The 121,896-nt window shown below is 47.1% G+C and overlaps 2 protein-coding genes and 1 non-coding gene across 5 annotated transcripts; 1 reads left to right on the top strand and 2 right to left on the bottom strand.

Moving 5' to 3' along the window:
* The first annotated feature begins 473 nt into the window (after positions 1-473).
* On the top strand, positions 474-51,565 carry tpx2 (TPX2 microtubule nucleation factor). 2 transcript variants are annotated; one of them, XM_041205160.1, is made up of 16 exons: positions 474-758; positions 1,961-2,119; positions 9,397-9,499; positions 12,999-13,112; positions 13,711-13,803; positions 17,180-17,316; positions 21,732-21,889; positions 31,889-32,066; positions 38,200-38,335; positions 39,219-39,438; positions 39,777-39,872; positions 41,511-41,687; positions 42,380-42,526; positions 42,866-42,977; positions 44,099-44,265; positions 51,286-51,565. In XM_041205160.1, exons 1-16 carry the CDS (start codon positions 659-661, stop codon positions 51,394-51,396), a joined length of 2,208 nt encoding a protein of 735 aa, XP_041061094.1. In that variant the 5' UTR covers positions 474-658; the 3' UTR covers positions 51,397-51,565. The 2 variants fall into 2 exon arrangements, with proteins under 2 accessions (XP_041061094.1, XP_041061093.1); XM_041205159.1 differs by having other exon boundaries at positions 475-758; positions 44,081-44,265.
* On the bottom strand, positions 28,395-28,468 carry trnan-guu. The gene has a single exon. It is a non-coding gene; the product is annotated as a tRNA-Asn (tRNA).
* Positions 51,566-53,981: 2,416 nt separating the features above from the next.
* On the bottom strand, positions 53,982-74,726 carry LOC121287463 (e2f-associated phosphoprotein). Of its 2 annotated transcripts, none has more exons than XM_041205370.1 (6): positions 74,569-74,726; positions 67,404-67,582; positions 66,173-66,277; positions 63,239-63,470; positions 62,192-62,305; positions 53,982-54,761 (listed from the first exon to the last, which is right to left on the bottom strand). In XM_041205370.1, the coding sequence occupies exons 1-6, from the start codon at positions 74,637-74,639 to the stop codon at positions 54,485-54,487; spliced, it is 978 nt and encodes a 325-aa protein (XP_041061304.1). In that variant the 5' UTR covers positions 74,640-74,726; the 3' UTR covers positions 53,982-54,484. The 2 variants fall into 2 exon arrangements, with proteins under 2 accessions (XP_041061304.1, XP_041061305.1); XM_041205371.1 differs by having other exon boundaries at positions 63,239-63,359.
* Between the last annotated feature and the right edge of the window lie 47,170 nt (positions 74,727-121,896).

Here is a 121,896-nt window from a genome sequence, read left to right as displayed (position 1 = left end):
GGTTACAAACCCAGTACCATAACCACTTGGCTATTTAGGCCAAGCCCATCACACTTTTCATAGTTGGCAGGCTTTGGGGACGGTATTATCTCTGGCTGGCTGACATCATCCTCTGAATGCTGATTGGTGGAATTAAAACTTAACTGGTTTCTGTCTGATGTTGATTGGCTAACCACAGGGCGCCTGCTCAACGATTGGCCAATGTGAAATAATGTGGTTGCTGATTGATTAAAATAACTGAGCGATTCCTGCTGCGCTGACAAGAATTGGAACTCTATCTCCTTGGTATAAAGTGCAATATTTCACAGTCTAACCTTACAGGCTAGGGGAAATCTCTTTCTCACCGCCAAAGAATCCGCCACCGATTCTGGGAGCGTTCCCAGGGTAACGGCCCAGCGGAGACGTCACTTGGCGGGATGGCCAATCAACCACCGTTCCTCTGAGAAGCGAGGTGTGATTGGTCAGGGGGAATTCAAAGTTTTAACGGTTGAACCGCTAGATTCAAACAGGAGAGAGCGCGAGAGAGCGGGAGGCAGAGAGAGAAAAAAAAGACAGGAGAGCTAGAGATAAATATATATAAGTATATATGGAAAGAGAGAAAACCGGAGATTGAGGAGAAAGAGAGATCGAGAGTAAACAGGAGATTTATATAAGAGTCATGGCGGAGTCGCACTTCACCTGGAGTTACGATGCTCCAACGCACATCGATTTCAACAATCTACAGGAACAGGACGACCCGAGGGCCGACTGCTGGTTTGGTAAGTAGCAGCGGCACAGGGCCACCTGGAGAGGGGGGGCTGGCGGAGATACCCCCTGCCCCAGGTCACTCACCCGGCCCCGGGAGGGGTAAATCACCTCCCTCCTTCCCCCCCCCCCCCCTCCCCACTCCTCTCTCCCTCCCCCATACTGAGCCACATAAGGACAGGGGTCTGAAAGCTTGCTTCAAGTGATAGGTTTTCATTAATTCATGTGATAAGTGTGTCATTGGCAAGGGCAGCGTTTTTGCTCATCCTTAATTGCCCTTTGAAGGTGCGCTGCCTTCTTGAGCTGGGGCAATCCATTTGGCATAGGTACACCCAAGGTGCTGTTAGGGAGGACCTCTGGAGTTTTGACCCAGTGACGACAAATTAGTAGCAACATGTTTTCAAGTCAGGAATGTTGTCTTCCATTTTCTTTGCTTCCTTTACCAAACACAACTCTCTTTATTTGTGTTGAGAATTTCATTTGGCCCAGTATCTATTGTCCTTTTGAAAGTGCCAGGTTTCACTACCCTTTGTGAAAGTGTTTCCTAGCTTTGCTCCTTGTTCTAATTTTAAGGTTATGATCAGTTCTGGACACTGCCAGCTGGCTAGATCCCCTTGATGTTTTTAAATTCCAGGGAATACAGCTATGTTCTCATGAGTTGATCAATAACTGCTCTGTATTCCTGAGGTGGACTGACCAGAACTGAATGCAGTACTTTAGATGGGGCTTTATCAAGGATCTTAAGCTAAGGTATAACTCCATAATTAACATCCAGGAAATCTGAAATTGAAACAGAAAATCTTTCGCTTGAAATGATCAGAACACCATCCTCCACCCCCCCACCGCCCCATCTAACCTGCTGAGAGTTTCTCAAATTCTTTTTTTAATTTGAAGATTCACACTCCCTCTCCTGTACAGTATTCCAATTCTCTTGAGCTAAAAGCCAAGGTTCCATTAGCATTTTTTATATATAAAAGTGAAAACTGTTTAGATTGTCTGATTTTTGGCTGGATGGCAATATACAGATCTTGATTTAAGGGATCTGATTGCACTGCGTGGTTTGCCTGACTCCAGTCAGACTGAAATCCACTGATCCTGCAAACCCCAGCTTGAAGCCCTGGTCCAATGCAGATAATGCACAAAATGATATGCTCCTGCAATGCTCTAGTTTGGAGTCTGCTCCTTGATGTTGAATATACTGTCTCTTTTACATTAGATCAGCAAATTGAGCAAGGGGCAGCAAATAGCACTGTCCCTGTGGAAGCACCTGCCACCCAAACTCAGGCTTTGAAAAAACAATCCCATGAACCTCCTTGTGAAGCAGAGGAACCAAACTTTGTATCAAGCCAAATTAACGAAGATGTTGCACCTACAAGTAAGAATTTGACTTTTCTTTTGTATTAGCTTGTTATGGGTAGTAAATATTGCATAAACCAGCATGCCAACATTGTGTAAAATCAACATACTATTTCTATCACATATAGAAGTTAATTCACACTAGAAGGGTTTAAAATTGATGAGGAAGAGGCATTGGATAGGTTAACTGTAGTTAAAGTTGATAAGGCACCAGGACTGGATGAGATGCATCAAAGGAAACTGGGGGAAGTGATGTTAGAAATTGCAGAGGCACTGGCCATAATTTTCCAGTCTTCCTTAAACTAAGGGGTGGTGCCAGAGGTTTGGAGAATTGCAAATTGTTCAGAAAAGGTGTAAAGATAAACCCAGTAACTTATCAGGACAATCAGTTTAACCTTGGCGGCAGGAATGCTTCTAGACAATTGGCCGGGACAAAATCCTGCAGCTTGGACAAATGTGGATTAATTAAGGAAAGCTAGCACGGATTTTTCAGGGAAAATTGTGCTTAACTTGATTAAGTTTTAAGGTAATGTTAGTGTGGTGTATGTGGATTCAACTTTCTCAACATTTATTTGGATAGACATAGGGCTAAGGGCTTCGATGGAATGGATTTCTTGAAATGTGTACAGGAGAACTTTTTATGTCAATATGTAGAGGGTCCAACAAGGTACGGCACAGTGCTGGAGCTAATTCTGGGAAATGAAACCGGACAGGTGGTGATGGGGGAGCATTTTAGTGATAGTGACCACAACATGGTGGTACTTAAACAAAAACAGAATTACCTGGAAAAACTCAGCAGGTCTGGCAGCATCAGCGGAGAAGAAAAGAGTTGACGTTTCGAGTCCCCATGCCCTTACTACTTAAGCTTGTTATGGACAAAGAAATAGAAAAGTTGCAAAAAAAATGTTTTGGATTGGGGGAGAGTGGATTTTAGTAAAATAAGGCAGGATCTGGCCAAGGTAGACTGGGAGCAGCTACTTAGAACCATAGAAAAGTTACAGCACAGGAGCAGGCCATTTGGCCCATCTTGTCCATGCCAGCCTGAGGACACCCAGGTGCCCTTTCTAATCCCGCCTTCCTGCACCCAGCTTACAGCACTTAAGGTGCAGATCCAAGTAATTTTTAAAAGAGTTCAGAGTTTCTGCCTCTCCCACCAACTTGGGCAGCGAATTCCAGACACCCACTACTCTGAGTTTAAAAAAATGTTCTTCCTCATGTGTCCCCCCACACCTTCTGCCGCTTATCTTGAATCTATGTCCCCTGATTCTAGAATCCTCCACCAAGGGAAACAATCTTATCCTGTCCACTCTATCTATTCCCTCATAATTTTGTATACCTCAATCAAGTCACCTCTTAGCCTTCTTTGTTCTAAGGAAAATAATCCCAACCTATCCAATCTCTCCTCATAGTTACAGTTTTCTAACCCTGGCAACGTTCTTGTAAACCTCCTCTGCACTCTCTCCAAAGCTATTACGTCCTTCCTGTAATGTGCTGACCAGAACTGCATACAGTACTCCAGTTGTGGCCTCATCAGTGTTTTATAGAATTCCACCATTATATGCTTACTTTTATATTCTACACCTTTGCCAATGAAGGAGAGCATTCATATGCTTTATTTATAACCTTGTTTACATGAACTGCTGCCTTCAGGGACCTGTGTACTTGTACACCAAGATCTCTCACTTCATCTACCCCTCTTAGTATATTCCCATTTATTGTGTAATCCCTGTAACTGTTTGACCTCCCTAAATGTATGACCTCACACTTCGCTATGTCAAAATCCATCTGCCACTTCACTGCCCGCTCCACCAACCCATTTATATCATTTTGGAGGTCATGGCTGTCCTCTGCACTGTCCACTACTCGGCCAATCTTTTGTCATCTGCAAATTTCCCAATCTTGCTCCCCATGTTCACGTCCAAATCGTTAACATATAATACAAACAGCAAGGAAGTCAGGAAGGAGATAGCAGATTCTCTGAGGATGATTTTCCAATCTTCACTAGATACAGGGGAGGTACCGGAGGACTGGAGAAATGCAAACGTAGTTCCATTGTTTAAAAAGGGATCAAAGGAACACCTGTGGAACACCACAGACAACTATCCATTCGCAAGGGCATCCATCAACCATTACCCTTTATTTCCTGTTACAAAGCCAACCTTTTATCCAGTTTGCCACATTACCCTGAATCCCATGGGCTTTTACTTTCCTGACCAATCTGCATGTGGGACCTTGTCAAATGCCTTGCTAAAATCCATGTACACAACATCCACTGCACTACCTTCATCAACCCTTCTTGTCATTTCCTCAAAGAATTCAATCAAATATGTGAGGCAAGACCTTCCTTTAACAAATCCTTGCTGACCATCCCTGACTAGTCCATGTCTTTCCACATGACAGTTAATCCTATCTCTCAAGATTGATTCTACTAATTTGCTCACCACTGATGTAAGACTTAACTGGCCTATAATTGTTTGGCATTTCCTTTGATCCCTTTTTAAACAATGGAACTACTTTTGCAATTCTCCGGTACCTCCCATGTACTATGAAGATTGGAAAATCATCCTCAAAGCATCTGCTATCTCCTCCTTGACTTCCTTCAGCAGCCTCGGAAACAATCCATCTGGTCCTGGTGACTTATCAACTTTCAAGGATTTCAACCCTCCCAGTACTTTCTCTCTCTTTATGACTATCCTGTCCAATATCTCGCAGTGTTCCTCCTGGACTACTATATCTACATCCTCCTTCTCCTTTGTAAACACGGAGACAAAATATTCACTCAAAACTCTTCCCATAGCCTCTGCATCTACGCACAAGTTTCCATCTTCATCTCTGATAGGTCCCACTTTTTCCTTAACTAACCTTTTAGCATTAATGTATTGGTAAAACATCTTTGGGTTATCTTTAACTTTACTTGCTAATCTTTTTTCAAGCCCTCTCTTTGATTTCCTTATTTCCTTAAGATTTACTCTTCAATCAGCTGCTTTTTTAAAAATCCACTTTCAGAAGAGTGTCCCTCGCAGGTCTGGTGCACTCCTGAAGTTCCTGCCTCTCCCTCTCGCTCACATTTTTTGGTTTGAGGAGGAGGGAGGGATGGAAATACTACTGCAATGTAAGGTTTGGGGCTTCTCCGTTCTTTGACAGTGAGTCCTCCTCGATCCCCTTCTGAGTTGCAGTGACTCTGCTGACTTCTCGCAGAATGCTTCTCAGTTACTACTCACTACTGCCCTCTATTGGATCTACTTGTGGGGAAATCTACAGAGGAGCAGTGGGGGTCATTCAAAAAGGAAATGGGGAGGGTACAGGCGAAACATGTTTCCTCTATGGTGATAGGAAGGAGTAACAAGCCCAGAGAACCATGGATGACCACAGATATTCAGAATACAATGAGAAGGAAAAGAGAGGCTTTTAGCAGGTACAGGGGGAGCAAATCAGCAGAGGCATTAGTAGAGTACAGAAAGTGCAGGGTGGAGCTTAAGAAAGCAATTAGGAGAGCAAAGAGGGGATATGGCTGGTTAAAGTAGGGAAAATCCCAAGATATTCTCTAAGTATATCAATGGGAAGAGGATAATCAGGGAAAGAGTAGGGCCCATTTAGGGACCAACAGGGCAATCTATGGGTAGAGCTAGAGGACATCAGTAGAGTGTTGAACGAATACTTCACATCCGTCTTCACCCAAGAGAATGAGGATGAAGGCATCGAACTCTGGGGGAGAGAGACTGTGAGGTTCTTGAGCAAATTGATATAGGGAGTGACAAGGTGTTGGAGGTGTTGGCAGAATTTAAAGAGGACAGATCTCCAGGTCTGGATGATTTGTGTCCCAGACTGCTGAGGGAGGCAAGGGAGGAGATTGCAGGGGCTCTGACCCAAATTTTTAATTCCTCTCTGGTCACGGGGGAGGTGCCAGAGGACTGGAGAACAGCTAATGTGGTTCCGCTATTTAGGAAGGGTTGTAGAGATAAGCCAGGGAACTACAGACCAGTGAGTCTCACGTCAGATGTAGGGAAACTATTGGAGAAAATTCTGAAGGAGAGAATCTATCTCCACTTGGAGAGGCAAGGTTTGATCAGGGGTAGTCAGCATGGCTTTGTCAGAGGGAGGTCATGCCTAACAAATTTGATTGAATTTTTTGAGGTGATGACCAGGTGTGTAGATGAGGGTAGTGTTGTTGATGTAGTTTATATGGATTTCAACAAAGCCTTTGACAAGGTCCCATATGGCAAATGCACATGGGATACAGGGTAATTTGATAAGGTGGATTCAAAATTGGCTTAGTTGTAGGAGACAGAGGGTGATGACAGAAGGCTGCTTTAGTTACTGGAAGCCAGTGGCGTACCATAGGGATCTGTTTTGGGTCCCCTATTATTGGTCACTGATATAAGCGACGTAGATGACTATGTGATGGTAGGATTAGTAAGTTTGCGGATGACACAAAGATTGGCCGGGTGGTTAACAGTGAGGTTGAGTGTCTTAGGCTATAGGAAGACATAGGCGGGATGGTCACATGGGCAGATAAGTGGCAGATGGAATTTAACCCTGAAAAGTGTGAGATGATACACTTTGGAAGGAGTAATTTGACAAGGAAGTATTCAATGAATGGCATGACACTAGGAAGTTCTGAGGAACAAAGTGACCTTGGTGTGTGTGTCTCTAGATCTCTGAAGGCGAAGGGGCATGTTAGTGGGGTGGTGAAAAAGGCATATGGGACACTTGCCTTTTTCAATCGAGGCATAGATTACAAAAGTAGGGAGGTCATGTTGGAGTTGTATAGAACCTTGGTGAGGCCCCAGCTGAAGTACTGTGTGCAATTCTGGTTGCCACATTATAGGAAGAATGTGATTTCACTGGAGGGGATGTAGAGGAGATTCACCAGGATGTTGCCTGGGATGAAAGATTTAAGTTATGAAAAGAGGTTGGATAGACTTGGGTTGTTTTGGTTGGAGCAGAGAAGACTGAGTGGTGACCTGATCGAAGTGTACAAGATTATGAGGGGCATGGACATGGTGGATAGGGAGCAGCTGTTCCCCTTAGTTGAAGGGTCAGTCACGAGGTGACACAAGTTCAAGGTGAGGGACAGGAGGTTTTGGGTGGATGTGAGGAAAACTTTTTTACCCAGAGGGTGGTGATGGTCTGGAATGCACTGCCTGTGAGGGTGTTGGAGGTGGGCTGCCTCACATCCTTTAAGAAGTACCTGGATGAGCACTTGGCATGTCATAATACTCAAGGCTATGGGCCAAGTGCTGGTATATGGGATTTGGTAGTTAGGGTAGGTCAGGTGTTTCTTAAGTGTCGGTGCAGACTCGATGGGCCGAAGGGCCTCTTCTACACTGTGATTTAGCACCCTGTAACAAGTTTGTTAGAAAAGTTAAAAGCCCATGGAATAAATGGTACAATGGCAGGATGGATACAATGTTGGCTAAGTGACTGAAAGCAGTAGTGGTGAGCACTTGTTCTTTGGATTGAAGGAAGGTGTACCCCAGGGTTCCCTGAGAGCTGGTGTTAGGATCACTGCTTTTCTTCTAAATAATGACCTAGATTTGGGTGTGCAGGGCACAATTTCAAAATTAAGTTTAAATTGAGTGAAGTGATGTATTTTGGCAGGAAGGCTGAGGAGAAGCAATGTTTTTTATTGAAAGTACAATTCTAAAGGTGGTGCAGGAGCAGAAAGACCTAGAAGGTGGCAGGCCAGGTTGAGGAAGTGGTTGATAAAGCATATCAGATTTATGAATTGGGGCATAGAGTACAAAAGCAAGAAAGTTATCATGAACCTCTCAAACACTATTTCAGCCTCAACTGGAGTATTGTGACCAATTCTGGGCACCACACTTTTTAGGAAGGATGTGAAGGCATTAGAGAAGTACAAAAGAGATTTGAGAAAGATTATAGGGATGAGAAGCTTCAGTTGCATGGGTAGATTGGAGAAGGTGGGACTGCTATTCTTGGAGAAAATTGAGAGATTTAATAAAGGTGCTCAAAATCGTGAGTCTGGACAGAGTAGATAGAGAAAACTGTCATGTTGGTGGAAGGGTTGAGAACTAGAGGACACCGATTTTAAGGTGTTTGATGAAAGCAACAATGACATGAGAAAAATCCTTTTTATGCAGCGAATTGTTGATCTGGAATGCACTCAGAGTATCGTGGAGGCAGATTCAATCATGGATTTCAAAAGTGGATTGGTTAATTATCTGAAGAGAGAAAAGACAGGTGAATGAGATATGAGTTGCTCTAGCTGAGAGCTGGTTTGGACACATTAGCCACCTGGCCTATTTCTGTACAATTCGCTGATTCTGTACAATTTGTCTTGTGCAAAGTCCATTGCATTGGTTAATGAACCTGAAGTTTGTTGCTATTTTGGAAATTTACAATCTGGCCATCCCTATTTGGGAACTATCCAATTCAGCATTTCAGCTTACTTGCGCCCCCCACCACTACTTGCACACATGCATGTGCATCTTACTCTTGAAGTATAAACTGCTTTCTTTCCTTTGTCATTTTTCTTGCATAATTCCAGATCTTGCTTTGAATTCCCAAAGCTTTGAGATTTTATACAGCAGTCTTTTTGCAGCATGTTTTCAAGTTCACAAAAGATGCTAAACTGGAGGTGGGCAAGTATAAGGAATAATTCAATATAAACACACAGTGCTGCACATTGGAAGAAAATCAGTGAAGTAACCTTTTTGTGTAATTTTCAGCTTTACTTTTTCTTGGCAGGAGAGAGAGGGGGTGATGTTCTGTCCTTTCTTAGGACAATAAAACCCTTTGCACATTTACAAATAGGTCTACTTGTACTTGAGATTTTATTTCAAATATATTTAACTACATGTTGGATGTAGTGTTGAAGAACTATCTATTAATGAACAGTCTCTATGCAGTAAACTATCTATGATGGTAAGATTGACTAAGTTTAGTCATTTCTGAAATGTTCTTGCTGTGATGTAAGAAATGCAGCAGTTAATTGTGTACAGCAAACTTCCACAAATCGCATTGTGATGCTGTCTAGACAATCATCTTTTGTGTGATGCTGATGTGTTGCTGATGTGATCGAAGTGTCGGCTTAATTTTAGTTAATGCATAAACCCACAACTTTCTGACTGAGTGCTACCACTGAGCCACAGTTGAATACTTGTGTAATATGTTGTACTGATTCTGTATCGTGTAGTTAGAATTGAACAGTCTTGTGTTAGATTATTGCAGAATATGTCAAATTTTTACTGCAGTTCATGTGGGGAAATAACTTTACAAATATGTTTGCTCAGTTTCTTGTGCTATTGAGAGCTATTTACTTTTTTCCTCCAGAAGATACTGCTGATAGTCTGCCAGAAAGGTTGGTAACCTCTGTGGAAGCACAGCAAGACAACTTGGATGAGACTGTTTCTAGCAAGACAATGCTGCTGAGGAGGCAAGTGATAATGTGGTTTCAAGAGTATGGCTGCTCCTGTTTATTAATAACGTGTAGCTGCTGAACCAAGGTCCGAAGTGTTGAGTTGGTTACAGAATTTTAACGGCACAGAAAGAGGCCATTCAGCCCATCGTGTCTGCACCAGCTCTCCAAATGAGTATTGTAACATAGTGTCATTGCCCTGCCAGTACCTCTGCACATTGTTTCTATTCAAATAATCATCTAATGCCCTCTTAATGCCTCAATTAAACCTTCCTCTGCCACACTTACAAGCAGTGCATTCCAGATCCAAATCATTTGTGTGAAAAAGTTTTTCCCAATTCACATTCACTTCTTTTGCAGATCATTTCAAATCTGTACCCTCTCGTTCTTGATCCTTTTGCGAGCGGGAACAGCTTCTCCCTGTCTACTCTGTCCAGCCCCCTTGTGATTTTGAACATCTCTATCAAATCTCCTCTTAGCCTTAGCCTTCTCTCGAAGGAGAATAGTCCCAACTTCTCTAATCTATCTTCGCAACTAAAGTTTCTCATCTCTGGAACCATTCTTGTAAACTTCCCCACTCTCTCCAATGTGTTCATATCCTTCCTATAGCATGGTACCCAGAACTGTACGCAATACTCCAGCTGAGGTCTAACGAGTGTCTTATATAAATTCTGCAAAACCTCCTTGCTCTTGGACTCTATGCCTTATTAATAAAGTCCAAGAAAGCATTTGCTTTATTAACTGCTCTCTTCACCTATCCTGCCACCTTCAATGATCTATGCATATATACACCCAGGCCTTTCTGCTCATGCACCCCCTTCAAAATTTCACCTCTTAATTTATATTGCCTGTCCATGTTCTTCCTACCAAAAGTGTCACCTAACACTTTTCCTCATTGAATGTCAGTTGCCACCTATCTATCCCCTCCACCAACATGTCTATGCCCTTTTGAAGTTCTACACTGTAGTCCCCGCAATTTACAACACTCCCAAGCTTCTTATCATCCGCAAACTTTGAAATTGTCCCCTGCACACCAAGGTCTAAGTCATTAATATATATCAGGAAAAGCAAGGGTCCCAATACCAACCCCTGGGGAACTCCACTACAAACCTTTTTCCAGTCTGAAAAATGTCCATTGATATTACACTCTGCTTCCTATTTTTCAGCCAACTTTGTATCCATGTTGCTACTGTCCCTTTTATTCCATGTGCAATAACTTTTCTCACGGGTCTGTTGTGTGGCACTATCAAATTTCTTTTGAAAGTCCATGTACTCCACACCAACAGCATTAGTCTCACTGTCCTTTTCTGTTACCTCTTCAAAAAACTCAAGCAAGTTAGTTAAACATGATTTCCCCTTTAGAAATCAATGCTGTTCCTTATCAACTCATGTTTTTCCACGTGATTACTAATTCTATCCCGAGTAATTGTTTCTAGAATCCTGCCTGCCACTGAAGCTAAACTGACTTGGTTTGTAATTGCTGAGCTTATCCTTAGAACCCTTTTTGAACAAAAGCGTAATGTTTGCAATTCTCCAGTCCTCTGGCACCTTCCCTGAGACTAGGGAAAACTGAAAAGTTATGGCTGTGCCCCTGCAATTGCTTCCCTCTCGCTTCCCTTGATATCCTTGGATGCATCTCATTTGGACCCAGTTGCTTGTCAACTTTAAGTACTGACAGTCTATTCAACACATCCTCCTTATCAATTTTGAACCCTTCTAGTGACAGAGTTTCCTCGTCTGCCACTGTGGCCTGGGTAACATCGATCTCCTTGGTAAAGATGGTTGCAAAGTATTTATTTAATACCTCAGCCATGGTCCATATGTAAATTCCTTTTTAAGTCCCTGATTGGCCCTACTCCTCCTTTTTACCACCCTTTTACTATTTATTTGCCTATAGAAGACTTTGGGATTCCCCTTTATGTTGGCTGCCAGTCTTTTCTCATAATGCCTCTTCGCTTCTCTAATATGCTTTTTCACTTCCCCCCTGAACCTTCTGTGTTCCTCTTGGTTCTCAGTTGTATTTTCTACCTGACACCTATCAGAAGCACACTTGTTCTTTATCTTGATTTCTATCTTCTTTTTCATCCAGGGAGCTCTGGATTTGTCTGCCCTACCTTTCCTTTTTGTTGGAATGTACCTTGACTGTGCGCGAACCATTTTTTTTTTTGAAGGTAGCCCATTGTTCAGCTACAGTTTTTCCCACCATCTTTCGTTTCAGTCTATCTGGCCCAGCTCCGTTTTTATCCCATCGAAGTCTTCTCTCGTCCAGTTAATTATTCTTACACTGGATTGCCTATCGTCCTATTCTATCATCATCCTAAAACATTCAATACAATGATCACTGTCTCCTAAATGTTCCCCCACTGACACTTGATTTACCTCATTTCCAAGAACTAGCTTCAACAGTGCATCTTTTCCTGTTGGATTGGGTACATATTGCAGTGGAAAATTTTCCTGAACAAAATCTAGGAATTTTTGCCCATCTCCACCCTTTATGCTACAACTGTCCCAGTCTATATTCGGGTAATTAAAGTCACCCATTGTAACTACTCTATAGTGCTTGCATCTCTCTGCAATTTCCCTGCAGATTTGTTCTTCTATGTCCTTCTCACTAATTGGTGGCCTATATACTACACCGAGCAATGTAATTGCACCCTTTTTGTTTCTTAGCTCTAGCCAAATTGATTCTGTCCTTGAACGCTCTGGGACATCCTCTTTCTCTCGCACTGCAATGCTCTCCTTAACCAGTACCACCACCCTTCTTCCTTTCCTATCTTTTCTGAACTCCTTCTACCCAGGAATATTTAACACCCAGTTCTGCCCTTCTTGAGCCAGGTCTCTGTTATTGCCACAACATCATATTTCCACATGGGAATCTGTGCCCGTAACTCTCCAATCTTATTTACTATATTCCATGCATTTTCGTACATGCATAGTAACCCTGATTTAGACATTCAGTTGGAATGACAATGGTACTAAGTTGAGGCTGGGTGTGGAGTGCCACAAAGGCCAGTGAGATTTTACACTTTTTCGGTTCTACATTAATGACTTGCATATGGGAGCCAAATGTGAGCTTGTTAAATTTGTCCTAATATAGAATGGTAGACACAGACAACAGAAGGTTAACACTGTATAACTGTGCCTACACCATGTGGAATGCAATGTTTCAAGAAGTTGGCTTACCACCAACTTCTTGAGAGCAATTATGGATGAGCAATAAGTGCTGGTCTGGCCAGCAATGCTCAAGAACAAATGAAAAAGGATCAGGTATCAAAATGGGTGACCTGGCAAGTGAATTTCGACATGAATTGCAAAGTATTTTGATCTGGTCTGAAGTATGCAATATATGGGAATGAATGGACAGAGATTAGAAAGAAATCTGGGGGGAAATAACTCAACCATTCAATTCTGGACAATGTGTTGAAATTAGGGAATATTGTCAGGGCAAAGTTTTATTTAATTGTAGCATTGTGCTAGGCTGTTGCTCCTATTTTGTCTAAATTTTAATTTTCGGTAGGTCAACCCGGAGACCATCTGAACAATTAAGAAAACAATTGGGCAAAATTCGAGCTGTAAGGAGAACTCAGGATCTGGAATCTTCAGAGCCACCAGTTAACAAAAAACCTAAACTGTAAGCTGCTTTGTTTAAACTTCCTTTGAGAGTTTGTGCATGTTTCAAGGGGCAGGGGGGAAGGAGGAGGGTAGGTGGCAAGTCATTCTCATCTTTCCCTCATTTTCTCCCTCCTTGCCTGAAAGTGCAACATTCTGAATATTAGGAATGCTCGTGGGAGAACAGTAAGTTTCCAAGCTGGAATCTTTGCACTCTGACTAGGGTTTGGAAAACACTGCACTTTTCTTAATTGGATTTTAAGAGTTACCTGTTTAGCAATGGTGTTGCTCCTTGATGTTGAACTTAAATGGGTTCCTGGCAGATTTTAAAATGAGGGGTGCATGGTTTGCTTGCTGTAGCTCTTGCCTGGCTAGTATTGCAATCAAAATTCTTATTGCAAATTGGGGTTGGCTTTGTTTGAATCCACACTATCATTATTCTGCTTTGCAGTTTCCAAAACTTGGTGTCAAGTAGGCGAGCTGACCTAAGTGTAATTTGCTTGGTGGTAACTAAGCTTGTTATATTGGTCTAACAGATGTACCAAACCAACAACTATCTGGTTTGAGCTGCATTGTTGGAGATTATTTTTAATTATCTATGTTCCTTGTATTAAATCTAGGGTTCTGACTGGGAAATGCTCTGGGAGTAGAGCGGGGAGTCTGTCTCGGACCTGTACCAAATTAACCTTGCCTGGCACACCAACAGTTCTCAAGTAAGTGTTATTTCTGAAGTAAAGAAAGGATACATATATCTCTAAGTTGTCTTGCTAATTGATTTTTTTCTGGTGCAACTATTAATGCAAGTTGTGGAGAACCTTATTGAGTTTAACTTATGCTGACAATTTTGTTAATCGTCAACTTAATACAATCTCTAGTGCCTCAATTTTGTACTTCAGTGACCTGAAATCCTACATATCAGGTGAAATGTGTCAGTTAATCCCTTGTCAATGTATTAGTTTCCTGTTGCAACACATAGAGCAGCTAAGCACAGTATATATAAACATGTTCAGATCTTATTCCAGTGAGTACTAGAAGATTTCCCAAGTTACCCTGTTAAATTGTGGGCAATAGAACCATAGAATGGTTATAGCACAGAAGGAGGCCATTTGACCTGTCTTGTCTGTGCTGATTTTAAGAGCAATTCACCTTGTGCCACTCTCCTGCCTTTCCCCCATAACCCTGTAAATTTTCCTCTTCAGATAACAATCCAGTTCCCTTTTGAAAGCATGATTGAATCTGCCTCCCCCAGGTTCTCAAGCCATGCATTCCAGCTCCTAACCACTTACTGCATGAAAACAATTTTCCTCATGTAGCATGGCTACTTTTGCCAATCACTTTAAATCATTGTCCTCTGGTTCTTGATCCTTTCACTAATGGGGACAGTTTCCCCCTTTCTACCCTGTCCAGACTCCTTATGATTTTGAATACCTCTATCAAATCAACTCTCAACCTTCTCTTCTCCAAAGAAAACAGTCCCAACTTCTCCAATGTATCTACGTAACTGAAGTTCCTTGTTCCTGGAACCATTTGCGTGAATCTTTTTGTATCCTTTCTAATGTCTGACCGAGGCACTAACCTGAGACTTTTCCAGTACTCCCTGATGTGAAGTTTTAGTTCCTTTTTGTGGCTCTAACATACTTCTAAATGTGTTACACAATTCAAAAATAACTTCCTCCTCTGCTGCACATTTGTGAGTGTGCCTTTGATCATCCTCTAATCCCTTATTTTCCTCAGCCTCAATGTATAAGTAGCAGTTTACTAAGGTTGTGTCTCTACAATGGGCCATTAACTAGAGGTTATAGATTCAAACTATCGTTAGAAGATTCCGGGGGTGGTGGGGTGGTGCCAGAAATTTTTTCACTCAATTATCAGGATTTGGAACATTGTGTGTTGGAAGCTGATTCCATAAATACTTTAAAGGGAGTTGGACAAGTACGTTAGGATGGTAACTTGCTAGGTCTGGACAAAAAGCATGACGTAGACCGAAACATGACTGGTCTTTCAAAGAGCCATCACAACACAAAGGGCAGAATGGCCTCCTGTGCTGTATGTTTGTGTGATTTCTTCATGATAAAGTATGTTGGGGCAGAAGGACAATTATTTACCCTACAGCAAAAGCCTGAAAACTAGTTTTCTTCTCATTTCGTATGATCTGAACATGTTCATTCCAGCCAGATGACCAGTCAACAATCTGACATGTTAACTACCTTCCCCTCACTGCAGATGCTTCTTGACTCAACTGTCTCCAGCATTTCCATTTTTTTTTCATGCAATGTTTCTCTGGTCTGAAAATCTATATAGTGGAACTGTTGCAGAGAATAGCCAGTCATTCAGTTTGTGTCTTCATTGACATTATGTCGTGATGAAGTATAATGTATGTCTGTCACAGCCTCAATTTGGTGAAAGGGAGTCCAATCTGCAGAATGTTGATGGTTGACATGTCCCAGTTTTGGTCAAAGCAATGAGTTACGAATTAAGCTTCATAAGTATTGCGCAGAAGACTAAACCACTTTTCATCTTGATTTGAATGGCTGGCTGCAGAGGTCAGACAGGAACCCCGAGTGCTACTCCCATTTCTTCTCTCAACTCTAACTTTAGCTGTTAGTCAGCATTGACTGCAAACTAGGGCCAGGCAATTATATCAATTTCACTGACTGAGGCTTTGCCATCAGAATAGTCACATTACCTCAGACATATTTGCTTGTGTGACTTGAAGTTTGTTTTTGTTTTTAGTCCGCATAAAGCCATTTTTAAGCTCTTGTTTGCCCTGCCCTTTTGAAATTGTTAATTTTAGTCAAAGTTAAGTTCTGACACAGCAGGGTAGAAAACACGCTGAGCACAAGTGTTTTAAATGTATGATGTCCCTGGAGGTATACTACTCCTCTCCTGCTCTGCATTTAAAGTGAAGCTAGGTAAATACGTGAAGGGGAAATGTAAATTGAGAAAGATGAAATAAATTGGGGAGAAACTTGGGTGGAGCATAAACACCAGCATGGCCCTGTTGCTGAATGACCCGTATGTAACTTCTCCTCCCAATCCCAACCCAACCCAAATTGCAACAGTCACTTCGTGCCAGACTTGAATTTTTATTTCATTGAATGAGAAGGATCTGTCTCTTTTGAATATTGGGATGAGAACATTTCTAGTGTTACTTTGTAAAGCTTGCACTTGTGTAAAGTTAAGGACTTTCCTTTTTTAGGAATGGAATGCCTGGTGTTGCTAATTCTGGTGTGAGGTCAACAGCAAGGCTGTCAAATTGTAGCAAATTGGAAAGTTCTTTTAAGCATAAAATATCACCTAATAAACTAGGCAGTAATTAACACCACTTAATAGGCTATACTTCCAATTTGGCTATGGACAAGAGTGCATGAAAACTCAGACTGGATTCATTTTGTAGACTTCTCAGATTTTTGTGCTTCTGTAGTTCTCAGATCTGGGAGAAGGGGTGATTCTTACCTTCCCTTTGGATCTTTTTTCTCTCTGCTACAATGAACATGGTTTTGACCTCCTTTCTTATAACTTTCGAGTACAAACACGTTTCCATCTGTTCCTATTCAGATGAAGTTACATTGTTTCATAGTTTTGCCATTGTGAGATTTGAACTCTTGATTTTGGGGTTACAAACCCAGTACCATAACCACTTGGCTATTTAGGCCAAGCCCTCCTTTCTTATACCCTAACAGTTAATTAATCCCCCCCATTACAAACCATTTACTACATAGACCAGTTACTATAGGCAATGTAATTGATCTTTAATTGGTCCCTGGCATCTGGCATTAATTTCAAGAATCTTGTAGTTTAGGAGCTATTTTCTCAAATCCTGACACCCCCATCAGTTATGTACTGGTTTTGACTAGTTCAGTACCATTTCATGCAGTTACAAGCAAATATGTAAGCTAAAGTTACAGAGGTTCACTTAGAATCTAAGCTATGGCACTTGAGTTTCAAAACATGTTAAAGCTGCAGTGTTTGAATACATGGTTTGATTCTTTTACAAAGCATGATTGTAAAATGAGATTTTTTCTCACTGGTAGCTGAGAATTTATTGAAAATTATATATTCAGATTCATCCACGTTGTTTCTCTATAGGAGGAAGCAACATATGGGTTCAAAGGGAAAAAGCACAGAAGAGTTGGAGATGGAGAAGATTGCTCAATTTCAGAAGGAACTGGCAGAACAGAGGAAACTTAATGAGGAATCACTGAAGCTGGCCATATCTGGTGCAGGTATACCAAAAAAATGAAGGTTGGAAAGAGAATTGTTTTGTTGTTCCTGGAGGTTGGGTAAAGATCCACACGTGCCAAACTTGGCCACTAAATACTTGAGCCTAGGTGCTACAAATTGGAGGCTATGACTTGAGCTGTAATCATCACAGCTGACCACCCCCCTCCCTTTGTGCAGTTTTTTTGGCAGGGCCACTGTGTAGTTATCTGTAACAAATAACATCTTTCCCCCTTACCACTTCTAGCAGCAAAGTTATGCAGTTAAATACAGCTGTGCTTCTGAGATTGGGTAACTCGTCACAAACCATGAATGCAACATGAGACTTTCTGGCTCCTGTGTCTGCACATTGGCTTTATCAACTGAGTCACTAGGGAAGGTTAAAGTATTATACCTGTGCAGAAGACCATGGAAACTCGATTCATGTTGGATATGCACAAGAATAAATCTCAGAAGTGGTCTTTTGTATTTTGCTACTTTGAGATGCATTAGAGCACTTCAGTTGGAGTTTGGTGAAGAGGGAAGAAGGGGACCTTTCATTTTTTTTAATCTTTGCTCAATAAGAAGAGCGGTGGCCTTGGTAATAGGACCTAGTAAGTATTTCTTCTGTCCTTAATATTCTATAAATTAGAGGAAGTGAAAGTAAAGGGAGTAAACTAAATTAAGTCATGCAGGGCCGCTTGGCCAAGTGGAATGCTCCTCCAGTGATGATGATGGAAGTCAGGGCCACTTTCAGTGTCCAGGGTAACCATGTTTCCAGGAAGTGTCTCCAGTTGCAGCTACTCAAAATCCATGTTTCAGAGCTGGGGCTGTGCCTGGAATCACTGGAGTCTTCGAGGATAGCATGTACAGTGAAATGGTCACACCGCAGGTAAAGAGTGCACAGGCGGTAAAGGAACGAGTGACTGCCAGACGGAGTAAAAGTATCAGGCGGGTAGTGGCTCCATCTCCCTCTCCAACAGATTTTCTGTTTTGGATACTGCTGGTGGAGATGGTTTCTCAGCGGAATGCAGGGTGATGGGGGATTCTATCATAAGGGGAACAGATAGACGTTTCTGTGGCTGCAGACATGACACCGGGGTAGTATGTTGCCTCCCTGGTGCCAGGGTTAAGAATGTCACTGAGTGGCTGCAGAACATTCTGAATAGGGAGGACAAATAGCTAGAGGTTGTGGTGTATATCGGTACCAACGACTAGGTGAAAAGAGGGATTAGGTCCTGAAAGCAGAATATAGGGAGCTAGGAAATAAATGAAAAAGCACGACCTCAAATGTAGTAATCTCAGGATTACTCCCAGGGCCACATGCTAGCTCGATCAGAAATAGGAGAATAGATCAGATGAATGTGTGGCTGGAGAGATGGTTTAGGAGGGAGGGATTTAGATTTCTGAGGCATTGGGACTGATTCTGGGAAGATGGGACCTGTACAAGCTGCAAGGTGCACCCCAGTAGGACAGGGACCGATATCCTTGCATGGGTATTTGCTAGCACTGTGGAGGAGGGTTTAAACTAGATTGGCAGTTGGATGGGAACCTGAGCGGGGAGGCACAAGGAGAGGGAAACATAGATAGGAATGAAAGACAGAAAAGTGAAAAGCAAAAGTGGAAGGCAGAGGAAACGAGGGCGAGCAGTACAAAAAAATGTGTAAAAATCTTTTTTTTTTAAAGAGAAAGATGTCTAAAGGCACTGTATCTGAATGCACAGAGCAGTCACAATAAGGTAGACAAATTAACAGCGCAAATAGATGTGAACAGGTATTCGATTGTGATTACGGAGGCATGGCTGCAGGACGACCAAAGCTGGGACCTGAATATCTAAAGGTACTCTATATTTAGGACGGACATGTAAAAAGGAAAAGGAGGTGGCGTGGCGTTGTTAGTTAGGATGAAATCAGCGCGATAGTGAGAGAGGATATTAGCTTAAAAAATCTAGAGGTAGAATCAGTCTAGGTGGAGCAAAGAGGCAAAAAGGGGCGGAAAACATTAGTGGGAGTTGTCTATAGGCCTCCAAACAGTGGTGATAAGGTCGGGGATGGCATTAAACAGGAAGTTAGAGATACATGTAACAAGGGTGCTACAGTAATCGTGGGTGACTTTAACCTACATAAACTGGGCGAACCAAATTAGCAATACTACCGTGGCGGATGGATTCTAGGAATGTGTACGAGGCTTTTTAGACCAGTATGTCAAAGGAGACAGGCTATCCTAGATTTGGTATTGTGCAATGAGAGGAGTTTAATGAATAGTCTTGTTGTGTGGGGTCCTTTAGAGAAGAGTGATCATAACATGATGGAATTCTTCATTATGATGGAAAGTGAAGTATTTTGATCTGAAACTAAGGTCCTAAATCTTAAGAAAGGAGACTACCAATGTATGAGGTGTGATTTGACTAAGATAGATTGGGGAACTTCATTAAAAGATAGACAATGGCTAATACTTAAGGAACAATTGTATGCATTGCAACAGTTATATATTCCTTTCTGGCGCAAAAACTGAATTGGAAAAGCAGCATAACCATGGGTAACAAAAGAAATTAAGGGTAATATTGTATCCAAAGAGGAGTCATATAAAGTTGCTAGATAAAATAGCAAGCCTGAGGATTTGGAGTAGTTTAAAGTCTAGCAAAGGAGGACCAAGAGATTGATTAAGAGGGGAAAAATAAGAGTATGAGAGTAAACTTGCAAGGAACATAAAAGCAGACTGTAAAGCTATAAGTATGTGAGAAGAAAAAGATTGGTGAAGTCAAAAATTTGAAATGGGAGAATTTATAACAGAGAACAAGAAAATGGCAGAGCAATTAAACAACTACTTTAGTTCTATCATCATGGAGAAGACACAGATAACTTTCCAAAATTACTAAGGAACCAAGGCCTAGTTAGAAGAAGGAATTGAAGGAAATTAATATTAAAACAATAGTGATGGAGAAAGTAATGGGACTGAAAGCCCATAAATCCCCAGGGCCCGATAATCTACATCTCAGGGTACTAAAGGAGGTGGCCATGGAAATAGTGGATGCTTTGGTTGTCATCTTCCAAAATTCTGTAGATTCTGGAACAGTCCTGGCAGATTGAAGGGTGATAAAAGTAACTCCACTATTTTAGAAATGAACGAGAGAGAAAATGGCCAATTACAGACCAGTTAGCCTAACATTAGTAGTAGGGAAAATGCTGGAGTCTTCACGCAGAGGGTAGTGAACCTGCAGAATTCTCCACCACAGAAGACTGTGGAGGCCAAGTCACTGAATATATGTAAGAAGGAAATAAATAGACTTCTGGACTCTAAAGGGGTATGGGGAGAATGCAGGAGTATGCAGTTGAGATAGAGGATCAGGCATGATCATGTTGAATGGCGTAGCAGGCTCGAAGGGCCAAATGACCTACTCCTCCTATTTTCTATGCTTCTGCTTTGGGTAAATTGTGCTGCTTTGTGGAAACTATCCCAGTATCTTCTGAATAATTTTCCTGTAAATATTCCAGATTAAGGATTATTGAAAATAAACATTTCAAAGACGTAACATTGAGCACTTTATAACTCCTATCTTTCTGTTATTTCTGCAGTTATCTTTTGGAAGTTTTTCAAACCGCACAACTCAATTTAAATGTTGCACTATAATCTTTCCTACTGTCTGAATGACAGTAATTTGAGAACAAGTGGAAACTACCAACTCTTAAAGCTATTTGTTTTTTCCAAAGCAAAGCAAATGCTACAGCATTGTTGATTGCTGCTCATTCACAGACACCTTCTGTATGCAAATTGTAATGGTACTCCAAGGAGGAAGGCAATGATATCCACAGGAACCATGTGGTCTCTTTCCTCAGTCATCACTGAGTTGACTCCTGTTGATTCAATGTTGCTTAATTTGATTTGAATTGATGTTAAATAATAAATATTTGTAGGGTGATTGGAATTACTTTTTTTGCTGTTATTAAGAAATAGATTGCAATGTATCCTTTTTTTTGTAGTGTGTGGCAAAGCATCTGGGCCCTTTAAATTATTTTGCATGGCTACACATGCATGTTTTTAAAGGCCAAGTTGTGCACAGCTTGCGCAGGAACTTTTGGGCTGTTACACAGTTGTGTAGTTTAGAGGTAATGTGAAATGTAACCATTTCTTATATACAGGCTGGTGGGACTGGACATTATCAATCTACTAAAACTGAGAAGCATTAGGGGACTATCTAATAACTTATTTTACTCCACTGTGAGTAAAACATTAATGTCAGCTTCTTCAGTTAGTCTTGTGGTAAAACTGCTTCAGTGGTATTAACATTCTGTGTTTACCTTTACAAGGTTTAATTTTTAAAAAGTGAAAAATTCCCAAAAACTGTACATTTTTGTTTAACTGTAATGTCCAGTTTTCCCTATACATTACCAATTTCTTACTGTTTAATGCAATAGTTTTAGCTTTGACCTATGGATTTCAGGTCAGAACAAGAAAAGAACACACATCCCACCCACAAAACCAATGGATATCAAGTTCCACACAGATGAGCGCATTAAAACACACAGTGAAAGTCAAATGGACAAAGCGTACAAGGAAGTCGACTTCACCAGTGAACTCCGTAAACATCAGCAGTTTCCTGTGAGTAGTTTGTGATTGCCTCTAGATCTGTGCATCGTGCAGAGTATTACAATAAACACAAAGTGGGAGGGAAATATTAGATTGACTCTTCCACTCCTTCCCTATTTGTCAACAACTAATGTTTCCACATTAAAAATCGTTGAAGCTTAAATTGTTTAAATTAAGAGGGCCAGCTCTCCTTTGCCTCCACCTATCACTGGCCCTCTATCCAGCTTCACCTGTCCAACCCCCCCATAAACAGCTTATATTTCACACTTCTATTTCTCTTTAGTTCTGATGAAAAGTCATTGGACTCGAAACATTAACTGTCTTTCTCCCCACAGATTCTGTCAGACTTGCTGAACTTTTCCAGCAATTTTTGTTTTTGTTTCAGGTTTCCAGCATCCACAGTATTTTGCTTTTATCAAAGCCTATGGGATCTTGGGTTTCATAAATGGAGGCATTGAGTACTAAAAGCAGTAAAGTTATGGTGAGCCTTTATAAAGCTCTGGTTAGGCCACAGCTAGACTATTACATCCAGTTATGGTTACCACACTCTTGGAAGGATGTGTGGGTCTTTTGAGAGGGTGCAGAGGAGATTTACCAGAATGGTTCCAGGTTTGGGGAATGTTAGCTGTAGGGTTAGGTTGAAGAAGCTGTTGGTATTCATTGAAGCCAAGGAGATTGAGGGGATATTTGATAAAAGTATACCAACAAGGCTCGCATGTTTGGGTAAGGTAGATGACAAAAAACTTCCCATCGATAGAAAGAACAATGACCAGGGGACATGGTTTTTGACAAGAGATGCAGTGGGAATGTGAGAAAGAACTTTTTTACGCAGTGAGTGGTAATGACATGGAATTTGCTGCCTACGAGGGTAGTGAAAATGGAGACAATCAATGATTTCAAAAGAAAATTGGATGTTACTTGAAGGAAAGAAACTTCCAGGGCTATGTGGACTGAGCAGGGAATAGGACTGACTGAATGACTCCTTGGAGAGCAAACATAGACTTTCTATGCTGAATGGCCCCCTCTTGTGCAGCAAATGACTAACTCTATTTCAATTTCATTTTCTGCATCTCAATTGTAGGGTATGCTGGAATTGGACAAGGGGAATATCAGGAAAATTGACATACCTCTTTGTCTTTGACGCCCATATGATCAATCATTTGTCTATTTAGTCCTGCATTAAGCTGCTACTTATTTTTCATTGCCAAAATGTTCTGTTCTGAAGGGAATAAGCAATAGTGTTGCCGTGTTCGTGCTGCCTGAAGAAAAATCTGTATTTTAAATATGTTTGGCCTACTTGCAGAAGGGTCATGCTGAGTTCACTATAAATCAACCTGATCTGGTGTTTGCTGTGGCTCAGTGGTAGCCCTCCTGCCTCTGAGTCAGAAGTTTATGTTCAAGCCCTATTCTAGAACTTGAGTGCAAAAATCAAGATTGATACTCCCAGTGCCCCATCTATCTATTAAAGTTCAGAAGGAGGCCCATTGCTTTCTCACTGGCTCTCTGAAACTGCATTCTACCTAGTCTCACTCCCATGCACATCCTTCCTTTTCAGATAGCAATCCATTTCCTTTTTCCATATCTCGATCGAATCAGCCTCCACCACCCTCTTAGGAAGTTTGTTCCAAGTTAACAGCAGTAGTAGGGAAAATGCTAGAGTATATAATAGAGTGTGATAACAAGACTATTAGAAGATATCAAGAGGATTAGACAAATTCAATATGGATTTATGAAAGGGAAATCATGTTTGACAAACTTACTGGAGTTTTTTGAGGATGTAACTAGCAGAATAGATAAGGGAGAATTAATGGAGTCGGTGTATTTGGATTTTCAGAAAGCTTTTGATAAAGCCCCACATAAGAGGTTAGTATGCAAAATTAAAGCACATGGGATTGGGTGGTAATATATTGGCGTGTATTGAGAATTGGTTAACAGACAGGAGACAGTAGGAATAAATGGGCAGGCGGTGACTAGCTGGGTACTGCAGGGATTAGTGCTTGGGTCCCAGCTATTCACAATGTATATCAATGATTTGGATGAGGGAACCAAATGTAATATTTCCAAGTTTCCTGACAACACGAAACTTGGTGGGAATGAAAGTGGTGAGGAGGATGTTAGAAGACTTCAAGACACTTTAGACAGGTTGAGTGAGTGAGCAAATACATGGCTGATGCAGTATAATGTGGTTAGTGCAAAATTACCCACTTTAGTAGGAAAAACAGAATGGCAGAGTATTATTTAAATAGTGATAGATTGGGAAATGTTGATGTACAAAGGGTCCTGGGTGCCCTTCTACACCATTCACAAAGCAAGCATGCAGGTGCAGTTAGGAACACAAAATTATATGTTGGCCTTCATTGTAAGAGGATTTGAGCACAGGAGCAATAATGTTTTACTGCAGCTATAGAGGGCCTTGGTGAGACCTAACCTTGAGTATTGTGTGCAGTTTTGGGCTGGGATTTTCCATGCCTGCCAGCGCGGGCCTGTTCGGTGGTGTGAGCGGACAATATGGTGCGATTGGTTTCATGGTGGCGCGAAACCAGTTCGTGATCGTGCGCTCAGCCTGCTGATGGCGGAGATCACGGCCTACCATTGGACATTGGGAACCTCATTATATATCAGCATATCATTATTAGGTCTGCTCGCCAGAATTGTCTGTCCAGATCGTGTCCTGGTGAATCATATAACTAGGGTTGTAGATAGGATTTTAAACTAATTAGTGGAGGGGGAGAATTCAATTGAAGGGAAGTTTTAAAAAATCAAAAAGAAACGAGAGAGCAGAGGTGCAGGGTAGTGAAGAGGTGAATGATAATCAAAGTGTGACAGGAAGGGGCAGAAAATAGAGTGCAGCAGAAATTAGAACCAGATTGAGTAACAATGGTAAAAAGTCAAACCTTTAAGGCTCTTTGTGAATGCTGCATGAATTCAGATCATAAGATAGATAAGTTGATGGCACAAATAGAAATAAATGAATACGTCTTGATAGCTATTACAGAGACACAGTTGCAGGATGACCAAGACTAGGAACTCAATATTCAAGGGTATTCGATGTTCCGGAAAAATGGGCAGAAAGGAATAGGAGGTGAGGTAGCTTTGTTAATAAAGGAAGGTATCAGTGTGGTGGTGAGTAGTGATGTAGGTGCAATAGATCGTGATGTGGAAATAAGGAATAGCAAGGGGAAGAAGTTATGATTGGGAGTTGTCTATAGGCTCCTGAAGAGTTGCCTCACTGTAGGACAAAGTATAAATCGGGAAATAATGGAGGCATGTAAGAAGAGCACTACAATTGCCATGGGTGGTTTTAATCTGCATATTGACTGGACAAATCAGATTGACAGGGTTAAAATGAAAGGCGAATTTGTAGAATGCATCAGGGATTGTTTCTTAAGAGGAATACATTGCAGAACCTACCCGGGAACAGGCCATTTTAGATCTGGTAACGTGTAATGAGGTAGGATTAATAAGAGATATCGTAGTTAAGGATCGTCGGGGGGGTGGGGTAGTAATCACAACATGGTAGAGCTTCAAACTCAGTTTGAGGGCAAGCAACTCGGGTCTCAAACCAGTGTTGTCAACTTAAACAGGGGTAATTACAGAGGTATGAAGAAAGAGTTGTCAAAAGTGGCCTGGGAAAATAGATTAAGGGGAATGAGGAGTGGCAGGCATTTAAGCAGATGCTTCATTACGCTCGGCAAAAATTTATCCTGGTCAAAAAGAAGGACTTATGAGAAGGATGACCCACCTGTGCTTAACAAAGGTGGTCAAGGAGAGTACCAGTCAAAAACTAAGGCACACAAAGCGGCAAAAACTAGAGGTAGGCTAGAAGATTGGGAATTTTTTAGGAACCAGCAGTGGATGAATAAAAAGCTAATAAAGAGGGAGAAAATTGATTATGAAAGTATATTGGCAAGAAATATAAAAACAAACAGCAACAACTTCTACAGCTATATAAAAAGAAAGAAAGCAGCTAAAGTGAGCGTGGGACGCTCGGGAGGATGTGACTGGAGAATTGGTAACAGGGAAATAGCAGATAATTTCAACCAATATTTTGCATCGGTTTTCATGGTGGAGGACACTATAAACATCCCAAAGATAGATAAGCAAGGGGCTAATGGGAGGAAGGATCTTGTAACAGTCTATCACAAGGGACAAAGTATTTGACAAACTAATAGGACTAAAGGCAGACAAGTCGCCAGGACCTGATGGCCTGCATCCAAGGTTTTTAAAGGAAGTGGCTGCAGAGATAGTGGAAGCATTGGTCGAAATATATTCCAGAACTCACTAGGTTCCGGGAGGGTCCCAGTGGATTGGAAAACCGCTAATGTGACACCCCTGTTCAAGAAGGGAGGGAGACAAAAGCTGTCTTTCATCTGTCATTGGGAAAATGCCCATTATTAAGGAAGAAATAGGACACTTAGAAAAGAATGCAATCAAACAGTCAACATGGTTTTGTGAAAGGGAAAGCATGTTTGACAAATTTGCTAGAATTTTTTTGAGGATGTAACAAGCAGAGTTGATAAAGGGGAACCAATAGATGTAATACATTTGGATTTCCAGAAGGCATTTGATAAGGTGCAACATAAAAAAGTTATTGCACAAGATAGGAGCTCATGGTATTACGGGTTATGTATCAGCATGGATTGAGGATTGGTTAACATACAGAAGACAGTCGGGATTAATGGTTCTTTTTCAGGTTGGAAAGACATAACTAGCGGAGTGCCACAAGGATCAGCTTAGGGCCTCAATTATTTACTATCTATAATGACTTGGAGGAGGGGGCAGAGTGTAATGTATCTAAATTTGCTGACAATACAAAAATAGGTGGGAGGGCATGGATGTGATGAGGACATAAGGAATCTGCAAGGGGATAAAGGATGTGAGTGGGCAAAAACTTGGCTGATGGAGTTTAATCTTGGGAAATGTGAGGTCATGTACTTTGGTAGGAAGAATCAAAAGGCAGACCATTATTTAAATGGAGAGAGACTCCAAAAAAAGTACAGCACAGGGATCTGGGTGTTTTTGTGCATGAAACACAAAAAGTTAGCATGCAGGTGCAGCAAGTAATTAAGAAGGCAAATGGAATTTTGGTCTGTATTGCTAGGGGGTTGGAGTTTAAAAATAGGGAAGTCTTGTTACATCTGTACAGGGTGTTGGTGTGGCTGCACCTGGAGCACTGTGTACAGTTTTGGTCCCTGTATTTAAGAAAGGATATAGTGGCAATAGAGGCAGTTCAAAAGAGATTCACTAGGCTGATTCCTGGGATGAAGGGGTTGACTTATCAAGAATGGCTAAACAGGTTAGGCCTTTATTCATTAGAGTTTAGAAGAATGAGGGATTGATCTTATTGAAACGAACAAGATTCTAAGGGGGCTTGACAGGGTAGATGATGTGAAGTTGTTTCCACTAGTGGGGGTGCCTCGAAGTAGGGGACATAGTTATACAATAAGGGGACACTTATTTAAAACGGAGCTGGGAAGGAATTTCTTCTGAGTGTAGTGAATGTCTGGAATCCTCTACCCCAGAGAGCTGTGGAGGCTAGATCACTGAAAGCATTTAAAGAGGAGGTAGATTTTTGAAATATCAGGAAGTGGTGGATTATGAGGAGCTGGCATGAAAGAGGAATTAAAGCCTGGGGCAGATCAGCTATGATCTTATTGAATGGCGGGGCAAGCTTGAGTGGCTAAATGGCCTACTCCTGCTCCTATTTCTTACAATGTTATGCTCTTATGTTCTATCTCAATGCCATACCCCCGCGCTCTCCCCATACCCCTTGCTGCCTTTAGAGTCTAGAAATCTTTCTATTTCCTCCTTAAATATATTCAGTGACTTGGCCTTCACAGCCTTCTGTGGTAGAGAATTCCATAGGTTCATCACCCTGTGAAGAGGTTTCTCCTCATCTCAGTCCTAAATGGCCTACCCTGTAGCCTAAGATTGTGGCCCCTTGTTCTAAATCCCCCCAGCCAGAGGAAACATCATCCCTGCATCCAGTCTGTCCAGCCCTGTCAGAATTTTATATGTTTCAATGAGATCTGCTCTCATTCTTCTAAACTCCAATGAATCCAGGCCTAGTCGGCCCAATCTCTATTCAGACAACAATCCTGTCCTCGCAGGAATCAGCCTGGTGAACCTTCGCTCCACTTCCTTTATGGCAAGTATATCCTTTCTTAGGTAAGGGGACCAAAACTGCAGACACTACTCCGTGTGGTCTCACCAAGGCCCTGTATAGCTGCAGTAAGGCATCCTTACTCCTATACTCAAATCCTCTGGCAATGAAGGCCAACGTACCATTTACCACCTTAACTGCTTGCTGCACATGCATGCTCGCTTTCAGTGATTGGTGTACACGGACGCCCAGGTCTCTTTGTAACTCTTTCGAGTACAAACCCGTTTCCATCTGTTTCAGATGAAGTTACATTGTTTCATAGTTTGCCATTGTGAGATTTGAACCCTTGATCTTGGGGTTACAAACCCAGTACCATAACCACTTGGCTATTTAGGCCAAGCAAAGTGACAGCTTTGCCCCTGGGTGGCTTCGAACCACCAACCTTTCGGTTAACAGCCGAATGTGCTAACCGATTGCGCCACAGACACGACACCAGGTCTCTTTGTACATCAACATTTCCCAATCTATCACTACCAATCTATACTCTGCCATTCTGTTTTTCCTACCAAAGTGGATAACTTCATACTTATCCGCGTTATACTGCATTTACCATATAATTGCCCATTCACTCAACTTGTCTAAATCGCCTTGGAGCCTCTTAACATCTTCCTCACCGCTCACATTCCCACCTAGTTTTGTGTCACCAGGAAACTTGGAAATATTACATTTGGTTCCTTCATCCAAATCATTGATATATATATTGGGCATAGCTGGGGCGCAGCACTGATCCCTGCGGTACCCCACTAGTCATTGGCTGCCATTCCTAATAAGACCTATTGATTGTTACTCTCTGTTTCCTGCTTGCTAACCAATTCTCAATGCATCTCAATCCCATGTGCTTTAATTTTATACACTAACCTATTATGTGGGACTTTATCAAAAGCTTTCTGACAATCTAAATACACATCACAGGTTCGCCCTCATGTATTTTGCTAGTTATGTCCTCAAAAAGCTCCAGTAGGTTTGTCAAACAAGATTTTCTTTTCATAAATCCATGTTGACTTTGTCTAATCCCTTTGATATTTTCTAAGTGTCCTGTTATCACACCCTATATAATAGACTCAAAGCATTTTCCCTATCACTGTTGTTAGGCTAACCGGTCTCTAATTCCTTGATTATTCTCTCCCCCCTTTTTAAAATAGTGGGGTTACATTTACCACCCTCCAATCTGCCGAGACTGTTCCAGAATCTACAGTATTTTGGAAGATGACGACCAACTTCTTTAGTACCCTGGGATGTAGGATATTGGGCCCTGGGGATTTATTGGCTCTGTCCCGTTAATTTCTCCAGCATTCTATATTTTTTTTTCCAGTAGTTTTTCACTCATTTCCTTCAATTCCTCCTTCTCACTAGACCCTCTATTCCCTTGTATTTCTGGGAAGCCGTGTCTTCCCCCATGAAGACAGAACTAAAGTAGTTGTTTAATTGCTCTGCCATTTCCTTGTTCTCTATTCTAAATTCTCCCATTTCAGACTATAAGGTACCTACTTTAGACTTCACTAATCTTTTTCTTACATACTTATAAAAGCTATTACAGTCTGCTTTTATGTTCCTTGCAAGTTTACTCTCGTACTCTATTTTTCCCCTCTTAATCTCTTGCTCCTTCTTTGCTGAATTCTAAACTGCTTCTAATCCTCAGGCTTGCTACTTTTTCTAGCAACTTTATATGACTACTCTTGGGATCTAATACTAACTGTAATTTCTTTTGTTAGCCATGATTGGGCCACTTTTCCTGTTGTGTTTTTGCACAGCACCACATCACTTTTAGGGGGGTACTCAAGGCAGGTGAGCCAGATCAGTCATATGTGGGTGGCTTTTCAATGGCTGCAGGGCTAGGGCTTGCTTGGCGAAGCACGAGAAATGGCTTCAGTCAAGGGAAGAAGCTGCAGGATGAGGGCTGTACTGGGGAAGGAAAGTAACCCAGGGTGTCTGTCGGGGTGCATGTTGACATGTGCAAGTGGCTTCAACAGCCTCCAGAGGAGATGAGGCCAGATGGACTTGCGAGGAGGGTATGTGTGTGAGGATGAGTGGTGATGTCCCTTGAGCTGACAGTGAGTGAGATGCCAATGAATGTGTGATGGGCTTTTGTGTGTGAGTTTAGACTGCCGAGGTGGTTGCCATGCCCTGGCTGCACATGAGATCATTCATCCTCTATCTGTGATGGCCAACCTCTTTTGTGCAGCATTGGCACTGATCACCACTGCCATCGCCTACCAAGCTGGAGTGGTATTTAAGAGTCATAAGAGTTTTACAGCATGGAAGGACACCCTTTGATCCATTGTTCCCGCGACGGTAGCTATTCTAATCCCAGTTTCCAGCACTTGACCAGCACTGCTGCACCTTTTGCAGCCAGAGTGGTAATGTTGCTGCACCACCTGTGGCCAGAGCAGGGGTAGAGGCCCTCGCAGCGGGCCTCCACGGCATCCAAAGGGCACTTGAGGGCTTCAGTCTTCTTGCCTTTCTCGGTCATGTCTTCTTTGCTGCTGACCTCGGCTGTAAGCACTGAGTGCGGCTGTACTTTAAATGTGGTCCCTGGCATGATGAAGTGGCGAGGTGACTGAGTGACAGGCGAATTGGAGCCCGCCATAGAAATGTTGCGTTTCCCGGGAATGCATAAAATAACGTGGTGGTTTTAGGAGATACGGCATGAAAACTCACCATCACAGGGTGGGGGGGACTCTCTGCTGGTTGGAGTCATGCCTAGCACAAAGGAAGATGGTTGTGGTTGTTGGAGGTCAGGCATCTCTGCTCCAGGGCATCACTGCAGGAGTTTCTCAGGGTAGTGTCTGAGGCAGAACCATCTTCAGCTGCTTCATCAATAACCTTCCTTCCATCATAAGGTCAGAAGTGGGGATGTTCACTGATGATTGCAATGTTCAGCACCATTCGCGATTCCTCAGACATTGAAGCAGTCTGTGCTCATATGCAGCAAGACCTGGTCAACTTACAGGCTCGGGCTGATAAGTGGCAAGTAACATTCGTGTCACACAATGACAGGAAATGACCATTTCCACCAAGAGAGAATCTAACCATTGCCCCTTGAAGTTCAATGGCTATCAACATCCTGGGGGTTACCATTGCCCAGAAACTGAACTGGACGAGTCATATAAATACTGTGGATAGAGAAGGTCAGAGGCTGGGAATCCTGCGACAAGTAAATAGCCTCATGACTCCCCAAAGCCTGTCCACCATCTACAAGGCACAAGTCAGGAGTGTGATGGAGTACCTTCCACTTGCCTGGATGAGTGCAACTCTCATAACACTCAAGAAGCTTGACACCATCCAGGACAAAGCAGCCCACTTAATTGGCACCCCATCCACAAACATTCACTCCCTCCACTACTGACGCACAGGGGCAGCAGTGTGTACGATCTACAAGATGCACTGCAGGAACTCACCAAGGCTCCTTAGACAGCACCTCCAAACCCATGACCGCTACCATCTAGAAGGACAGGGGCATCAGATAGATAGGAACGCCAACACTTGGAAGTTCCCCTCCAAGTTACTCACCATCCTGACTTGGAAATATATTCTGTTCCTTCACTGTCGCTGAGTCAAAATCCTGGAACTCCCTCCCTAACAGCACTTTGATGTACCTACACCACATGGACTGCAGTGGTTCAAGAAGACAGCTCACCACCACCACCTCAAGGGCAACTTGGGATGGGCAATAAATGCTGGACCAGCCAGTGAAGCCCACATCCCATGAATGAGTAGTAAAAAAAAAATGCAACTCTGTCTTTTCTCTTTGATTTAGAATCAAACCAATTTGAAGCAATGGCAGCTGTTGATATACATTAATTTGCTGCATTTACGATATATTGTTATCTGCTTTCAATAATATACAGACACGTGGACACAAAGGAGCTACTGTACCAAAACCTTTCAACCTCTCATGTGGGAGCAAAAGGAAACATGAGGCTACAGATGTCCAAGGATATGTTTCTCTGGCACAGCAGGTAGAGGCATTTCAAAGTCGCACACCAAAACGATATCAGCTGAGGAGCAGCCATCAGGTAGAGGAAGGTAATCTGAAATTTCCTTCTACTTTTAAACAGGTGACAAAATCCTAAAAAGGCCAATTTTCACCCAGTCATTTGATTAATCTATTGTAGTTGAAGTTTAAATAATCTGGAAAAGCAATGTTGGGTGGATCATCCAGTTTAGAATTTGATTTTCTGCATGGTCAGTTTCTGTATTGAGAGATTATACTGAGAGTACATCAACCTCTATTGGAACAGGTTGTCTTTGTACATCAGTTTTAGAAGCGTTGCTTAGTGAATTTTCTTTGAAGGGTTAAAAGAGAGTAGACAATGGTAATGCAATAAATGCAATTTATCTGGATTTTAAAAAAGCCTTCAACCAGATGCTCCATAATAGAGTAATGAATAAAGGTCAAAATAAAAGCAAAATACTGCAGATGTTAGAAATCTAGAACAAAAACAAAAATACCTGGAAAAACTCAGCAGGTCTGACAGCATCTGCGGAGAGAGGTACAGTTGACGTTTCGAGTTCGTATGACCCTTCAGAACTAAGAAATGTAGACATGAGATGAACTATAAGCTGGTAGAGGGGGGTGGGACAGGTAGAGCTTGATAGGGGGCCAGTGATAGGTGGAAGCCAAGAAGAGACTGCCAAAGATGTCATAGACAAAAGGACAAAGGGGTGTTGACGGTGGTGATATTTTCTAAAGGATGTGCTAATGGGGACATTAAGGGTAGCAAGCAAGACAAGCTGGTGGCAGATGGCCCTAGTGGGGGTGGGGTGTGAGGAAGGGATCAAAATGGGCTAAAAGGTGGAGATGAAACAATAGATCAAAATAAATTTAAAAATAGGTGGGAAAGGAAAAATATATTTGAAAAAAAATTATAAATTGTGGGAAATGGGGGATTGGAAAGGGGGTGGGGATGGAGGAGAGAGTTCATGATTTGAAATTGCTGAACTTAATATTAACTCCGGAAGACTGTGAAGTGCCTAGTCGGAATATGAGGTGCTGTTCCTCCAGTTTGCGTGAGCTTCACTGGAACATTGCAGCAGGCCAAGGACGGACATGTAGGCATGCGAGCAGGGTGGTGTGTTGAAATGGCAAGTGACAGGAAGGTCTGGGTCATGCTTGCAGACAGACCTAAGGTGTTCTGCAAAGTGGTCACCCAGTCTGCGTTTGGTCTCTCCAAAGGTCCCCTGACTCTGCATTCTCTGACAAGTGGCAGAATGGATTGCTGGCCGGCTTCAAGACAAAGCAGAGTGGGAGTAATGGGTAGTCATTCAGAGGAGAAGAAGGTGGGAAGTGGTGTTCCACAAGGGTCAGTGTTGGGACTACTGCTGTTGGCAATTTACATTAATGATTTGAACTTTGGAATCAAAAAAGACAGTTTATAAATCTGTGATTGGCATCAAATAGCGGGGGAGGTGGGGTGATGGTTAATACTGTGGAAGACAGCATCAAATTACAGGAGGACATTTATAAGCTTAACACAATGGGCAAATAATTGGCAAATGAAGTTCACAGATGAATGTGAGGTAGTACATTTTGGTAGGGAGAATGGGGAGGTCATTTATTACATGGAAGGTGAGAGTCCAGGTCGGGTAGAGGAACAAAGGGATCTCCGAGTAGAAACACATCAATCTCAAAAAATTGCCCCACTGGTTAGCAAGGCCATAAATCAAGCACGAGGTTTTATTTCTAGAGAGAGGATTGGATAATAGGGAAATTCTGCTGAACCTGTATCAAACCTTATTTAGACTAGAGAATGCTGCAGTTCTGGTCACTATTATTAGAAGGATAGAGAGGGTGCAAAGAAGATTTACAAGGATTATACCAGAAATTCATGGGTATACATATCAGGAAAGGATTGACAGATTGGGTCTTTACTCTTGGGGGTTGGGAGGGGGCGCTGAAAAAGGCAGAAAGCTGACCAAATCAAGGCCTTGAAAAATTCTGAACGATTTTGATCGAGCGGATACAAAGCGAATGTTTCTTCTTGTGGAGGAGAGCATACCTAGAGGCCATCAATATAAGAGTGTCACCAAGAAATCTAATAGGGAATTCAGAAGAAACCTCTTTATCCAGAGATTGGTGAGAATGTGGAACTTGGTACCTCAGGGAGTGGCTGAAGCGAATATATAAATGCATTTAAGGGGAAAATGAGGCAAGCATATGAGTCAGAAGAAAATAGAGGGATACAATAATAGGTTTAGATGGGAGGAGACTCAAGTGGAGTATAAATACCAGTATGGGCTGGTTGGGCCAAATGGTCTCTTTCTGTGTCATGTAGCCATCTAGAATAGTTCCTGTACTGATTTTGATATTGGGTAACCTTGCTGCAAACTATATTGTGTTCAGGGATTCTATGTAAAGTAACCACTTTTGATATGTTATTGGCCTTGCACTGGAGTGCTGCTATTCAGCCTAAAGGACAGAAACAGGCCATTCAATACTCTTTGAAAGAGCTATCCATATATCTGACTAAGCCCTTTCCCCATAGCTCTGCAAATGTTTCCTTTTGAAAAACTTATCAAATTCCCCATTGAATGTTGTTGATCTGCTTCCAACCTTTCAAGGCACTGCACTTCAGAGTACTAACATTTTTCTGCAGTTATCTCTGATTCGTTTGCCAGTTACCTGAAATCTTTGGGTATTAATCTTTCTGCCACTAGATACAGTTTCTCCTTAGGCTGTCAAAACCCATCATGGTTTTGAACACCATGTTCACTCTTCCTCATCCTTTTCTGCACCGGTTTTTCTCGTTGGTCCATTTAACTGCAGTCCTTCATCTGTGGCACCATTGTAGTAAATCTATTTCACTTTCTTACGGCCTAGATATATTTCCTGTGTGGTACAGATTTAAGCACCATTTTCCAGCTGGGACCTAGCTAATGTTTTTAAAAGGCATAGCATAACTTTCCATGCTTTTGTACATCCCGGATCTATTTATAAAGCTAAGGATTCCGTGACCGCCTTCTGAACTTGTCCTGTCACCTCCAAAAACTTGTACACCTAATAGCCCCAGGTGTCAGTGTTCATGAATCCACTTTAAGATTATACCTTTATATTGTAATGCCTCTCCTCCTGATTGTTTGTTTCATCAAAATGAATCACTATACTTTTCCTTTATTCATTGATGGGATGTGGGTGTTACTGGCTAGGCCAGCGTTTATTGTCTCTCTAATTGCCCTTGAGAAGCTGGTGGTGAACTGCTGCTTTGAACTGTTGTAGTCCCTGTGGTGCAGGTGCTGTTAGGGAGAGAGTTCCAGGATTTTGAAGGAATGGGTGATATGTTTCCAAGTCGGGATGTGAATGGCTTGGAGGGGAACTTCTAGGTGGTGGCCTTCCGATGTATTTGCTGCACTTGTGTTTCTAGATGGCAGCAGTTGTGGGTTTGGAAGCTGTTGCCTAAGGAGCCTTTGAGTGTCTGTGGTGCATCTTGCAGATAGTACACAATGCTGCTACTGTGCGTCAGTGGTGGAGGGAGTGAATGTTTGTGGTATTGGTTCCCATCAAGTGGGCTGATTATCCTAGATAGTTCAAGCTTCTTGAGTGTTGTTGGAGCTGCATCCAAGCAATTGGGTAGTATTCCATCACACACCTGACTTGTGCCTTGTAGATGGTGAACAGGCTTTGGGGAGTCAGGAGGTGAATTACTCGCCGCAGGATACCTTGCCTCTGACCTGTTCTTGTAGCCACAGTATTTATATGGCTGGTCCAGCTCAATTTCTGGTCAAAGGTAACCCTAGGATGTTGATAGTGGGGGATTTAGCAATGGTAATGCCACTGAATGTCAAGGGACCATGGTTAGATTCTCTCTTGTTGGAGATGGTCATTGCCTGACACTTGTGTGGCATGAATGTTACTTGCCATTTGTCACCCCAAGCCTGGATATTGCCCTGGTCTTGCTGCATTTGGACATGGACTGTTTCATTATCTGAGGAGTCGCGAAAGGTGCTGAATATTGTGCAAATATCAGCGACTATCCCCACTTCTGACCTTATGATGGAAGGAGGTCATTGATGATGCAGCTGAAGACGGTTGGGTCTGGGGCACTACCCTGAGGAACTTCTGCAGTGATGTCCTGGAACTGAGATGGTTTGTGTTCTCCTGACATGTTTGTTACATTTCCAAGTTTCATGTCATCTGCAAACATTTAGTATTCCCTCTTTGGCCAAATACAGGCCATTAATATATTTATCAAAGTAATGGCACCTGCTCTGCTACTCAATATGACCTTTTTTCTTTACCCTTTCTTGGGACTGGGTGTCACTGGCAAGGCCAGCATTTGTTGCCTGTCCCTAATTGCCCTTGAAATAAGTGACTTGCTTGGCCATTTCAGAGGGCAGTTAAGAGTCAACCACATTGCTGTGGATCTGGAGTCACATGTAAGTTGGACCATGTAAGGTTTAGCAGATTTCCTGAATCAAATGGGTTTTTATAATGACAATTGGTCGTAGTTTCATGGTCACCATTTCAGTTGTAGATTTTTTTTTATTAATTGAATTTAGATTGAATTTGAATCTGTCCCCAGAGCATTTGTCTGACTCTTTGGAATACTGGTGCAGTGACATTACCACTATGCCACTTTGTCCCCTCATGCACCCTGATGTCTCTCCCTCTGCTAAATAAGTTTAAGCCTTCCCTACAGCTCTAAATTTCCCAGTGAGGTCACTGGTCCTAGCTCTTTAAGGTGCATCCCATCCAAGTTGTACAGGGAAACATTATAACCTAGTAGGTGCTGCTACATATTCAATGTAAAGGATGTTACTGTTGCAGCTGCAGGTGACATTTTCATGATTGAAAGTAAAGGTGCCCTGCAGGTTGTAGAGCACACGAGGTCCTCTTGTGACGATGATTTTTTTTTAAGCTGGAGACCTGCAATTTGTAATGCCTCGTTCCCCTCCCAATATGCTTCACATAAACCCTTCCTTGCTCTTTGACCTGGCCTCTATTGATTCCTTCATTCTCATCCTGCTTTCACCCCCACCCAAAATTTCAACCATTCAAGGATTCAGTTGGCAGACCCTTGTCAGCTCCCAAATGGCAAAGATTCACCCCTGAGTTTCCCCTGGGGAATAACTAGTTGACTGAACCCAACCTCTCTTCATTCTCTTCCTCCTTATGTTTGAGGAACCTGTTCAAACCTCTGGACTACAGTTGATGGTATTGACGTTCAGATTAGCTCCATCGTGTCTGCTAGCTGTTTGTTGGAGCAATCCAAAATTAATCTCACTACCCTGTGCTTTCCATACCTCCTTTCTCTTCAGATAATTACTCAATTTTCCCTTAATATCCATTGGTCTATGCCTCATCTATTCCATTGCAAAGCATTCCATGTTCCCACCAAATCCCTCCTTAGAAATTGTTGGGTCATTTTGGTTAAATTTTGAAATCTAATATAAACTAAAAATGTATTTCCTCCAGTACAGTGGAATTGAGTACATAAACTGACCAGATCTGCTTTCATCATTTGAAAATTAGATTGTACACTGCACACACATCCCTGTGAACTTACAAAGGAATAAAGATCAGCTGGTCCAGTGAGCTTGTCCCAGTCAGTTGCGTTGCAAATAAGAGTCATAATTGTGTGTTCTCAAATCAAGCTCCTGTCGATGGTTGACCAAAATACATCCCACCAACATTTTCCTATGCAGCAAATCTGCCTCTTTCAGGAATTTTGAAGTCTTTTTTTTGAATGCTTGCAGAGTATGCAGATTTATAGTACAAATTGGAATTTTATTCCAAGGACTTGGGTAAAGACCTTCAAACATCTAATCTAGCTCTGTATGTGTAACTGCACATGTCTATTCATTCTCCCTAAGCTGCCTAATTAAAAATAGCCTGTCCACACAGGCAATGGTTAACCCCTTCATTTTAATAATCAAATTGTATCAAAGTCCACATTGTCAATTTAAAGAGTCAACTTTTGGGCCTAATATGACATCTGTGTTGTTACACTAGATGTTGGCTTCTCTCTGAACATTTTCTAGGGCCTCCATCTCTCACAGTGAGAACTAGAATTGGAAACAGTATTGTTGATAAAACCTAACCAAGATCTTTCACAAAGAGCACTGATGCTTTTTTGCTTTCACAATAGCTGCTCTGTCACTAAGTTCATAATTGTTATAGACATAAAATGGATGATGAAAGCTTACTCTCCATTCCTCCTAGGTCCTTACAAGGTGTCTGAAAAGATCAAACTAACAAGACCTCATACTCCCATGCTGGCAACTAAGACCCGTGCTCGACCAATAACTTGCAAGAGTACAGCTGAAATAGAAGCTGAAGAGCTGGAGAAAATACAGTCGTAAGTGCAATGTTCCAAAAGCCTAGAGTTTCCCTCCATCTGCTGATGTTTAAATACTTATTTAAGAGCGGTGCACAGTTTCCTCACAGCTAGTACTTTTGTCAGTGCTGCTTCCAGCTCTAGTAGATTTTCAGGTTTCCTCCTCTTGTGTGGTTAAGCACTAAAATATGATGAGGATTCAGTTTTAGATTACAATAGTGAGCAGATCATGGAATTGCCAGTCTGAGATTTTAGATTAGCATACAAACCTCTCGCCTTTCTCTTTATAAATCCAGAGAAGAGGCTTGAATGTGGGGTGGAGTCCTTGTTCCTTCAGTCACTTCTTTACAATATGCTCTGCATATCAGCTTGGCTTTTGTCAGTCTAACATAGATCTAAGAAAGCTACCCAGATCAGGGTAGCTACAACCCAACCTTGTGTGAATATTACCCTGACTGGAGCTACAAATGGTTGTTGAGTGCATTGAGCCTGTAGGACACTGCAATCAGCGAGTTAACTTTCTAAGTCTTGGTATCTTCCATGTTGGGTTTTGCAGTAATGTCTATTTTCAAAGACTTTGTATTATTGTTTTTGGTTTCTTTCATATTAGATTTTCGGTGTGATAAGCATATGTGAATTAAAATTATGGAAGCATGTTTCAGTGCTCTTCTGGGTCTGATCCATACTGATTATTCTAAGCAGGCCCCCCAGTCCTTTTCATATGTGAGGTTTTGAGTAGACTGTTAGAGGGAGTGTGGGGAGCACTGCCCAGTAGGATTTTCTCCTTGTTTAATCAGGAGAATGTTAAGTCACTAATTACAATTCTATACTGGGGACTCAATTTAGCGGTTTGTGACAAAAACTGGACCAGCAATTTATTCAGACCTGATTTCTATTTTTGCAGATACAAATTCAAAGCCCAGGAAGTAAATCCCAGACTCCTGGAGGGTGGCGCAATTCTTCCAAAGAAGCCACTTGTTAAGGAACCAACAAAACCTATTGGTTTTGATCTGGAGATAGAGAAGCGCATCCGCGAGCGAGAGGAAAACAGAAAGCCGGAAGAAATGGAGGACCACAGTTTCCACTCACGGCCCTGTCCTACTAGGATACTAGAAGATGTTGTGGTAAGCATTCTTCTTCTCTCCTATTTTCCCCTGCAAGAGAAAGTGCAGTTGAAGAGTTTCAGACAGTGTCATTCTTCTGTATTACCCAAGATCATATTTTTCAGTAGTTTATAGTTGGTACCTTTTGTTTATTTGTAACTAATTGCATCGCACATTGACTAAAATTGGTTATTGGTCCAGTTTTCTGTGTCAAGATTTGCCATCAAACTTCATTAACCTCGAGTAGGCAAGTCTCCTTTAATTTGCTGTTTAGTTAAGCTGAAGCAATATTCAGTTCCTGATCAGATGATCTTTTTGTTTGTTTCGAAATGAGTTGTTTCACATATACTTTCTTAAAGGGAGTTCCAGAGAAAAGACTGCTACCCATAACCCTACCTAAGTCTCCAGCTTTCACAATGAAGAACCGTGTGAGAATTCCACACAAGGAAGAGAAGGTAAGAATAAAGGTTACACTTAAGGATTCCCCTCAATAACCAAGTAAATTCAAACTCTTGTTCTGACCATTGCCAATGTAAATCAATTGATTTATTCCTACTGCAGTTCAAAATGAAAAAGGAGCTGTTAGCACAATCATAAAATCGTACAGTATGGAAGGAGTCCATTTGGCCCATTGTGTCCATGCCAGCCAATAACAGCAACTTGAACAGCATGTTTAATATAATGAAACTTCTCAAGGTGTTTCACAGGAGCATTATAAAACGAAGTATGACATTGAGCCCTGTAAGGAGATATTAGATGACCAAAAGCTTGGTCAAGGAGCTAGGTTGTAAGGAATGCCTTGAAGGAGGAAAGTGAGGTAGAAAGGCAAAGAGGTGTAGGGAGAGAGTTTCAGAGCTTGGGTGCACAGGAGGCCGGAATTAGAGCACAGATATCTCTGAAGGTTGCATGGCTGGAGTAGAGTGAAAATGGGGTGGGACAAGGCCATGGAGTAGTTTGAAAACAAGGATGAGAATTTTAACATCAAGACATTGGCTCTTGGTCAAGCAATGTCAGTCAGTGAGCACTGGGGCAATAAGGGAAAGGGGCTTGGTGCAAGTTAAGACCTGGGCAGCAGAATTTTGGATGACCTCTGGTTTGCAGAGAGTATGATGTAAGAGACCAGCAGGAGTGTTTGAATGACAAGTCTAGATGTAATGAAGACATGAATGGGGTTTTCAGCAGCAGGTGGGCCAAGTCTGGTGGTGATAGAGGTGGAAAAAGGTGGTCTTAGTGGTGAGGCGAATAACAGGTTGGAAGCTTTTCTCTGGATCAAATGTCACACCAAGGTAGCGTACAGGCTGCCTTACCCTGAGGCTGTTGCCAGTGAGAGAGAGAGTTGGTAGCTATGGAATGGAGTTCATTGGGGACCAAAAACAGTGGCTTCAGTCTTCCCAATATTTAATTGGCGGAAATTTCTGCTTATTCAATACCAGATGTCAGATAAGCAGTCTGATAATTTAGCAACAGCAGAGAAGTTGAGAGACGTGGTGAAGTAGGACTGGGTGTCGGTGTACATGTGAAAACTAATTATGTTGCCAATGGGCAGCACTAGTCCATAGAGTTTGGCATCTGAGCAGATTCTGGAGCAGGATCTCAATTTCTGTGTCATTTGGTGTTGTCCACCTGTCCTGACCTGGAAGTTTCACTGAGTACTGCCATAGCTAACACTCAGAGCTCTACTGCAGGAGCAGAGATTGGAAATGGTTAAATTGATGAAGAAAAGAATTCGGCCAACTTTTACTTCTGCTAGAAAATAACAGTCTAATTTTGAATTCAGTCTGAGTATACAGTGTGGGAATGATCATGCATGATTTCCAAAAGGACAGTAAACCTAACTAGATTTTAAAAATCCAGTGTCTTGGGCAGTAGTTAAGGCTTGCGATACTTCACTAGTGATTCAATATTGACTAAAGTGTTTTGTTTCAGAACTCTGCAATTTAAATAGTCATAGACCCTGAGTACTTGTGGTTTTAACTTGTGTCTAGCTTCTAAAATGGTGTACCCATTGCTAAAACAATGCAGATTTGTGTCCAGCGGTACTTTTCTTAATTTGAGCGCAGAACTCAAGTTTTCTCACCTGTTGAAACTTGCAGGAGGAACAGCATGTGATTAAAGCAAATCCCATGCCACACTCTGCTGTCCCATTCAAGCCAAAATTCTCAGAAGAGAAACATAAAGAAATTCAGCCATTCTCATTTGAAGCCCGGGACAAACATAGGGAAGCATTAAAAGAGAAGAAAATACAAGAATTGCGCAAGGAGCTGACTGAGGTAATTCATTTAAAAATCTACCCATTTTAAAAATGTCAACTCTTCAGAATCCCATTCAAAGGGGTACATATTCACAAATCTTGAAGGTGGCAGAGCAAGTTGAGAAAGTGGTGAGTTTATGGGATATTTGGCTTTGTGAATGGGCACATTGAATACAAAAACCATTATAAATCATTGATTAGGCCTCAGCTGGAGTAGTGTACAATTCTATGCATTATACTTTTTAAAGAAAGAATTTCCAAGTCTCTGGAGCGATTAGAGGAAGTTTACCTGAGATGAGGGAGCTCAGTTATGTGGTGAAGCTGGGATTGTTCTCCTTGGATCAGAAATGGTTAAGGGAATGTATAATAGAGACCTTCAAAATGAAGGGTTGATAGAGCAAGTTGATTGGTAACCAGAGATCATCGATTTAAAACAATTCATTGAGGACCTAGAGGAGAAATTAGTTTTTCAGAGGTTTACGATCTAGAAGGAGTAGCCATTCTGTGGGACTAATTTCGCAGCTTTTGCAAAAAGTGTGAGGGACCAAATGGTGGCCTCCAGTAGTTAATTGAATGCTAAATGTTTGATTTTTCAGTTTTATCATTTCTGAATAAATACTCTTTTATATTTCGTTAGTTCAGGTTGCCTTTGCATAAATGTATTTAAAAATTGTTGCTTACTGGAGTGTGTACATTGTTTGTCTTGTGTAGTTCCCTGCCTTCAAAGCACAGCTGCTTCCTGACTTTGATTCTACCCGGTTACCAGAGAAGGTGGTGAAGTCTCCGACTAAAGTGCAACCGTTCCATCTGCGTTTAGAAGAACGTGGTGCTGTTCGAGACCAGCGCTGGACACAGATGGCAAGTTGCTCTGATCATATGTGACTACACATTCTCTTTCTGAATTGAATGTTTTTCTTTGCTTTGGATCATCCAAAGATCCAGTGAATCTAATAAATGGATCCTAAACCAAAGACATATAGGTTAATTCCCTAGTCTGAGTCAGCTTAAGCACTCCTGCAAATGGGAAGGGAAAACATGGCCAGGCTTCCTGAAATTAATTGCTGTTCAGTTACTCTTGCTGGGAAATGAAGGAATGGATGTGAGAAGGATGGTGCAAGGTGGCTGTGATTTATTGTATAGTCCAAGCCTTCCTTGTGGACACTTGGATGTTTAAAAAGGTTTTATTTATTTATACAGATGAAAGAAGAGCTGAGACAACAAAAGGAGGCAACTTGTTTTAAAGCCAATCCAAATTCTGTTATTTACCGTGAACCATTTCTACCAAAGAAGGCAGATCGGTCATTGATGGGTAAGTTGCTACCTTTTTGTCATTTGAAGTTCTTTTGGTTGTGGGGGGGAAGAGAACTGAGGAATTTGTAGGTATTTGTTCATAGTTCCTCAAGTGGGGTTAAAAATTTAAAAATCACACGTGTAAGTGTGAATAGTAAAGTGTTAGAATCTGAGATTACAGAGAATCCAGTGGTCACTAGCCAGGAAGTCTCATAGGTTGAGGAGGGAGCTTCCACTTTGAACTCAACTAAGTTGTTTTCCATCTGAGATCTTCAGTTGCTGGATACTGTCATTCTACAGGTGGTTCCTGCTATAGATAATGTGCATCTGAAGGGTTGTCTACTTGTAGCTATCCTAAAGGGGGTGTGTTATTTATGCACATTAAATTAAGGAGGATGAATAAAGAGGGTCATTGATGTCAAGATTGGGTTTTAAAAGGAGTGAACAATTGAGACACATGTTGAGGCCCTGGAGGAAATGATTAAGTAGATGCTGAGTATTGACCTTTTTAATTGTGAGAAGTAGATAATGTTGAGTATATTTGGACATGGGAGGAATGAGGTAAGTTTGTGGGAGTATTGGGTATTAAGGTTGGAGGCTAGAGAGAAAGTTCACTATCGACAAACGAGCCTTTTGTGGTATCTTGGCCAAAAGCGTGGGCCAAGATTAGCATGAGGATAATGAAGCTTCCCTAAATTTGAAAGCAGCATTTGAGTTTTGGACAGACAAAACTAAATTGAAGGACAATAATTACTTGATATGAGAAAGGAAACTGAGCTTCTCAGCAGTTTTAGCAATGAGACATGGAAGTTTCTTTGAGATCAGAGGTGGCAGAAGCAATAATATTCTGGAATACTGCTCCTGTTGCTCAAAAAATACGTATGGAGTGGGGAAGAAGAGATGGAATCCTGACTAATGGAGTTGGAATCCAGAGGATATGCTGGCATGGTCTCAACTACGTATAAGAGAAAATTTAGCGTGCCTTGGATAAGGCACTGCAAGGGGACTTTTTTGTTTGTTCCATTTGTCATCTTTTTTGGACTACTTACCTTAATGTTTGTTTTTCTTTCTTTGTCACAAGTTGTTAAATATCTTATTTGAACCCTTGCTTTTCAAACTTAGAAAACTTTGATTCCACAGTTCAGGAGAAGTTTGAATTGGCAACAGAGAAGCGTGCGAAAGAGCGTGCAGAATTCGAAATGCGTAAAGCAGAGAAAGAATCTATGCGGGAGAAGTTTGAAGAGGAAAAACAGAAAGAACTTGAAGAGCGCGAAAAGGAAGAAATAGCCCGACTTCGGCAGGAGCTAGTGAGTAGCTGATTATCTGGTAATTCAAGGAAAGGGAGTGTATGTAATTTGTTCTGAACAGTTATAATTTTCAACTGCTTGTGGGATAAGTCACACAAAGTTGGCAGCTGGAGACTGAGTACAGCAAGACTGAGTACAGCAAGACTGAGTACAGCAAGACTGAGTACAGCAAGACTGAGTACAGCAAGACTGAGTACAGCAAGACTGAGTACAGCAAGACTGAGTACAGCAAGACTGAGTACAGCAAGACTGAGTACAGCAAGACTGAGTACAGCAAGACTGAGTACAGCAAGACTGAGTACAGCAAGACTGAGTACAGCAAGACTGAGTACAGCAAGACTGAGTACAGCAAGACTGAGTACAGCAAGACTGAGTACAGCAAGACTGAGTACAGCAAGACTGAGTACAGCAAGACTGAGTTCTTATGTCCAACAATTAGTAACTGAGGGAGGAGGTACTGTCCTGGCCTTTTACAAGAAAAGGAGTGACCCAGGAGATGGAGTTGGAAACGGCGAGACCAGAGATCTAATGGCCGAAGGCATTAAATAGATATGACAAGTAGGTAAATTGTTGAGTTTTAGGTTCTTTCTCCATCTAAACTGGGGCAATAGTTTAGCTGGTATTAGTTATATTGTAATTAATTAACTTCATACTATAACTACGAACAATCATTAAGTGATAATACAAACTTGAAACCTCTTTAGTTAAATACAAACAGGCCAGGCAATGCAGCTGCAGCATGTGAGAGCTGGAGCACATCTGTGTGATCCACAGCAACTATATCTGCAGTAAGTGTCTGCAGCTTGAGGAGCTTCGGCTAAGAGCAAATTGGCACAAGGTAAGATCAGGATAAGATCAGAGTTAAATGTGTGGTTCAAAGATTGGTGTGGGAGAAATGGGCTTTGTTTCATGGGGCACTGACACCAATACTGGGTAGTTGGGGAGCTGTACCACACGCTATAAGATCGGTCTTATCGGCATCATTGTAAATAGGGCCTGATCCATTTGCTCACTATGCAAGCTTGATGGAGAAATGCGGCGCATCAAAGGCATCCAGCAGGATAATGGCTACCCTGATCAGATCATTTTGTGCAATCTGTCATGCAAACTCATGACTGGGCCTAAGGCTGTCACTTTTGGCCTTGAAAATTGTCCAATCTTTCTCAGATTGCCTTGGAAGGGCAAGGCATCTCAAAAATCTGAGCAACAGGTGAAGCTAGCTGTTTCGCACTGCTACTATGCAGTAGCAACACAAAAGGTTTTTGCCACTAACAGGATGCTGCTGTCAAGCCAAAAAGAAGTTGTGCCTATCCCACAAATAAGTAATGTTGTATATGAATTTCAGTGCCAGTGTGATGCTAGGTATGTAGGCCGTACGTCCCAAAGACTGGCAGATTGTCTCAGCCATTGTTCATAATGGGCAAGGTACAAACTATACCCAACCAGTCCGTGCTTGCAAAACTCGAAACAGTGTCCAACATTAGATGTGATTCCATGATTGAACGACATTTGCTAAATAATCCTCAGTGTGCTAAGAAATACGCTGACAACCATATCAAGATTGTCAGTTAGGCTTGCAGTATGGCACATTTTGTGTGCTGGAAGCTACATATATTATACACAGGGCCTTGTTCTTTGCAGACAGAGAACATGTACACACACTGCGCCTGTTTCAGCTAAACAAAATAAGTGACAGCCATTCGCTGATTCATTCCTTGACCAATCGGGGTTAAGCTGTCTGGTTTAAATTTCAAACAATGCCCGACAGTTAACTGTCAGTCACTATAACTGGTGCATTCTCCATGGCAATGCCTCTATCAATCAGAGTCCACCTTCCAACTAATCAGCACTCTATTCACATACAATATAAATTGTTGATTTCCTCTTAATTGATATTCTTGCGAAGTGTCCTGATGAGTGCAAGAAAAAAAGCTTGGACGTGTCTCTTTTTTTCAGCAATACCTCTATTCAAGAAAAGGGGGAGACAAAGCAGGAAACTATTGCCCAGTTAGTGTAGTATCTGTCATTGGGAAGATGCTAGAACCTAAGGAGGTAGTGGCATGACATTTAGAAAATCATAATACAATTGGCAGGGTGGACATGATTTTGTGAAAAGGAAATAGTGTTTGACAAATTTATTAGAGTTCTTTCAGGATGTAACAAGCAACATGGATAAAGGGAGCCAGTACACGTAGTATGTGTTGATTTCCAAAAGGTTTTTAATAGGTGCACAAGAGCTCATGGCGTTGGGGGTGATATATTAGCATGGGTAAAGGATTGGCTATCTAATGGAAACAGATTTGGGATAAATGGATCGTTTTCAGGTTGGCAAACTAATGAGGGGAGTGTCACAGGCTTCAGTGCTGGGGCCTCAGGTATTCATGATCTATATTAACTTGGATGAAGGGACCAATTCTTATCATAGCCAAATTTGCTCATGAAAAGAAGGTAAGAAAACAAGTTGTGAGAAGGATATTGACAGGTTAAGTGAGTGGGCAAAAATCTGGCAGATGGAGTACAATGTTGGAAAATATGAGCTTGTCCACTTCAGCAGAGAGAGTACAATAGCAGAATATTTAATTGGGCAGAATGCTGTATAAAATGATAAAATGATTGCACAGAGTGTGAAGCTAGGAATTTGGTGATTGAGGGAGTTCGGTGAAGAGGGGAACTATAAATTAATGAAGAAAAATAAATTTGATTAACATAATAAAGATGGCAGGATGAACCTCTTGTGTGTTCCTGTACATGAACCACAAAGTTAACATTGCAGGTAAAGCAAGTAATTAGGAAGGCAAATAGAATGTTGGCCTTTATTGCGAGGGGTATGGAATATAAAAGCAAAGTCTTGCTACAACTGTACAGGACATTGGTGAGACCACACCTGGAGTATTGTGTAGGGTTTTGATCTGCTTACTTAAGGGGTGATATACTTGCATTGGAGGCAGTTCAGGGAAGGTTCACGAGGCTGATTCTTGGTATGAAGGGTTTGTCTTATAAGAGCAGGTTGGGCCTACGTTTACTGGAATTTAGAAGAATGAGAGGTGATCTTACTAAACATTAAGATTCTGAAGGAGCTTGACAAGCTATGTGCTGAGAGGATGTTTCCTTTCGTGGGGGAACCTAAAATGGGCACAGGGTTTCAAAATAAGGGGTCTCTGATTTAAGGCAGAGGTGAGGAGGGATTTTTTTGAGGGTTGTCAGTCTTTGGAATTCTCTTCCCCAGAGAGCAATGGGGGCTGGGTCATTGAATATATTCAAGGCTGAGTAAGACAGATTTTTGATTGACAAGGGAGTTGAAGGTTATGGGGGAGCAGCAAGGAGTGCAGTTAAGGTCATAATCAGATCAGCCATGATCTTATTGAATGGCTGAGCAGGCTCGATGGACCAAATGGCCCACTGCTCCTAATTCTTAAATCTTGGTCTTAGATTCTGTATTTTAGCCTGTGCTTGGTTGAATTGTAGCTCCTCATGGTTTTAATAGCACATCCATTGGTCGTGATAGTCATTACAGCATAGCAGGAGGCCATTCAGCCCATCAAGTCCATGCTGGCTCTCTGAAGCAATACTGTCAGTCCTGCTGCCCCAGTCAATCCCCGTAGTCCTGCAGGTTTGTTTCCTTCATGTGCCCATCCAATTTGCTTTTGAAATCATTGTTTCCACTTCCACCACCCTTGTGGGCAGTGTGTTTCAGGTCATTATCAATTGCTGCTTTTTAAAAAAGAGTTCTCTGTCCAAGCCTTCTGCATCTCTTGTCCAAAGCCTTAAATCTGTGTCCCCTAGTACTTTACTATCTGCTGATGGGAATAGTTTTTTTTTCTTGTCTATCTTATGTTAACCATGTCATAACCTTTTACACTTCTACCAAATTTCCCCAGAATATTGGCAGATTTTGAAATTTTGCTCTGTATTCCAAGGTCCATGTCATTTATATATAGCATAAAAAGCAATGGTCTTAGCAATGACCCTTGCAGAACACCACTGCCAACCGTCCTCCAATCTGAAAAATAACCATTTGCCACAACCTTTCTGTTCTTAAACTAATTTTTTATTCAGTTGAGCACTCAACGTCTTATTCCATAAACCTCAGTTTTGGTATTGCTGGAAAAAGATATGTTGTCGAAGCTTTTCATCTTGCAATCATCAGGACAATCACAATAATACCAAATGTAAAGGGAACAATAATTTATACTGCATGAGAAGAAAGTTGGACTCTGGTAGAGGTGTTGCCATGGAGAATGGTATTCTTACAATTGTCCTGAGTGCAAGGTGAAAAGCTTCAACAACATGTCTTTTTTCCATTATACTCAAGTTGTGTACTACCGAATGACTATTTGTTAACCAGCATTTTATGTGGTTAAAATCCCTGTAAACAATATCCACTATACTCCCTTAATCAACCTTCTGTTACTTCATTAAAATTCAATTGGATTAGTCAAGTATGATCTGCCTTTTACAAATCTGTGATGGCTTTCTTTAATTAATTCAAACCTCCAAGTGCCTGTTGATTTCACTCCCCCCCATGAGTATTGTTTCTAAATCCTTACCTGCTATTGATGGTAAATGAACTGACCTGTAGTTGCTAGGACTGTCTTGGCATTCTTTCTTGAATGGTGGTGTCATGTTTGGCACGCTCCAAACGCCTTGTACCTCTCCCATATCTAGGTATGACTGGAAGATTAAGGCAAGCCCTTCTGCTATCTCAACCCCAACTTCCTTCAACAACCTGGGATACAAGCCATCCAGATCTGATGACTTATCTACCCTAAGTATAGCCAATATATTCAGGACCACCTCCCTCTCAATTTTCACCCTGTCTCTTCCACTGTCTCCACTTCTATCAATATATTATCAGCATCTTCCTTAGTAAACACCGAAACAAAGTTCTCATCAAATATTCTAGCCTTGTCCTTGTGTCTGTAAGCAAATATCACCATCTTTAACCCTAATAAGGCCCACTCCACCTCTACCTGCTAACTGTTCACATGCCAGTAAAATATTTTTGGGTTCCCTTTTATGTTGACTGCCACGCTATCCTTTCATTCTCTTCTTGCCAGTCTTATTTTCTTCTTCACCATCTCTCTCAACCTATTGTATTTGATATCATAAAATATCTCAGGCAACAGATGGAAAACTTTTTCCAATAGCAGGGTAGATTCAGTAAATATAGTGAATCTGTGGAGAATTGGCAGAACATTTACATCAAACCCAGTTCCAGATTTTAAACTATTCAATATATTTACTCAATAATTAACAAGGGGCTGTGTACGTTTCTATGCCATCCATGAATGAAACAATGTCACAATCTCTTAAATGAAATTTCTGTAGATAACTTATATCATTACTAACTATGATATGCTAACCCATCATTATGGGTCCAGAAGCTCAACAGCCCTACTCTACTGATCTGAGCTTGTGAAATATGGCAGTGACTCTCTGGATCTGTGTAACTGTCATAGATTGACAAATAGCTGGCAGTCACATCATTTGTTTGAATGTGGCTTCACCTTTCAAATAACAGACTGTTATTACATGAAGTTAAACTAGACTTGGTAACTAGTAAATTTTAAAACTCTTGACTTGAGTGATTTGATGCTTATGAAAGAGGCATTATCCAAAAGTTCAGACCGAAAACACTGGCCTGCCAGGCCTTACTCAGTTTCTTCATTCAGGTGCACCTGTCTAAATGGTGAATATTTGTGAACAGCAGACCTGCTTTAAGTAACTGCTCAGTGAGGTTAGTGGTTTGTAGATGCCAGATTTCAAAAATCTATCCTTGGGTGGGACATCTTTCCCAAATGCATTGCTTACTATGTTCCTTTGAATCTGGACCCTGAGCTTGGGCTTTGGAGGGGGAGAGATGAGAAAATGATTCTCGTACCCACTCATCCAGACCTCATTCTCTGACCTATAGAGTAATAGGACTTCTACTTGAATATGTGGCTCTTGGAACAGGCAAGATTGAGACAATTTGGGGTCTGTACCACAATGTTTCCATCTGGTTTAGATTTAGACATTTGGTTCCTTTGGAACCACTTCATTGAAGTTTTATTCATCATTACATATAAATGAATCTCACCCAGTTATCTGATCTTGTGCATCATTTATTCTGTTCCTCACATTTTTACATTTATGTTGATAGCCAGCCCTTTTATGCTGTAAATATGTTTTCTGGAAAGTGCCAGAATGGAAAATGTTTTACCTCTTGTGGATAAGATTTGTCTTTAATGACAGTTTAGTCTTAACATCAGTATTTTGCTTTTCTAGATAAACTCAATTATGGTAAAATAGTTCTTTACAAATTTATATCTGCTTTTCAATTGTGCCTATTTTTGAGCCATTTTGCATTTTATTGGTTATCACTGAGCAGGGTGATTAATAGTTTGTGCCAAGTGTGTAAAAAAAAACACTAAAGATGAGGGCAAAATGTTCAAGCAATGCCCAGTGGCTATGATTTTATCAATTAAAATAAAAAAAAAACACTGGTTAGAAGCTCCATTGATTAATCGTGGCAACTGGGTTTCCTCTGCCTTAACTTTTGAAAGCTTCCAACAAAGTGGATGGAGTTATCCACTAGTCATTCAGTGCCACTTTCAATCTTCTGAGCTGGCAGGTACCTGTGGTCTTGACAACATTACTAAAGGGTGACAGGTATGTGCTTGAGTTTTCAGAAAAGATTATATGTAATTGAGTTAAAAGCATAGTGTTCTGTCCCAGCATTGAAAATATTACACTGCTCTTTGAGCTGATAATAAACTTCATCCTTGGTCATTTTAAAAACTGGAAATTAACATTTTATCTAAAATGTGAATTTTACTTCCTGATGTACTGTTCCATTGAAAGAGTCCTACTATGTGCAGGGTTTTGTATTTAGCACGAAAAAAATACTCCTGGCCCAGGGCTTTGTAGTACAGGGCTTGTACTCATTCTTTGTGAAATTTCCACTGGCACATTCTGAACCTGGGAATCCCAGTGTTAGTTAAAGATTGAGTCTTTAATGTGATTTTTTTTGTTTTGCAGGTGCACAAAGCAAATCCTGTTCGAAATTACAGGAAAGTGGAAATCAAACCCAGTGAGCAGCAACTAACAGTTCCACACACTCCTAATTTTTCAGATAGGTTTAGGTTGTAACGTGTGCTACTTTTATCTGCAGTATTATTTTCAGAATCTCTTTGAAGAATTTGTAGCTATCTGTAATGTTTCTAACTTGATTCCAGGATTATTGCTATCACTATTGTATTTAGTTCATAATCACTAATTTGTAACTTGCTGCTTAATAAAGTTGGACATTTTAATCATACTCAATCTTGGCTATAAAGTTCTTGAATTCCATGTCATTGTTTTGTTTCTCATTTTATTAAATTTTCAGGTGTAAATCCTGGATTCAGTTAGAAAGGATGAAAATGGACTTCATTTATCTTGAGCCATTTTGTTCCAATTCCTGGTCATGAGCATTGATTTGAAGCCACTCCTAATATGCTGATGACTGTTTTGCCTCACCTGCAAGTGTTCTATGCCCCTATAATTTTTGACAAAGATCAGCTCTGAATAATTTAATAATTCCTCTTCTGAAGGCATGCAAAGCAAATCTTGCTTGCCTTTACAAGAAAGTGAGTAACAATTTCATTTAGTGCAATCCAAGTTATTCTACAAATAATCTGCTCGTTGACACTCAATTTGGGTTCTGCCAGGACCACTCAGCTCCTGCCTCCATTCCAGCCTTGATTCAAACATAGACAAAAGATCTGAACTCGAGGTGAGAGCGACTGGCCTTGACATCAAGGAGCCCTAGCACAACTAAGTCAATGGGAATCGGTGGGGGGGGGGGGGGGGATTCTGTTGATCAGGGTCATACCTAGCACAAAGGAAGATTGTTGGGGTTGTTGGGAGGTCAGTCATTTCAGTTCCAGGACATCACTGCAGTAGTTCCTCAGGGTTGTGTCTTAGGCCCTGCTATCTTCAGTTGCCTCATCGATGACTTTCTGTCATAAGGTCAGAAGTGGGGATGTTCACTGATGGGTGCACAATGGTCAGCACCATTCATAACTCCTCAGATACTGAAGCAGTCCATGTCCAAATTCAGCAAGACCAAGACAATATCCAGGCTTGGGCTGACATGGCAAGAAACATTTGTGCCAACTAGTGCCAGGCAATGACCATCACCCCATGATATTCAATGGCATTACTATCATTGAATTGCCCCCATTATCATCCTAGGGGTTACTATTGACCAGAAAATGAACTGGGCTAGCCATATAAATACTGTGGCTACAAGAGCAAGTCAGCTAGTAATCCTGCAGTAACTCACCACCTGACCCCCTCAAAGTCTGTCCACCATCTATAAGGCACAAGTCAGGAGTATGGTGGAATACTCTCCACTTCCTGGATGAGTGCAGCTTCCACAAGACTCAAGAAGCTTGACATTGCCCACTTGACTGGCACCCCATCCACCACTGACGCACAGTGGCAGCAGTATGTACCATCTACAAAATGCACTGCAGGAACTCGAGGCTCATTAGGCAGCACCTTCCAAACCTAGGAATACCACCATGTAGAAAGACGAGGGCAGCAGAGATATGGGAACACCGCCACGTGGATGTTCCCCTCCAAGCCACCCACCATCTTGAGTTGGAAATGTATTGCTGTTCCTTCACTGTCACCGGGTCAAAATTCTGGAACTCCCTTCCTAACAGTACTGTGGGTGTACCTACACCACATGGACTGCAGCCGTTCAAGAAAGCAGCTCTCGAGGGGAACCAAATTGAAGACTGACATCTGTCCTGTGTAGCTTCATCCAGGTTGGTACCTCTTAAATATGCCTGGTGCTGTTTTTGGGAGTGCTCTCTTGCACTCATTGAAGCAGGGCTGGCCCTCAGCTTGTCAAATGAGGGTTATGCCAGGCCATGAGATTACTGATTGTGGTCTAATATGCTGCTGATGGCTTATTGCCTCATGGATGCCCAGTTTTGAGCTGCTAGATCTGTTCTGAATCTATTCTATTTAGCATAGCTGCAGTGCCACATAACATGGAAGTAATCCTTGGCGTGAAGTTGGGGCTCATTCTCTGCAAGGACTGTGCGATGGTTACTCCTACCAATACTGCTGTGGATAGATGTATCTGCAGCTGCTAGATTGAGGGTGAAATAGAGTAGGTTTGTCCCACTTGTTGATTTGTTCACCACCTGTTGCAGGTCCAGTTTTGCAGTTATGTCTTTTATGACTTAGCCAGTAGTGCTGCTACTGAGTCACTCTTGGTGATGGGCATTGAAGGCCCCTGCCCAGAGTACATTCTATGCACTTGCTACTCTTAGTGCTTCTAAGCAGGATTCATTAGCTGAGGTGGGGACAGTAGCTGGTAATTAGCAGGGGGAGTTCATGCCTGTGCTTGACGTGATGTCATGAGACTTCATAGGTCTGGCATCATGTTGAGAACTCCCAGGACAACTTTCTCCTATGTCTAGGCTGTATTTTCATGCAAAATGGCTAGCTGCAAGAGGGGGTGGGTCCCTCAGTCTCCTCCAATCACTCTGGTTCCTTACCTTCCAGTAATTGCAGCAACAGAATGCTCTACCAATCGACTACTGAGAATGATGAATCCCCAGTTTTGAATCTCGAAACATTTAAGATTCAGGGAGGTTCCTGTGAAAGGAATAATTATGGGCTAGCCTTTCCTTTCCTATTGGCTGAAAAAAAGCATGAAGTTGAGCCACATTGAATTCAGCAAATAGCAAAACAATTTATTTAGTCACATCCATTTAGAGTTAGAGTACAGTAAGACTATTTCTATATAAAACAATCATGCTTTTAAATTGTTCCCTCCTCCTTGGTCTTTAGTGGTAGTATTGGCATTAGATTAGGCTCAGGCTATGAGTACCTTAAAATGTTCTTTCTTTGCCAGGTTGGGTAGGAAGCAGCAGTGGGGCAACTGAGGGGCTAGCACGAACAGAGCCAGTCCTCATGAATTTACCAAGGATGACTAACTGCTGCTTTAACTTTAGCACAGATCAGGAGTCCCAGATGGGACCATCTTGATGGCACTGTTAGAGGATCAAATACTGCTGTTTAGTGTCCAATCAGTTGAGCACCACACTGATCTATTTGTTCATTCCACCATCTGACCAAGGCCTGGACACATCCATTCTGACAATTATTGTGTAAGTTTTTGAAAAAAACAGGAGCAGAATTTAAGGTGCCTCTTAAATCCAAGCAGTCTTTTTTGTTAACAGTGGCTGGCAAGAACATTAAAGAAATGATATACTTCATCTTTGTCAAACACAGCCACTTCCACTGAACACTCTGCGCAGCGCACTGGATAGTACAACTCTTCCTTCTCACCATCCTGTGGTGAAGCAGTCAATTCTGTTGGGCCTTTGACTCTCTTATATCTGTTCCTTCTCTTCTGGTTTGCTGGCTCCTTATATTTGAGAACTTCTCCTCTGTTAATGATACAATTCATCACAAACATAGCCCTGTACTGCTCTTTGTACAATTCATGCCTGAAAAGATAAAGGAGAGAACATTATTACACTAAGGATAGAAAATTACTGTGCAAAATATATCTCTCAGCTGGGATTTTCCAGTCCTGCTGAAGTCAGTGGACTTTTGGTTGCTACATCCTCTGCAGGGGAACCTGTCATGCTGGGGTGAGAAAATCCCAGCCCGTCTGTCTGATATGAGCCTATGTTAAATAGCCTGGTACAATCACCATCCAATTTGCACAGTCCCAAAGCATAAAACTAGCAATCAGATTGCCATCTTGGGATGGAACACTGAAGTAGGTCATTCAGCCCCTTGAATCTGGTAAAGATTTGAGGTCTCTTGTCACTGGTACAGCAGAGGCCTCCTGAACTCCAAATGATGCCAATCCATTGCACAGAAACAGCAACATGAAAAATGTTTTTTTTAAAAAAAAGCATTGCCACCAATTGTTAGATTACTGCACCACTCTGCTCAACTTTAAAGGCATTCAATAAAGTGGCACACAAAAAGTTATCACACAAGCTAAAAGCCTCCAAGTTGGGTGTAACATGAAAAACAGCCCTCACACCTCCCCAAACACACTATGCCCCATCCACACCACCCCAAGCCACCTCACGTTCCCATCCATCCCCACCACGGCCCCTCACCATCCATGCCAACCTATCCACCCCATGGCAACAGTGCCAACTCATGCCCCCCACCCGTTGCTCTAACACCCAACATGCCAACTCCCCGAGTAGCCACAATGGCCAGACCGCAGGACTGCTGATATTAAAAGTACTTAAAATGTCTATTGATGAATTCACTATTTAAAAAAAAATTTATAAAAACCCATTCACTGCATTTAAATTAATTTAATACTAAATAAGAACAGGCATTTATATTCACAGTCCCACTTCAAAAACTTTATAAGCACTGTCAGGTGTCAAACAAACGGAACTGACAAGCAACTCATTGCGATAATGATGGGTTGTGAAATCAGTCATGCAGCACTAATCCTGCATAAACAAAAGGACAACGGGATCTTAATGGTTCTCCACCGATGCTGCCGGACCTGTTGAGTTTTTCCAGGTAATTCTGTTTTTGTTTTGGATTTCCAGCATCCGCAGTTTTTTGTTTTTATCTTTGTTTAATTGACTGCCACTCCTCTTCAAGGAATGCCTACCATGAAGAAGTTTTGTTCCTCTCTGCGACAAGATTTCTGTATCTCTCTTTTGCCTTGTTCACCTTTATTGCTTTCCATTTCTCTCCTGGTGTTTGACAAGGTGTTTACTAAAACCCGCTTTCACAGCCATATCTCCTTTCTTAGTGACTGTCTCCGTCTTCGACTTACCCCACGTGGATTTCAACTGAAATTCCATCCCCCTTTTCTCGAACCCACCCGGGACATAAAACGTTTCTCGGACTGCTGTTCCTGTCACATTCTGAGATCCACACTCAGTGCCATGCACTGCCATATGAACACACTCGACCTCTCCCTCCAGCAGCACCGCCGCACCCTTTTTCAAAGCAGCGCGTGCCCCCAGTTTCATTTTATTCTTTGTCTCATCCAACGCCTCAACAAGAAACTTTTTCTCTTTCTCTCAAGTGCTAAGGAACGCAAGCTGCAGCAACTCATCGACACCAACACCCATCTAGGACCCTCCACCCCTGCCTGTCCCTCAGTCCCCACCCCATCTTCCAAACCCAGCCCCGGCCGTGTATTCATTTTACCCCCTGACCTTCCCCTCTCCGACGCTGAACGTTCAGTGCTCAGCAAAAGACTTAGTTTCATACCCTTACGCCCTCATCTCAATGAATTTCGGGTTCGGCACGATGCTGAACTCTTCTTCCGCCGTCTTCGTGCTCACTTCTTTGGGCAGAAGTCCTCTCCCTGTTCAACGGATCCTTTCACCCACCTCCAATATTCTCCCTCCACCTGGACCCCTCCCTCTGGATTCTTACCTTCTCTTGATCTTTTCACTGAGAACTGTCGGCGTGACATTAGTCGTCTCAATTTCTCTGCTCCTCTCACCCATTCTAATCTGTCTCTTTCTGAACTTACTGCATTCCGTTCTCTCAGGTCCAACCCTAACATTGTCATCAAACCCGCTGGCAAGGATGGTGCTGTTGTTGTCTGGTGCACTGACCTCTACCTCGCGGAGGCTGAGCGTCAACTCGCAGACACTTCTTCCTACCTCTCCCTGGACCATGACCCCACCACTGAACATCAAGCCATTGTTTCCAGGACTGTCACTAACCTCATCTCCTCTGGAGATCTTCCTCCCACAGCTTCCAACCTGATAGTCGCCCAATCTCGGACGGCCCGCTTCTACCTCCTACCCAAAATCCACAAACAGAGCTGTCCCAGTAGACCGATCGTGTCAGCTTGCTCCTGCCCCACGGAACTCATTTCTCGTTATCTTGACTCCCTTCTCTCTCCCCTTGTCCAGTCCCTTCCCACCTACATCTGTGATTCCTCTGACACCTTACGTCACATCAACAATTTCCAGTTCCCTGACCCCAACCGCTTCCTCTTCACCATGGATGTCCAATCCCTCTACACCTCCATCCCCCACCAGGATGGTCTAAGGGCTCTTAGCTTCTTCCTCGAACAGAGGCCTGAACAATCCCCATCCACCACTACTCTCCTCCATCTGGCTGAACTTGTTCTCACACTGAACAATTTCTCCTTTAACTCCTCTCACTTCCTCCAAATAAAAGGTGTGGCTATGGGTACCTGCATGGGCCCTAGCTATGCCTGTCTCTTTATGGGGTATGTGGAACATTCCTTGTTCCAGTCCTACTCCGGCCCCCTTCCACAACTCTTTCTCCGGTACATCGATGATTACTTCAGTGCTGCTTCATGCTCTCATCGGGACTTGAAAAAATGTATTAATTTTGCTTCCAATCTCCACCCCTCCATCATTTTCACGTGGTCCATCTCTGACACTTCCCTTCCATGACCTCTGTCTCAATCTCTGGTGATAAGACTGTCCACCAATATCCATTACAAGCCTACCGACTCCCACAGCTACCTCGACTACAGCTCCTCACACCCCGCTTCCTGTAAGAACTCCATCCCATTCTCTCAGTTCCTTCGCCTCCGTCGCATCTGTTCTGATGATGCTACCTTCAAAAACAGTTCCTCTGACATGTCCTCCTCCTTCCTTAACCGAGGTTTTCCACCCACGGTCGTTGACAGGGCCCTCAACCGTGTCCGGCTCATCTCCCGCACATCCGCCCTCACGCCTTCTCCTCCCTCCCAGAAACACGATAGGGTCCCCCTTGTCCTCACTTATCACCCCACCAGCCTCTGCATTCAAAGGATAATCCTCCGCCATTTCCGCCAATCCAGCATGATGCCACCACCAAACACATCTTCCCTTCACCCCCCGGCGGCATTCCGTAGGGATTGTTCCCTCTGGGACACCCTGGTCCACTCCTCCATCACCCCCTACTCCTCAACCCCCACCTACGGCACCTCTCCATGCCCACACAAAAGATGCAACACCTGCCCCTTCACTTCCTCTCTCCTCACCGTCCAAGGGCCCAAACACTCCTTTCAAGTGAAGCAGCATTTCACTTGCATTTCCCCCAACTTAGTCTACTGCATTCATTGCTCCCAATGCGGTCTCCTCTACATTGGAGAGACCAAACGTAAACTGGGCAACCGCTTTGCAGAACACCTGCTGTCTGTCCGCAAGAATGACCCAAACCTCCCTGTCGCTTGCCATTTTAACACTCCACCCTGCTCGCTTGCCCACATGTCTGTCCTTGGCTTGCTACATTGTTCCAGTGAAGCCCAACGCAAACTGGAGGAACAGCACCTCATCTTCCGACTAGGCACTTCACAGCCTTCCGGACTGAATATTGAATTCAACAACTTTAGATCTTGAACTCCCTCCTCCATCCCCACTCCCTTTCTGTTTCTTCCCCCTTCCTTTTGTTTTTTCCAATGATTTATATAGATTTTTCTTTTCCCACCTATTTCCATTATTTTTAAATCTTTTATGCCCTGCTAGCCTTTCTATCCCACCCCCACTAGAGCTGTACCTTGAGTGCCCTACCATCCATTCTTAATTAGCACATTCGTTCAGATAATATCACCACCTTCAACGCCTCTTTGTTCTTTTGTCTGTGACATCTTTTGATTATCTGCTCCTATCACTGCTTGCTTGTGCCTACAACCACACACACCACCCCCCCACCCCACCTTAAACCAGCTTATATTTCACCCGTCTCCTTAGATTCACTCAGTTCTGTTGAAGGGTCATGAGGACTCGAATTTCAACTCTTTTCTTCTCCGCCGATGCTGCCAGACCTGCTGAGTTTTTCCAGGTAATTCTGTTTTTGTTCTTAATGGTAGTGATACTGGCTAAGGGAGGAGCTGATGGTGGCATTAAGGTAAGAAACCAGAATGTGATAATAGTAGGACAAGGGTAAGCACTCTGGAAAGAACAACATGAACAAGTGACAGATGGCCCTAGTGGGGGTGGGGTGGGGGAAGGGACAGTGGTGGGAATAAAGATCAAAAATAGGATAAAAGGTGGGGATATAAAAATGTAAATAAAAATAAAAATGTGGATTTTCATTTTTATTCATTGTTCTATCCCCACCATTTTATCTTTGTCAATCTCTCCTTTGCTTCCACCTATCACTGGCCTTCTATCCAGCTTCACCTGCTCCACCCACCTTAAACAGTACAATTTTCATTACGTTTACTTCTCTTTAGCTCTGAAAAAGTCATATGAACGTGAAACGTTAACTATGTCTTTCTCTTCACAATTGCTGTTAGACCTGCTGAGTTTTTCCTGCATTCTCTTTTTGTTTCAGATTTCCTGCATCCGCAATATTTTGCTTTTATCTTTGTGAATCTTTGGAATTCTCTATCCCAAGAAGATTGTGGATGCTCTACACTCAAGTATGTTCGAGGTTGAGATGCATTAGATATTTGGTTTCTTTGACAATCAGATACTCATGTTCTTAGAAGGACAGGTGACCTGAAACTCAAGGTCAGGCAGGTAGACTGAAATGAAGTGTTCTGCAAAGCGGTCATATTGGTCTACAACTGGCCTCACCATTGTATTGTGAGCAGTAAATACATGCTAAATTGAAATGTAGATCACTGTTTCACGTGAAAGGAATGTTTGGGGCCCTGGACAGTGCGAAGGGAGGTTACCAGGGAGATGTTATATCCTGTGCTTGCATAGGAAGGTGCTGTATGAAGGAGAGGGTGTGTTTAGAGTGGTTGAAGAGTGAAGGGTGTCTTGGAGGAGGGAATCATCCCTTTTGGAATGCTGAAAGGGAGGAGAGGCAGAGATGTGTTTGCTAATGGCATCATCCTGGTGGCAGAAATGGCAGCCAATGAACCATTAAATGTAGAGTGGAAACTTTACAGCCTTCCTGATGTTCAACAATTTCAGATCATAACCACAATTTATCAGTCACCAGTTATTGGTAATGGTTCTGCGTTTCCCAGTTACACCACCTCTCAACCCATACCTTCCACCCAATTATGGACTGTCCCTTTTGTTCTTCCCACTAACCCCACCGCACCCTGCACCCCCCAGCCCTTCCCTGCCTCTGTACTCGCTTAAAACCTGTTACACCTCAAAAGTTTTTCCAGTTCTCACAAAGGTCACAGGCCTGAAAACATTGGCCCGAATTTAGTGTTGCTACCACCAATGGAAAACAAGGTGGTGGGTGCACTTATATGTAAAGTATCAGCTTCCTGATGGTGGGATGAAAGTTGTGAATTAAGATTGCGGCGGATTGGAGATGGATCGAGCTTCCTAACGGCAAGCATCGGGAGCCTATTTTTAATGCATCAGCATGTCATGCACACAATAAATTTTTTTTTTACCAGATTAAATTGTACCTTTGCAATTAACTCTAGAGCAAACGAAAAACACGTCTTCAGATTCACGACTGGTTAGAAGTGGTGTGCAGCAGACAAGGTCATCTTCCTGGAGGATTTGGACTGAGCAGGAGCTGCTTTTCTTTCATGGGAAACTTGTTTGACCCCAGGAGAGAAGGCATCGATGCATTTGAGATCAAGTGGTGTCAATGCAATAGGATTGGGAAATGGCTGACTGAGGGAGGGACGGTGGTGGTGGACCTTCATAGGCTCGTGGGGGACAAAGGGAGGAAATTGGACTTCATAGGGATGGTCAATATCTACAGACAGGAGGAGAATCATGATTGTGGGAAGCTCTGGGCAGTGAAGGGGGGGTTGAAATAAGCAGACAGTAGCAAGGAGGTGGGGGAGGATCAGAAGGTTCTAGAGGCAGCTGTAGTCTCAAGGCATCTACTCTCACAGCCAGACTGATGTTGCTGACTTGCAGGGATTGAATATCTGTCCGGAGGCCCTTTAACTATGGCGCCTGGATCTTTGATCCCGTGAGGTAACGGCAGGGTCATTGACTATCTGCACGATTGGTTGGGCTACTTGTCCATGAATATCTAATTGGCTGGCCGCTGCAATATTAGCCTACAAGTGGAAGACCTTCACATCATCAGTTCCGTTGTTGGGACATTCAACACTACAATAAGATTCCGGCCATTAACCCGGTTTCCCTCTCTACAGGTGCTGCCTGTCAGACCTGTTGAGTGTTTCCAGCCTTTTCTATTTTTCCTTTAAATGTACCTAATTTGATGTGAAGCACTTTAGGGCATCCTGAGAAGTCAGACAAGTCTTTCTGCAAACGTAGGGAGTCTTATAATCTGTGAAGCACTAGGCAGATGTAACATGCCCTTCCCCGACTATCTCCTATAAGTAACAGAAACCTTTCAAAACTACATTTTGTACATGAATGGTGGACATTGCTTTGTGTCTCTACTTCCTCGATACATTGCTTTACACACACACTGACTTAGCTCAAAAAAAATGAGTACAAAACTATACTAGACAGCTTAAAAGAACAGTGGCACAGTTTAAAAGTTTATTTACAAAGACAACACAATTTGGTTGAGATACCTTAGAGTGTTCTTTAAATGGGGGGCGCTACTTTAATTTAGTTTAGGTGCCTGTCACTTTTGCACCAACTACAAGCGAAAGAAATCAAACAACACTTTGAACAATGTTCGAGTGGGTGTTCGCAGAATATCTACACCTTCCCTACCTAACTTCCCTGAGGTGCTGCCTCATGTTCGGGTAACAAATTCGTATGTTATGCTTGCTGCTCCGGCTTCTCATTTGTGACCCAGGGCAGAGGCAGTTGGCAGGCACAGTTAGGAACATCATGGCCATCTTGATCCAATCCCACCTGGTATCCTCAAACATGCAGGGGCTCCTGGATACTAATCCGGAACAAGAACCTTGATACTTCCTCCCTCCTTAGCCCAGGGACCAGTTTGAGTATCTCAATATGACCACCAAACTTAGCATTGACCAGTGACTGAATCTGGGGCAGTGTGACTAGTTCCTAGTCTGGCATCTGCATAAGAGCTAATTGCCACTTCTTACCGCTGGCAATCCAGGCACAGAGTTGTCATACATGCGGGACAGTTCAGAACTGCATCGCTGGTTGGAACAGGCGCAGTTTTGGACTGATTTGACCGGTTATTAAGCCCACGGTACCTGCAAAGGAAGGATGTTGGGAGTTAGGTCTTATTGAGGTTTTATATTAGATTCACCTTTACCTCCTAACTTATATACTCTATGCTCATTAGAAAATTTTAATTTTTAGTTTTCTTCATAGCTTGATCCACCTGTGGTGCTGCTTTTATTGTACCTCGAACCTCCAAATTACTTGGTTTTCCTATATTACCCAGCTTCCCTGGCCCCCGCCCCAAAGTAAAATTATTGTTCTTTGAAAACATGCTACTATAGATCTTCTCAGTCAGTGAGCAGCCCATGTCATACTGTCATGATTTGGGTCCATACAGCAAACTGTGTAACATAACTGATATTTCCCCATGGTTTAGTCCTCTCTACCTGGAATTTTGGACCCTTGTGTCAGTTACTTGCATGCCACAGATTTTTTTTGGTTCCATCCTCATCTTTAGCCATTGTCCAAGTATCCTCCCATTGTCCCCAGCATTCACACCCTTCCAACTACCCAAGGTTATCCCTGAAAGGACAGGGAGAAGACAGTGCCCCAGCTTCAACAAATTTTCCTCCTTCCATCAGTCATCCAAACAAGCAACCACCTGGGTACCCAAATCCAGAATAGGAACATTTAATTCTAAAACATTGTGCAGATACAAAACTTACTTCAAAACCCTACTGAGCTGGCACCAGAGAACACCTCAAGAAGCTGATGCTGAGGAGGACAACTTGGACCCTGAAGATGGAAGCTAAGAATTGTTCTACTGTCATCAAAATTAGATTAGGAACTAGGGGATGTCTGATAAATCCTCACAGCTCACTGTTTGGCTTTAGGTACTGAAAGCTAGACTAGCAGCAAGCATCAAAACCAACTCCCGTCTCTTACTGATAGAGATGAGCTGCCACCTCACCAGGGCAAAAATTCCACCTTCAACACAAAGCAAAGAGAGAATGTTCACTCACCCTCTCCTCTGCCTGTCAACCCAAGCCTGATCACGATCATCTTGATCCGGATCGTACAACAGCTCATCGTTTGTCAGGACCTTCTGCCTCTTCTTGCGTTTCTTCTTTGAGTCACATTCTTCTGCAAGGATTAAGGCAATGTTTAGCGGGGCTGTCCAAGTGTCATTAAATTCATTCTTGAATTGCAGAAGAAGGGAAGGCTGTGAGATTTCCTTTGCTCCAAAGCAATCATCTGATTTATAAGAGAAATAAAATCATGTTGATCAGAAGCTTCAGTTCATATTACTGTAGAAAGTGTATTTTTTGTATCTATTCATTCACAGGATGTTGGTGTCACTGGCAAGACTGGTATTTATTGCCCATCTTTAGTTCCCCGAGAAAGCTGTGGTCTTTGTAATGGTTTGATACAACTGAGCCCAGTGGCTTGCTGGGTCACTTCAGATGATGTTTACAGTTAACACCATTGCAGTGGGCACTTGAATCAGGTGTAGGCCAGGCTAGTTGAGGTGGCACGTTTCCCATCCTATAGGCATCAGAGAACCTGTGGGGTTATTTTTCAACAATTCAACAGGTTCATTGTCACTCTTTACTCCCAGATTATTTTTATACTGAATTCAAATTTTCAAACTGCTGTGGTGGCATTTGGACTGGATTAATAGCCGAGTAAATAGCCACTATACTATCACACCTGTGTGATCCAGATGGAAAGCCAGAAGCTGTAGCCCCATTGAGCCCACTCAGGTAAAGGGGAATATCTCCCTCTGGTGCTCCATTAGGAAGGCTGAGGTTGTGGTTTATCAGTGTGTAGTGGTTCCAGGACACTATCCAGTCCCTCCAAATTTGTAATTTGTGTTGTTTCTGGGCAAGTCACTATTGCACATTCTCCACGTGGTATTATTGAAGCAGCAATTGGGAGGGGCTTAGTTCAAGGGTACCTGTCAGACAACTAAAACTGATAATCTTACAAGAACACATTATCTAAAAAATGTGAACCAACATTATTCTGGCTGGACTCACCTAACCCTTCCGACATGCAGAAATCGTGCCTTAGGGCTCAAGGAAAGGCTTGGAGTTGAATCTAGGACAAAGCAATCCACTTGATCAGCACCCCATCCACCAACTTCAACATTCACTCCCTCCACCACCGATGCATGGGGGCAGCAATGTGTATCATCTACAAAGTGCAATGCAGCAACTCACCTTCAACAGTACCTTTCAAAACTGAACCTCTACCATCTAGAAGGACAAGGGCTGCAGAAACATGGAAACCCCTCCAACCACTCATCATCCTGGCTTGGAAATGTATCACCGTTCCTTCACTATCACTGGGTCAAAATCCTGGAAATCTCTCTCTGACAGCACTGTGGATGTACCTATACCACATGGACCACAGAGGTTCTAGAAAGCAGCTTACCACCACCTTCTCAAGGTCAATTAGGAATAGGCAATAAATGCTGGCCTACCCAACAAGGCTAACATCCCAAGAATCAATAAATAAAAAGCTCACGCCATGGAGATCAGAGGGGCAGGTCAATTCTCCAAGCCACTTATACACACCCGAGTGCTCACAGAAGCACTGGCAGCAGGATTGCATGCTGCTGATGTGAAGGTTGAACAAAAGCTCATCTTGCAGCACCAACGCACTGGACCTTGTCAACCCCCAACCCCTCCCTTCCCGGAGGAGAGACACCGACCCCTGATCGCCCCCAGCGACAGCGGAGGGGCATTGACCCCTGACCATCCCCAGCCAACCCAGAGGGGCACTGATCCCTGACCATACTGAGCCACCGCAGAGGGGCACTGACCCCTGACCGTTCCGAGCCACCACAGAGGTGCACTGACCCCCTGACCATCATCAGCCACCGCAGAGGGGCATTGACCCCTGACCATCTCCAACCACTGTGGAGGGGCATTGCCCCTGACCATCCCCAGCCACTGCGGAGGGGCATTGATCCCTGACCATCCCCAGCCACTGCAGAGGGGCATTGACCCCTGACCATTCCCAGCCACTGCGGAGGGGCATTGACCCCGACCATCCCCAGCCACTGCGGAGGGGCATTGATCCCTGATCATCTCCAGTCACTGTGGAGGGGCATTGACCCCTGACCATCCCCACTACATAGGGATAGTGACCCCTGTTCCCTGAGCCTTGGCCTCTGGATTACTAGTTCAGTGACATTACCACAATGCCACCATCTCAACTCTGAGGGAAGACTTCCACTCCCATTGGGAACAAAGTCCTGCCTCATTCGAGCTGCCAGCCAATAGTTCTTTGGTCCCAGCAGCGCCACTGGGAGTGGTAGACACTGCTGGGACTGCAGCGGATCCCAGAGGGAAGTGAGCAGTGATGGAATCTGGACTTGAAGGCAAGTCTGGGTTCTCGTTTGCACCAGGCTGGCATTCCCTCTTTCCAGTGAATGAATTTTAAAAATTCACGTATTTAGATCCTGCAGTATTAACAGCAGTGTTATCTCAATCCAACCTCACTGACTTTTGGGCAGTTTATCGTCAACAAAATCCCACCCCCAACCCCTTCACCGCCTCATTTTCCATTTCCATATCCCGCTCTAAGAAGCTACCTCTCACTTGGACATGCTTCCACAGAGCCAGCAGCCCTTAGTACCTTGCCCAAGTGATCTAACTTCATGCCTGATATTGACTCTTTGCTTCAGCCTGGGGCACCAAGGTCAGCGGCAGTGCTCATATTTTCCTTCACATAGCCAACAGTAAACTATTCTTAACCAAAACTAAAGCAAACACAAGCATCTAAACAATATCAGATGAAGATCTGACCCAGATCTGGAAGAATCAGAGGTCTAATTAGGGGATCACACAAAGACCTTAGTCCTGTAACATAGCCTGTGTTATTGAGCAGGTTTCCAGTTTGAAGATCTTCCAACTGCAAGCAAGACAGCAGAATAAGTGGAGTCTTACTTTGTTCATCTTCAGCCTCAGAGTCCGAGTCGAAGTAGACTTCATCATAGTACTGTGGCCCAGGAACAGGTTGGGTGTGACAGCTTTCAATACTAGAGGAAGCACCTGACAAAACGAAAGATCAGAGTGATCAATACCTCAGTTAAAATTGCTGGTTTTTGTGTGTGTGTGTAAATTATACTTATCAAGGCAATGACTGCTGGTGAGGAATAGAACTCCGTTTCAGCATCAAAAGGTCCCAGGCCAAATACAGCATGGGCTTAGATACAGAGTAAAGCTCCCACTACACTGTCCCCATCAAACACTCCCAGAACAGGCACAGTACGGGGTTAGTTACAGAGTAAAGCTCTCTACACCATCCCAAACACAAACAGGGCAGGATACAATATGGGTTATATACAGGATAAAGCTAACACTACACTGTCTATTGTGCACCAGTCCCAATCTGTGAAGAGTTATTTTTAAATTTTCCACATTAACCATCTCTGTGGTTTCAGATTGTTGATTCAATTGCAATCAACATGAGGTTTGGGACAGTTTTTCTCAGTGGGTGCATACTCACGAGAAACTGAAATGAGAATTCAGACACCAGAGAGCCTTACACATAGCACACATGCGTCCCATTAGTTTGAGCTGGAAATGCATGACTCACAAGCTAAGCAGACTCAGGCCTGGTTAGAACTTGGATGGGTGACTGCCTGGGAATACCAGGTGCAGTAGGAACCTCCTAGGACAGTGGTCATGTTACTGGACTAGTAATCTAGAGGTCTGAACTAATACTCCGGAAACGTGTTCAAAACTCACCACAGCAACGTGGTGTGAAGCTCACCGTAGAGGTCACATGCTGAGTGCAAATCACTCATTGGCAATACATTGGGGAAGGTCTGAGTTAAGAGCCAATCAATGCCCCTGCAGGGTGTTACCTGATGCAGGTGAGGAATTCATCCGGAATATGGTTCAGGCAGTAATGGGGGAGCAGGAGAAACAGATCCAGGACTGTGGATGCAGTTACTACCTGGAATGGGAATGACTTCTGACTGGCATGGTAATCTCAATGGGTGAGATGAGGTACAAAATCACCCAAAAACCTACTTAAACACAAGAAAACAACCATTGCCATAGTTTAATTTACTAAAACCACAGAGTAAAACTGGAGACAAGGGAATGAGTAAAAGCTTTTATATTACTAAGGTTGATTTACAAGAGAAGCATTGGAAACCTTTGAACACACCTTCAGGTGCTAATGTCCAGCTGTGCTCAATAACCTTCATGGTGGAATCCAGTTCTGCTGCCATCTCTTTCTCAAATTCATCATTGCTGGACTCGCTTTCCCCCGTTAAGTACTCCTTGATCAGCTTGCGTTTGCGTTCAGGTGTACCATGAAGGAGAACTTCTAACTCATCTTCAGAGCTGGGAGAAGTAAGAATATATTCAGAGTTTCCCATCAAGCTGGCTGCCCCATCTGTGCTCAATGTGTGTGAGAACAACTACACTTCATGGTTCCAGAAAAAATATTCCATCACATTTTGAAATGTCTCAGAATTGGCAATCTTGGTTAAAGAATGATCATGAGGAACAGTAGGGCATGCCAATGCTGACTGGTGCCAGAACTAAATCACAAGTACTTGCCAAAATAATCTAATTTATCAATATCCCACAATAACCAACTCCATGATTCTACTTAGATGTGTTAGCAAAATAAAAATTCAAGTGATTAAAAGGGCAGTGGCAGCATGGATACAAAATTGCTGAAGAAAGCAGAGTAATGGTGAATGGTTGTTTTTCAGACTAGGAGGAAATATCCATGGAAATGGGTTGGTGCAAGTGTAAGGAACACATCTTTTTATTTCTGTTGGACTGAGTTAAAATTACAATAGCTGCAGGTTGAAAGACATGTCCACTGGAACAGGATGAGATATATGTACAATATTGCAGTCCTGGAACAGAGTGTGCCATAAAGACAGGATGGTGCTGGAAAGGAGTCCTGGACCAAGGGAGCTGCTGGACAACAGCATTTAGTTGCCTCCTGACCAGGTTTTGCGTGAGAAGCAGTGCAGGAGAATAGCTCCTGGCTTGAAAGGAACAAGACCTAAAACCTCTTTCTCCTGTGTGTAGAAGATTCCAGTAATTTTTCTTCACCATAACCTGCTCTCTCTCCGAAAACCCCTGTCAAGAGGCAAAGGGGAAAATCACCGTTAGAGGCATTGAAAGGCAAATGCTCAACCAGTGAACTAAGCACTGCAAGTGCTGGAAGACCACCTTGTGTCATCAACAAGAAAAGAATTTGGAAAACATCAAAATCAACCCAATGAATCCTGCACTCTGGAATTGGTGCTATTGAACTGTTTTATCCCATCCTTAAAATTCATGTTTTTGTATGTCTTATGTGTATTGTATATGTGTGTATAGGGATTTAAGAAGGGGGTAGAGTTTAAGTTATAGTGTTAGAATTAGCAATTCAAGTTTCTTTCTTTTGCCATTGGTTAATGACAGTTTGTTCAATAAACAGTTATTTACTTATTAAGTTTAGAAACCTGTTGCTTGTATACTGTTAACCTAAATTAAACAGTTAGGTACAATTGGTGACAAAAACAAAAATACCTGGAAAATCTTGCAAGTCTGACAGCATCTGCGGAGAGGAATACAGTTAATGTTTCGAGTCCGTATGACTCTTCAACAGAATTAAGGAAAAATAGAAGAGAGGTGAAATATAAGCTGGTTTAAGAGGGGGTGGGACAAGTAGAGCTGGATAGAGGGCCAGTGATAGGTGGAGATTGCCAAAAGATGTCATAGACAAAAGGACAAAGAGGTGTTGATGGTGGTGATATTAGCTAAGAATGTGCTAATAGGTGACATTAAGAGTAGAAAGCAGGACAAACAAGGTACAGATAGCCCTAGTGGGGGGAAGGGATCAAAATAGGCTAAAAGGTAGAGATAAAACAATGGATGGAAATACATTTAAAAATAATGGAAATAGGGAGGGAAAAATCTATATAAATTATTGCAAAAAAGGGGGATCGGAAAGGGGGTGGGGATGGAGGAGAGAGTTCATGATCTAAAGTTGTTGAACTCAACAAACTTTTATCACATATGTCGCAGCTTGGGGAACAGTGGGCAACAGAACTGTTCTGTTGAAGGGTCATGAAGACTCGAAACGTCAACTGCGCTCTTCTTTGCTGATGCCACCAGACCTGCTGAGTTTTTCCAGGTATTTCTGTTTACGTTTTTGTTTTGGATTTCCAGCATCCGCAGTTCTTTGCTTTTATCTTTTTATTTTCTGTTTGACTGTGAATTAAAATTACAATGGCTGCAGGTTGAAAAACATGTCCACTGGAACAGGATGAGATATACACACAATGTTGCAGTGCTGGTACAGAATGTGCCATGAAAGACAGAATGGTGCTGGAAAGGAGTCCTGGACCAAGAGAGCTGCCTGGCAACAACGCTTTAATGGACTCATGATCAGGTGACCAGGGTTTTATGTGAGAGCAGTGCAGCTGAATAGCTCCTAGCCTGAAAGAAAAAGACTTAAAACCTCTCTCTCCCCTGTGTGTGGAAGATTGCAATAATTCCACAATAATAGCTAGCTGGCTTTTTCTCCTCATATCTCTATAACCTGCTCTCTCTCTCCCTCTCTGAATGCCGCTGTCAAGAGGCAAAAGGGGAAAATTACTGTTAGAGACATTGGAAGGCAATTGCTTGTTTCATCTCGTTCCATCAACAAGAACCGAAAGGAATTTGGAAGATATCAATCAAAATCGACCCATCAAATCCTGTACTTTGGAGTTGGTGCTACTCAACTGTTTTATTCCACCCTTAAAATCCATGTTTTGTATGTCCTATGTGCCTTGTATGTGTGCGCGCACAGGGATTTAAGAAGGGGTAGAGTTTAGGTTATAGAGTTAGAAATTAGCAATTCATATTTCTGTCATTAACCAGTGGCAAAAGTAAGTTTGTTCAATAAACAGTTTTTTACTTATTAAGTTTACAAACCTGGTGCTCGTATTCTGTTAACCTAAATTAAACAATTGGGTAGAATTGGGGCAATCTGGTGGTTTGATCAAACTTTTCCATATTTGTCACGACTCGGGGAACAATGGGGCTTGATATTACAGCGCACTATCCCCAGTAAGTCCTGACACTAGGACCACTACTACTGTTTGATAGATTTAAAAAAAAAAATTCATTCATGGAATTCGTTCGTGCAGTTAGAGTGGGAGTTCTAGAATTCAGGATCTCTTAACACCTAGAAGGACAAGGGCAGCAGACTCATGGGAACACCACCACCTGCAAGTTCCCCTCCAACCCACAAACCATCCTGACTTGGAAATATATCGCCGTTCCTTCACTGTCACTGGGTCAAAATCCTGGAATTCCCTCCCTAACAGCACTGTGGGTGTATCTACACCACATGGACTGTAGCGGTTCAAGAAAACAGCTCACCACAACCTTCTCAGTGGCAGTTAGGGATGAGCAATAAATGCTGGCCTGGCCAGTGATGCTCAAATCCCATGAAAGAATAAAAAAAATATCCACTATCTCTACAGCCATTTACTTCAAGGCCCCAAATGTTGGCAATCAGATCCATGGGACTTGTCAGCCTTTTTATCCCATTAGCTTTCCCAGTATTTTTTCTCTAGTGATGGTTGTTTTAAATTATTCCTTTTCTGTTGTTCCTCTATTTTTCCTGTTATTCTTGGGATAACTTTTGCCTTCTCATGTAGAGGCAAATAGGAACATGAGAACAGGAGTAGGCCTGATACAAAATAGGTACAAAAGTAGATATAAAATACTTGTTCAAAGTTCATGCCATTTCCTTGCTTCCCATTTAATTCCCCAGTCTCACCCTCTAAGGGACTAATAACTCAGTGTTTCCCGAATGTTCTCCCAGTTTGTCCTCACTGCCTCAGTCTTTGTTTGGCCCGAGAATGAAAATTTTATTTATTCGTTCATGGGATGTGGGCATCACTGGCTAGGCCAGCATTTATTGCCCGTCCCTAATTGCCCTTGTTCAGAGGGCACTTTAAGAGTTGATCACATGTGGGTCTGAAGTCACATGTGGGCCAGACCAGGTAAGGACGGCAGATTTCCTTTCCTTCCCTAAAGGACATTGGTGAACCAGATGGGTTTTTACGACAATTGGCAATGGTTTTGTGGTCATCATCAGACTTTTAATTCCAGATTTTGATTGAATTCAAATTCCACCATCTGCCGTGCTGGAACTTGAACCCTGGTCTCCAGAGCATTACCCTGGGTCTCCAGATTGCTAGTCCAGTGACAATATCACTATACCATCGCTTTCCCGTATTTGGGGGCATGGAACATGTTATAGGTAATGTGATGGAGAGACAGAAGTTGGGGGATGTTGATGAAAAGGCAAGAAAAGCAAACACCTACCTAATCACAGGCTTCTTTGCAGCAGCAATCATGCCTTACAGAGCAAACTATTAGACCACACCCACCAAAAGAAACACAACCATTTAAAGGTGCCTCGCAGCTCTCAGAAACATTGCTACGACAGAACTCATGACCCCAAATGCTCTCTCCCTTTTACATATTTGTGGAAGCTTTTACTGTCAGTTTTTATATTAATTCTTAGTTTACTCCCAAATTTCTCCCTTTTTTTTAAAGTCTTCATTTGCTGGTTCTGAAACTGTCCCAATCTTCAGGTCTAACACTAATCCTCATGGGAAGGAACATAGGCAGGAGTAGGCCATTTGGCTGTTCAAGCCTGCTCCACCATTCAATAAGATCTTGGCTGATCTGGTCGTGGTCTCAGCTCCACTTTCCCATCTACCCTCCATAACCACTGATTCCCTTGCCTAAAAAAAACTAACAGGATTGAATAAATGTAAGATCCAGCCTCCTATACTTTCTGTGGAGGAGAATTTCACACACCAATGACCCTTTGGGAGAAAAAATTCTCCTCAACTCTGTCTTAAAAGGGAGATCTCTTATTTTTAAACTATGACTCCTAGTTTTAGTCTCCCCCACAAGAGGAAACATCCTCTGGATATCCACTCTATCAAGTCCCTTCAGAATCTTATATGTTTCAATAACATCACCTCTCATTCTTCAAAACTCCAATGGGTACAGGCCTAACATGTTCAATGTTCCTTCATAAAATAAGCCCTTCATCCCAGGAATGAGTCTAGTGAACCTTCTCTAAACTGCTTCTAAAGCAAATATATCTTTTTTAAATAAGGAGACCAAAAGTGCACCCCAGTGCGCCAGATGTGGTCTCACCAAGACCCTGTATAGCTGCAGTAAATCTTCCCTACTTTTATATTCCATTCCTCTAGCAATAAGGACCAAAATTACATTTGCCTTCCTAATCACTTGCTGTACCTGCATACTAACTTTATGTAACTTGTGTACCAGGACACCCAAGTCCCTCTGTAACAGTTCACATTTACCCACATTACAGTCCATCTGCTAAATTTTTGCCCACTTATTTAACCTGTCTCTCTCCCTTCACAGTCTCTTTACCTCCTCTTGACAACTTGTTTTCCTATCTATTTTGGTGTCATCAGCAAATTGTAAGCCGTTGTAGTATTGCATGCCTTTTCTTTCAATTTGATACTGTAAGGAACATATCTTTTTATTTTTCTTCAGTTCTGTGGGACTGTGGTTTTAAAAATTGGACTGTGGCTTTAAAAACTACTATGGCTGCAGTTGAAAGACATGTTTACTAGAACAGGATGAGGAACATACAATGTTGCTATTTTCTGGAACAGAGTGTGCCAGGTTGGATAAAATGGTGCAAAAACAAAAACAATGTGTTCAATAAACAATTATTTACTTATTAAGTTTACAGACCTGGTGCTTGTATTCTGTTAACCTAAATTAAACAGTTAGGTGGTTTGACCAAACTTTTTCACATTTATTGTGGCTCAGGGAGCAGTGGGCTTGATATTGCACCCCGGTGAGTTGTGACAATACCATCCTTAACTTCCTTAGTTAGCCATGGACGGTTCATCCTTTTGTTAGACTTTTTCCTTCTTATTGCAGCCACTTCCTTTAAGACTCTTGGATGCAGACCATCAGGTCCAGCAGATTTGTCAGCCTTTGGTCTCATTAGTTTTCCGAGTACTTTTTCTCTCGTGATCGTGATTGTTTTAAGTTCCTACCTCCATTTTGCCTCTCGATTTTCAACTATTCCTGGGATACTTTTTGTGTCTCTATTGTTCAAAGTCTCAGGTACTTTGTTTCCCAATAATTCACCACTTTCATCCTCTAAGGGACCAACATTCATTGTTGCAACTCTTTTCCTATTTATATACTTGTAGAAGTTTTAACTGTTTTTATATTTCTTGCTAGTTTTCTCTCATACTCCAATTTCTCCCTCTTATTTTTTAGTCATCCTTTGCTGGTTTCCTTTCAATTTAATATCATGCTGAACTTCCTTAGTTAGCCATGGATTGTTCACCCTTCTGGTAGATTCATTCCTTCTCAATGGTATTTATCTTTGTTATGAGTTATGAAATATCTCCTTAAATGCCTGTCACTGCTTCTCTATTGTCTTTGCTTTTAACCTATTTTCCCATTCCACTTTAACCAACATTGGCTTCACACTCTTGTAATTGCCTTAAGTCAAATTTAAGGCACTAGTTTCAAACCCAAGTTTCTCACCCTCAAACAAAATCCTTCATGTTATGATAAATCCTGCAGAGAGGATCATTTTACTGTGAGATCATTAATTAATCCTGTCTCATTACACCTTACTAGGTCTAAAATAGCCTGCTCCCTTGTTGGTTCCAGACCATATTGTTCTAAGAAACTGTCCTAAATACACTGAGCTTACCCTCCTAGCTACCTTTGTCAATTTGATTTGTCCATTCTATATGAAGATGAAAATCGCCCAGGATTATTGCAGTACTTTTCTTACAAGCCCTCAACTTCTTGACTTATACTCTGTCCTACAGTGTAGCTACTATTAGAGGACCTATAAACCACTTCCACAAGTGACTTATTTTGTTTGCTCTTTCTTATCTGTACCCAAACTGACTCTAGACCTTGAGCTGCACAATCAAGATCATTTATCACTACTGTACTGATCCCATTCTTGATGAACAGAGCCACCCCACCGCCTTGTCCTTTCTTCCTGTCCTTTCTAAATGTCAAATACCCTTGGATATTCAATTTCCAGCCTTAGTCACCTAATAATCAACGATGAAATGTAATGTCTCCGTAATGGTTATCACATCAAACTCATTTCTATTTGTACTATCAATTCATCCATCTTGTTATGCATGCTGCCTGCATTCAGCTAAAGAGTCTTTAATTCTGTCTTTTGATTTTTTTTTCCTACTCTGATCCATTTGGAACCTTTTTTTAAATGTATTAAAACATCCAACTTTCAAACCTACCCTGGCTGCCGGCTCCCGCTCACTCACCTGGAACTCAGATCTTCCTGGTCACTCGGCTCCTCTACCAGATACGGATCATCCTGCTCCTGGCAGTTCATGTTGGAGCGGCCTGTCCCCGCGCCGAACCCCGGCCTGTCCCCGGGCCTGTACCCGCGCCGAACCCCGGCCTGTCCCCGCGCCGAACCCCGGCCTGTCCCCGGGCCTGCCCCCGCGCCGAACCCCGGCCTGTCCCCGCGCCGAACCCCGGCCTGTCCCCGCGCCGAACCCCGGCCTGTCCCCGGGCCTGCCCCCGCGCCGAACCCCGGCCTGTCCTGGGTCCAAAGCCCTCAGTAGAACAACGATTATTGACGGGGCCACCCACTTGTCAGAAGACAGAGGGGCCTCAAATGCTGGGGCGCAGCCGGATGACGCACTGAAGTCCAAAGCTCAAGCAGCGTCAAGACGTGAGAGCAGGAGGCTCCGCCCCTCACAGAACTCTGCTCCCCCCGCCCCCACCAATACTCACCCCCCACCCCTCCTTAGGGTCTCACTCCCCACCGGCCTCCTCGCCTTCCCCAACCCCCTCTCTCGCCCCAGCTCGGCCCCCATCCCCCCAATCCCCTATCCCCCCAATCCCCTATCCCCCACCAATCCCCCCATCCCCACTCCCATCCTCATCCCCCCGAACTCCCCATTCCATCCCCACCATCCCATCACCCCCACATCCCCATTCCCACACCCCCATTCTCCCCATCCCCATCACCCCCATCTCCATCACCCCCCCATCCCCATCACTCCCCATCCCCATCACCCCCCCATCCCCATCACCCCCCATCCCCATCACTCTCCATCTCCATCACTCCCCCATCTCCATCACCCCCCCATCCTCATCACCCACCATCCCCATCATCCCACCAGTACCCCCCATCCCCACCCCCATCCCCCATCAACCACATCCCCCATCCCTCCCCCATCACCCCCATCCCACCCAATTCCCCACACCTCACTAATACCCCCCACCCCTCCATTCCCATCCCCCCCAACCCCATCCTCCCGACCCCCTGATCCCCATCCCCCCCATCCACAACCCCCGAACCCCCCAACCGCCATCCCATCCCCCCACCCAGCCCCCCATCCCTATCCCCAGAATCCCCACCCCCCATCCCTCCCATCCCCATCCTCACCCCCCCATTCCCATCCCCCCATCCCCCCCATCACTATCCCCCCATTCCCATCCTCATCCCCAACCCCATCCTCATCACCCCACATCCCCATCACCACCCCCTCCCCATCCCCCCCAGCCCCTTCCCCATCCCCATCACCCCCTCCCCATCCCCATCACCCCCCATCCCCCCAACACCCCGATCTCACCTCATCCCCCTCATCAACCCCCCATTCCCCCATCACCCCCCATCCCACATTACCTCCCATCACACCCCACATCCCCATCAACCACCCATTCCCATCCCCTCACCCCCATCTCCATCACCCCCCATCCCCATCACCCCTCTCCCCATCCCCATCCTCATCCCCCCCATCCCCATCACCCCCATCCCCCACCACCCCCTCATCACCCCCCCATCCCCATCACTCCCCCATCTCCATCACCCCCCACCCCCATCACCACCCATCCCCATCACCCGCCTTCCCCAGCACCTCCCCCATCCCCATCACCCCCCATCCCCCATCAGCCCCCAACATCCCCCATCCCTCCCCATCAACCCCCATCACCCCCAATCCCCAACCCCCAATCCCCATCCCCCAATCCCCATCCCCATCCCCATCACCCCCCATCCCCCAACACCCCGATCTCACCTCATCCCCCTCATCAACCCCCCATTCCCCCATCACCCCCCATCCCACATTACCTCCCATCACACCCCACATCCCCATCAACCACCCATTCCCATCCCCTCACCCCCATCTCCATCACCCCCATCCCCATCACCCCTCTCCCCATCCCCATCCTCATCCCCCCCATCCCCATCACCCCCATCCCCCCACCACCCCCTCATCACCCCCCCCATCCCCATCACTCCCCCATCTCCATCACCCCCCACCCCCATCACCACCCATCCCCATCACCCGCCTTCCCCAGCACCTCCCCCATCCCCATCACCCCCCATCCCCCATCAGCCCCCAACATCCCCCATCCCTCCCCATCAACCCCCATTACCCCCAATCCCCAACCCCCATCCCCCAATCCCCATCCCCATCCCCCCATCCGCAGAATCCCTACCCCCAGCCTCAGAATCCCTACACGCCCATACCCACCCCCATCCTCACCCCCCCATTCCCATCCCCATCCCCCCATCCCCAGAATTCCTACCCCCCATTCCCATCCTCATCCCCCCCATTCCCATCCTCATCCCCAACCCCATCCTCATCACCCCCCCATCTCCATCAGCCCCCACATCCCCATCACCACCCCATTCCCATCACCCCAACCCCCATCCCCATCACCCCCTCCCCATCCCTCCACCCCCTTCCCCATCCCCATCATCCCCTCCCCATCCCCATCACCCCCCCATCCCCCCAACACCCCGATCTCACCTATTCCCCCTCATCACCCCCCCATTCCCCCATCACCCCATCCCACATTACCCCCCAACACACCCCACATCCCCATCAACCACCCATTCCCATCCCCTCACCCCAATCTCCATCAACCCCCACCCCATCCCCCTACCACCCCCATCTCACCCCCATCCCCCTCATCACCCCCATTCCCCCATCACCCCCCATCCCCATCACCCCCATCTCCATCACCTGCCTTCCCCAGCATCTCCCCCATCCCCATCACCCCCCATTCCCCATCACCCCCATCCCCCATCATCCCCATCATCACCCCATCCCTCTCCATCACCCCCCATCCCCCCCAAACCAGCACCCCACCCCCTCAATCCCCCATTACCCCCATCACCCCCATGCCCATCATCCCTCATCACCCCCCGTCCCTCCCCATCAACCCCCATCCCCCCAATCACCCACCCCCACCCCCTCCATCCCCATCACCCCATCCCCCATCCTCTCCCCCCACCCCCCCAACCCACCATCCCCAGAATCCCTACCCCCCATCCCCATCCCACCCATCCCCATCCTCACCCTCCCCATTCCCATCCTCATCCCACCCATCTCCACCATCCCTATCCCCAACCCCATCCCATCATCCCCCCAACCCCATCACCCCCCACATCCCCATCACCCCCATTCCCATCACCCCCCATCACACCCCCATCCCCATCACCCCCCTTCCCCAGCACCTCCCCATCCCCATCAGCCCCCTCCCCCATTACCCCCATCACCCCCATCCCCCATCATCCCCCCATCCCCTATCATCCCCCATCAACGCCCCATCACCCCCCCATCCCCCATCCCCCCCAATCCCCCACCCCATCACCCCACAACCCCATCCCTCCCATCCCCATCCCCCCACCCCCCAACCTCCCATCCCCTCCCACCCCCATCCCCATAACCATCCCCAGAATCCCTACACGCCCATCCCCATCCCATCCTCACCCCCATTCCCATCCCCATCCTCCCATCCCCAGAATTCCTACCCCCCACCCCCATCCCATCCCCCCACCCCAGCCCCCCATCCCCATCCCCAGAATCCCCATGCCCATCCCCATCCTAACCATCCCCATCCTCACCCCCCATTCCCAACCCCCATCCCCATCCCCCATCACTATCCCCTCCATTCCCATCCTTAACCCCCCATTCCCATCCCCATCCCCAACCCCATCCCCATCACCCCCATCTCCATCAGCCCCCACATCCCCATTACCACCCCATTGCCATCACCCCAACCCCCATCCCCATCACTACCTCCCCATCCCCACCCTCCCCCTTCCCCATCCCCATCACCCCTCTCCCAATCCCCATCACCCCCTCCCCGTCCCCATCACCGTCCAGCCCCCCAACACCCTGATCTCACCTCATTCCTCTCATCACCCCCCCATCCCCATCATCCCCCATCTCCATCAGCCCCCATATCCCCATTACCAGCCCATTGCCATCACCCCCACCCCCATCACCCCCTCTCCATCCCCGCACCCCTTCCCCATCCCCCGCATCCACCCAACAGCCCGATCTCACCTCATCCCCCTCATCACCCCCCATTCCCCCATCACCCCCTTTCCCACATTACCCCCCATCACACCGCACATCCCCATCAACCACCCGTTCCCATCCCCTCACCCCCATCTCCATCACCCCCATCCCCCATCATCACCCCATCCCTCCCCATCAACCCCCCACCCCCCAATCCCCCACCCCCTCCAACCCCTTCATCCCACAACCCCGTCCCCACACCCCCCAACCCACCATCCCCAGAATCCCTACCACCCCCATCCCCACCCCCCATCCCACCCATCCCCATCCTCACCCCCGCCATTCTCATCCCCACCCACCCATCCCCATCCTCATCCCCAACCCCATCCCCATCATACCCATCACCCCCCATTCCCATCACACCCCCATCCCCATCACCCCCCTTCCCCAGCACCCCCCCATCCCCCTTTACCCCCCATCCCCTATCATCCCCCATCAACACCCCCGCATCCCCCATCTGTCCCCATCAACCCCCCATCCCCCCCAAACCCCCACCCCATCACCCCACAACCCCATCCCTCCCATCCCCATCCGCCCACCCCCAACCTCCCATCCCCTTCCACCCCCCCCCACCTCCCATCCCCTCCCACCCACATCCCCATCCCTAACCCCCCATCCCCAGAATCCCTACACACCCATCTCCACCCCCCATCCCCATCAACCCATTCCCAACCCCCATCCCCATCGCCACCATCTCTATCCTCATCCCCAACCCCATCCCCATCATCCCCCATCCCCATCACCCCCCACATCCCCATCACCCCCCATTCTCATCCCCCCCCACCCCCTCCCCATCCCCATAACCCCCTCCCCATTCCCCCATCCCCATCATCCTCATCCCCATCTTCCCCAATCTCCATCACTCCCCACATCCCCATCACCCACCCATTCCCACCCGCCTCAAACCCTCCCCATCCCCATCACCCCCCCTCCCCATCCCCATCACCCCCTCCTCAACCCCATCACCCCTCCTCCCCATCCCCATCACCCTCCTCCCCATCACCATCCCCATCACCCCCTCTTCCCCCCAACACTCCCCATCACCCCCCACAACCCCCATCCCCCCCATCCTCCCATTCCCATCCCCCCCATCCAACCCATCCCCATCCTCACCCCCATCCCCCTCATCCCCATCCCCAAGCCCCCATCCCCATCCCCAGAATCCCTATCCCCATCCCCCCATCCCCATCCCCCCAACCCCATCCTCAACCCCCATTCCCATCCCCATCCCGCCCATTCCCATCCCCATCCGCCCCATCCCTATCCCCATCCGCCCATCCCTATCCCCCTATCCCCATCCCCCCATCTCCATCCTCATCCCCAACCCATCCCCATCATCCTCCCCATCCCCATCACCTCCCCATTCCCATCCCCCACCCCCTCCCCCATCCCCATCCCCATCCCCCCATCCCCACCCTCATCCCCAACCCCATCCCCATCCCCATCATCCTCCCCATCAGCTCCCCCATCCCCATCACCACCCCATCCCCTTCACCCCCCCATCCCCATCACCCCCCATTCCCATTCCCCCCACCTCCTCCCCCCATCCCCATCACACACCTCCCCATCACCCCATCCTCACCCCCATTCCCATCCCCACCATCCCCCATCCTGATCCCCATCCCCCAAACCCCGACCCCATCATCCCCATCTCCCCCGATCTCCATCACTCCCCATATCCCCCCAACAACCACCCATCATCCCCCAGCCCCCCATCACCCCCATCCCCATCCCCCCATTCCCATCCCCATCATCCCCATCACCGCCCCTCCCCATCCCCATCGCTCCCCACATCCTCCCAACAAACCCCCATCATCCCCCATGCCCCCATCATCCCCCACATCCCCATCACCCCCATCCCCATCCCCCCATTCCCATCCCCACCACCCCCATCCCCATCACCGCCCCTCCCCATCCCCATCACCAACCCTCCCCATCCCCATCACCCCCCCATTCCCCCACCCCAACATCACCCCCCATTCCCCCATCACCCCCCAAACACCCCCATCTCCCAATCACCCCACCTTCACCCCCCTTCACCCCCCAACACCCCCATCACCCCCATCATACCCCATCCCCATCACCCCCCCATCCCCATCTCCCCCAACCCCCTTGGCCCAACCATCCCTCATCCCCCACCCCCCAACCCCATAAACCCCCTCCCCATCCCCATCACCTCCCCACCCCATCTCCATCACCCTCCCACCCCCACAACACCTCCATTCCCACATCCCTCCCATCACCCCCATCTCCTCATCACCCCCATCCCCCTCATCATCCCCATTCACCCATCACCCCTATCATCGGCCCATCACCCCCCATACCCCCATCACCCCCCATACCCACATCACCCCCCACCTCCGCACCATCAACCCCCCATCACACCCCCATCCCCGCCCAACACCCCCATCACAACCCCATCACCGCCCCCAACACACCCCATCACACTCCATCCCTCCATCACCCCCCATCCCCATTACCCCCCATCTACAGCACCCCCCCACCCCCATCACCCCCACCCCCCCATCACTCGCCCATCCCTCCATCACCCCACATCATCCCCCCATCACCCCCCACCCCCTCCCCATCACCCCCTCCCCATCCCCTATCCCCATCCTCACTCCCCATTCCCATCCCCACCATCCCCCATCCTCATCCCCATCCCCCCCAACCCCAACCTCATCACCACTACCATCCCCATCTCCCCCGATCTCCATCACTCCCCACATCCCCCCAACAACCCCCCACATCCCCATCACCCCCATCCCCATCACCACCCCTCCCCATCCCCATCACCCCTCATTCACCCACCCCGCCATCAAACCCCATCACCCCCCAGACCCCCCATCTCCCAATCACCCCACCTTCACCCCCAACCCCCCATCACCCCCATCCCCCCATCATACCCCATCCCCATCACCCCCCATCCCCATCACCCCCAATCCCCATCACCCCCTATCCCCATCCCCCCCACCCCCTCCCCATCCCCATCACCCCCATCCCCATCCCCTCATCCCCATCATCCCCATCCTCACTCCCCATTCCCATCACCACCACTCCCCATCCTCATCCCACCCAACCCCAACCCCATCACTTCCACCATCCCCATCTCCCCCGATCTCCATCACTCCCCACATCCCCATCACCCCCATCCCCATCACTGCCCCCACCCCGCCATCACCCCCCATCACCCCCCATTCCCCCATCACCCCCCAAACACCCCCATCTCCCAATCACCCCACTTTCACCCCAAATCAACCCTCAATACCCCCATCAACCCCCATCATACACCTATCCCCATCTCCCCCATCCCCCTTGACCCCACCATCCCTCATCCCCCACCCCCCATCACCCCCCATCCCCCATCACCCCCATCCCCATTCACCTCCACCCCATCCCCCTGCCCCTCCCCTCCCCGGCTCGCATTCCCACCTCCCCCGCACTCACCCCTCCCACCCCAATCCCTCCTCCACCTCCACTCCCTCTTTCCCCCAACCCATCCCCTACCCCTCCCCCCACTCCCACTCCCCCATCCCCCTTCCCCTCCCCCCACTCCCACCCCCCCATCCCCACACTCCCCCTCCCCCAATCTTCACTCCCCCTCCCCTACTCCCCACTCACCTCTCCCCCACTCCACCTCCCCTCACTCTCCCTCCTCCCCTATCCCCTCCCCCTGCCCCTCTACCCGCAGCTCCCCCACTGCTCTCGCCCCCACTGCCCCTTCCGCCTCCCCCCACTCGACCCTAATCCCGACTCTCTCCCCAGCCACTCGCCCCTCCCCCTTCCACACACACACCTCCTCCCTCCCCTTCCCCCTCCCCCTCCCCCTCCCCCCACCCACTCCACCTCCCACCACTCCCCCCTCCCCACTATCCCCTCCCGCTCCCACCCACTCTCCCTTCTCCCTCCTCCCCCTCCCACTGACTCCCCTCCCCCTCCCACCCACTCCAAAATCCCCCTACCCCCCACTCCTTCTTACCCCCCACTCCCACTTCTCCCTCTCCCCTCTCCCCTCCTCCACTCCACCCTCTCCCTTCCCCCCACTAACCCCTATCCCCGCTACCCCTTCCACCTCCCGCGACCTCCCCACACTCCCCCATCCCCCTCATTCCCTCCCCTGCACTCCACCCTCCTCCCCCACTCCCTCCTCCACTCCCATCCCCTCCCATCCCCCAAACCTTCATCTCCTGCTCCCCCATCCCCATCCCCATCCCTCCATCTCCAACCCCATCCCCATCCCCACCCCCACCCCCATAACCCCACCATCCCCATCATCCCCATCAACCCCATCTCCATCCCCATCCCCACCCCCCATTCCCCATCCCCCCTTCTCCATTCACCCTATCCCCATCACCCTCCCCCACTCCCCATTCCCCCTACACAACCATCTCCCACGCCACAGACTCCCCACTACCCCCGACCCCCCACTCTGCCTCCCCCTAATTCCCACATTCCCCCTACCTACCCATACCCCCTTCCCCCATCCCCCTGCCCCTACATCCCCATCCCCCTCCCTCTCCCTCTCTCTCCCCATCCCCACTCCCCCCCCCACCACAACTCCTCCTCCCCCTCCTACCCACTCCCCCTCCCCCTCCTACCCACTCTCCCCTGCCCTCCTCTCCAATCCCCCTCCTCTACTCCCCAATCCCGCTTCTCCCACTCCACCCTCCCCCTCCCCCCACACCCCCCTCCAGCTACCCCCCACTGCCCCCGACCTCCCACTCCCCTCCCTCTACAACCCCTCACCCTCCCCCACTCTCCCCTCCCCACACTCCCCCCTCCCCCCTCCCCCTCCACCCCACTCCTCTCCCCTCACTCCACCACTCGCCCTCCCCTGTCCCCCTCCACCTTTCCCCCACGTCTTCTCCCCCTCCCTCTCCCCATCCTACACCCCCTCCCCCTCCATCCCAAAACCGTCCCCATTCCCTCCCCCCTCCATCCCCACTCCCCTCTCCTCCCACTTCCCCGCCCTCTCCCCCCAAGCCCCCTCCCCCCCAATCCAGCCTCCCCTTCCTCTCTCACTCCCCTTCCCCCCCCACTCCCCCATCCCCCTACCCCCACTCCTCCCTCCCCCTCCTCCATCACCCCTCATCCCCATGCCCCCCACCCCCCATCCCCCTCCATCCCCATCCCCCCTCCCTCCCCCTCTCTCTCCCTCTCCCCCAATCCCCCCTCCCCCTAACCACATTCCTCCTCCCCCTCCACCCACTCCCCCATCCTGCCAACTCAGGCTTCCCACCCACACCCCCTCCCTCCGACTCGCCCTTTCTGCCCACTCCCCGCTCCCGCTCATATCCCCTAGCTCCCATTCCCTCCCCATCCACCTCATCATCCTCCCCCTTATCCCCCTCCTCCTCCACCCCATCGACCTCCCCAATCCCCATCCACCTTCACCTCCCCCATCCGAATTCCCCTCCCCCACAATCCCCAACCACTCCACCCAACCCCCTCCCACCCGACACTGTCCACATCCACATCCCCCATGGCTCCATCCTCCCTCCTACTAACACCCCCCCTACCCACCCACCCCCATCCCCCCTTCCCCCATCCCCTCTCCTTCCCCACCCTCCACCCCATCCATCCCCGCCTCTCTCACTCTCCCTCCCCTCACTGACCCTCTCACTCCCCCTCCCCTCTCACTCCCCCTCCCCTTTCCTCTCACTCCCCTTCCCACAACTGTCTCACTTCCCCTCCCCGCCTCTCTCACTCCACGTCCCCTCCCGCCTCGCTCCCCCTCCCATCCTCTCTCGCTCCCCCTCCCCTCCCCTCTCACTCTCCCACCCCTCTCGCTCTCCCTCCCCTCTCACTCCCCCTGCCCTCTCAGTCCCCCTCCCCTCCGCTCTCACTCTCCCTCCCCCTCACCCTCCTTCCCCACTCAATACCCCTCCCATCTCACCCTCCCTCCACTCCTCTCTCACTCTCAAACTCCCTCCCCTCTCACTCTTCCTCCACCCTCACTCTTCCTCCGCTCTCACTCCCCCTCCCCCTCACTCCCCCTCCCCTGCCCTCTCTCTCACTCCCCCTCCCCTCTCGCACCACCTCCCTTCACCTCTCGCTCCCCCTCCCCTCTCCTCTCATTCCCCCCCTCTCCCTTCAATCTCGCTCCCCTTCCCCTGTCACTCCCCATCCCTTCCCCTCTCAGTTTCACTCTCCCTCCCCTCTCACTCCCCCTCCCCCCTCCACTCCCATCCCCTCCCCCTTTCCCTCCCCTCCCCACTCGCTACCCTTTCCCTCCCCTCCCCTCTTGCTCCCCCTCCCCCCCTTTCTCCTCTCATGCCACTCCCCTCCCCTCTCATTCCTCCTCCCCTGCCTCCCCTCTCACTCCTCATCCATTTCCCCTCCCCTGCCCTGCCCTCACCCTTACCTTCCCCTCTCCTCTCACTCCCAACCCCTACCCTCTCCTCTCGATCCCTCTCCCCTCCCGCTCCTCTCGCTCCCCATCCACTCCCACTCCCCTCTCAATCCCCCTCTCCTCACCTCTAACTCCGCCTCCCCTCCCGTTCCCCTCCCCACCTCGCCCCCTTCCCCTCCACTCTCCCCACCCTTCCTCTCCCCTCTCAATCTCCCTCCACTCCCCCTCCCTCTCCCCTCTCACTCCCCCTCAGCTCCCCGCCCCTCTCACTCCCCCTCCCCTCCCCTCTCCCTCCCACTCCCCTCCCCTCTCACTCCCCTTCCCCTCCCCTCTCCCTCCCACTCCCCTCCCCTCTCACTCCCCTTCCCCTCCCCTCTCCCTCCCACTCCTCCTCACCTCTCACACCCCCTCCCCTCCGCTCTCACTCTCAAACTCCCTCCCCTCTCACTCTTCCTCCCCTCTCACTCCCCCTCCCACTCACTCCCCCTCCCACTCAGTCGCCCTCCCCTGCCCTCTCACTTTCACTCTTCCCGCCCTGCTCACTCCCCCACCCCTCCTCGCACCTCTCACTCCCCCTCCCCTTCTTCTCACTCTCCCTCCCCCTCACTCCCCTTGTCCTCACCTCTCACTCTACCTCTGCCTCCTCTATCACTCCCCCTCATCTCCCCTCACTCCACCTCCCCTTCCCTCTTGCTCTGCCTCCCCTCCCTTCTCCTCTCGCTCCCCATCCCCTCCCCTTTCACACCCTCTCCCCTCTCACTACCCCTCTGATCTCCTCTTGCTCCCCCACCCGTCCCCTCTCACTCCCCCTCCCCTCCCCTCTCATCTCGCTCGCCATCCCCCTCACTTCCCCTTCCCTCTGACTCCCCCTTCTCTCTACTCTCACTCTGAGTCTTACTCTCCCTCCCCTCTCACTTCCCCTTCCCTCGCCCTCACTCCCCCTCATCTCCCCTCTCACTCCCCCTACCCTCCCCCTCCCTTCCCCTCTCACTCCCCTTCCCCTCCCCTCTCCTCTCATTCCCCCTCCCCCGCCTCGCTCACTCCCCCTCTTCTCCCCTCTCTCTCCCCCCTCCCCTCAAGTCTGCTCTCCCTCCCCGGCCCCTCCCCTCTCCCCCTCTCCCCCTCCCCTCCCCTCCCCTGCACTCCCTCTCCTCTCTCGCTCGTCCTCCCCCTCCAGCATCACACCCCTACCCTCCCTTCTCACAGCCCCTACCCTCTCAGTCCCAAAAGCCTCCTGACTCACTCCCCCTCCCCTCCCCTCCCCTCTCCTCTCGCTCCCCCCTCCCCTCCACTCTCGCACTCCCTCCCCCTCACTCCCTCCCTTCTCAACCCCTCTTCCCTCCCCATCACTCCCCCTCCCCTCCCTACTTGCTCCCCATCCCATCCCCTCTCGTTCCCACTCCCCTCCCCTCTCGTTCTCCCTCCCCTCTAGTCCCTGTCCCCTCTCACTCCTCCTCCCCTCTTCTCTCATTCTCAAACTCCTTCTCCCTCAATCCCCCTCCCCTTCCCTCTCGCACCACCTCCCCTCACCTCTCGCTCCCCCTCCCCTCTTCTCTCATTCCGCCTCCTGTCTGCCTCCCCTCTCACTCCCACTCCCCTCTCATTCTCCCTCCCTTCCCCTCCCAGTTTCACTCTCCATCCCCTCTCACTCTCCCTTCCTCTCACTCCCCCTCCCCACCCCATCCACTCCCATCCCCTCACCCTTCCCCTCCCCTCCCCACTCACTCCCCCTTGCCTCCCCTCCCCTCTCACTCCCCCTCCCCTCCTTCATCCTCTCGTGCCCACTCCCCTCCGCTCTCACTCCCCCTCCGCTCTCACTCCCCTCACCTCCCCTGTCACTCCGCATCCATTCCCCCTCCCCTGCCCTGCCCTCACCCTTCCCCTCCCCTCTCCTCTCGATCCCCCTCCCCTCTCGCTCTCCCACCCCTCTCATTCCCCCTCCCCTCTGCTCTCACCCTCCCTTCCCTCTCACTACCCCTCCCTCACTCCCTCTACCCTACCCTCTCACTCTCATTTTCCCTCCCCTCACACTCTCCCTCCCCTCACACTCCCCCTCCCCTCTCACTCTCCCTCCCCTCACTCCCCCTCACTCCCCCTCCCCTCCCCGCACCCTCACACCCCCTCCCCTCCCTCCCACTCCCCCTCCCCTCCCTCTCTCGCCCCCTCCCCTCCCTCTCACGCCCCCTCCACTCCCTCTCACTCCCCCTTCCCCCTCTCACTCCCCGTCCCCCTCACTCCCTTCCCCTCCCCTCTCCCTCCCACTCCCCTTGCTCTCCCTCCACTCTAGTCCCCCTCCCTCTCGCTCCCCCTCCCCTCTCACTCCCCCTCCTCTCTCACACCCTTCCCCTCCGCTCTCACTCTGAAACTCCCTCCCCTCTCAATCTTCCTCCCCTCCTTCCCCCTCCCCTTCCCCCTCCCCTTCCCCCTCTCCTTCCCCTTCCCCTCCCCTCTCACTCCCCCTCCTCTCTCCTCTCACTCGCCCTCCCCTCCCCTCTCACTCGCCCTCCCTTCCCCTCTCACACCCTCTCACTCCCCTTCCCCTCACTGCCCCTCTCACAACCCCTCTCCTCCCCTCTCACTACCACTCCCTTCTCCTCTCAATCCAACTCCCCTCCTGTCTCACTCCCCCTCCGCTCCCCTTTCACCTCCTCCCTTCCCTTCTCCTCTCACTCCCCCTCCCCTCTTACTCCCCCTCCCCTCTCACTCGCCCTCCCTTCTCCTCTCAATCCAACTCCCCTCCTGTCTCACTCCCCCTCCGCTCCCCTTTCACCTCCTCCCTTCCCTTCTCCTCTCACTCGCCCTCCCCTCTCACTCCCCCTCTCCTCTCTCACTCTCACTCTACCTCCCCTCTCACGCTCCCTCCCCTCTCACTTCCCCTATCCTTCCCTCTCACTCCCCCTCCCCTCCTTGCTCCTCTCACTCCCCCTCCTCTCCCCACTCACTCCCCCTCCCCTTTCACGCCCCCTATTCTCCCCTCTCACTCTCCCTCCCCTCCCTGCACCTCCCCTCCCCTCTCCCTCCCCCTCCCCTTCCCACTCCCCTTCCCCCTACCCTTCCCCCTCCCCTCTCACTCCCCCTCCCCTCTCCTCTCACTCACCCTCCCCTCTCCTCTCACTCACCCTCCACCTCCTCTCATTCCCCCCCCCACCCCTCTCCTCTCGGTCCCCCTCCCTCACCTCCCCTCTCATTCCCCATCTCCTCCCCTTCCCCTCCCCTCTTCTTCCCCTCCCCACTCACTCACCCCCTCCCCCTCCCCTCCCCCTCACTCCCCTTCCCCTCCCCTCTCACTCCCCCTCCCATCCCCTCCTACTCCCCCTCCCAGCCCCTCTGATTCCCTCTCACCTCCCCTCCCCACTCACTCCCCCTCTCCTCCGCTCTCACTCTCCCTCCCCTCTCACTCCTCCACCCCTCTCACTCCCTCTCCACTCCCCTCTCACACCCCCTCCCCTCCCCCTGACTCCCCCTCCCCGCCCCTCTCACTCCCTCTTCCCTCCCCTCCCCTCCCCACTCACTCCCCCTTCCCTCTTCTCTCACTCCCCATCCCCTCTCACTCCCCCTCCCCTCTCACTCTGCTCCCCTCTCACCCCCTCCACCCTTCGCCTCTCGCTACCCATCCCCTCCCCTCTCCCTCCCCCTCCCCTCTTCACTCACTGTCCCTCCGCCTCCTCTCACTACCACTCCCCTCTCCTCTCACTCCCCCTCCCCCTCCTGTCTCACTCCCACTCCGCTCCCCTTTCACCCCCTCCCCTCCCTTCTCTTCTCACTCCCCCTCCCCTCCTCTCTCACACCCCCCCTCCCCTCTCACTCTCCCTCCCCTTCCTGCTCCTCTCACTCTCCCTCTCCTTCCCGCTCCTCTCACTTCCCTCCCCTCTCCTCTCACTCCCCCTCCTCCTCCTCTCTCACTCCCCCTCACCTCCCCTCACTCTGCCTCCCCTACCCTCTCGTTCCCCTTCCCCTCCCTGTCCCTCTCACACCCCGTCTCCTCCTCTCTCACAACCACTCCCCTCTCCTCTCACTCCCCCTCCCCCTCCTGTCTCACTCTCCCTCCGCTCCCCTCCCTTCTCCTCTCACTCCCCCTCCCCTCTTACTCCCACTCCCCTCTCACTCCCCCTCCCCTCTCACTCGCCCTCCCCTCTCAATGCCTCTCCCCCCTCACTCCCCCTATCCTCCCCTCTCACTCCCCCTCCTCTCTCACTCTTCCTCCTCTCTCCTCTCTCTGCCCCTTCCCCTCCTGTCATCCCCGCTTCCCACCCCTCTCGCTCCCCCTCCCCTCCTCTCTCGTGCCCCCTCCCCTCTCACCCCCTCCCCCTCACTCTTCCCCTCCCCTCTCACCCCCTCCCCTCCCCTCAACCCCCTCCCCTCCCCCTCCCCTTCCCACCCCCTTCCCATGTCCTTCCCCTCTGCTCTCACTCCCCCTGCCCCTCCCCTCTCCCTCCCTCACCCTCCCGTCTCACTTCCCCTCCCCACTCACTCCCCCTCCCCCTCACTCCCCCACCCCTCCCCTCTCACAGCCCCTCCCTTCTCCTCTCGTCCCCCTCACTCCCTCTCACCTCCCCTCTCACTTCGTCCTCCCCTCTCGCTCCCCCTCCCCTCTCGTTCCCCCTCCCCTCCCTTCTCTTCTCGTCCCCCTCCCTGTCCCACTGACTGTCCCTCCCCTCCCCTTTCACACCCCCTGCCCTCTCACTCCCCCTCCCTTCTCCTCTCTCTCCCCCATCCCCTCTTGTCACACTCCCCCTCCCCCTCACTTCCCTTCCCCTCCCCTCTCACTCCCCCTACCCCTCCCCCTCCCTTCCCCTTCCTTCTCGCTCCCCGTCCCCTCTCACTCCCCCTCGCTCCCCCTCCCCTTCCCTCCCCCTTCCCATGTCCTTCCCCTCCCCTTTGTCACCCCCTCCCCTCTCACTCCCCATCCCATCTCACTCCCCGGCCCTCCTCTTCCTCTCTTCCCTTCCCCTCCCCTCCCCCACGTCTTCCCCTCCCCTCCCCTCACACTCACCCTCCCCTCGCCTCTCACTCCCCTCCCGTCGCCCCTTGCTCCCCTCTCCCCTCTCACTCCCTTTTCCCTCACCCCTCATTCCCCTCCCCTCCCCTCCCCCCCACTTCCCATGTCCTTCTCCTCCCCTCTGTCTCCCCCTCCCCTCCCCTCTCACTCTCCATCCCCTCTCATTCCCCCTCCCCCTCCCCCTCACTCCCCCACCCCTCCCCTCTCACACGCCCTTCCCTCCCCTCTCACTACCCATCCCCTCCCCGGCCCATCACTCACCCTCCCCTCCCCTCCCCTCTCACTCCCCCTCCCCGACTCTCTCTCCCCTCACCTGCCCCCTCCCCTCTCGCGCCCCCTCACTCCTCCTCCCCTAACCACCCCTCTCACTTCCCCTCCCCTCCCCTCTCACTCCCCCTCCCCTCCCCTCTCACTCCATCTCCCCTCCCCTCTCACTCTCTCTCCCGCTCCTGTCTCACTCACCCTCCACCCCTCTCGCTCCCACTCCCCTCCCCTTTTGCTCCCCCTCCCCTCCCTTCTCCTCTCGTCCCCCTCCCCTCCCCTCTCACTCCCCCTCCCCTCTCACTCACCCTCCCATCCCCTCCCGTCCCACGTCTCCTCCCCTTCCCTTCTATCCCCCACACCTCTCTTCCCTTCTCACTCCCCCTCCCCTCCCCCATTCCCCTCGCACTCTCCCTGTCCTCCCCTCCCACTCCCCCTCCCCTCCCCTCCCCTTTTGCTCCCCCTCCCCTTCCCTCTCTTCTTGCTCCCCCTTCCCTCCTCTCCCCTTTCTCTCTCCCCCTCCCCTCCTCTCTCTCCCCCTCCCCTCCCCTCTCCTCTCGCTCCCCTCCCCTTCACTCCCCTCCACTCTCGCGCCCCCTCCTCTCTCATTCCCCTTCCGCTCTCACTCTCCCTCCCCTCTCACCCCCTTCCCCTACCCGCGCATCTCACTCCCCATCCCCTCCCCTCTCACTCCCCCTCCTCTCCCCTCTCACTCCCCCTCCTCTCAGTCTGCCTCCCCTCTCCTCTCTCTGCCCCTCCCCCTCCTGTCTTACCCACTTTCCACCCCTCTCGCTCCCCCTCCCCTCCCCTCTCGCACCCCCTCCCGTCTCCTCTCCTCTCGCTCCCACTCCCCTCCCCTCTCGCACCCCCTCCCGTCTCCTCTCCTCTCGCTCCCACTCCCCTCCCCTCTCGCACCCCCTCCCGTCTCCTCTCCTCTCGCTCCCACTCCCCTCCCCTCTCGCGCCCCCTCCTCTCTCATTTCCTCTCCCCTCTCACATCCCTCCCCTCTCACATCCCTCCCCTCTCACAGTCCTCCCCTCTCCCTCCCCTCTCACCCCCCTCCCCACCCACCCCTCTCACTCCCCATCCCCTCTCCTCTCAATCCCCCTCCCCTCCCCTCTCACTCTCACTCTCACTCTCCCTCCCCTCTCTCTCCCCTCCCCTACCCACCCCTCTCACTCTCCATCCCCTCCCCTCTCACTCCCCCTCCTCTCCCCTCTCACTCCCCCTCCTCTCCACTCTCACTCCCCCTCCTCTCTCACTCCACCTCCCCTCCCCTCCCTCACTTCCCTCCCCTTCCCCTCCACTGCCCTCTCACTCTCCCTCCCATCCTCTCTCACTCCCCCTCCCATCCCCACCCCTCTTACTACCCCTCCCCGCCCCTCTCCCTGCCCCTCCCCTCCCCTCTCACACCCCCTCGCCTCTCACTCCCCCTCCCCTCCCTTCCCCTCCCCTCTCATTCCCCCTCCCCTCTCATTCCCCCTCCACTCTCACTCCCCCTCCCCTCTCACAGCCCCTCCCCTCTCACACCCCTCCCCTCTCACTCTTCCTCCCCTCTCACTCCCCCTCCCCTCCCCTCTCACTCCCCCCCTCTCCACTCACTCTCTCCCACTCCTGTCTCACTCTCCCTCCACGCCTCTCGCTCCCACTCCCCTCCCCTTTTGCTCCCCTTCCCTTCCCTCTCCCCTCACTCTCCCCTCACTCACCCTCCCCTCTCACTCTCCGTCCCCTCCCCTCTCACTCCCCCTCACCTCTTACTCCCTCTCCCCTCCCCTCACTCCCCCTCCCATCCTATCCCGTCCCCCTTCCCCTCCCCTTCCGTCCCTTGCCCCACATCTCCCCTCCCCGCTCACTCCCCATCCCCTCTCACTCCCCCTGCACCTCTTCTCTCACTACCCCTCCCCCCTCCCACTCCCCCTCCCCTCCCTTCTCGCTCCCCCTCCCCTATCCTCTTGCTCCCTCTCCCCTTCCCTCTCTTCTCGCTCCCCCTCCCCTCTTACTCCCCCTCGCCTCTCACTCCCCCTCCCCTCTCACTCCCCCTCCCCTCCCCTCCCCTCCCCTTCCCTCCCCCTGCCCTCCCCCTCACTCCCCCTCCCCCTCCCCCTCACACCCCTCACCTCCCCAAACATCCCTATCCACTCCCCCTCCCCCTCCCCTTCACCTCTCCCACCCTCTCCCCTCCTCCCCCTCTCCTCCCCTTCTCTCCCTCCTCCACTCCCCCATCCCCCTCCCCTCCATAACCAATTCTTTTTCCTACATTTAGGAGTACATATCAGTAAATCACTTTACTAACTCTCCTAACTATCTTGCAGGGGCCACTGAATTTCGCTTTCAGGGGTTCAGCCTGTAAAGTTAATAATACCAATACTTCATCTCCTTCTTGGAATGTTCTAGTTGTGGTATGTTTGCCTGCCCTTACTTTCATTTTGGCCTGGGAAATTTTTAAGTGTCTTGTGCTACATGCTCATGTGACTCTTTCTAGAAACATGGACACATAAGCCAACATGGAGGATTCATCTTTCTGCTTTAGGAACTTTTCCTTAATCACTTTTAATGGGCCTCTTATTTCATGACCATAGATCAATTCGAATGGACTAAATCCAGTCGATTCATTGGGAGAATCTCTGGTAGAAAATAGTAAGAAATCTAATCCTTTGTCCCAATAGGTCTTATTGTTTTGAGAGTCTGATGGTATCTCTCTAAATCTCCCTATGTCTGTGAGTGATAGGTGGTAGCCTTTAGTTGTTTGATACCCAAATTGCTGATTATAGCCTGGAAAATTTTAGACATGAAATTAGAACCTTGGTCAGATTGCTTTTCAATTGGTAGCCATAATGAGTGAAAAACTGAGTTTACTTTTCCACTACCGCCTTAGCTTAAAGGAATAGCTTCTGGAAATTGGATTGTCATATTCATGATTGTAAGGATATACTGATGTCCTGCTTTCGTTTTGGGTAATGGTCCTACACCACTTACTAATACCCAACTGAACAATCCTTCAAAAACTGGTGTGGGTATTAAAGGTGCTGGTTTGACTACATGTTGAGGTTTACCTATTACCTGACATGTATATGTACTTGCCACATTCCGTTCTCTCAGGTCCAACCCTGACATTGTCATCAAACCCGCTGACAAGGATGGTGCTGTTGTTGTCTGGCGCACTGACCTCGACCTCGTGGAGGCTGAATGTCAACTCACAGACACTTCCTCCTACCACCCCCTGGACCATGACCCCACCACTGAACATCAAGCCATTGTTTCCAGAACTGTCACTGACCTAATCTCCTCTGGAGATCTTCCCTCCACAGCTTCCAACCTCATAGTTTCCCAACCTTGGACGGCCTGCTTCTAACTCCTATCCAAAATCCACAAGCAGATCGTGTCAGCCTGTTCCTGCCCCACGGAACTCATTTCTTGTTACCTTAACTCCATTCTCTCTCCCCTTGTCCAGTCTCTTCCCCCCCTACATCCGCGATTCCTCTGACACCCTACATCATATCAACAATTTCCAGTTCCCTGGCCCCCAACCGCCTCCTCTTCACCATGGACATCCAATCCCTCTACACCTCCATCCCCCACCAGGATGGTCTGAGGGCTCTCTGCTTCTTCCTCGAACAGAGGCCCGAACAATCCACATGCACCACTACTCTCTCCTCCGTCTGGCTGAACTTGTTCTCTCACTGAACAATTTCTCCTTAAACTCGTCTCACTTCCTCCAAATAAAAGGTCTGGCTATGGGTACCCGCATGGGCCCCAGCTATGCCTGTCTCTTTATGGGGTATGTGGAACATTGCTTGTTCCTGTCCTACTCAGGCCCCCTCCCACAACGCTTTCTCCGGTACATCGATGACTGCTTCGGTGCTGCTTCATGCTCTCATCTGGATCTGGAAAAATGTATTAATTTTGCTTCCAATTTCGACCCCTCCACCATTTTCACATGCTCCATCTCTGACACTTCCCTTCCCTTCCTTGACCTCTCTGTCTCAATTTCTGGTGATAGACTGTCCAACAATATTCATTACAAGCCTACCGACTCCCACAGCTCCCTCGACTACAGCTCCTCACACCATGCTTCCTGTAAGGACTCCATCCCATTTTCTTAGTTCCTTCACCTCCGTTGCATCTGTTCTGATGATGCCACTTTCAAAAACAGTTCCTCTGACATGTCTTCCTTCTTCCGTAACCGAGGTTTTCCACCTACTGTGGTAGACAGGGCTCTCAACTGTGCCTGGCCCATCTCCCGCGCATCTGCCCTCACACCTTCCTCTCCCTCCCAGAACCATGATAGGGTCCCCCTTGTCCTCACTTATCACCCCACCAGCCTTCGCAATCAAAGGATCATCCTCCGCCATTTCTGCCAACTCCAGCATGATGCCACCACCAAACACATCTTCCCTTCACCCCCCACCCCCGGCGGCATTCCACAGGGATCGTTCCCTCCAGGACACCCTGATCCACTCCTCCGTCACCCCCTACACTTCAACCCCCTCCCACGGCACCTTCCCATGCAAACGCAGAAGGTGCAACACCTGTCCCATTACTTACCCTCTCCTCACCGTCCAAGGCCCAAACACTCCTTTCAAGTGAAACAGCATGATCCAGACCTCCCTGTCGCTTGCCATTTCAACACACCACCCTACTCTCATGCCCACATGTCCCTCCTTGGCCTGCTGCAATGTTCCAGTGAAGCTCAACGCAAACTGGAGGAACAGCACCTCATCTTCCGACTAGGCACTTTACAGTCTTCCGGACTTAATATTGAGTTTAACAACTTTATATTGTGAACTCTCTCGTCGATCCCCAACCCCTTTCTGAACCCCCTTTTTCCAATAATTTATCATTTTTTATATATATTTTTATATATATTTTTCTTTTCCCACCTATTTCCATTATTTTTAAATGTATTTCCATCCATTGTTTTATCTCCACCTTTTAGCCTATTTCGATCCCTTTCCCCCAGCCTACCCCTACTAGGGCTATCTGTACCTTGCTCGTCCTGCTTTCTACCCTTAATGTCGTCATTAGCACATTCCTTAGCTAATATCACCATTGCCAACACCCCTTTGTCCTTTTGTTTATGACATCTTTGGCAACATCTTCTTTGCCTCCACTTTTTCTCTGGCCCTCTATCCAGCTCTACCTGTCCCACCCCCCTTCAAACAGCTTATATTCCACCTCATTTCTATATTTCTTAGTTCTGATGAAGAGTCATATGGACTCGAAACATTAAATGTATTCCTCTCCGTAGATGATGTCAGACCTGCTGAGTTTTTCCAGTTATATTTGTTTTTGTTTCAGATTTCCAGCATCCGCAGTACTTTACTTTTATCTGACTTGTATGACACATTTAACAGAATTGCACTACATCCTTATGAAGTCTCTGCCTGTTTATCGATGCCTGAGTTTTCCATATTCCTACATGTCCTGCCGTAGGGATTTCATGTGCTACTTGCACTATCTCCTTACGACATTTGGACAGTACCACTATCTGATGAACAACCATCCATTCCTCATCCGTTCCCTCATCAGAACTCTGTTTTTAAGGTAATAGCTCTCCAGAACTCCTTCAACCTCAGTTTCATTGTGAACTGACTGCTAACTTGTTTAACTCTGGATCTGCTTTCTGAGCCTCAATTAACGAAGTCATGCCAAACACTTCCTTTATATTATCCTCAACCTTAAGGAAAGTTTTGTCTACTTTAACATCTGCTCGTGATATTACTTTGACCTCTGGTGTTGGACTTTGTTTAGCCATTGCTCTGGTCACCACACAGGACTGAAAAATACCAGGAACTTGTCCTTGTAACTGCTCCGTCTCTTTAGTCTCCTTCGGACTTTCCGTAATTATGGGCGAAACTATAACCTTCACTCCTGCCAAATCATTCCCCAGGAGTAACTCAACTCCATCCACAGGTAATTTCTTAAACACTCCTACAACCACTGATCCAGACAACAAATCACAGTCCATTTGCACTTTGCACAATGGAACTGGGATATACTCTCCACTTATTCTTTTTACCAATACTTTAACTTCCATTGAACTCGCTGGAGGGAAAACTAGGTCCTGCTCCAGCAAAAGGGTTTTATTAGCTCCTGTGTCCTTTAATATAGTTATGGGTTTAGCTGCATCATTTGATGAATAAGGGATTATCTTTCCTTTAGACAAAAACCCTTTGTATCTCTCATCTATCTTACTCACTTCACCTGCATTCACAGCAGTGTTTACCTCCAGACCCTTATTTGTAGTTAAAACTACAATTTGATCTGTGGCATTTTCTTTTTGAGTTCCCTTTTCAGACTCATTCCTACAAACTCCAATAAGTCCCATGGGCTTCCCTTGCAACTTTCAGCATTCTGAATGAATGTGTCCCACTTTATTACAATGGAAACACTTAGGCCTTCAAGTTTCACCTCCATCCTCAGTACCTTCCTTCCTGGTCTGGGGAGATCTCAAGGTATTCCCAGCTATTCATTCTTTACGCTGGCTACTTGCCTTCCTTTCACTCTCCCACTTACTATCATTTTCAAATTTATGGGGGTGATAGAAAAAAGATTCTGTTTTATGGATCAGCTCATAATCATCAGCCATTACTGCTGCCTGTCTAGTATTTGCAACCCTTTGGTCTTCACCATTAGTTCTTATTACAGAAGGTAGGGAGTTTTTAAATTCTTCCAAGAGATTGGTCCCCCTCAGAACTTCATAGGTAGTTTAAACTCCTAATGCTTGTATCCACCTGTCAAAACTACTTTGCTTAATGCTTTCAAATTCAATATAAGTTTGTCCAGGCTGTTTCCTTAATTTCGAAACTTTTGTCTGTATGCTTCAGGGACCAACTCATATGCACTCAAAATGGCCTTTTTCATCATATCATAATCCCTAGAAACCTCCTGTCAGTGAAGCATAAATTTCCTGTGCTCTACCTGTCAATTTGTTGTGCATGGAAAATGTCCAGTTTTCCTTTGGCCAGCTCTTCTATTTAGCTATCTTCTCAAATGAAAAAAAGAATGATTCAACATCCCTTTCCTCAAATTTTGGAAGAGCTTGTACAAATTTAAACATCTCCCCACTGGGTTCTGATTTGGAAATAAGTCTTGCATCACCTCCTGGTGTCTCTTTTTTAACTGTTAGCATTCTAAGCTGGAATTCTCTGTCTTTCTGTCTTTCTCTTTCTGTTCTTTCGCGTTCAAGTATATGTTTCTCCATTTCTAACTTTGCCATTTCTAATTCCCCCTGGAGATCAAGTTTTCGCATTTCCATTTTTCTTTCCTGTCCTTTTTTCTAATTCCCTTTCTTGTTTTCTTTCTCTCTCCTACCTTTCTGCCTGATCCCTTTGGAATGACCTTTCTCTTTCCTTTTCTTTTTCTTCTGCTTCTTGTTCCAATGTTTTTATTTGCACCTGAATTTGAGCCCATTCCAATGTACCACCCCTTGGAGAACTCGGTCTCTCAGGTATTCCTTCCAATTTCAAATGTTGTGCCATCTCTTCAATTATCTCTGCCTTCCTAGTTTTGGCAGGCAATCCTACTCTTAATTTACTTACCAATTCAATTAACCTGGCTTTTGGGATCCCTTGTAAAATTGTCAGGGACATCTCTTCTAGTTGCAGGAAAGCTTTAGCAGTTTCCAGGGCCATCTTATTTTGATAGTACTAATCTGGTGTTTCCTTTTAGCTTTTATTACTTACTAAATCTACACCCAAATTATCATTGTCTTTGGTTCCAAAATATCCTGGATCTGAGCCCCCAAACTTTGTTATGACCCACTGGGGATAGAGCGCTGTAATATCAACTGTTCCCTGAGTCGTGACAAATATGAAAAAGTTTGATCAAACCACCAAATTGCCCTAAGTTGTACCTAACTGTTTAATTTAGGTTAACAGAATACAAGCACCAGGTTTGTAAACTTAACAAGTAAATAACTGTTTATTGAACAAACAGTCGTTAACCAGTGGCAAAAGAAAGAAACATGAACTGCTAATTTCTAACGCTATAATTTAAACTCTATCCCTTTCTTAAATCCTTATACACACATATACAAGACACATAAGAAACACAAAAACATGGGCAAAAGTTTTATCTTGGTGGGCGGGTGCACGCCCGACCTGCTTGAACAAAAATGGCGTACATTAATGTCAGGCGAGCGTCCTGATGTCAATGTGCAGTCGCATGATATTTTGGTCGGTGGGCATGCGCTGGAGTCAGCAGCATGCCTGCCGACAATTAAAAGGCCTATTAAGGTCATTCACAAGGTTATTAAAAGAAAATTTTCGCTGTCCATCCAACCTTACAGGTGAAATGGCCAAGTGGCCTTTGCACTTTTTAGGAAACCTCATCCAGTCACATGAGGGGACATGTTTTATTACAGTTTTCATATCTTTATTTTTTATTTGAAAACTCTTCATCTCCCTGAGGCAGCTGCATGCCTCAGGGAGATTGTCAAGCACACACTCACACGTACGCGCAAAGTTCACGGTCGCCCCGCTTGCCCTCCTCCCCCCTGCCTGCACAGGTAGCACTGAGTGCTGCTGCTCGCGTTTCACGCTGGGCTGGCCTTAACTGGCCCACCAGTGTGAAATCGCCTTCCGACTTCGATAGCGGGTGGAGGTCAGCTTCCTGGCTGCACCCGCTCACCCCGCCGAGCCCGCCCAACAAGGGCTAAATTCTGCCCATGGATTTTAAGGTGGGATAAAACAGTTCAATAGCACCAATTCTAGAGTACAAGTTGATTTTGATCGATGTCTTCCAAATTCCTTTCAGTTCTTGTTCATGACACAAGGTGGTCTTCCAGCACTTTCAGTTTTTAGTTCACTGATTGAGCTCCTGCCTTTCAATGTCTCTAATAGTGATTTTCCCCTTTGCCTCTTGACAGGGGTTTTCAGAGAGAGCAGGTTAAAGAGGTATGAGGAAAAGAAGCCAGCTAGCTATTCTTGTAGGATTACTGGAATCTTACACAAACAGGAGAGAGAGGTTTAGGCTCTTTTCCCTTTCCTAGGAGCTATTCAGCTGTACTGCTTCTCTCACAACACCTGGTCACCTGGTCAGGGGCCAATTGAAACATTGTTGCTAGGCAGCTCCATTGGTCCAAGACTCCTTTCTGGCATCATTCTGTCTTTCATGGTACACTCTGTTCTAGGACTGCAATATTGTATGTATCTCTCATCCTTTTCCAGTGGACATGTCTTTCAACCTGCAGCCATTGTAATTTGAATCCACAGTCCAACAGAAAATAAAAAGATATGTCCTTTACAACAGTCCAACAGAAACAAAAATATATGTTCCTTACACCTTCCTCCTCTCCCCCTACTACCATTCTCCTCCCCAACTCACCTTCCCCATCCCCCTGTTCCCTTCTTTCCTCTCCCCCTCGTCATCTCCTTCCTCACTCCCTCAGCCCCTCCCCTTTAACCCCTCCCCTCTTCCGTTCCCCCCCTCCCCATCACCTTCCCTTCCACCTCCCATTCCCCCTCCCCGTCCCTTTCCCCCTGCCCCTTCCCCCTCCCTTTTCCCCAACACTTCCACTCCCCTTTCCCCCTGCCCCTTCCCCCTCCCCTTTCCCCACCCATTCCTCCTCCCTCCTCTCCCCCTCCCCTTCCCTCCTCTCCCCGCCCTTCCCCCTCCCCTTCCCTCCTCTCCCCCTCCCCTTCCTTCCTCTCCCCCTCCCCTTCCCTCCTCTCCCCTTCCCTCCTCTCCCCCTCCCCTTCCCTCCTCTCCCCCTCCCCTTCCCTCCTCTCCCCCTCCCCTTCCTTCCTTTCCCCCCTTCCCTCCTCTTTTCCTCCCTCCTATCCCCTTTTCTTCTTTGCCCTTTCTCTCTCCTCTTCTCCCTCTCCCCTTCTCCCTCACCCTTCCCCCTCCCCCTCACCCTCCCACTTCACTCTCCCCCCTCGTCCACACCATTCCCTTCCCCCTCAGCCACACCACTCCCCAACACCCTTGCCCTCCCCCTCATTCTTCCCTGCCTCCTCCTCTCCCCCCAAACGTCCCCCTCCCTCTTTCCCCTCCCCTTTCCCCTCCCTAAACCCTCCACCCTCCCCCTCTCAGCGTCCATTCCCAAGTCACATTCCTCCTCCTTCACCCACCTCACCCCACTTCCCTCTCCATCTTCTCCACTCTCCACCCAATCCCAACTCCCCAGCTCCCCTTCCCCTTCTCTCCACTGCCCCTCCCCAATGCCCCTCCCCAGCCACACCCCACATCCCCTGGGCCTCTATCCCCTCCTCAGCACCTCCAATCAGCCCCCCTCTTCAGCCCCTCACCCAGCTCCCCATTCCCCCCTTGCACCCTCAGCCCCTACTCCCTCCTCCCCTGCTCACCCTAGCATTCCCACCCCCATGTCCCCTCTCCGCATCTCCCTCCCCATCCCCTTCACCCTCCATATCCCCCTCCCCTTCCTTTTCCCTCCCTCTTCCCCTTCCCCTTCCCCATCTAACAACTCCCCCTCCCTAGTGTCCCCCGCCTCAGCTCCCCCTCCCATCCGTCACTCCCCCCTCATACCCTCCTTTTCCCACTCCTCTTTCACTTTCCCCCTCTACTCCCTCCTCCACTCACCCACACACTCTCCACTACCCCTACCTCCACCCTACCCTCTCCACTCCCCCCACCCTACCCCTCTCCACTCCCCCACCCTACCCCTCCCCACTACCCCCCCATCCTAACCCCTCCCCTTCACCACATCCTAACCTCTCCCTATTCCCCCCACTCTGACACCTCCCCATTCCCCCACCCTAACCCCTCCCCATTCCACCCACCCAAACCTCTCCCACTCCCCAAACCCTGCCCCGCCCCTCCCTATCCCCTTTCCCCTCCCCCATGTCCTCCCCATCTTACCTTTGACCCCCAGGTCTCTCCCCTCCCCTCCCCACAACCCCATCAGCCCCTCCCAAGCTCTCCCCAATGCCTCCCCCTCCCCAAATCCCCTCCAACCCTGCCCGCACCCTCTCCCTCTCCCTCTCCGCCCCTTTCCCTACTTAGACCAGTATCTCAGGCCTCTGTGTATGGGACCACCTTCCTAGCCCCCCTTGCCCCTCGCTGCCTCCGCCTCTCCATTCTCGCTAACCCCTCCGTCCTCCCACCTGACCCACCACCCTCCCCTCTCCCCACTTCCTGAAACACCCTCCCCACCTCATCCGCCCGTCCTGAGCCTAACCGCCCCATTTCCCAGCCCTCCCATCCTCTCCCCCTCCCCAACCCTCTCTGCTCCCCTCCCCTTCTCCAGGCCCGTCCGCTCCCCTCCTCTACCCCTCCCCTCCCCGCTCCTCTACTCCACCCCTCCCCCAACCTCCTCCCTTCCTCTCCTCAAACCCTCCCCTCCTCACCCTCTCTCTCCCTCCTCTCTCATCTCTACTCCCCTTCCTCTGTCTCTCTCCTCTCCCCCTCCCATCCCATCCTCTCCCCTCCTCTCCCTCCCCTCCTCCCCCTCCCCTCCCCTCCCCTCCTCCCCCTCCACTCCACTTCCTCCCCACCAGTTCCTCTCAGTGCTCCCCCTATCTCCCCCAACCCTCCTCCTCCCTCCCCCTCCCTCTCCCCGCCCCCCCTCCCCCCTCCCTCTACCCCCCTCCCTCTCCCCTCCCTCCCTCTACCCCCCTCCCTCTACCCCCCTCCCTCTCCCCTCCCTCCCTCCCCGCTCCCTCTCCCCCCCCTCCCTCTCCCCCCCTCCCTCTCCCCGCCCTCTCCCCGTCCTCTCCCCTCCTCCCTCCCCCTCCCTCTCCCTCCCTCTCCCCTCCTTCCCTCCCCCTCCCTCTCCCCTCCTCCCTCTCCCCTCCCTCCCTCCCCCTCCCTCTCCCCCCTCCCTCTCCCCGCCCTCCCTCTCCCCTCCCTCCCCCCGCCCTCTCCCCGCCCTCCCTCCTCCCTCCCCCTCCCTCTCCCCTCCCTCCCTCCCCCCTCCCTCTCCCCCCCTCCCTCCCCCTCCCTCCCTCCCCCCTCCCTCTCCCCCCCTCCCTCCCCCCTCCCTCTCCCCGCCCTCCCTCCCCCGCCCTCTCCCCGCCCTCCCTCCCCCTCCCTCTCCCCGCCCTCCCTCCCCCTCCCTCTCCCCGCCCTCCCTCCCCCTCCCTCTCCCCGCCCTCCCTCCCCCGCCCTCTCCCCGCCCTCCCTCCCCCTCCCTCTCCCTGGCCTCCCTCCCCCTCCCCCGCCCTCTCCCTGCCCTCCCTCCCCCTCCCTCTCCCCGGCCTCCCTCCCCCTCCCTCTCCCTGGCCTCCCTCCCCCTCCCTCTCCCTGGCCTCCCTCCCCCTCCCCCGCCCTCTCCCTGTCCTCCCTCCCCTCCCTGCCCTCCCTCCCCCTCCCTCTCCCCGGCCTCCCTCCCCCTCCCTTTCCCTGGCCTCCCTCCCCCTCCCCCTCCCTCTCCCTGGCCTCCCTCCCCCTCCCTCTCCCTGGCCTCCCTCCCCCTCCCCCGCCCTCTCCCTGTCCTCCCTCCCCCTCCCTGCCCTCCCTCCCCCTCCCTCTCCCCGGCCTCCCTCCCCCTCCCTTTCCCTGGCCTCCCTCCCCCTCCCCCTCCCTCTCCCTGGCCTCCCTCCCCCTCCCTCTCCCTGGCCTCCCTCCCCCTCCCCCACCCTCTCCCTGTCCTCCCTCCCCCTCCCTGCCCTCCCTCCCCCTCCCTCTCCCCGGCCTCCCTCCCCCTCCCTTTCCCTGGCCTCCCTCCCCCTCCCCCTCCCTCTCCCTGGCCTCCCTCCCCCTCCCCCGCCCTCTCCCTGCCCTCCCTCCCCCTCCCTCTCCCTGGCCTCCCTCCCCCTCCCCCGCCCTCTCCCTGGCCTCCCTATCCCCTCCCTCTCTCCCCCTCCCTCTCTCCCCGCTCCCTCTCCCTGCTCCCCCTCCTCCCTCCCTCTCCCCCTCCCTCTCCCCTCACTCCCTCCCCCTCCCTCCCCCACCCCTCCCTCTCCCCGCCTTCCTCTCCCCACCCCCCTCCCCGCCCTCCCCCCTGCCCTCCCCATTCCCCTTCCCCTCCCCCATCCGCACCCTCCCCTCCCGCCCTCCCCTCCTCCTTCAAAACCCCTCCTTTCCTTCCCACCCCTCTCCTATCCTCCTTCCCACCCCCTCCCCTCCACCTTCCCATCCCCCTCCCCCTCTGTCCCATCCCATCTCCTCCTCCTCCCCCTCCATTCTTGTGTCCTATCCCCCTCCACCTCATTCCTGCCTCTCCTCCTCTCCCCCCACTCCTCTCCTCTCGCCTCCCCTCTCCTCCTTCTCCTCCTCCTATTTTCCCCTCCTCCTCCTCTCGCCCTCTTCTCCCTCTCTTCCCCTCACTACTCTCCCTCTTTCCCTCCGCCTCCACACCCCCACCCCTCCTCCCTCCCTCCTCTCCCCACCCACCCCTTCCCTTTCCCCTCTCCCTTTCCCCGCTCCCCCTTATCAGCTCTCCTCTTCCACTCCTCACCCTCCCTCTCCCCCTCCTCAGCCCCCTTCCCCTTCCACCATCCCCTTTTACCCTCTTCCTCCTCACCACCTTTCTCTTCACCCCCTACCCTCTTCACCCCTTCACCCACTTCCCCCTCCCCCATTCCACACACCCTCATTCTCTTCACCACCTTCCCCTCACCCTTCCCCAATCCCATTCCCCCACCCCTTCACCATTCCCCCTCCCCATTCTCCATCCCTGTTCCCTTCCCTACCCCTCTCCCCTCCCTTTCCCCACCCCTCCTTCCTCCCTCCCTTCTCTCCCCACCCACCCCTTCCTCCTCCCTTCTCCCCCTGCCCTACCCTCCCCTCCACTCCATCCCACCCAACCCCCCCTCTCCCCTTCCCCCACTCCCCCTTGTCAGCTCCCCTCTCCACCTCCTCAGGCCCCCTTCCCACTCCTCACCCACCCTCTCCCCCTCCTCAGCCCCCTTCCCCCTCCCCCTTTCCCTTCCCCACCCCTTTCCCCTCCCCTTCCCCTTCTCCCCTCTGCTCCCCTTTCCACCCTCTCCTCTTACCCCTCTCCCCCTTGTCAGCTCCCCTCTCTCCATCCTCAGCCCCCCTCCCCCACAGCCCCCCTCTCCCACTCCTCCCTCCCTCTCCCATTCCTCACCCCTTCCCCCTTCACGCCCTTCTCCTTCACCCCCTTCCTCTTTCACGCCCCCTTGCCCCTCACCATCTTCCTCTTCACCCCCTACCCCCTTCACCCCTTCACACACTTCCCCTTCCCCCATTCCACTCACCTTCATTCTCCTCACCGCCTTCCCCTCACCCTTCGCCACTCCCTTTCCCCCTCCCCTCCTCCTTTCCACCTACTCCCCTCCTCCTTCCCATCCCCCTCCCCCCCTCCTTCCCACCCCCCTTCCCATCCATCTCCTCCTCCTCCACCTCCCTCCTTGTGTCTTCTACCCCTCCAGCTCAACCCTGCCTCTCCTCCTCTCGCCCTTTCCTCGACCCTCCCCCTCTTCTCCCCTCCCCTCCCCTTCCTTCTACTTTCCCCTCCTCCTCCTCTCCTCTTCCCCTCCTTTCCCACTCCACTACCCCCTCCTCTACCCCCTTATCTCCCTCCCTTCCCCCTCACTACTCTCCCCCTCCCCCTCCGCCTCCGCTCCCCAACTCCTCCTCACCCCTCCTCTCCCCACCCACCCCTTCCTCCTCCCCTCCCCCTCCCCTACTCTCCCCTCCATCCCACCCAACCCATCCTCTCCCTTTCCCCCACTCCCACTTGTCAGCTCCCTGCTCCTCGGACCTCCCTCTGAACAACAAATATCACTGTCCCACAACGTTAAGGATTGACTAGCCTCTGTGTCTCTTAAAATTTCGACATCTTTACCTACTTCACCCTATACACATGGAAAGACTTTCCCTTCACATATAAAGTCTTGAAGCATTTCTGCAACCTGCTTCTCAGAATTCTCTTGATTAAACTGTGAATACAATCCCACTTCTTTATTTTTCACTGATTTTCCCTGTTTCACCTGAACACAAACCATTGGTTTCTCCTGTGCCTGAATCTTAGAACCCACAGTACTTTTACTTCCAGAGCTTTTCTGTACCCCAATAATTCCTAGATTTTTCCTGCAGCCTCCAACACACTGACTTCATGTGCTCCACTTTATTACAATGACAACAGCTCAATTTTTGAATGTCACTTCTACCTTCAGCAACTTCCTTTTTATTCTGAGAAAAAAAACTTCTTGGGAACTTGCAGCTACTCCTCTTCCCTGACTACCTGCCTTCCTTTCACCTTCCCACTTTTTATCCTTTTCCAATTTGAAAGGGTGATGGAAAAAAGGTTTAGCTCTATGAACTAACTTATAATCATCAGCTGTCTCTGCTGCTTGTCTTATAGAATCAAGCCTCTGTTCCTCCTCATGAGTTCTACCGCTACAAAAGGGATTGAATCTTTAAATCCTTCTGAAAAAATGCATTCCCTAAAAGCTGCATTGGTTGCCACTATTTTTAATGACCATATCCACCGGTCAAAATTATTTTGTTTTATTCTTTCAAACTCAATATAAATTTGCCCGGGATGTTTTCTCATTTTCCTAAATTTCTGCCTGTATGCTTCAGGAACCAACTCATATGCACTCAAAATAGGTTTCTTCACCACATCATAATTCACCAAAATTTCTTCTGATCGTGAAGCATATACCTCAAGTGCCCTACCTAACAACTTAGTCTGTAATAATAACATCCAGTTTTCCTGTGGCCATTTCATCTGTTTAGTTAGCTTCTCAAATTAAATAAAGAATATTTCACTGTCTTTTTCCTCAAACTTTGGGAGAGCTTGTACAAATTTAAACATAGCCCCATTGGGTTCTACTCCAAAGATAAATCCTTCCTCACCTAATGAAGTCTCTTTTCTAGCTGTGAACATTTTCAGTTGGAATTCTCTTTCTCTCTCTTTCTCTTTCCTCCTTCTCCACCTTCACAATTTCTAATTCCCTTTTAAAAGCCATTTCTCTGTCCTTTGCTTCTAATTCAAGCTTTTTCATTTGCAACTGAAGTCTCATTACCTCCAGCTGTGACTCGCTAGTGTCAGGTTTCACTTCCAACCATAGATGCTGTGCTATACTTTTAACTATATCTGATTTCCTAGCCCCCTCAGGTAACCCAAATTTCAACTTATCTGCCAACTCTGTTAACTTACTTTTGGTTATTCCCTCCAACCCAATCAGAGTTATCTCTTCTACTCTCAGATAAGTATTAGCAATTGCCAAAGTCAGCTTCCAGTCTCACCACTTCTAAAATACCTCACCAAATCCTGAATTCAAAGTGCCTCTTGTACTTGTAAGCTTAAGATTCACCAATTCCTAACCAATCAAGGAATCAGAAACTTATCTGTGTTGAGAGGGAGTGGCGGGGGTGGGGGGGGGGGGGGGGGGGGGGGGGGGGGGTGGGTGGGGGTTGGGGGGGGGAGCGGGCGCGAAGCCAGTCGCCGCCTGTGATCAGCCATGTGCCACCATTTAATATGGGCAGGCCAATTAATGCCCACCCAGTGCGATGCATGGCCTGTAGCGCTGCACTACCTTTGCGGGCAGCGGGAGGAGGGAGAGTTGGGGCCTGCACTCTTTCGCGCATGCTCTATTCAAAAAATGCAAATGCATGCTTTCTCTTTTACATATCAAAACTAGTACCCATCAAAGCACCCAGACTAGCTGGCTTTAATCTAATTAAGATACACCGCAGACTAAACCTCTATTTTAAAAGAAAAATATTTTCCAAAATATTATATACATTAAAGCTTCATGACATCCAGTCACCACACTTATTTCACCCGGTAACCATTTTGGTCCTTCCCCGAAGTTTTACACGTATACCGGCTCTCCCACAGTAAATTTCCTCTCACGACTATGCCATTCATGTCTAGTTTTCTGGCTTCCCTGAATCCTTTCCACCTTCTCCTCCAAATTCGGCATTATTAAGCTCAATTTTGTCCTGAGATGGCATTTCAACAATAACTCCGCAGGTGTGGCACCTATTGTTGTATGAGAGATAGTCCTGTAATTAAAAAGAAATCATGCTAGCTTGGTTGCCAAGGAGTCATCAATTAGCTTTTTCATGCCTGCCTTGAACGTTTGAACTGCCCTCTCAGCCAGTCTGTTTCTGGAAGGGTGGTACAGTGCAGTCTTCACATGAATGATACCGTTGAGGCTGATAAACTGTTGAAAACTCAGCACTCATAAATTCCGTGCCATTGTCTGAAACAACTACTTCTGGTAGGCCATGAATGGCAAAACTCTGACGTAGTTTTTTGATTGTAGTGCCCAACGTTGGTGACTTCACCTCATATATGTCTAACCATTTTGAATGGGCATCGACGATGAGCAGAAACATTGTTCCCAGAAAAGGTCCAATGTAGTCAATGTGTAACCGCACCCAGGGTCTACCTGGCCACTCCCATGGGTGTAACTTTTGCAGTTGCTGACATTGCACACACAGTGCTTTACTAAACTCTATTTCGCCATCCATCCCTGGCTGCCATAGATAGCTGCATGCTATGGTCTTTATTCGGGAAATTTCTGGATGGACACTGTGTTGTTCAATTAAAAGTGGCTCCCTTCCCTTTGGAGGAACTATCACTCATGCACCCCACAATAGGATGCCATCCTGACTGGTTATTTCATGTCTTCTGTTGAGATACGGTTTCATTTATTCAGATACGGGATCCTGCGACCAACCATGTAGCACTTATTCTCGTGCCTGAGATAGGACTGGTTCCTGACTTGTCCAGTCTCTGATCTGTCAAGTGCATACTGGTGAGGAATCTAAGAAATTTAACAGTAAAACAAGTTCTTGTGGAAGTGGAACATGCTCATCATTTTCTTGCAAAGGCAAATGACTAAGGGCATCGGTGTTTGTGATTTGTTTGCCAGGCCTATGTACGAAAGTGTATTCGTATTCTGCCAGAATTAAGGCCCATTGTTGTATTCTTGCTGAATCTATGGGTGGTCCTCATTAAAAAAACCTAACAGTTTGTGATCTGAAATGATTGTGAAATGGCGGCTGTGTACATACTGGTGAAATTTCTTGACACCAAAGATGATGGACAGGCGTTTTCCTATCTGTGGGTATCCCTTTTCCGCTGTGGTAAGCGTTTTTGATACATAACTTACTGGCCATTCCTTTCTGTCATCCATCCGATGAGATAGCACTGCTCCCACTCCGTAGGGAGATGCATCACATGTAAACACCAATTCTTTCATCTGGCCATAATGCACCAATAGATTGGATGAGTGCAACAATTGCTTCACCTTTATAAAAGCTTCTTTCTGGGGCATCTCCCAAGACCAACGTTGGTTTCTTTTGAGTAGAGAATGTAGGTGGGCCAGCACTGTAAACAAATTGGATGAGAACTGCCCATAATAATTGATCATTCCTAGGAATGATTTGAGCTCTGACGTGTTCTTTGGAGGCAGGTGTCTTTCTTATGGCTCTCACTTTCTCCTCAACTGGGTGGAGGCCCTGTGAATCTACCTGGTGACCCAAATAGATTACCTCCCTCGCTTGGAATGTGCACTTATCTTTTTTTAGATGCAATCCAGCTTGCAAGAAACATTTCAAGACTTTTAAGTTTTCCAAATGCTCTTTTTCAGTGAATCCTGTCACCAAAATATTGTCTGAATAGACTACAACCTGGGGCAGTCCCTGCTGTAAGCTTTCCATTGTTCTCTGAAAGATGGCACAAGCTGAGGAGACACCGAAAGGCAATCATGTACATTGGTACAGCCCTTTGTGGGTATTAATTGTGACAAATTTCCGGGAGGCATTATCCAGTTCTAGTTGTTGATAAGCATGACTCATGTTAAGCTTTGTGTACGTTGTCCTTCCTGCCAGCTTGGCATACAGGTCTACGATTTTTGGAATGGGGTACCTGTCCAATTTAGCTACTCGGTTAACCATTAGTTTGTAGTCCCCACAAATTCGGACGCTTTGGTCGGGCTTAAGGACGAGCACTACGGGTGCTGCCCATTCTGAGAACTGAACAGGTTGTATAACACTCAGTTTCTCTAGCCTGTTCAGCTCAGCGTTGACATTTTCTCTCAGGGCGTATGGCACAAATCTTGCCTTCATGAAGCAGGGGGTTGCTTCCAGATCCACATAAATCTTGGCCTGCAGGCCCTGGCTTTTTCCCAGTTCATCTTTGAAGATGGTGGCATACTTTCTAAGTAGCCCACTTGCTCTCAACTGGAAGATTTTGGACCAGCCTAACTTAATCACCTTTAACCAATCTCACCCAAGGAGGCTTGGCCCTTCACCTGCTACCACCATTACGGGTAATTGTGCCGATTGGCTTCCATAATGGACAGTTGCTCTGCTTATGCCTTTTACTTGAATGTCTTCACCTGTGTAGGGTTTTAGCTTGGCGGTTGTTTGTTCCAAGCTTAATTGATGTTCACCATAATTTAAATATCCGAAAATATGTTACCCAGTTATGGTAGTGGAAGTTCCCATGTCTACTTCCATTTTAACAGGTTTTCCATTTACTTTCACTGTGACAAATATTGGCTCTGTCTTTCCAACTTTCAGATCAAACAATGAGTAAATGTCAGAATTTGTTGTTCTAGACTCTTCTACATTGTAGATTTTATTGGGCTTCTTCTTTTGTTTACAAGCCTGCTTGAATCTTTCCTTGGACTACCTCATCATATGTCCATTTCTGTGACAATAGTAGCATTTGATATTTTTAAACTGTCAATCGCTAAAAGACTGATTGTTTTTATCTCTATTAAAATTATTCTTTGATTTTACTGGTAAGTTATTTTTCTTTATTCTTCGGCTAGTGGGGGCTGTTTCCTGCTTCTCGGCAGAGTCTCGCTCTTCCGCACCACTTTCAACTGAGGTTTCTTGCCTGATCTGGAGGACGGTGCCATTTTGCGCATGCTGTATTGCTTGTGAATCTCTTACAGCGCTTTCCATTGCCAGCACTATCTCTAGCGCCTTCTTGAAATCCAGATTCACTTTGGACAATGATCTTTTCTGACTAGTGTCCTCTTTCACACCACATATCAAATGATCTCTGAGCGTGTTGTTAAGAGTCGTACCGAACTCACAATGTTCCATTAGCTGCTTCAATTTTGCCACGTAGCATGCACTTGTCTCACGAATTAAACCTGAACCTCTGTGTTGTGACTGAGGGCTTAGGCTGAATATGTCCCTTCACGTGGTCCACCAATTCATTGGAATTCTTCGAATTTGGGGCACTGGGTGCTGTCAAACCTTGAATCAAACTGTAGGTTTTGCTCCCACAAGTACTCAAGAGGATCATTTGCCTCCTCTCTTCCCCAGTAATCTTGTTCATTTGAAAAAAGAACAAGAGGCATTCTACGAATTGAGACCAATTATCTGTGGCTGGTTCAAAAGGATCAATTCTCCCAAATTGTGGCATTTCGAGAGAGGATAATTTCTTCAATTCTAATGGAGCTTGCTACTTACAATCACTGGGCTAGGTACAGTGCCGATTTCTTTCTAACTTGATTTCTTCTGTTCAAACATGTTTTATCCTCAGCGCCAGTACTCTATTTTTATAATAGAGTTGATCTGTAGGCGCTTCTTGAGTGGAAACATTAAGCTTATTTACAATATATTCAGCAACAATTATATGTGTGCTTTCAACTCCAATTCTATTCTACACTGACTGCGGAGGTAGTCCACGCTATTCTTCTATTGGTTGCTACAGATAATGTGATCTTCACTAACAAGTATCATTCTCAAAGGTACATTACACAAAATAAACCATAGTTACTATAGTTACTTGAGCACATAGAGATGATTAGTGACACAAATTTAGAGCAGAGTCTGCAGATATATACCTGTAATGTTTCACTCTGAATAAATCTATTCCAAGTAAAGACTAGCTTTGGATTCTTCCTACACAAACTGGTTATGTAATATATTGGCAGAGAATGATTGCCTAAAGTTGAAGTTTGGAAAAACAGAAGATTAAAATCCTGGTGACCATGGTGAAAAGCAAGTGTAAATTGTTAGGGTATGATTACCCTCCAATGTTTTCAGAATCTGAGCCATATGACCAGTGAAGAATGAAGTAGGTATGTGGATATTGGTAACTATTCCTACCAAGGAGACAACAAGGTATGGCATTGGCATTATCCCATTCTAATGAAAGTAAAATCAGAAGCAAACTGTGAGCTAAATGCCCATCAGTTGGATACTGATAAAGGTTTGGATCTTCTGTTTGGGTTCATGGATTAAATTTGCAAGAAAGGTGATTTATTGGATGCCTATGAGGCATAACTTTGATAGATTTCAAAAGACAGAAGGTCATTCGATGGAAGAATATATTATGGCTTTCGCGGTGTCCTCTCCCAAGCCAACCTGCCCTACCTCGAGGTGCTAATCACTCAAAACCAGCTCTAATGGACTGGATATGTCGTTTGTATGCCTGACACCAGAGTCCTAAAGCAACTGCTCTACTCGGAACTAGGTCGCAGCAGGAGACTCCAAGGAGAACAGCAGAAATGTTTTAGGGATGTCCTCAAAGCTAAGACTATGAAACATAGGAGCAGAAATTAGGCCATTTGGCCCATTGAGTCTGCTCTGCCATTCAATCATGGCTGATAAGTTTCTCAACCCCATTCTCCCGCCTTCTCCCCGTAACCTTTGATCCCCTTACCGATCAAGAACCTATCTATCTCACTCTTAACTGCACTGAATGACCTGGCCTCCACAGCTTTCTGTGGCAATAAGTTCCATAGATTCACCACTCTCTGGCTAAAGAAGTTTCTCCTCATCTCTGTTCTAAAAGGTCTTCCCTGTACTCTGAGGCTGTGCCCTCAGATCCTAGTCTCTCCTACTAATGGAAACATCTTCCCCATGTCCACTCTATCCAGGCCTTCCAGTATTCTGTAAGTTTCAATCAGATCCCCCCTCATCCTTCTAAACTCCATCGAGTATAGACCCAGAATCCTCAAACGTTCCTCATATGTTAAGCCTTTCATTCCTGGGATCATTCTCGTGAACCTCCTCTGGACCCTCTCCAGGGCCAGCACATTCTTCCTGAGAAACAGCATCTGTGAAGAGGTCAAACATACTGACGACCATGGGGGGCCCTGGGTTGTGGCTAATCAAAATGGAGAAGACTCATTCAGGGAAGACACCAAAGACATTGAGAGACTTCGTTGGTAACATACAGAGAGGAAGTCAAAGCATCAGAGGAAGCGCACATACCTCCAATGAACCCATCTACCCTACCCATCAAGTACCACCTGCTCCACATATGGCAGAGTCAGCAGATCGCGCATTGGACTTATCTGACCTCTCAGAATCATCGATCTGGAGTGGAAGCAAATTATCCTCAACCCTAACGAACTGCTGAAAGAGATATCTTGGACTTTAAGTGAATGTATCAAAGATTGAAGAAATTGAATTTAGAGATCCCTGTTTCAGAGTTAGCATTTACATTGCTGGATTGTGCTTGTTGTCACATAAGGTATGTGATTCTAACAGGGGAATCAATTCTCAGAGAGAGACTCCCTGTTGGATATGACGTGTGTATCCTGGACAAGCAGTCTTTCATGGCGGCCTTGGTGAAACACATGGCACATCCTGAAGTGCCACAAAGAATAGAGGACTCAATGATTGCCACATCTTGAGATTATCCAGATACTGGAGACAGGCATCAGTGCAACATTAGAGTTTCAGATAGGTAGAATGAGGATGAAAGCAGTTTTAGTAGATTTGTATATCACAGCTGAAGACAGTATTGGAACAGCAATAATAGACAAATGAACCATGGAATAGTTGAAGTGTACTTCATGTGTGATTCAAAATGTCAATATGTGATAAATGACCTAAAGCAGAAAATCAGAGTCCTTTGACTGGCATATTCTTTATTCTTCTTTATGAGATGTGGGCATCGCTGGCAAGGCCAGCATTTGTTCCCCATCCCTAATTATCCTTAAACTGAGTGGCTTGCTCAGCCACATCAGAGCATGTTGAGAGTCAAGGACATTGCTGTGGGTCTGGAGTCACATGTAGGCCAGACCAGGTTAGGGTGGCAGACTTCCTTCCCTTAAGGACATTAACGAACTAGATGGGTTTTTCTGATAATCACCATTAGCTGACTTTCAATTCCAGATTTTCTTAATTGAATTTAAATTCCACCAGCTGCCAAGGTGGCATTTGAACCTGGTAGGCCATTAATTAGCCTGTGCCTCTGGATTACTAGTCCAGTGACATTACCACTATGCCACTGTCTCCCTGATATATGGCAGAGACTTCTGAAGCTGAAGCAGGTGATAAATTCAATCGGAAGGAAGTGTGTAATCACAAGGAGCTTTAGTCTGGTGATGAGTATGTTAGTTGTGGACTCATCCAACTGTGCTGTGTTAGATAGTAGTTGTGCCGTGACAATGTGGAACAGATTGGTTAAAATGTTACCTAGATTCCCTCAGTAGTGAGGATCGCTGCAATGTTTAAGTTCCACTTGTTTTAGGTTTGGTGATGGCGACACATTGAGGTCATTAAAATGAGTGGCAATTCCATGCAAAATAGCTGGAGTAAGCCAATTTATCAATACTGATGTAGTCTCCAGTGAGATAACCTTGCTATTGAGTAAGTCTCCCATCAAACTGGACATGGAGTATGATAAGGCAATTGTTTTTGAAATGTCAATGGATCTGCAGTTTACTTAATCAGGATATTATTGCATTCCCCTAACAGTACCTGATGTTTCCAATTAGAATGTGGGAGAAGTATTCGTGGCATCAGATGATACGAATCGGAGACAAAAAAAAGCAAATTGTTTTACAGTTATATAGCAATTTGCTCACCCTTCTTGTCAAAGGTTAAACATCTTGCTACAAGATGCAGGTGTGAGTGATGAAGTGGGGCATTTTATGGAGACTGCAAGAGCAAGAAAAGTGGTGAGCGGAGTGATTGAATTAGGTATGTTGTGAAATTTTGATTTTCCGACAGTGGGCTGAGATGCAGAGATTAATCAGCAGTGTATTTGTGGTGTGTCAGACCTCACACCATCTTTGCATGCCATGAAGATTCATTATCGTAAAATTTTTAAAAATTACATCCTACCTTTAATGATAAAGTCAGCAGTGCACAAGAATCTCATGGTACCCAGTTCATGTTCGTTTAAAGGTAGTCTGCGACAGTCGATTTTGTGCAATTGTGTCTGAGGTCAGCGATTTCCTTGTTAAACTCTGCGGAAAAAGGGAGGGATACAGGATAATGGCAGCTTTCATGGAGGCTCAGGACCAGCAATGATGAGTCAGGGATTGATGGGGTTGGTGATGAGAGGTTGGGGTTTGGCTGCAGGGAGTTGCAGAGGAGGGAAGGGCCTAGAGTCCTGGGTGTAGTGGTACAATGGGGAAGGGCATTTCCAGGCTGGGAAGGTGAATGGTCTGGAGGGGCTAAGCAGTGCACACCACAGAGGGTGTCATGATAGTCATGGTCTGCTGTGCACTGCACAATCCAGCCATGCAACATGGACACTTGTTGCAACAGGATGTGTGTGAGGAACATTGTGCCTCAAAAGAGGATGAATGTCTGAGCCTGAGGAGGAGATCATGAATGTGAATGAGCCTTTAATGCATGCCAGGGCCATGGAGATACGTGCACAGAATACCAGGGACAACCTGATCTATCCACAGTTTGTCTAACGGTGAGGCAGAACTCCATTGCCTTCCTGGGATGTACACCTAGTTTTGCCATCCTGCCTTTCAGAGTAACCTGTAAACCTGCATTTTCTGCTACCTAGAATAGAATGGGGAGTGGAGTTTTGTCACATGTACTCGATAGTGAGTGTTGGTACCAAGGATATCTTTGGTGCACTTGGACATACATGTTTCAGCCTACGATGACCAATTATACTGATCCAGCTGCATCTTTAAAATACTCTAAGTGCAACTGCACCTATCCCAGTTATATCCGTTGAGAGTAATTTATGCCAATCTCTTTTAGAGTGCGTAGAATTTATATTCCCCAGGGGGTCGTACCTGGGAGGTATCCCAGAAGATGCACGGGGGTCCCCTTGCGGACTGCATGGGAATGCACGGGGAGTGCATCTTAAGCCATGTTCCAAAGACTGATCAGAACAAAGTGGAAACTCACACAAACATTCCATAAAGTTTGTATGGAAATGCAACACATGTTCAACAATTAAGATTATGGGCCAGAATTTCCGTGGAGTGACAATCACAGTCGGATTGTTACTCTGCTCCTTTTTACTTAACTTAGTCGGGAGCCGCACATTTATCGCCTGACCTTCCAACTCGGGCCTGCTAAGAAATGTGCAATGTACCAGCTCCTGGAGCACTTCTTTGCAGGCTAGCAGTGTCAAAGGAAGTGAAGCCATGACCCTTTTTACGGCATTAGCTGCATAAAGCAAGTTTACTTGGCCTAGTCACTTTGAGAAGCCAGGCAGAAGGTAAGTGTGCAAGGTAAGTGGTAGAGGGCTAGGGTGGTCGGGTGTTGGGGGGTAGGATGGATTGGGGGGGTCAGGTGGTCAGTCAGGGATGGGGAGATAGTTGGGGGGGGGATGGTCGGGGGATGATGAGGGTAGTTGGGGTTGTGCGGGGTCTTGGAGGGGTCCAGTGGGTGGACAGAAATGGGATGTCACTAGTATAATTACCCAGGAGTTAGAAGTGGTTTTATATCTTTTAACTTCTCCTGCATAACTATTCTGCTAAGATAGAACCATCCAAAGTCTCCAATTTAAATTGGAGTATTGAATGGTTCCCAGTGCACAGTAATTGCCCATCAGAAGTTTAAACTCCCCGTGCATTCCCATGCAGTCTGCAGGGAGGTCCTCCAGTGCATCTTCTGGGGTACCTCCCAGGTACGACCCCCTGGGGAACATAAATTCTGGGCCAATGTCCCTTTCTCCTCTGGAGCCGTCACAGCGTGCCAACCATGAGGTGTGACAATAGCTTTAGCTCTCATCTTACAAAAGTCTCCCAAAATTATGATTAAGTACAGATGAATAGAGCAAAACAAAGTATTGTGTGTCTACAATATGTACAACTGGCAAATAACTGTAAATCTCACCCATGCCACCTTTGTGCTCTCATGAGGTTTTAAGTTTTCTTTCATGGCTACCATTCTTGGTGCAACTTGGACATCAGCTGAGGTGGAGGAAGTCTGCTCACTGTGATGGCCCATTGCCTTGGATGATCGGGTGAGCATCCTCTGGATCTCTGAGGCCTTGAGGGCTCCAGCCTACAGGGGGTCTCTTGCACTAGAGCAGGAGCATCTCCTTCATCCTTACCTGCTGGGGCTACTGGGGGTCAGTGGTGGATGGGTTGTCCTGAGACGAAGGTCTAGCGCAGCTGATACACGCTCCTCCTGCATCTCAGTGTCCGAAGGCATCTCCCTGTCTCCCCGAGGGGAAGGGGCTCAGTGAGGGAGGTTCAGGTGCCTTGCCCCCCTCTCTCCTAGTCACTGCTGCACTGGGTCCATGGCAAGATTGATGGAATGCAGGTCAAAGTGCATATGGATTGAATGCTCGACCTGGTTCTCTATGGCAGTCTCCACCCTTTCCATGAAGGAAGCCATGCACTTAAGTGCCTAGGACATGGTAGAACTCATGGTGCGCAAAGGACTCTTCCGTACCCCACCCAAAGCTGGGCAGAATCCCTGGCATATTTTCCCCTAACCTCTACTGCATGTCCAGTAGGCTTCTTGCAGCCACAATCAGAAGCCCATCATCAGCACTGGGCTCAGCAGGGGCAGGATCCCTAGCAGTTCTCCGATTGTCAGGGAACCTGGCTGCCACAGCCTCCCTCAGCTGCTGAGATATGTCTGTGTTTTGCTCACCAGATTGTGCTCCTGAAATGAAACACCCTCTGCAGAGTGTGTGGTTGTAACTGTGCTGGCAGAGGCTGATGAGGCAAGTGACGGTGCATCATCTGGGACATTGGCTTCATTGTCCCTAGAAGTGGAGTCTTCTGACTTGGCGATGTTTTCAGGCTTTGGCCTTTCATGGACATGACCTGTAGTGAAGAAAAAACGTAACCACATTAAGATTCATCACAGTATGAGTGCTTCACATTTCACTATGTGCATCCTGTGTGCCCACATGCCACCACCAGGGTGGTTGCCTCTTCCTCCTTACACCTGGATGATCCAGCCTCACCTTTGCGATGGATCTTCCCCCTCTTCCCCAGCCATCTCCATCACGTCCTCTCGGCTGTATTAAGGAACCAGAGGTTTGCCACTGCACATCTGCCCATTTCCTCTCCCTAACATTATGAGTCTGCTTATCCTGCATGACAAAGTGCGAAGTTAGTGATGTCAAGTGCATCCCTGTCACACATGCTGTCCTGTCAGTCGCACATTGCGTCCAAGCACACATACATTATTGATGACCATATGCGAGATTCCTTGCGAGATACGGCACTTAACCTTGCAGATCGAAGGGGGTCATTGACCCTTTCCCTGCAGTGTACCCAGGTTCTTGTTTGGACTCCGTGTTTGCTCACCTCCTCTGCCACCTTCATCCAAGTCACCTTGGTAAGGCAGGAGGGCATTCTGATTCTATCTGGAGGAAAGAGCACCTCCTGCTTTTCCTTGACTGCCTGGAGGAGAACCTGCATCGCTGAACCATAGGACTGCTCTGTTGTGACACTTGAACATCACGGAGGGAGACAATTTGGAGGGGATTGACAGTGAAGTGGGAATTTATTTCGTGAAAGTAGTAGTAATGGGGGAATGATGGAGGGAAAATTTTGGGGAGGGGCTGAGGGTTATGAAGGGTTCCTCAGATGCATTTATAACAAATCTCGGATGTTGGGTGGCCACTGGAGCATTCTGGCAGCAATACAGAGCCTCTCTGGTAACTAATTTCTCTCACATGGTTGGAGACTCAGGTACATGATCAATTTCTAACAAGAGTTACTCTCAGACCCACTATTAGAACTTGACAAGGCATTCTTACTTTCCACTATTTTACCTCATTCTGCCAGAACATAGACCTCACTCCTTGTCATCATCCTGAACATTCAACCAATGTTTAAACTTGCCAATAGCTTTTCCTAAACCCTTGGATTTGTTGCATCATTCCATTCACTAGATCCCTCTGGAATATATCACCCAAGTTTCTACATTAGGCAGTTGGCCTTTGGATGTGATAGCCCAGTCCTGCACTCACCTACCATCAGCCAGCTCTTGATTTATCATATCCTGTTCCTCAGTACTGTGCTGACAAAACACCTTATTACCTTTTATCATCTGCTCAGATTCTGAGAGTTTGTAATCAATCCCAATTAACTGTGAGAAATGAACCTTAATAGTTTGATTGCCACATTGGATAAGCACTCTCTTACCAAGAGCACAAAAGCAGGTCAGAGGCTAGGAATCCTGCGACAAGTAAATCACCTCCTGACTCCTCAAAGCCTGTCCACCATCTATAAGGCACAAGTTAGGAGTATGATGGAATACTGTCCACTTGCCTGGATGAGTGCAGCTCCAACAACACTCAAGAAGCTCAACACCATCCAGGATAAAACAACCCTCTTGTTTGACACCCCATCCACAAACATTCACTCCCTCCAGCACTGATGTACTGCGACAGCAGTGCGCACAATCTACAAGATGCATTGCAGGAACTTATCAAAGCGCATTAGGCAGCACCTTCCAAACCACAACAGCCATCTGCAGCAATTCAAGAAGGCAGCTCACCACCACCTTCTCAAGAGCAATTAGAAATGTGAAATGAAAGCAGGCCTAGCCAACGATGTCCAGATCCTATGAATGAATAAAAAAAATGCTGCATAATATTGTAATACGGGGAGAGCTCGCTAAGGAGTTCAGTGAAAAGCAGCAGCAAGACCAGCTGGATCATGATGTTTTTCAGGTTCAAGAAAACCTGTTGCAAACCCGATTGCTAAGTCACCATTTACTAAAGTCCATTCTCTGAAAACCTTGAAAGGGTGTAAGATTGTCAGAATCAGCAAAATGTATATATAGATTTCTGTAAATCTTTTCTGCTCTGGGTCTATCTCTAAGTTACAAATTACAATTAAGTTACAAGACACATGCAAGAATATCACAATTACACTGAATAATCTCAGCATTCACCAAATGTTGAGAAGTGAAGCTGCTCACTGGGGCATCTTTGATTCACTAAAAATCCCTTGAATCTAATCCACAAACCGAATGAAGCCCCAAGTATTTATCAGAACAGATGATGAAACAGAGTATGAAGAAAAGAGAAAGTTAAAACATTATACCAATTGTACAAGTGCTCAATCTGAAACCACACTCAAGGCCAAATGCACAATGGTCACTATTCAACAAATCAGGCACAGTCAGCAGAAGCTTGTCTCACATAAAGATCGCTGAAAGTTGAGAACAGTCATACCAGTGGTGATATTACATATTCTGCATCTTTTCCAAGTTATGCTGACCCTATACTTTTTCAAAGTTTTTTAATATGTAATGGTGTCCAGCACTACCAAGGAACTAGCTCCAGGCGGATTTAAAAGACAGAATAGAAGGATTTAGGCAACAGTTGCAGAATCATTTCTACATCAATTTTTATTATTATGTTTTATTTTTTCTGCCATTTAGGATTACTTGAGTTTTGTGGTGATTGTTCATTTTTTTTCAATGTTTATTTCTGTTCATTTGCAAGAACTTGTATTGTGTAATGAAACCAGTAAACACATATGTGGCCTCAAAAATTATAATTCCTACTTCCTGCAGAATCAGGAAGTTCAACACCAAGTTTGTTAAGGCCTACAAGTCCATTCTGCAGGTGAGAGGACAATATCCATCAATCAGTCCTAATATCTCCTTTTTTGTCACAGAATTGCTGGTAGATGCATAAATGCACAAAGCAAATTTGGTTCACTCCATATGACATTAGGAAGTGGAAGAATGCACTGAACACAGCAAAATCTATGGGCCCTGAGAACATTGTGCTGAAGACCTGTACAGCAGAACAATCCTAGCCAAGTTGTTCCAGTACGCCAATGATATCAACAGCTACATGGCCAGTGAAAAAATTGCTCAGGTATGCCCTATCCCGCAAGAGAAATAGGAAAATATTAATCTAAGTCTCATTCCAATCGTAAGATGATGGAAGGAAACATCAAGATTACCATTAAATTACACTTGCTCACCAAAGCTCAGTTTAGATTCTATTAGGCTTATTCGGTTCCAGATTTCAATCCAAACTTAATCCAGGCAAGACTTGAATGCCAGAGTAGTCAGGGTGGTTGTCCAAGCATGGTACAAAGAACTGTAGCAAAACTGACATCAATTACCTTCCTGTAACTTGAGACATTACCAAACACAAAGGAAGATGGGCAATATTGTCAGAGGCCAATCATTCAATCATTTCAGCTTTAGGATATCACTGTAGGAGTTCCTCCAGTAAGTATCCTCAGATCCAAACATACTAATAAAGACATAATATCAGCTGTAGTATTGTTTGATCAGGATTCCAAAAGTATTCAGCTCTATTCACAACTTTTCTGATTATGCATCAATTCATGGTTTGCCACTGCAAGATAGCATTTCCAAGACACAAATATCAGATAATCATCACCTACATCAAGAAAAATTCCAAAGAACTCAACTCTGACCTTTGATGACATCATTATTGCCGAGGCACTCACTGTCAACATCATGGGTGTCTCCACTGACCAGATGCTTAATTGGACATAGCAACAGTGGCTACAAAAGGAGGGCAGAGGCTGGTTGTCTGCAATAAGTTTCTCACTTTCTGACCTCTTTAAATGTCTGCATCATCTACTGGACTAAAGTCAGTGTTGAGGTGGAACTGACCCGAGTGGATGCTGCTGGAGAAACACTTTGAAAGGTCTAACATTCAGGACAAGCAATTGCTTGATCAGTACCCCTGCCACTGAACGTGAACTTCACCCTCTCAGGCATCAGCATACTGTGGTTGGAGTAAGTGTGATCCAATGGATACACTGCAGTAATTCACCAAGGTTGCTTTAAAATTACCTGCCTCCCTTGCTACCCTTTTCGGCAAGAAGGACAACAGTAACATGATCATGCGAACAGCATCATTTCCAAGTTTTCCTGCAAGTCACACACCATCTTGACTTGGACTGAAATCATCTTTCCTCTATCATTGCTCAATCAAAATTCCATACTGAACCCCATCATGGAAACATTAGGAGTGGAATTGTTCATTTCAGTATTTCTACCAAGGTTTCGTTGTTTGCATGACGCATTCTGGGAGTAGTCACCACAGACACTGCGACTCAGAAGGGAATCAAGGAGAAGGACTCTTGCACTCAACAGGAGGAAGAGCATCCAGCAGAGGGCGCTAGTGAGAAGTGACTGAAGCATTCTGGGAGAAGTCACCGAAGGCACAGCGACTCAGAAGGGAATCAAGGAGGACCCACTGTCAAAGAATGGAATTACCCCAATCATTACATTGCTGTAATGTTTCCATCCTTCCCTCCTCCTCAAACCAAAAAAAGACAGGGTGAGGCGGTACCTTCAAGAATGCACCAGACCTGCGAGGGACACTCTCCGGAAAGTGGATTTTTTAAAAAAGCAGCTGATTGGTGAGTAAATCCTGGTGAGTTTTTTTTTCAATCTATTAAAGTTATTCATTGCTTAATACTGAGGTAGGAGCTAAAAAAAAGTATAGAGTAGTACTGTACAAGTATAATTAGTCAAGAAATAAGGTTTCTAGCTAACATAAATAAGGCCCCGAGTTAGTGTATCTTTTTAAGGGAGTAACTAGCTTAATTGAGAGAGACGTCATGGCAGGAGATCTCAGATCCATGATATGCTCCTCCTGCAGGAT

Source organism: Carcharodon carcharias, chromosome 14 (assembly GCF_017639515.1).
Source record: "Carcharodon carcharias isolate sCarCar2 chromosome 14, sCarCar2.pri, whole genome shotgun sequence".
Classification (NCBI taxonomy): Eukaryota; Metazoa; Chordata; class Chondrichthyes; order Lamniformes; family Lamnidae; genus Carcharodon; species Carcharodon carcharias.
The sequence above is the reverse complement of the archived record's forward strand: the minus strand, read 5'-3'. Positions and strand labels throughout refer to the sequence as shown.

Excerpts from the sequence above, each read along its gene's own strand:
- tpx2 (XM_041205159.1), top strand. The coding sequence starts at position 659 with ATGGCGGAGTCGCACTTCACCTGGAGTTACGATGCTCCAACGCACATC. Across the intron at positions 2,120-9,396 it reads CGAAGATGTTGCACCTACAA|AAGATACTGCTGATAGTCTG; the intron begins GTAAGAATTTGA and ends TTTTTCCTCCAG. Across the intron at positions 41,688-42,379 it reads TGCGCAAGGAGCTGACTGAG|TTCCCTGCCTTCAAAGCACA; the intron begins GTAATTCATTTA and ends TGTCTTGTGTAG.
- LOC121287463 (XM_041205370.1), bottom strand. The coding sequence starts at position 74,639 with ATGAACTGCCAGGAGCAGGATGATCCGTATCTGGTAGAGGAGCCGAGT. Across the intron at positions 66,278-67,403 it reads CTGGACATTAGCACCTGAAG|GTGCTTCCTCTAGTATTGAA; the intron begins GTGTGTTCAAAG and ends TCGTTTTGTCAG. Across the intron at positions 63,471-66,172 it reads TGAGGCTGAAGATGAACAAA|ATGATTGCTTTGGAGCAAAG; the intron begins GTAAGACTCCAC and ends CTTATAAATCAG.